Source organism: Hemitrygon akajei, unplaced genomic scaffold (genome assembly GCF_048418815.1).
Source record: "Hemitrygon akajei unplaced genomic scaffold, sHemAka1.3 Scf000126, whole genome shotgun sequence".
Taxonomy (NCBI): domain Eukaryota; kingdom Metazoa; phylum Chordata; class Chondrichthyes; order Myliobatiformes; family Dasyatidae; genus Hemitrygon; species Hemitrygon akajei.
Window position 1 is genome coordinate 1054258 of NW_027332012.1, and position 144179 is coordinate 1198436.

Below are 144179 nucleotides of genomic sequence, written 5' to 3' on the forward strand. Positions count from 1 at the left end.
GAAGGGCACACAGAACTGAGGAATCAGGATTCAGCCCCTGTAATAATGATCAGGGAGGCCGAGAAAGAATCTGTAATTACCGACCGGTACCTTTATTGACTTAATGAAAGATCCCGTGAATTTACACAACCAAATAGCTTTGAGCTCACCAACTAAGTTTTCTGCTGTTCCATGAGCAGTTAAAGAGCAGAACATATAATACCAGTGAAAAATGAGTTTCTGGTGCTGGCTGCATGTTCCCCGTCGTCCCGATTGGAATATCCTCGTGTCCGTCGGGCACCTCGCATTCACCACCGTTGCTCTCCCTGTCTCCACACTTGCAGCGTCAGTTTTTATATTAATTTCTTACCAATTCAAACGTCCCATTAAAGTGACATTGACCGTAGGTCGTGGAGGCCAGTCCCACATGATACGCAGCTTTTCAGGGTCCATAAGAAGATTTCCAATTGTATTTCTAAACCCGAACCCCTTACAGTACCTCGGGCGGACTAAACAAACACACAGGCCCGTATCCTAGCAACAGTCAGGACTTGCAGTCGATGCAGACAAACAGGTTTGGTAAAACAATGCCGAAGACTGTTGGGGGCTGGGCAGAACACTCCGGGAGGGGGAGGCATAGAATCCCAACTTTAAACGGAGTCCGTCTGAGGGGAGAACAGCAGATTCCCTTGAGAAAGCCTCAGGACAGGGCGAAACTGCAGTCTCTCCCAGTCCATAAGTGGTAACCCGCCCACCTGAACAGACAGATAACTTTTAACGTTAAAATGGGTTTAACGAGGAGGCAGGTCCCAATAAAGGCAAGTGGGCGGCCCGGATAATGAGGACGTGTGCCAAATCAAAGTGGCAGGCTGAAGGGTTACGGTATATCCACCAGGTGGTCGACAAACCTAGAGGGATATTTTCCTCGCCTCCCGCATCATCACATCCTTACAATGAAGCTGATGGTGTTTAAGGACACTTATGTTGATTTGCCTCCATTAGCCGGGGTTGTATTTCAAGACCAATATTGCGGGTCTCTGAAAGTCTAATTCGATGGCACTGAGAATGTTGTTCACTTCTGGTCTCCTCCTGATAGGGAAGACGTGAACGTTTTCCGAGAGGGTGCATGGGAAATTTACCCAGGACATTGTTTTATTTTAGCTGTGTGCTGGTGTACGGCTGAATCACGTTAAGCTGGAACTTGAACTTGAAGCGGTCGGGGAAAGGCTGTTGGAATGTAAACATCCCTCACCCTAGACAGGCCAACTCTACATTAACCCTCCTCATCCCTCGGCAGATTCTAACATTTCTGAATGTGAAGACATTGGAGGATTCTGTATCGTGGCGCCGTGTGCGGGTAGTGACGCTTTGGACAAAAGCTTCTGGGATAACGAGCTCGATTGTAGTTACCTGTGAGACTGGCCACACTCGGGGTGCCGGACTGATCATCAGTAGACATCCTCCCATCCTGATATAGGAGTCACACGCCATGTTCAAATGACAAAGTAAAAAGCAAGTTTAAAAATAACGCTATCCGAAGTGCTGCTGCATGTCAGTTACTGACTCAAACCCGCTTTGCATTCAGCAAATCACCGTGAGAGGACAGAAATCCAGAAACACACTGACAAAGAGCCGCTGATGACAGTGGTGAACGTAGAATCATAGAACCAAAACAGATCATTCGGCCCATCTAGCCGCTGCTGAACTACCATGCTGACTGGACCCATCGACCCGATACGTAACTGTCTGAATCCCTCTCATCCATGTACCTGTCCAAATTACTCTGAAATGTCCAAATCAAATCCGCTTCCAGTACTTGCGAAGGCAGCTCGTATCACACTCTCACTACCCGAGTGAAGGATTCGCCTCTCACCTTCCTGTTAAACAGTTCAACGAAAAAAAAGGCTGAAGTCGCATCTCACTTTTATGCATTAGGGCACAGCATCTGTAATTACCCGCAAAGTTAACTGAAGACTACACATACATTAGAATATGGTCCTGGAACTTTTTTATTTGGTACAGGTGGGCAAGTTATATTTGGGTTTCTATAATATAGAAATTGGGACCCCACAAGACAGTAATTATTATTTCATATTACGATTAATAATATTTTCTCCGAGATAGGTTCTGGGATGTGTAAACTATAATATGTAGATGGAGGTTTATGGAATAGAGGTAGAAATTTCAATTTTACCCTATATGGGATACAATTAGCGATTAATAAGGTTGAACAGTTGGAAAATAGATGGGACAAGCTTTCAGTGGCAAAAACACACAAGTCAAGTGTTTTATAAACAGGTTTAATAGACCTGCACTTGATTTGAAATCATATGATCAAACTCTTGAAGACGTGTCAGTGGTAAGATTCCCAGTCATGTGGATGGACAATAAACTGGCATGGAAACACTATATCAGTAAAGGAATACTATATCTCTATCTATAACACTGCATCTATAAAGGAGCAATTAATATGATCAGCTGTCTGTGTGGGTATTCTTGGGTGCTACACGAAAATTTCTGTCAGCCATTGAAATCTGTTTAAATAGATCTGTTCTTGATTCTGTCTGTGTGGCTTATGGATCAGCTTCATCTTCAGCTTTAGACTGTTTGAATGCGGAGATTGAATTTAATGTTAACAGACTGGATTAATTTGAGGGGCGATGAAATGATGTTGTTAAAGGTGTGTTGAACTTCACAAGAGAGTGTTTTTAGTTTTGGGTGTCTGGGTTCTTATCCCGCTGGGAATATGGGTTCTTTGGATTTGCAATATATCCCACTGTTGCGCTCTTGGTAATCCTACTTTGCTTTTTTTCAGTGTTTTTAGTTGATCTGAGATACACGATTTAATAAAGTGAGGATTCGGTTATGCCTGCGAATCTGTTGATATATCAGTATATTGAGTAAAATTATTATGCTACGTTAAACATTGCTGCAGAAGAATCTGATGATAACTTAACTGGTATGTTAATGTGGCTGTTGTTTTGTGCATGAATTATAGGTGACGATGAAGAAACAACTTACAAACTATTTATCAGTACATACAGCAGAATTTGTGCCATTATTTTGGACTTAAGTGGGTGGTGGAAATTCGTTCAAGTAAAGTTGTCATTTGTTCAGATGCCTTTTCAGTTTTGAAGAGTCTTAAAACAGGTAATTCTCGCAGTAGGACAGATTTACTGTTGAAAACTCACCAAAAATTATTTCCTACTCAAAGTAGAACTACAAAAATTTCAACTGTGAATAATGACCTTCCACCGAGCAATTCGGAAGCAAAGGGGTTTGTGGGTTAAGAATCATAGCAAGACTGTCGGGATAATGGGCCTCAAATGAGACACCTTTACAGAATATATAACTGTCAGGTTTATGGGGGAAACGGGTAAAACAAGAAGGTGAGGAATTACAGTGACACGACTTAGAATTTGGCGCACTGTGCCACTATTTCTTTGTTCGTGTTGGAAAACATTACTCTGGATCGTGTTGTTTTCATTTAAAAGCTTTCTTAATTAATGGCAAACACGAGGAAATCTGCAGATGCTGGAAATTCAAACAACTCACACGCAATGCTGGTGGAACACAGCAGGCCAGGCAAGAAAGAAAGGGGGAGGGGAGCACCAGAGGGAGATGGAGAAAAGGTAGAGTGATGGGTAGAGAGAGAGAAAAAAAAACTAAATAAGTCAGGGATGGGGTACGAAGGGGAGGAGGGGCATTAACGGAAGTTAGAGAAGTCAATGTTCATGCCATCAGGTTGGAGGCTACACAGCCGGTGTATAAGGTGGTGTTCCTCCAACCTGAGTGTGACTTCATTTTGACAGTAGAGGAGTCCATGGATAGACATATCAGAATGGGAATTGGACGCGGAATTAAAATGTGTGTCCACTGGGAGATCCTGCTTTCTCTGACGGACAAAGCAGAGGTGTTCAGCAAAATGGTCGCCCAGTCTGCATCAGGTCTCACCAATACATAAAAGGCCACACCGGGAGTACCGGACGCAGTATACCACACCAGCTGACTCACAGGTGAAGTGTCGCCTCACCTGAAAGGACTGTCTGGGGCCCTGAATGGTGGTGAGGGAGGAAGTGTAAGGGCAGGTGTAGCACTTGTTCCACTTACAAGGATAAGTGCCAGGAGGGAGATCGGTGGGAAGGGATGGGGGGGGGGGGGTGTGAGTGGACAAGAGAGTCGCGTAGGGAGCGATCCCTGCGGAAAGCAGAAAGGCGGGGAGGGAAAGATGTGCTTGGTAGTGGGATCCTGTTGAAGGTGGTGGAAGTTATGGAGAATTATACGTTGAACCAGGAGGCTGGTGGGGTGGTAGGTGAGGACAAGGGAACCCTATCCCGAGTGGGGTGGCGGGAGGATGGGGTGAGGGCAGATGTGCGGGATCTCTCCCATTAAAGCACACTGCCTGAGTCAGAGAGCACTACAACAAACAAACAAACCCTTTTGCCCATTTAGTCCGTACCGAATTGTTATTCTGCCGAGTCCCATAACCGCAGCTGGACCATGGCCCTCAATACCCCTCCCGTCCATGTACTGATCCAAACTTCTCTGCAATGAAATCCATAACCTCCACTGAGAGCTCTTCCCACACCCTCACCACCCTCTGAGTGTAGGAATATTTCACCTTTCACCCTTAAACTGCGACCTCTAGTTCCCATCTCACCCAACCTCAGAGGAAAAATCCTGCCTACATTTACCCTGTCAACAGCACTCATAATTTTGTATAAATCTGCAAAATCCCCCTACATTTTCCAACACTAAAGGGAATAAAGTCCTCACCTTTTCCTAAAGCTCGAGTCCTCAAGTCCCAGCAAACGTATTGTAAATGTTCTCTGCACTCTTTCTATTTTGTTGATAATTTTCCTTCAGGCCGGTAACAAAAACTACACACAATACTCCAGATTAGGCCTGACCAACGTCTTATACAACTTGAACATAACATCCCATCTCCTGTACTCAATACTTTGATTTATGAAATCCAATGTGCCAAAAGCTCTCATTTCGACGCTATCTACCGGTGACGCCACTTTCAAGTAATTATGAATCTGTGTTCCCAGATCCCTCTGGTCTACCGACTCCTCTTCATGCACCCCAAATCAGTGCAGACCCCGAATCCAATCCCTTGAATATGAAACAATGTTTGATGAGTTTCCAGCAGTAAATCTGACCTGCTGCGAGAATGACCAGTTTTAAGACTCTTCAAAACCGAAAGGGAATCTCAACAAATTACACCTTCACATGGACAAATTTCCTCCACCCACTGTAAGCACGAAATAATGGCAAGCGATTCTGTTGTAAATCCTGATAAATGGTCATTTCTTTATTGTTATCTTGTTACGTAACCCCGTAACCAGGTAACTTACCAGCAAAGATAGATGGATCAGCTGAATCGGATGCTACTATTTTCAAACGTTTTATTCAAAAAAAAGGGCACAAGCGTATGGTTAATACAAAACATTCAGATCATATACATCGTCAAAACTCAATCTAAAACACCGGTGTAACCATAATCAATCAGAAATAAGCTCTATAGTTGTCTAGGGGTTAATACTGAGTCCAATTGAAATATAAAGAGTCACTCAGAAGTTTGCAGGCTTTTCCCTTTTGGGAACCGCGGGGGTTTTCACGTTGTAGAGAGAAAGAGATGATTTGGAAAAGATAAACACTTGCCCGTCGTCTTGGCAGAGCAAATCCTTGGAATCAGGGGAACAGACTTCCCCGTTGTTATTTAAAAGCAGTCTTTCGTTGGTTCTAGCCACAGATTCAAATTCGGAATTTAACGCACGTGGCTTCCTTCAAAATGGCGTCCCGCTCCCACGGGAATCGATATAGTGTTTCCTTGGTGTCTCCTGGGTGCGTCTGAGGGTCCCCCCCCCCTCAGACCCGCCTTTATACTTCTTCACGGGATCTCAGGTGTCAATCAAGTTGCAGGTAATGCGATCTCTCTCTCAACCAGCCCACTTTGCCCGAGGGTTTTTCACGTGGTCTCCATGAGACAATAGTCAAGGTCACCTTTATTCTGCTTCTTGGGAGAACGTGGTCTCTCTCTCTCTCTCTCTCTCCCATTTTTCTGTGTCCATTCAGCACGTCTCTTCCTCTTTTGGGTCAGTTGACCCCCCCTTAACTAGGGTTCTTGCGATTCTCACAAAGGAGGGGGCCAACGGCATAACATCAATAATACACACATAACGCAGCAACACCAACATTCCCAGTTAAATTATATTTTGATCCTTCTGGAAAAGTGGTTAAACTATCTCAATAATGTCCTTAATATATATTGAAACAACAAATTCTCAGGAATAACAGAATTATTAGACTTCATTAAATCGTGTATCCTATAATCAACTAAAGGCATTGAAAGAAGCAAGGTGGGGTTACCAAGAACGCGACTGCGGGACATTTTTCACAACCCAACAAATCCATATTTCAAGCGTGATAAGAACCCAGGCACCCAAAACTAAAAACACTCTTCTTGTGAAGTTCCCAACAGTCCTCCAACACACTTTTAACAGCATGATCATTTCTTCCCCCTTAAATTAATCCAGTATGTTAACATTAAATTCAAATTCCAGAATTTCAACCAGTAAAGCCGAAACAGGGGATAACTTTACTGCACCACAACACATTCTCAAAGCCTGTGCTTGTATTACACCCAAACATAATAAAGTTGAAGATTAAGCTGATCGATAAACCACAACCATAATCAAGAACAGATCCAATTAAACAAACGAGATTGGTCAACAAATATTTTCATGTAACACCCCAGAATACCCACAGAGATAACTGAGAATATTTAACGTTTCTTTATATTTATCAATTATTTTCTGATCTGGTGCTTCCATGTCAGCTTATTATCCATCCACATGCCTGGAAATCTTACCACTGTCACCTTTTAAGGAGCTTGACCATATCAGTTCCAATCATTCCAATCAAATGCAGGTTCATTAATCCTGTTTGTAAAACACATAACTTGTCCCATCTATTTGCCGACTGTTCAACCTTATTAATTGTGAATGCATCCTATATACAGTAAAATTGAAATTTCTCCCTCTAATCCATAAACCTCCATCATCTGCAAATAGTGATTTACACACTCCAAAACTTATCTCAGAGCAAAATATCACTAATTATAATATTAAGTGACAAATACTGCCTTGTGGGATCCCAATCTCTATCTCAAAACGACCTGAATATAACTTGCCCACCTGTACCTGACACAAGACGTCCAATTACACATTAAAAGTTAGATAATCACCTCCTCCATCCTCATTTCCACAATTTCATAAAAATTATTTCCTTCTATAAATACCATCTGCCATTAGAATAGTAAAAATACTGCTGCTACATCTATATTTAACTGTGCTTTCCTAATATCATCTTCCAAACATAAAAATGAATTCAATGTCATACTTGCCCACCCATACCTTTACAAGATGTCCAAATAAAATCTGAAAAAATTGTACAATAGCCCCCTCAATTGCATTTCCAAAAATTAATCAGGTCCGTCCTTCAATAAATATCATTTGCCCTTTCAATATCAAAAAATATTGCTATTACAACGCCTTTATTTAACCGTGCTTTCCTAATATGATCTTCCAAACCCAAAACTGATTTGAATGTTGTTCTACCCTTCCGAATTCCCCTCTGATAAAATGTGAAATCACCTCTTTTATCAAAAATATAATTCAAACTCTCGATTACCATACATTCCAGAAGTTTTCATAAATGAGACGTTAATGATATTGGCCTAAAATGAGGAGGATCAGACGGGGAGCTCCAGGTTTTAGAATGGGTACTACAACAACCATTTTCCATGAGTAAATAAAAGTTAATATTTCCACACAAGAAAGTTATATACATTCCTGCTGAATCAAGAATTTCTAATACAATTTCCTCATACATTTTATTCCCATTCACAACTCTATACCCTGCCCCTTTCCTTATAAAACTGAGAACACCACCCCTCTACCAACTAACCTGTCACACCTGTTACGTACCCGTGACACGTGACAGTGGTACACTTGTCACGTGACTGGGGTTGAAGTTATACTGGACATGAGGTAATGGTGGAGTGATGTCATTTTCCCGCCAGTAGAGGTCATGTGACAGGTTTTTTCTACAGGGTATAAAAGGAAGACCCACCCTGTCAGGTGGGGCAGTTCGTGGCTGGATTTGCCAAGATGACTTTATGTTACTGTGTGATTTAATGTGATGACGCAGTTTAGTTAAAAATGAAGTTTTATATAATGCCTAAAGTTTAAAAGGTCAGAGCCAACGGTTTCTTTGCTGATGGAGAGTGAAGAAAAGTTTGCTAATGGAGAGTGAAGAGAAGAATCGATTTTCGATGGATTGACTTCGACTTTGTGTGATCCTCATTCGGAAGGATTTCGGTTACTATTCTCACGATAGTCCCCGCTGAAAAAGCGGGAGATTGAGAATATTTTGGAAGGAAGGTCAGTCACTTTAAGTTGTTATATTTAATAAAATTCGACGTGGGAGTTCGACGCTGGGAATCGAAGGACATCGACGTGGAAGAGAATTTACATCGCTTTAAAAAGTCTCTCCTTTTAAAAGTACCGTGAGCTTTTGAACTGTCAGCATATCGTTCTTTGAACTGTTTTCATTCGGCAATTCGCTTTAGAGAACTGAGTTCTTTTCAATACTGCTTTAAAGACTGTTTGGGACTGCAACGCTATTAAGAACTGTTTGATTCAGCTGCCAGCAGCTGGTTTCGGGTCATTGTTTGGGTTTGTTTACTTTTGAAGGGGGTTGTTATCAGTGTTTAATAAACGTGTTATTCGTTATAAAACCCCTTGCCTAACTCATCTATATTATTGTTGCCCGAATACGTAACACACCTAACGACAATATAATCCTGCAGAGGAATAAAAACTTAAAATGTGCAGGTTTCCTGAACAGATATAACATTGGAAGAATCTGAAAAATCAGAAATAAACTTCTTAAAGTCTTGACCATTATAAACCTGATTTATTACATTTCATTGATATATTTTAATACTACTATGTATGTTCACAAGTACACTGGGATACAGAGATCCCACCCAATAAAACTTCATTTAAAGCTTCCCACAAAACACCAGTTACACCAAGATACCTTTCTGCAGCTTTCACAATAATTTTAATTTCCTCAGCAGGATGAGATGTCTGAGCAGTACAATTCACCACATCGGTTATAAACATCACAAACTTCATTTTATCCAGCAGTGAAATATCTTTGGTGAGAGAACTGTGATGTCGGCATATATCCACTGACGTCACAGTCTGTTCTCTGAGTGGGATCACTTTATCCTGTTTACCTGCTCTGCTTGCTGTACTTGTCCTTGAACAGGCCCGTCTGCTCACTGTGTTGTTCTGAACCAATTGAACTGGTCACTTCATGCCTTACTAAACCAATCCCTTCTGCCTACACAAGGAACACATCCCTCCATTCTCCTCATATCCACGTGGTATCTAATAGCCTCTATCACATCTGCCTCCACCACCACCCCTGACATTCACTCCAGACACCCACCATGATGGGAATGAAAAACAAAACTTGAAACGCAAACCACCTTTAAGCATTCTGAGTCAGGTTTTTAACATCATTGTCTTTTCTAATTGTTTTTTCCCAACAGCAGCTGTTAAGAGAAAAGATACAAAATTACACTAAATTACAAAATACTTAAATAGTGCAAAAAGGACCAATGAGGATGTGTTCCCCCTTTCTCCTGAAGTGCATGCCCACTGGCATTGGACATTTCCTCCTCAGAGAAAAAATCCCGGCTGTCCACTCTGTTTGTGTCTCTCACATTCCTGTAAACGTCTGTCAGACCTCCCTCAGCCTCTGCCACTCCGGAGAAAATTCCCCGAGATTGTCCGGTCTCACTTTATCCAGGCAGCATCCTGTTCAGCCTCTTCCACTCACCATCCAAAACCTCCGCATTATTCCTGTCTTCGAATGCAATTCTCCAGATGCAACATAACTGCCTGACAATGGAACCACTATCTGGGAGTTATGAACTCGGATTCCAAGATCCCCCTGTAGATCATCACAGTCCAATCTCGCTCCATGAACGTAACAGCAAAGAGATAATGCTGAGGCTTTATAATGAACTGAACGCAACTTTTCAAGAATGTTGTCAAGTCAGGCAGAATCTATTGAGGGGAATAGAGTCGATGGTTGGGACAGAACCCCTCCTTTACGGCACTGACACAGGCCCTTCGGCCCAACCTTTCCATGCTGTCCTGGTGTCCATTTAAACTAATCCCTCTGCCTGTCTTTGACACAGAAGACAGAAATCTACAGCACATCACAGGCTCTTCAGCCCACAATGTTGTACTGACCATGTAACCTAGTCCTGACACTGCCTAGGATTTCTCCAAAGTATAACCCTCTATGTTTCTAAGCTGCATGTCCCTATCTAAGAGTCTCTTAAAATATCCTATTGTATCCGCCTCCACCACCGTCGCCGGCAGCCCATTCCATGCACCCACCACTCTGTGTGTAAGAAACTTACCCCTGACATTCCCTCGGTACCGACTTCCAAGCAGCTTAAAACTACGTCCCCGCGTGTTAGTCACTTCAAGCCTGGGAAAATGCCTCTGGCTATCCACATGGTCAAAGCCTCTCATCATCCTATACACCTCTATCAGGTCACCTCTCATCCTCCGTCGCTCCAAGAAGGAAAGGCCAAGTTCACTCAATCTATTCTCATTAGGCATGCTCTCCAATCCAAGAGCAACATCCTTGTAAATCTACTCTACACTCTCTATAGTATCCACATCCTTCCTGTAGTGAGGCCACCGGAACTGAACACAGGACCAAGCGGGGTCCAACTAAGTCAAGTCAAGTCAAGTCAACTTTTATTGTCATTTCGACCATAACTGCTGGTACAGTGCATAGTAAAATTGAGACAACTTTTTTCAGGACCATGGTTTAAATGGCACGTTACAAAAAACTAGACTGAACTACGTAATATGAAAAAAAACAACAAGAGAAAGCTACACTAGACTACAGACCTACACTGGACTGCATAAAGTGCACAAAAACAGTGCAGGCATTACAATAAATAATAAACAGGACAGTAGGGCAAAGTGTCAGTCCAGGCTTCGGGTATTGAGGAGTCCGATAGCTTGGAGGAAGAAACTGTTACATAGTCTGGTCGTGAGAGCCCGAATGCTTCAGAGCCTTTTCCCAGACGGCAGGAGGGAGAAGAGATTGTATGAGGGGTGCATGGGGTTCTTCATAATGTTGTTTCCTTTACGGATGCAGCGTGTAGTATAAATGTCCGTGATGGCAGGAAAAGAGACTCCGATGATCTTCTCAGCTGTCCTCACTATCTGCTGCAGGGTCTTGCAATCCGAGATGGTGCAATTTCCAAACCAGGCAGTGATGCAGCTGCTCAGGATGCTCTCAATACAACCCCTGTAGAATGTGATGAGGATGAGGGGTGGGATGAGGGATGAGGATGGACTTTACTCAGCCTTCGCAAAAAGTAGAGAAGCTGCTGGGCTTTCTTTGCTATAGAGCTGGTGTTGAGGGACCAGGTGAGATTCTCCGTCAGGTGAACACCAAGAAAGTTGGTGCTGTTTACGATCTCTACCGAGCAGCTGTCAATGTTCAGTGGGGAGTTGTCGCTCCGTGCCCTCCTGCAGTCAACAACCATCTCTTTTGCTTTGTTCACATTCAGGTTGTTGGCTCTGCACTAGTCCGTCATCCGCTGCACCTCCTCTCTGTAAACTGACTCGTCGTTTTTGCTGATGAGACCCACCACAGTCGTGTCATTGGTGGACTTGATGTCCAGAACCCTGCCGTGTTGGGGTACAATTACTTATGTACAGGTTAGGAGAAATATAGCTTCAACATCACCTCACAGCTCTTGAACTCAATCCCATGGTTGATGAAGGCCATCACACCAGACGCCTTCCTAACAACACTGACAACTTCCACAGCAGCGTTGAGTGTCGTATGGACATGGACCCCAATATCTTACCATTAATATTATATTCTGTGTTCAGATTTGACCTGCAGAAATGAACCACTTCACATGTATCTGGGTTGAAATCCATGTCACTTCTCAGCCCAGTTTTGCATCCTATCTATTCCCTGCTGTAATATCTTCTTTATTTTTTTTACTGAAGGAATGACACAATACAGAATACGGAATGCATTACATTTTCCTCCATTTTGCTTTTATATCTTACCCCTAAACAACCCCACAACTCTTCTGTCATCAGCGGGGCCTTCTGGCAGTTATAGTCAATGGTCCTCGCCTCCTCGCTCGCTCCCTGCAAAAGCATTTTTTCTCAGCCACCACAGACGTCACCGAAACAGACCCACCGAGGCGAGAAGGGGAATCACACCCGTCCTTGTGGGCGCCGAGGCCGCCGACACCGACATAAGCGACTCACAGAATTCCGCCACAGCGATGGAGCGGAAGAGGAAGGGATGAACATGGGCTGATTTCCACCAGCCTATCGTAGCTCAGACGTAACACAGACCCCTGCTGTCAATGGCTGTAGTGCCTGTCTGTCAAACGGGACCTCACACGGTGATTAGTTAATGTGAACGTCAGTCACGCTTCATGTCTTTATCAGTTTGAGTTTGGATTTATGTCGGGGACAGGAAGCGAATTGGGAGAAATGTAAGTGTTTACATGATGATGCATCTTTGAGTAAAAGTAAAAGGGCACAGACAGTGGTGAGGAAGGAGGTGATTTACTGGAGGTTATATGGAGATAATATTGGAAGGGATATCAAACTTGGAATTGTTTGGGGTATGATTTAGAAAATGGGGGAATTTGTGGGGATCATAATATTCCAGTGTTGATTAATGAGGGCATAATGATTGTTACTGAAACAGGGAAGGTTGTGTTACTGACTGGGTCATTTGCTGAGATTCATAATCAGGATAATTTAAGTGAAGAAGTTAAATGATGTAGGGATATGTTTTTCATTGAATACCCTGACGTGTTGGAAGTCAGACAGACAGACATACTTTACTGATCCCAAGGGAAATTGCGTTTAGTTACAGTCGCACCGACCAAGAATAGGAAATATATCAATATAAAACCATAAATAATTAAATAGTAAGAAGTAAATTATCAGCTGTAGCAATGATAGTATCACTGATGGAGAGATTTATTTGTATGAATTTAAGAAGTTTATCAATAATGCAGGTCTGGTGTTCCCAAGAAAGGGTGAGATATGTAATTGTAATTGTATATAATTCTCTTTTGTGAAAATATTATATTTTTGAATCATGCTTGGAGGTTAGGCCATCTACTTTCCTCATGGAAAATGACAGCAGTCGTGCCTATTCTAAAACCTGGCAGATCCCCATCTGATCCTTCTAGTTAAGGGCCTATATCGTGAATGTCTCATTTATGTAAACTGATGGAATGTATGGTAATCAAGCGCTTGAGTTATATTTTGGAAAGAGTGGTGATAAAGTGTTTTATTAGAGTGGATTTTGGAAGGGGGAAATGACATTAGATTCAGTTTTAGGTTTGGAAGATGATATTAGGAAAACAGAATTAAATAAAGATGCTGTAATAGTAGTATTTTTGATACTGAAAAGGGAAATGATATATTATGGATGGAAGGACTTTGATTAAATTATGGCAATTAGGAGTGAGGGAAGATTGTATAATTTTTCTGAGTTTTTTTTGGATGGACTGTCCAAGTACGGGTCGGCATGTTATGTTTGTGTTTCTATGAGATAGAGAATGGGATCCCACAAGGCAGTATTTGTAACCCTTCATTATTTAATATTATGATTAATGATATTTTCTCTGAGATGGGAAAATGGGATACCCTGGGTATAGGACAATATACAGATGATATAGCTTTAGAGATGAGAGGTAGTAATTGCTATTTACTACCAATTTATTTCCATTTGCAATTGGAAATATTCCTGCTTCCGCTCAATGTATGATAGCTTTTTCAACTTTATTGGCTAGGAGAGCTATTTTGTTGTACTGGAAGGATCGAAATCCACCTGTTGTTTTTTTTTTTTTGGCTCTCCATTATGTCGTGTTTAATTTTGGAGAAAATTAGAAGTCGGATGTTTGATACATCTTTTAAATTTGAGCAAACCTGGTGACCTTTCATTCAATATTTTCATATGATTTAAATTTGTTTCTTTTTTTACTTTTTCAGTCATCTTTTTTTTCATCTCCGTGAAATTTCAGATTTGACCAGAATGATTTTTCCCTCTTTTTTTTGTAATTATATCCTAAAATGGACTGCCCAGACTTTTTTTTTGTTGTTTTAGGTTAATTTAATGGGTTTTTTTCTTCTCATAATAGAAATATTGAGTTTTTTATGAATAATTCAAAGGAGTTGTGGTTCCTTTTATATATTATACATGATTTTGACAATGTATATTCCTTTCATTATTTGTATTCTTATTGAAATATGTATTTGATATAACTTCTCCCCTGATTTGCATTTATTCTTATTTTTTTAATCAATAAAAAAAGATTGAAAATGAAAATGGAAGCACCTATCAGTAAAATAACTGATAAATGTAAAGGAGCATTATATCTCCTCAGACATCTATGTGGGTATTCTTGGTTGCAACTTGAAAATCTTTGTTGACCAATTATATTTGTTTAATTTGATCTGTTCATGATTATGTCTGTGTGGCTAATGGATCAGCTTCATCTTCAAATTAAAAATGTTTGTAGTTGATCTTAACATAATGGATTAATTTCAGAGGGCATAGCAATGATCATTCTGTTAAAGGTGTGCTGGAGGACGGTAGGGGACATGACAAGAAGAGTGTTTTTTGTTTTGGATGGCTGGGTTCTTACCACCCTGGGAATATGGGTCTATTTGATGATACAATATGTACCACTGTAGCTTTCTCTGTAATCCCACCTTGTTTATTCCAATGACTTCAGTTGATTTTAGGTTACACGATCGGATTTGGTTCTGCCTGAGAGTCTGTTGGTTCATCAGTATATTAATGAAAGTATTATCATATAGTAAGCATTTTTACAGATGAATCAGAACATAATTTAACTGGGGATGTTGGTGTGGCTGTTTTTGTGTGACTGAATTGCAGGAAAATGATAAAGAAATGACTTACAGCCATTTATCAGCGTAGAAAGTAGAGTTCTTTGCCAAGAGTTTAGGCTTACAGTGGGTGGAGGAAATTGGTCCTTATAATTTGTTCAGAATACATTTCGGTTTTGACGAGTCTTAAACGGGTCATTCTGGCAGTAGGTCAGATTGACTGTTGGAAACTCGTCAAACGGTATTTCATATATAAAGTTTGATCTATATGTCTGCACATTATGGGCCCTGCACATCACACTGTTGAGGGAAATGATGGGGTTGACTGTTTAGCAACAAAAGCTGTTAAATGTTAAGCTGTGGATATAGACCTTCCACTTAGCAAATCAGAAGCTAAAGGGTTGGTAGTGTTAAGAATTAGGGGCTTATGGCAAGACGTAGGATAATGGACATAAGGACAGACACCTTTGCAGAATACATAATCCTGTTGGGTTTATAGAAGAAGGGCTTAAAACAAGGGAAGGAATGATATTGACTCGACTTAGAAATGCCTACACTATATTTAATTATGCCTTGTATCTAATTGGAAAACTTCATTCTGTACATTTAGTCATTATGAAACTGTCGAAACACATACTATTTCAATGTGAAGCGTATAAGGCTGAAGAAAAATCAAATGCAGTCTTCAGTACAATCTTTGGGAGGGTAGATAGTTTTCAGGTAAAAACTTTATTAAATTATGGGACTGACTTTAAATTAATTCACAGTTTGAGCTGGAAAAGGCATGTAATAATTGTGTTAAACCGAAGGAAATGACATATAGGGTAGCAAAGGTGAGTGGGATGTTGGATTATTGGGATGCTCTTAAAATCCAACAAAAGGCAACGAAAAAAGCCATAAGAATGGTAAAGACGAAATATGAGGGCAAACTGGACAATAATATAAATCAGGATACCAAAAGTTTAGTTTTCAGTTACATGAAGAGTGAAAGGGAGATGAGAGTTGATACTGGACCACTGGAAAATGATGCTGGTGAAGTAGTAATGGGGGACAAAGAAATGGAAGATGAACTTAATGAACAATCTTCACTGTCTTTTCCGGTCAGCACTGCCCCCACCTGCCCCATTTAAAATGTCTCATTGCGGGTGGACTTTAGGACCCAGCTACTGCTGAATCCCTGGTGTTTCTGCTTGGTTGACGGATGCGGTGAATGGGTTAAAATTAATTGATTGATAATTCTCATCTCGTGTTTATTTCACTCCATAGAACCAGAGAACACTACAACACAGAAAACAGGCCATTTGGCGCTTCTGGTCTACCAAAACTTTATTCCGCTCATCCCATTGATCTGCACCCAGTCCATAAACCTCCAGTCCTCTCCCATCCATGTATCTATCCAATTTATTCTTAAAACTCCAGTGAGCCGACATTTACAACGTCAGATGGCAGCTCGTTCCACACTCCCATCACTCTCTGAGAGAAGTTCCTCCTAATGTTCCCCCTAAACCTTTCCCCTTTCACCCTAAAGCCATGTCCTCCAGTTTTTATCTTTCCTAAACTAAGTGGAAAGAACCTACTCGCATTTACTGTCGATACTTCTCATAATTTTGTAAACCTCTATCAAATCCCCCCTCATTCTGCTATGCTCCAAGGAATAATGTCCTAACCTGTTCAATCTTTCCCTGTAACTCAACTCTTGAAGATCTGGCAACATCCTAGTAAATCTTCTCTGCATTCTTTCAATCTTACTGATATCCTTCCTATAGTTAGGTGACCAGAACTGCAAATAATACTCCAAATTTGTTCTCACCAATGCCTTATACAACCTCAGCATAACATCCCAACTCCTATACTCAGTACTTTGATTTATGAATGCCAGGATGCCAAAAGCCTTCTTTACAACCCTGTCTACCTGTGATGCCACTTTCAGGGAATTATGTACCTGAACTCCCAAATCCCTTTGTTCCTCCGCACTCCTCAGTGCCCTACCATTTACTGTGCATGTCCTACCTTGGTTTGTCCTTCCAAAATGCAACAGCTCACGCTTGTCTGCATTAAATTCCATCTTCCATTTCCTGGCCCATTTCTCCAGTTGGTCCAGATCCCTCGGCAAGCTTTGAAAGCCTTCCTCGCTGTCCACAACGCCTCCAATCTTGGTGTCAACAGCAAAATTGCTGATCCAATTGACCACATCTATATCATTGATATAGACAACAAACAACAATGGTCCCAGCACAGATCCCTGAGGCACACCACTAGTGACAGGCCTCCAGTCTGAGAAGCAATCATCCACTACCACTCTCTGTCTTCTCCCACACAGCCAATTTCGAATCCAGTTTCCAACCTGTGCATGGATACCTAGTGTCTGAACCTTCTGAACTAACCTCCCATGTGGGACCTTGTCAAAGGCCTTACTAAATTTCATGTAGGCAACATCCACAGCCTTACCTTCATCTATTTTCTTGGAAACCTCCTCGAAAAATTCTACAATATTTGTTAAACACGATCTACCATGCACAAAGCCATACTGACTATCCTTAATCAGCCTTTGGCTCTCCAAATACTTGTATATCCGATCTCTCAGAACACCTTCCAATAACTGACCTACTACTGATGTCAGGCTCACTGGCCTGTAATTACCTGGTTTACTATTGGAGCCTTTTTTAAACAACGGAATAACATGAGTTACCCTCCAATCCTCCGGCACTGCACCCGTGGCTGAGGACAATTTAAATATTTCTGTCAGGGCCCCTGCAATTTCTACTCTAGTCTCTCTCAGGGTCCGAGGAAATATCAAGTCAGGCCCGGGGGATTTATCTACCTTTATTCGCTGTAAGGCAGCAAGCACCTCCTCCCCTTTAATCTCTAATTGTTCCATGACACTACTGCTTGTTTCCCTTCCTTCCATATACACTATGCCAGTTTCCTGAGTAAATACTGATGCAAAAAAACTGTTTAAGATCTCCCCCATCTCGTAAGGCTCCACACATAGACGACCACTCTGATCTTCTAGGGGACCAATTTTGTCCCTTACTGTCCTTTTACTCTTAATATACTTGTAGAAACCCTTCGGGCTTTCCTAAACATTATCTGCCAAAGCCACCTCATGTCTTCTTTTTGCCTTCCTGATTTTCTTCTTTAGTATTTTCTTACATTTTCTATACTCTTCAAGTAACTCATTTGTTCTTTGTTGCCTCTACCTGCTATACACCTCTTCTTTTTCTTACCAGATCGCCAATATCCCTTGAAAACCAAGGGTCCCTGTGCCTGTTAACTTTGCCTTTAATCCTGGCAGGAACATGCAAACTCCGCACTCTCAAAATTTCACCTTTGAAGGCCTTCCACTTACTGAACACATCCTCGCCAGTAAAAAACTTATCCCAATCCACTCTTCCTAGATCCTTTTTCATTTTCACAAAATTGGCCCTTCTCCAATTTAGAACCTCAACTCGAGGACCAGACCCATCCTTATACATAATTAACTTGAAACTAATTAACATTTTGGGTCCAGTGACATTATGGTCACTGGACCCAAAATGTTTGTCTACACATACTTCTGTCACCGGACCTGTCTGGTTTCCTAATAGGAGATCAAATATTGCATCCTCTCTCATAGGTACCTCTATATATTGATTTAGAAAACTTTCCTGAAAACATTTGCAAACTCCAAGCCAAATAGCCCTTTTTCAGTTTGGAAGTCCCAGTCAATATGAGGAAAGTTAAAATCCCCTACTATTACTACTTCCTGTTTCTTACACCGGTCTACTATCTTTATACAGGTTTACTCCTCCAATTCTCTCTGACTATTGGGCGGTCTATAATACACCCCTATTGGTGTGGTCACACCTTTCCCGTTCCTCAGCTACACCCATATGACCTCTGTAGACAAGACCTCCGGGCTGCCCTGTCTACGCACAGCTGTGATATTTTCCCTGACTAGTAATGCCACTCCTCCCCCTTTCATCCCTCCCCCTCTATCACGTCTGAAACAACGAATATTTCAATCATGTATAAACCTTAGGTGGGAGGTTATCTTTTTGTATTAATGTATTAAAAATAAATTATAAATTCTACCAATGGAACCTCTTACTAAAGGATTCATATTCAAAATAATATCCAACAAATCAGATTCTTGCATATATGGGAACTTAGATAATTACTTTTGTAAAAAATTTCTAACCTGAAGATATTGCAGAAAGTGTGTATGAGAGAGAGAATATTTGCTAATTAACTCTTCAAAAGTCATCAATCGACTATCACAAAATAAATGAAAATAAAAATAAATAAATCTGCAAAAAAACAGATCCCCTTAATCACTAAAAATTAAACAAGTTTGGGAAAGAGAACTAAATATGACCTTTGTTAATGAAGATGGTCAATTCTTCTTTAATATGTGCCAATCAGTGTTCAATTCAATTTAAAATTGTTCACTGTTACTATTTAACAAAGGAGAGACTATCCAAAATATTTCCTAAGATAGACAATTATTGCGATAGGTATAAAACTGATGTAGCCACTTTTTCACATATATTCTGGTCATGTTCTTCATTAAAACCCTTTGGAAATCTTTATTTTCTACAATTTCTAAAGCTCTGAAAATTAATTTACAACCTAATGTACAAACCTTTGATTTCTGTCTATACATACAGTCCTCGCATGACCTTTATCCTCCTCCACCTCACTATCTGCTCTAACACTCTGGTTCCCCTCCCTCCGCAAAGCTAGTTTAACCCCCTCCCCCGGAGCAGCACTGGCAAATCTACCCGCAAGAATGTTAGTTCCCCTCCAGTTCAGGGGCAAACCATCACATCGGATCAGGTCCCACCCTCCCGGGAACAAAGCCCAATTGTCCAGAAACGCCCTCCTGCACCATCTCCTTAGCCACGTATTTAGCTGCACTCTCCGCACATTTATATTTACAGGGACTTTACTCCTGACGCCGGTCCCGGGACCCGACCCCTTGACAGACTCGGAGCGGAACCGGAGCAGATTCTCAGCCACCGGTTTCCATCCCAGGTCGCGAAGAAAGGATAACGTTTCCCCGTGAATTTATTCCCAGTGAAGGTGTGGAGATGGGACTTGGTCTTCGCGTTGTAAAATGAAACTGTCCCGGACTCGTAACTGAGATAAACTCCCACCCTCCTGAGGATAGGAAATACAGGTAGACGGGACTCGGGGGAGGTGAGACCACTGGACACGTCACCATCCCGATGTAACATGCCATCAACCCGCCTGATGACCCAGAATCCGGTCCCCGGACTCAGACTGAACCGTCCCTTCCTCTCCACAGACTCTGCGGCGACTCCCAGACCCCAGAACCGAATCCCCGTCACCTCCACCTCCCAGTAATGTCTCCCCGATGTGAATCCCTCCGATCCCAGCACACAAGGCCAGTCTGTGAATCTCTTCCCGGTGTCAGGGAGATTCCTCCGGACCCCGGTCCATCTCACACTCTTCCGATCCTCAGACACCTCGAGCAGCGGATGCGCCGTTTCCACATCCAGGGTGACAGAGACTGGGGGGAGAAGCAGAGAATTAGTGAGTCCACGGGAATGGGGGGGGGGGGGGGGGACTCGGGCAGCGCGGTCCCGGGGCTCGGGGGGAGACTCGGGCAGCGCTGTCCCGGGGTTCGGGGGGAGACGGGGGGGAGACTCGGGCAGCGCGGCCCCGGGAATCGGGGTGGGGAGACTCGGTCGGGTGGCCGACATGAACCTTCACCGTGGTTTGACCCGACCAAAGCGGATGGGCAACTAATGTCTCCCCGTGGGTTTCCGCTGGACGGAGATCAGAGATTTCCCGATCAAAAAGACTCAAAATGCTGGAGGAACCGAGCGGGTCAGGCAGTATGTGTGGAAAAGAGATGGACAGTCTACGTTTCAGGTCGATATCTTCCCTCAAGAACAAAAATGAATAGGGGAGAGAGACAGCAGAAACGAGTGCAGGAAAGGGGTGGATTAAGATGGGAAGGGGGTCAGTGAATGGATTTAAACAGGAGGTCACAGAGGCCCATCGGCTCAACTTGTTCATGCCGACCAGCTTGCTTTAATGAGCTGGTCCTAATACTATTATTTGCCCATTTCCTGATCTGTCTCTGTCCTTCCCCAGATTCCGAGCTTCTGCAGCACTACTTGCCCCTTCACCTATCTTCATATCACCTGCAAGCTTGGCCACAAAGGCAACAATTCTGTCATCCAAATCATTCTTTGTCTATCTTGGCTTTGTGTTCCTCGAAGAATTCCAACAGATTTGTCAGGCAAGATTTCCCCCTAAGGGAAGGCATGCTGTCTTTGCCTTATTTTATCATGTGCCTCCATGTACCCGAAATCTCGTCCTTAACACTGGACTCTAACATCTTCCCAAGCACACCACATCCAGACTAACTCACCTATAATTTTCTTTCCCATCTGCTCTCCTTCTTAAAGAGTGAAGTGACGGTTGCAATTTCTAGTCATCTTAAATGACCAAGTATCTACTGATTCTTGAAAGATCATTACAAATGTCCCCAATTCTCTTCAGCTGACGCTTTCCTAACACTGGGGTGTGGTCCATCTGGTCCAGGTACCTTCAGATCTTCAATCGTCCCACGCACTTTCTCCTCAGTAACAGCAACAACACTCATTTCTGTCCCCGGACACTCTCACATTTCTCTTCTCCAGTGTCATTTTCTAGGGGTCCAATATCCACTCCCACCTCTCTTTTACTCTTTACATTTTTGTATCCTCATGAGTATTGTAGGCGAGCTTTCCCTCATATCTCATTTTCACTCCTGATGGCTTTGTAAAGCCATTCTGTTGATTATCAAAATCTTCTCGATACTCCAACATCCTGCTGATTCTTGTTCTATTGAAAGCCCTCTCGCTTTTATGCTGTTTTTGACTTCCCTTATCAAACACGGTTACCTCATCCTCCCTGTATAATAATACTTCATCTTTCCGAATTGTCCCTGTCTTTGTTGTTCTGCAATCATCCCTGCTCGTGTCCCCTTCCAATCTACTTTGGTGAGCTCCTCCCTCATGCCTCCATAACTAACTTTACTCCACTCTGATACTGATACATCTGACGTTATCTCCTCTCAAACTCTGGGGTGAGTTCTATCATTTTATCATCACTGCTTCATAAAGGTTCTTTTACCGTAATCTCCCAAATCATATCTGGTTCATTATACAAATCCCACTCTGGAATTGCCTTTCTCCCATTGGGCTCAACCACAAGCGGATCTAAAAAGCCATCATGGAGGCATTGCACAAATTCTCTCTCTTGGAATGCAGCACCTTTATGATTTTCCCAGTCTACCACCTTGTCCTTTTCTCCATCTCCTGATGTAATTTGTATCCCATTTCTATTCATGGCTACTATTTGGAGGCCTGTACATAACTTTCATCAGGGTCTTTTTACCCTTGCAGTTTTTTAACTTTACCCACAATGATTCTGCATCATCCAATCCTATGTCACCTCTCTCTAATGATTTCATTTCATTTCTTACCAACAGAGCCTCCCCTGCCTCTCTGCCTACCTGCCTGTCCTTTGAATACAAGGTGTATCCTTGAATGTTGAGCTTCAAGCCGGGATCTCCTTTCCACCACAACTCAGTGATGCCAACAACGTTGTGCCTGCCAATCTCTACCTGTGCTACAACATAATCTCCCTTATTCCGTATACTGGTGCATTCAAATACAACACCTTCAGTCCTGTATTCATCAGCCTATTCCACACTGTCCAGATGAACTGAAGTAAGGTCTTTGATGTCGATGATAGACCACAGTTGGAGTATTGTCTGCATTTCCGGTTCCCGAATATGGAGAGGATGTCATTACACTGGACAGGAGGCTTCAGGAGGATGTTACTAGGACTGGGGGCTTGGGTTAAAAGCAGAGAGTGGATAAGCTTGGGCTATTCAGCTGTAGTGTAGGATGTTCAGGTATGACCCCTTATCAAGGTAAATAATTCATAAGGACCTTAAATAACGTTTCTTTTTCCAAGAAATGGGAGTACAGAACCAAAGGGCTCAGATTGAAAGTGAGACAGAATTTTTTTTATGAGGGATCTGTGGGGTAACATTCCCACAGAGAGAGAGGTGGGTATATAGATATACAGCATAAAATGATGACCCCTGTAGAATACCATTAGTCACTGGCAGCCAACCTGAAAAGGATCCCTTTACTCTCATTTGCTGATTCCTACCAGTCAGTCAATGCTCTAACTAAGCCAATAACTTTCTGTAACACCATGAGCTCTTAACTTGATAAGCAGCTTCATGTGTGGCACCTTGTCAAAAGCCTTCTGCGATTCCGAATATACAACATCCACTGCATCCCCTTTATCGATCCTACTTGTTATCCCCTCAAAGAATCCCAACAGGTTTGTCAGGCAAGATATTTCCTTAAGAAATCCAGGCTGACTTGTCCTATCTTGTCCAGTGTCACCAAGTATTCCATATCCTCATACTTAACAACTGACACAAACTTCTTACTAACCACAGAAGAGACAGCAGTGTAAAAAGGGCCTGAAGGATCATTGGAGACCCGCATCAGCCCAACCACAAACTGTACCAGTTGCTACCATCTGGGATACGGTCCCGCAGCATAAAGGCCAGGAGCAACAAGCTCCAGGCCAGCTTCTTCAACCAAGCCATTAGACTGATTAACTCGTGCTGAGACAACTGTATTTCTTTGTTATATTGACCAGCATGTCATACATATTATTTATAATAAATTACTATAAATTGCACTTTGCACAATTAAAGATGTAACCTAAAGATTTTTACTCCGTGTATATGAAGGATGAAAGTAATAAAGTCAATTCAATTCAATTCAATTCAATTTCATGTTTCATTTTTCCCCTCCCAATAATTCGTTTAGTTCCTCTCTGTAGATATTTAAAAGCTTCCCAATCCTCTATCTTCCTACTAATTTTCCCTTTGTTGAATACCCTCTCTTGCTTTTACATCAGCTTGTCTTCCCTTGTCAGCCACAGTTGATCTATTTTGCCATTTGAGTATTGATTTATTTTTGGAGTACACCTATCCTTCACCTTCCTCATTTTCCCAGAAACTGACACCATTTCTGCTCTGCTGTCAGCACTGCCAGCTTCTCCTTCCATTTTGGCCAATTCCTCTCTCAGACCACTGTAATTTCCTTTACTCCAGTGAAATACTACAACATCAGACGTTACTGTCTCCATATCAAATTTCAAATTGGACTCTTTCATGTTGTGAGCACTGCCTCCTAATAGTTATTTTACCCTAAGTTTCATAATCACCTCCGGATCAATACATAACACCCAATCCAGTAGAGCTGATTTCCTCGTAGGCTCAGGGACAAACTGCACTAAAAAGCCATCTCTTAGGCATTGAACAAATTCACTCTCTTGAGATCCATTACCAACCTGATTTTCCCAGATGACCTGCATGTTCAAATCTCCCATGACTAACATAACATTTGTCCTTTTGACATGCCTTTTCTATTTCCAGTTGTAACCTGTGGTCCACATCCCAGCTACTGTTGGGGTGACTGTATATAACTGCCATCAGGGTCCTTTCACATTTGTAGTTTCATAACTCAACCCACAAGGATTCAACATCTTCGTATCTTATGTCACAACTTACTACTGATTTACCAGCAGAGCCATGTCACCCCCTCTGCCTACTTTCCTATACCACCGATACATTGTGTAACCTTGGTCATTCAGCTCCCAACTGCAACCATCCTTCAGTCACGATTCAGCGATGGCCACAACATCACACCCGACAATCTGTAACCTTATTTTTTATACTCCATGCATTGAGATCTAACACTTTGATTACTGTATTTGCTACCCTTTTTGATTCTGTGATCCTAATGCACTGATACTCACTCTGCTGGCTGCAATTCTGTACTCGCATCTGTCTGCCCTATCTGACAGTCTGACTGCACGCTATCTTTGTATTTTTACCATCAGTCCTATCCAGAGTCCCTTCACTCTAGTTCCCACCCCACTGCCAAATTAGTTGAAACCCTCCCCAACAGCTCTATCGAACCTCTCTGAGAGAATATTGTTCCCCCCCGGGTTCAGGTGCAACCCATCACTTTTGAACAGGTCATACTTCCCCCAGAGGAGATCCCAATGATCCAAGAAGCTGAAGCTCTGCCCCCTGCACCAGCTTCTCAGCCACACATTTATCTGCCAAAACGTCCTGTTGCTACCCTCACCGGCAAGTGGTACAGGCAACATTCCAGAAATTACAACCCTGGAGGTACTGCTTCTCAGTTTTATACTGAGCTCTCTAAATTCTCTCTTCAGGACCAATTTGCTTTTACTTCCTGTGTCATTGGTACCAATATGTACCAGGATATCTGGCTGTTTTCTCTTCCTCTCTGAAATGCTGCGGACACGATCCGAGACGTCCCTGACCCTGGCACCTGGGAGGTAACAAACCATTCGGGTGTCCCGTTCACGTCCACAGATTCTCCTGTCCGGTCCCCTGATGAATGAGTCCCCTGTCACTACAGCTCCCCACTTCTCCATCTAACATCAGTGAGAGTTGCGGGTTCAGGAGGGGGTGGGGTGAAGACCTGTGTCAGTCTGCACTCACACCGCACAAAGGACTTGTGTATTTTTCTGACAATCCCGGTCACCACACTGATACCCGCTTTTATTCCCTTCAGTATCATCAAGTCAGTATTAAATTCCCAGCTCCTGTGGTAGGATTCAAATTCATGTCTTGGCATGTTAGTGCAGTGTGCCTGGGATCAGGACACAGTGGTTCATTTGCCAGTCCCGTGTATTGGTTGTATTGTGACCCTGTGCTGATGTGTTCAGGGGTCTGACATCTCCAGCTGCCCATGCGACAGTGATGCCTCCCAGTCGGTTGGGTTGTTGTGGAAACTTCAGTTCCCCTTCAGTCCATTATCACAGCCAATCTTTGCTTCAAGTTGGAACTTAATTGAACAAGGAGAAATGAATCTTTGTAAGTTTTACCTTGATTAATGGCATTGAGTGTTTCTCTCAGCACTGTGTTCAACAAATAGGGGTGATCGAATTTTTCAACCGGTAGGGTCTCATCTGTCACTGACAATTCCTGGACATCGTCATTAATCCTGTAAATTTTAAACTGCTGGTTATAAGCTGCAATTTTGAACTATACAGGTTTTTAATAAAGAGTATGTCCTACCTCCTGTTCTGACGAGCTTCCTCCTGAAATAAATCAAAAATAAATCTGATTAGACTTGGACTTACCGTCCACATCTTGAATTTCATCCAAATCATTACAAGGTGTTGAAAATTCCCACTCCCACAGTCACTCACACACACGGACAATACAGAACCATGGGGTAAATTACAGGGACAGTTTCTGAATGTCAGACCATTACTGAGAGGATGAAACTTACAAGGAAGACAGGACAGGTTGAACATCACAAAATCCCATAAGAAATTTAGTGAAGAGGAACTCGCTGCCACAGGAGTGATTGAAGCGGAACAGCAGAGATTGAATTTAATGGGGAAACTCGATAAACAGGTGAGGAACCATCGAGTTCAGTGCTGTGTTACTGGGTGTTTTGAGTAGGTCGGAGGAGAATTCTGAAGCAGGGAAATTGATAGAAGCTGATGGACCGAATAGCCTGTTTCTGATGGAGACCGGACGAGATGTACCCCAGGCCACTGTGGGAGGAGATTGTTTCTGATGGAGACCGGACGAGATGTACCCCAGGCCACTGTAGGAGGAGATTGTTTCTGATGGAGACCGGACGAGATGTACCCCAGGCCACTGTGGGAGGAGATTGTTTCTGATGGAGACCGGACGAGATGTACCCCAGGCCACTGTGGGAGGAGATTGTTTCTGATGGAGACTGGACGAGATGTACCCCGGGCCACTGTGGGAGGAGATTGTTTCTGATGGGGACCGGACGAGATGTACCCCAGGCCACTGTGGGAGGAGATTGTTTCTGATGGAGACCGGACGAGATGTACCCCAGGCCACTGTGGGAGGAGATTGTTTCTGATGGAGACTGGACGAGATGTACCCCGGGCCACTGTGGGAGGAGATTGTTTCTGATGGAGACCGGACGAGATGTACCCCAGGCCACTGTGGGAGGAGATTGTTTCTGATGGAGACCGGACGAGATGTACCCCAGGCCACTGTGGGAGGTGAGGGAGGAGATTGCTTAGCCTCTGGTGATGATCTTTGCATCATAAATAGGAAGGGGAGCGGTTCCGGAGGATTGGAGGGATGCAGATGTCATTCGCTTATTCAAGAAAGGGAGTAGAGATGGTCCAGGATATTATAGACCAGTGAGTGTTACTTCAGTGGTTGGTAAGTCAATGGAGAAGATCCTGAGAGGCAGGATTCATGTATATTTAGAGAGGCTTAATATGATTACGAATAGTCAGCATGGCTTTGTCAAGGGCAGGTCATGCCTTACGGCCCTGATTGAATTTTTTGAGGATGTGACAAAACATATTGATGTAGAGCATATGGATTTCAGCAAGGGATCCAAGGGGACATTGATTTGTTCAACCAGAATTGGTTTGCCCACAGAAGACAAAGTGTGGTTGTAGACGGGTCATATTCTGCATGGAGATTGGTGACCAGTGGTGTGCCTCAGGGATCTGTTCTCGGACCCCTTCTCTTTGTGATTTTTATAAGTGACCTGGATGAGGAAATGGAGGGATGGGTTAGTAAATTTGCTGATGACACAAATGTTGGGGGTGTTGTGGATAGTGTGGAGGACTGTCAGAGTTTACAGTAGGATATTGATGGGATGCAAAACTGGACTGAGAAGTTGCAGATGGAGCTCAACCCAGCTGAGTGTGAAGTGGTTTACTCTGGTAGCTCAAATATGATGGCAGACTATGGTATTAATGGTAAGACTCTTGGCAGTGTGGAGGATCAGAGGGATCTTGGGGTCCAAGTCCATAGGACACTCAAATCTGCTGCACAAGTTGACACTGTAGTTTAAAAGGCATACGGTGCATTGGCCTTCATAATCCATGGGATTGAGTTTTAAAGCCGAGAGGTAATATTACAGCTATATTGGACCCTGATCATACCTCACTCTCAGTCTGGTCGCCTCACTACAGGAAGGATGCGGACACTATAGAAAGGGTGCAGAGGAGATTTAAAAGGATGTTGCCTGGATTGGGGAGAATTCCTTATGAGAGTAAGTTGAGTGAACTCGGCCTTTTCTCCTTGGAGCGACAGAGGGTGAGAGGTGTATAAGATGATGAGAGGCATTGATCAGAGTCAGAGGCTTTTTCCCCGGGCTGAAATGGCTACCACGAGAGGACACCGTTTTAATGTGCTTGGAAGTAGGTACAGAGAAGATGTCAGGGGTAATATTTTTACGTAGAGAGTGCTGAGTGCGTGGAATGGGCTGCCGGCAACACTAGTGGATGCGGATATGATAGGGTCTTTTATGAGACTCCTGGAGAGATTCACGGAGTTCAGGAAGATGGAGGGCTATCGGTAACCCTAGGTAATTCCTAAAGTAAGGACATGTTCAGCACAGAATTGTGGACTGAAGGACCTGTATTGTGCTGTAGGTTTTCAATGTTTATATTTCTACGTTTCTAATGTGAAACTTATTTGAAAAATTAAAGAAACATTGAAAGTTTCCCTAAGCTGACAGAAACCGGATACAGAGGATAAGTCTGATGTGTGGGTCACATTCTTTGTTCTCACGGCCTGACAGAGAGACCCTCACACTCACCGCACCAGACACACTCACAGTCTGTGACTGGAACTGGGTGTTAATGGGAGTTTTAGAGGATATTTAATGTGGTAATTAAGGACACAATCAGCACCACTGTGTTATGATCTGAGTCAATCATTTCAGAAAAGATTACATTCTGTCCTGGGATGTACAGAAGTTGTGGAAGTCCAGTTTTGGGGAAACAACAACCCTGAATAGTTGCATCAATTGACTGGTGAGAAACAGTTTACCGCCATTTGTAAATGCTGTTTGTAGGAGCAACACGTCTGTTTTCTGTTGTTACGTATTCAGGCAACAATAAATATAGATGAGTTAAACGAAGGGTTTTTATAACAAATAACACGTTTATTAAACACTGATAACAAACCCCCTTCAAATGTAAACAAACCCAAACAATGATCCGAGCTCAGCTGCTCAATCAGTCCTTAATAGCGTTGCAGTCCCAAACAGTCTTTAAAAGCGGTATTGAAAAGAACTCAGTTTTTTTAAAGCGATATGCCGAAAGTTCAAAAGCTCACGGTACTTTTAAAAGGAGAGACTTTTTAAAGCGATGTAAATTCTCTTCCACGTCGATGTCCTTCGATTCCCAGCGTCGAACTCCCACGTCGAATTTTATTAAATATAACAACTTAAAGTGACTGACCTTCCTTCCACAATATTCTCAATCTCCCGCTTTTTCCAGCGGAGACTATCATAAGAATAGTAAACGAAATCCTTCCGAATGAGGATCAAACAAGGTCGAAGTCAATCCATCGAAAATCGATTTTCCTCGATCTCCATTTTCCAAACTTCACTCTCCCTTAGCAAAGAAACCGTTGGCTCTGACCTTTTAAACTTTAGGCATTATATAAAACTTCATTTTTAACTAAACTGCGTCATCACATTAAATCACACAGTGATATGAAGTCATCTTGGCAAATCCAGCCACGAACTGCCCCACCTGACAGGGTGGGTCTCCCTTTTATACCCTGTAGAAAAAACCTGTCACATGACCTCTACTGGCGGGAAAATGACATCACTCCACCATCACAAGACCATTACCTCATGTCCAGTATAACTTCAACCCCAGTCACGTGACAAGGGTACCACTGTCACGTGTCACGGGTACGTAACACCTCCCTCCAAAAAAACATTTTTGGTCTGTCAAGAACAAAAATTTTAACAATTACTTACAAAAAAAAAACCCAAAAAAAAACAAAGGTATAAATTATATAACATACACAATATACAATACAGTAGGAGTGTTACAATAAAAAAAAACCACTCCAAAAAAAAACATTGTACATTCAACATCGAGATAGACAATCAGCAACCACATTATCTTTACCTTTAATATGAGTTATCACAATATTGTACTCTTGTAACATCAAACTCCAATTTAACAATCTTCTGTTTTTGTTTTTCATCTTACTCAGAAAAACTAACGGATTATGATCAGTGTAAACAATAAGTGGTTTTTGAGTTGTACCAACATATACCTCAAAATATTCCAAAGCTAAAACAAGAGATAACAAATCTTTCTCTATTGTTGAATAGTTTCTTTGATGCTTATTAAATTTCTTTAATAAGTAAGCTACTGGATGATCAACCTCATCACCCTCATTCCTTTGCATCAATACTGCTCCCGCAGCTTCATCACTAGCATCTACAGCTAATGAAAAAGGTTTTTCAAAGTCAGGTGCCTTAAGCACAGGTTGTTCACATATCATTGTTTTCAATTTTTCAAATGCTTCCTGACAAAACACTGTCCATACAAACCTCACATTCTTCTGCAGAAGGTTAGTTAATGGAAGGGCAACATTAGCAAAATTCTTACAAAATTTTCGATAATATCCTACCATTCCCAAAAACCTTCTGAGAGTTTTTTTCCCCGTCGGAGTGGGAATTTCCAAAATTGCCTGAACTTTTGCCTGAACAGGAGCTACCTTACCTTGACACACAACATAACCAAGGTAAGTCACAGTGGCATGTCCAAATTCACTCTTGGCTAAATTAATAGTCAAGTTAGCTTTTGAAAGCTTTTCAAACAATTTCTCCACCGCAATAATGTGTGCTTCCCAAGTATCATTTCCTGTCACTAAATCATCAATATAAGCATCAGTATCTTTCAATCCCTGAATCACAGAATTAACCATCCTCTGAAAAGTACCTGGGGCATTCTTCATCCCAAATGGAAGAACATTATACTCATATAACCCAGATGGAGTTACAAATGCAGAAATCTCTCTACCTCTGTCCGTTAATGGAACACACCAATACCCTTTCAATAAATCAATCTTTGTAAGGAACTTTGCTTTCCCAACTTTATCTACACAATCATCTACTCTAGGAATTGGATATGCATCTGTTTTCGTTATAGCATTCACCTTCCTATAGTCCGTACAAAACCTAATACTACCATCAGGTTTTGGCACCATAACACATGGCGAACTCCAATTCGAGTTAGAATGTCTAATAATATCATTCTCTAACATGTATTCAATTTCCTTCTCAGCAAGTTCACATTTTTCCATGTTCATCCTATATGGATGTTGTTTAATAGGTTTGGCATTCCAACATCTACATCATGTGAAGCTATAGTAGTCCTTCTCGGAACATCTGGAAACAAATCCTTATACTTAAAAATCAATTCCTTCATCTGTTGTTTCTGCTCTAGCTGTAAATGTGCTAATTTCTCATCCATATTTTCCAAAATGATCGAATTAGGTAACCTAACAGAAACAATGTTAGATTTAGAATGAAAGTCAGATGAATCATCTATCATGTTCCCAGTTAAATCAAACTCATTCTCACTAACCACAACAGTCACAGTATCAGATTGTTTCTCAAAATATGGTTTAATCATATTTATGTGGCAAAGTTGTGTTGACCTTCTACGATCTGGAGTTTTTATTACGTAATCCACATCATTAACTCTAAACACAATTTCATAAGGTCCATGAAATCTAGCTTGTAAAGGATTTGTCTGCACTGGGAAAAGAACCAACACCTTATCTCCAGGCTTAAACATCCTCATCCTAGCTTCCTTATCATACCAAGTCTTCATTTTCTCCTGAGCCAACTTTAAATTTTCATTGGCTAAGCTACAAGCTCTATGTAACCTGTCCTTAAATTTCAAAACATAGTCCAACAAATTAGTATGCACTTCCTTACTAATCCATTGTTCCTTCAATAAAGCTAAAGGTCCTCTAACTCTATGTCCAAACACAAGTTCAAATGGACTAAAACCTAAAGATTCCTGTACCGATTCCCTTACTGCAAATAAAAGTAAGTTTATACTCTCATCCCAGTCACCTTCATTCTCCACACAATATGTCCTAATCATATTCTTGAGAGTAGAATGAAACCTCTCCAAAGCACCTTGCGATTCTGGATGGTATGCAGACGAAGTAATTTGCTTAGCTCCCAATTTATAAACTATCTGTTGAAACAATCCAGACATAAAATTACTACCTTGATCAGTTTGTATTTCCTTAGGCAATCCAAAATAAGTAAAGAATTTTATAAGAGCCTTCGTCACAGTTTTAGCTTTTATATTCCTAAGTGGTACTGCCTCTGGAAACCTAGACGAAGTACACATGATAGTCAACAAATACTGATAACCAGTTTTTGTCTTTGGTAATGGACCAACACAATCTACAATAACTTTAGAAAACGGTTCACCGAATGCTGGAATAGGTTGTAATGGAGCTACTGGTGTAACCTGATTTGGTTTACCCACAATTTGACAAGTATGGCACGTCTTACAAAACATCGCCACATCTTTTCTTAAACCAGGCCAGTAAAAATGTTTTAAAATCTTGTCCACAGTTTTCCTTACCCCTTGATGTCCACCTAAAGGCACACTATGAGCTAAAGTCAAAATCTCATTCCGATAAACTTTAGGAACAACCACCTGATAAACAACATTCCATTCCTCACTTGCAGGAATTGTAGGCGACCTCCACTTCCTCATCAACACTCCTTTTTCCAAGTAATATCCTACTGACACCTTCTCAATTTCACTACCTAGTAAAGCTTGTTCCCTTAATTTTATAATCTCAGGATCTCTATTCTGCTCTGCTATCATCTCCTTCCGAGACAGAGATAAATCTTCATAGTCAGACTTACTCCCAGAACCTTGTTCAAACAACGAAGGTAAGAAAGTCTCTGACACATCCTCAAAACTCAAATCCTGAGTTGAACAGTCATGAGTAACAACCTCATTCTGCACATCAATTTTTTTAGCCACAGCTCTAGTCACAACACAAGAAAAATCTGTGTTAGAATTCACCTCTGGTTCCTCTGACTCCATTGTCAAATGCACTTCAGGAAAAACTTGTCCACCTGCCAAGTCATTACCTAACAATAAAGAAATACCTTTCACAGGTAAGCTATGCTGTAGTCCTACCTTAACAAATCCTGTAACTAACCCTGACTTTAAATTTACTTCATGTAAATGTACAGGCATAAAATCACTTCCAACACCTCTGATGTAATTTACCTCACCAGTATCACTCTCTTCATTAAACTTCAACACACTATCTAACATCAGTGATTGAGAAGCTCCAGTATCCCTAAGAATTTTTATTGGCACCAGAGTAGATCCTTCTTTCAAGGATACAAACCCTTCAGTTATAAAATGATCATATCCCTTTCTAACTTGGTCAGACTCTAACAAATCCTCATTTGTGTTTACCAAACCCTGTAACTTTACAGGTGCTTTAGTATGTTGCACACAAGCATCTGGAACTGCTTCCTTCTCTTTCTTTTTCAATTTGAAACAGTTAGCTATTACATGGCCAGGCTTCTTACAATAGTTACAAATAAGACCAAACTGTCTTTCCTTCACAGGCTTTCCTTCCTCCTTACCTCTCTCATTAACCTCTGATTTAATTTCTGATTTACCTTGAGTCTCCATATTATTTTTCCTCTTAAAAATTCTACCCTGAGGAAATTTATTCTTATGGATTAAAACATACTCATCAGCTAATCTAGCACAGTCCGGCAATTTATCAGTACCCCTCTCATTTAAGTAGGTCCTTACTTCAACAGGAATGCTTCTTTTAAATTCCTCCATTAAAATCAGCTCTTTCAAAGTCTCATAGTCCTCATTTACATTTTTAGAAGAAACCCATCTCTCAAAACACATAGCTTTATCATAGGCAAATTCCACATAAGTCTTTTCCACGGACTTTTTCAAACTCCTGAATCTTTCCCTATAAGCTTCTGGGACCAATTCATACGTTTTGAGAATATTTTCTTTCACAATATCATAATCTAATGCTTGCGCAGCAGTTAAAGCTGTGTAAACGTGTCGTGCCTTGCCTTTGATTACACTCTGTAATAACACTGACCATTTATCTTTCGGCCAGTCTGACATCCGAGCAATAGTTTCAAAATGTTGAAAATATCTCTCCACTTCTGTTTCACTAAATGGAGGGACCAATTTAATTTCTTGGCTAGCAACAAACGGTTTTTTAGAATCAGCAGACTGTTCTACAGACCTTAATTTCTCCATTGCATATTCAAAATCTCTTTGTTTTTGCTCAGCTTCCAATTTACACCTTTCTAACATCATTTGTTCAATTTGCAACTGCAGCTCCAGATTACTTATTGGAAACGATTCTAAAATCGATTCTTCAAAAGCACCCGAAGCCACATAGTGAGACGCGATTTTTCTCTGTATTACAGCTTTTGATGTAGTTGGCAAAATCCCTTTAAGATGCAACCGATTAGCAAGTTCAGAGACTTCAGTTTTTTTCGCCTTCGCTAACAAATCCGCGACTGGCGAATCCAGAAACTCATCAATATTCATCGTTGCCGAATACCACTCACAAGCCAAACAAACAAAAAAAAAAATCGAGCAATCCCCGTTACCAAAACACCGATTCAAAATTCAAAAAGCTTATTAAACTCAAACAATTCAATCCCGGACGTAGCCCCCATATTTATGTTACGTATTCAGGCAACAATAAATATAGACGAGTTAAACGAAGGGTTTTTATAACAAATAACACGTTTATTAAACACTGATAACAAACCCCCTTCAAATGTAAACAAACCCAAACAATGATCCGAGCTCAGCTGCTCAATCAGTCCTTAATAGCGTTGCAGTCCCAAACAGTCTTTAAAAGCGGTATTGAAAAGAACTCAGTTTTTTTAAAGCGATATGCCGAAAGTTCAAAAGCTCACGGTACTTTTAAAAGGAGAGACTTTTTAAAGCGATGTAAATTCTCTTCCACGTCGATGTCCTTCGATTCCCAGCGTCGAACTCCCACGTCGAATTTTATTAAATATAACAACTTAAAGTGACTGACCTTCCTTCCACAATATTCTCAATCTCCCGCTTTTTCCAGCGGAGACTATCATAAGAATAGTAAACGAAATCCTTCCGAATGAGGATCAAACAAGGTCGAAGTCAATCCATCGAAAATCGATTTTCCTCGATCTCCATTTTCCAAACTTCATCTCCCTTAGCAAAGAAACCGTTGGCTCTGACCTTTTAAACTTTAGGCATTATATAAAACTTCATTTTTAACTAAACTGCGTCATCACATTAAATCACACAGTGATATGAAGTCATCTTGGCAAATCCAGCCACGAACTGCCCCACCTGACAGGGTGGGTCTCCCTTTTATACCCTGTAGAAAAAACCTGTCACATGACCTCTACTGGCGGGAAAATGACATCACTCCACCATCACAAGACCATTACCTCATGTCCAGTATAACTTCAACCCCAGTCACGTGACAAGGGTACCACTGTCACGTGTCACGGGTACGTAACACTGTCTTTGATAGTCCTGTCTGCATTGTATTCTCTGTTACGTGATTGTTATGGTAACGAGTCACATGTGTGGGGGTGTGGTAATCGTGAAGGGAATAAGTTATGTATCCATGCTTTGTTCTGGGCAGTTTTGATCTGAGGCCGGACGGATATCATATCGTTTGTTAACAGCTTAGTTGCTGATTAATTTATGATTAATTACGCTGAAGTTTCATTGCTTCATGATAGTATGTTGCAGATAAAGGATCGAATACATATCTTCGACATTTTGGAAGGTTATCATTCGTGTGATTGGAGGCTCATCATACGACTCTAACAATCTGTGTGAGATCACCAGCAGCGGCAATTGATTTGTTAGAATTGGCCACCGTGCTGTGTTTCTTTCAAATATACCACTGTTTATTTAGTGCCCTTTGACAGAAGCAAATTGAAATATAATCCTCACCTTGAGAAACATCACACTGTCTTTTTGATCCATCTGTTCCTTTAACTTAGTGATTTCCTCCTGAATAATCCTTATATTCTCTTGAAGAGCTAGAAGATTTTTCTCCATTGGGTTGAGAATCCTCTTCTCTTCTTCCCTGAGATCCCTGAGTAAGCTCTGCTCTTTCTCAGTGATAATTTGGCGCAGATCAGCAAACTGGGATGTGATGTGGGACTGAAGGCTGTGTGACTGTTCCTGTCAAATGAAAGGTGAAGATTAATTTACTGTATTGCTGTGTTGTATTTCCTGATGACATTAAGGAGACCATTTGGTCCACTAATGTCCATGCTAGCTCTAAAATATTCCCATCAACCCCATTCAGTCACATTTTCCTGAAACCTATTCTCCCCATTGACCCATTAACTCCCAACTGATTCACATAACCCTCCTCCACCTTCACAGGTTAATTGTAATTAACCATTCATCCAGCATGTCCTTGGGATGTGTCGGAGTCTCTTGTGGCCACAGGGAGAACATGCAAACTCCACACAGACAGCAGCAGAGGTCAGGATCGAACCCAGGACACTGGAGCTGCGATACTCTGCTATTCTGCATTAAATGGAGCAAAACTCGACAGTAATATCAGAAATTCCGCTCAGGAAGCCTCACCAGAACTCCGGAAATCTTCTCTTTCTGTTGCTGCTCCTTTTCCTGGAAGTCTGATTTCTTTTTTGTGAGAAAGTCTAAGGAAGATTTTAGCTGATCCTGGAAGTCAGAGAGCGAAGGAAATAGAAACAAAGATGCATCAAAAGAAACAGGTGATCAAACCCAATTATCACACAAAATGCCGGAGGAACTCAGTGAGTCAGGCAGCATCTATTCAGGGGAAATAAACAGTCGGTGTTTCGGGATGAGACCCTTCATTAGGACTGGGAAGGAATGGGACAGAAGCCAGAATAAAAAGGTTGGGGATGAGAACCAGCTGACAGGTGACGGGTGAGACAACGCGAGGGCGAACGTGGGGGAGGGTGATGAAGTGAGAAGCTGAGAGGGGACAGGTGGAAGAGGTAAAGGGCTGGAGAAGAAGGAATCTAATTCGAGAGGACAATCGACCATGGAAGAAACGGGAGGAACTGAGCTGTTTGCAGCTCTGAATGGTGACGAGAGAGGAGGTAAGGAGTCAGATGTAGCACTTGTCCCATTTTCAGGTGTCAGTGCCAGGAGGGAGATCAGTAGGGAGGAGCGAGTGGATAAGGGCGATACGTAAGTAGAGCGCGATCCGAATACAGAGCGGAGAGTTGCGGGGTGCGGAGGTGGGCTGTGGGACGGAGAGATGCTAGAATCCCGCTGGAGATGGTGAAAGTTGCAGAGAATGTGATGGAGGTTCGTGTGATGGTATGTAGGACAAAGGAAATGAATTAAGTATTAAATTAACGTTAGTTTTACCTTGTACATTTTAACAGCTTCTTTAATCGGCATGAAGCGGTGCTCTCTGTGTTCCTGCGCATCTCTACAGATCAGACAGATCAGTGTCTTGTCCGTTTCACAAAACAGCTTCAGTTCTTCCTCATGTTCCTCGCAATGACGTTTACTCTCATTCCCTTTCAGATTCAGGTTTATATTTCGAGCTTTTTCAGCTAGATTTGCTAAGGCCCGATTCACCCTGAGGGTGCGGTCAGCAAACTCCTCTCTACATTCCGGGCAGGAGTTTCTCTCCTCCCTTTCCCAACACCGTGTTATACAAGAGCGACAGAAGTTGTGTCCACACTCCAGTATAACCGGATCAGTGAAGAAATCCAGGCAGATGGGACAAATTACCTCCTCGCTCAAACTCTCGACCTGTTGTTTCGAAGCCATGTTAACTCCCAGCACTTCCTGATTCAGAATGCTTTCACGTTCGTGGAACTGCTGATCCCCTGCAGTACCGCGATTGTCCACTACGCGCGCTGCAGACTCGGGGAATTAACATGGTTAAGCTGGATGTGTTCAGTGGAAATTCTGGCCATTTCTATGTTTAGTGTGGGATCAAAAACACAATAAACGGGATCAAAAACACAATTAACGGGCAACAGATAAGAAAACGCGGCCATGGACTGTCTAAGCCCGGCTACGAGCGGAGGAAGGTTGGCCGTATGGCTACCAACCCATCTCGTAAAAACCCAGTGCGACAAAAACGTCAGCTGAATCTCCAAAGGCCTCATCTCTGCGGTCGGAAGGACCTTCCCCTGGAAGACGATTGAAGTCCTGCGCTTAAAGGGGAAGCCATGTGTCCCCCCTGCGTTGGTTCACTACTACAATAACTGTGAGGCTTCCTCAGCCAATCCGGCCACTCCCTGTCCAGTGTAGAGGATACCTGTAGTTCCAATGGTGTCCCTGTAGTCTGGAATGTGCCAGTCGGCAGTATTCCTGTACGACAGGGGTTCCCAAACTTTTTTTAATGCCAAAGACCAATACCAGTAACCGTGGACCCCAGGTTGGGAACCGCTGCTCTCCGGACATCTCGGTGTGAAGGCAGGCCAACAAGTTTCGAGCGTCTTTCCCCGAGTTGATGATCTTCCAGCAGCACTCGCTGTCCGTTTTTCTGTGCATCCTGGGAACAGCCTGAGGATCAATGAGCCTTCTGTCACGCAGCTGCTGTGGCACAGGCCCTTGCATCTTTCTCCACAGATCTTCGCCAGCCCACAGTCCGCAAAGAGGTGAGTGACCATCTTGTCTCCACTGCAGTAATCTCGGGGCAGCGCGCTGTGGGAGTGATCTCCGGGAATGCAGCAAGGATCAAACTTGGAGGGGCCCTCTCGTCTCCACTGCAGTAATCTCGGGGCAGCGCGCTGTGGGAGTGATCTCCGGGCATGCAGCAAGGATCAGACTGGGAGGGACCCTCTCGCCGCCAGACAGGTGAGGTCTTGGTGCCTGTTGGTGAGATCTGGTGATGAGGCATTCTGCCAGATGGTCTGGACTGTCTGCTCAGGGAACCACTCCACTGTGTCCATCCAGTCCTTCTCCTGCAGTAACTGCAGGACATTCCGTGCTGACCACTGTCTGGTGTTCTTGTGGTCAAAGCTGCTGGTCTTAAAGAACGCTCACCAATTTCATTAACACACGGTTCACATGGAGAAACTTCCTGATTGAGGCAGACACAGTCTCACAGGGTATTTACAGGGTAGGGGCAGGAATGATGTTTCTCCTGGCTGGGCAGTGGAACCAGGGATCACAGACTCAAAATCCGAGATCACCTCAGCAGGACTGAGATGAGGAGAAATTTCCCCAAAACAGTGCAGTGAATATTTGGAGTTTTCTCCACAAGTTTTCTAAATTAAACGGACACATTTAGGGGCTCGGCGATGTTGGAAACGTTGCAGGAAGGTGGCGCTGAGGTCAAACATCAGCCATATTCTGAGTGAGGGGCAGAACAGCGCAACGGGCCGAATGGCCACGCCTGCTCCTGCTTCTTAGTTTCTAAATCGCGAGTTGACCTTTGCGCCTTGTTCTCTCTTGGCCTTCAGCCTGTCGGATTGCACAGGGGAGCGGTGAGAGCTCCGGAGATCCATCAGCAGCCGCTGCGGTTATTTCATGCTCTTGTTATTTATCCTGTTTCTCCATATTTGCATTTGCACAGTTTGTTACCTTCAGCACTCTGGCTGATCTTTCACTGCCTGCTTCTGTTATGGTTACTATTCTATACTTTTTCTAAGTATGTCCGCAGGAAAATGCTTCTCGGGGTTGTATGTGCTGACTTATCTGTACTCTGATTATAAAATTTATTTTGAAATTTGAGTTTCGGGGATTTTTCTTTAATTCTGAGAACAAACTGTGACTGACATCTCCAGCTCCCAGTAGCAGCCCGTCCTCACACACAGGCAGCCAATCAGCGACCACTGCTGGGAGAAGGATGCTCCCATTAGCTGAGGGTGTCAGTGGACGGGATGCTGAGCGCCCGGCCGGGCCGGAGTTTGGAACCGGGACCGAGTGAGGCCGGAGACCGGGAGCTGCGCCTCGGGTTTCGGCTGCACCACCGGCGGGTCGTGAATCCTTTCGAAGGCAGAGCTGAAGAGACCGGTGGAGACTCTGTGAGATGTTTCAGCTACACGGAGAGCGCCCGGCCTTTCCCCGCCGAGGATCGGGGCCTGTTGTCTGGAGTTGTCTCCCAGACCCGTCCCTTCCTGCTGGGAGACGGGAGCTGCCCCGCAGCGGCTGCCGATGGATCTCCGGAGCTCTCACCGCTCCCCTGTGCAGTCCGACAGGCTGAAAACCAAGGGAGAACAAGGCGCAAAGGTAAACTCGTGCTTTAGAAAATAAGAAACAGGAGCATGCCTGGCCACTCGGCCCGTTGCGCCTATTTCACCCTTTCCTCCGAATAGTCCTGTCTTTTTAAATCTTTTTATTGATTTTAAACAAACATAAATGGAACATGAATACAAAGAGATTGAGAGTACATAATTAATAGGTTAAGATATAAATACAAATAGATGATAATAACCTCCCAAACTCATAGTGGTTACAAAAAATGGAGAAAATAAGAAACCCTCCCCCCAAAAAAAATGAAAAAATCCTAACCGACATGGGCCATTGCATTATATCAATTATACACAGTAGCGTCAATAACTATGCACCTCCATCCAAATAATTAAGGATAATAAAAGTAAGGTTTAGGAAAAGTCAGTTTAGCTCATATGAAAATGTTGAATAAATGGTCTCCAAGTTTCTTCATATTTAACTGAAGGGTCAAAGACAATACTTGTAATTTTTTCTAAACTCGAACAAGTAATAGTTTGAGAAAAACACAAATATAGTTGGAGGATTAATTTCTTTCCAATTCAATAGGATAGATCTTCTAGCCATTAATGTAACAAATGCAATCATCCGCCAGGCTGGGGGGGAGGGGGATAAAGGACTATTATCCACCATTGGTAAACCGAAAATTGCAGTAATAGGATGCGGTTGCAATTTGATATTCAGAACTGTTGAAATAATACCAAAAATATCTTTCCAATAATTTTGCAAACAGGGGCAAGACCAGAACATGTGGGTCAAAGAAGCGACTTCAGAATGACATCTGTCACTGGTTGGATTAACATAAGAATAAAATCAGGCGAGTTTATCCTTGGACATGTGAGCCCTATGAACAACCTTAAATTGTATTAGGCATGTTTAGCACAAATAGAAGAAGAATTGACTAATTGTAAAATTTTCTCCCTCTGCCCTGTGGGTATAAGACAGTGAAGTTCTTTTTCCCATTCCTTCTTAATTATTTCTGATACTCCTGGCTGGATTTTCATGATCATATGATAAATGATGGCTACTTAATCCTTCTGGCAAGGATTCAGAGATAGAATTTTTTCTGTAATGTCCATTGGACATAATTTCATAAAATATAATATTCAAGAAATTTCTAACTTGCAAGTATCTTAAAAAAATGAGTTTTAGGCTGAATAGTTTTTCAAAGGACATAAAACTGTTATCTAAAAATAGATCATGAAAACATGTTATACCTTTTGTTTTCCATAACACAAAGGCTTGGTCCATAAAAGAGGGCTGGAAAAAGAAGTTAGATATAATAGGGCTTGATTATTCAAGCCAAAGAATTTACAAAATTGAAACCGTATTCTTAATGTATGTTTAACTACAGGATTAGTTATTTGTTTATTCAGTTTAGATAAAGCAAAAGGAAGCGAAGATCCTAAAATAGAAAACAATGAGAAGTCTTGTACAGATTTACACTCCAAATTTACCCATTGTGGGCAAGGTACTATGACCGATTCTTGTGTCCAAAATATTAGATATTGAATATTAACTGCCCAATAGTAAAATCTCAGGTTTGGCAAAGCAAAACCACCTTCCTTCTTAGGCTTCTGTAAATATTTTTTACTTAATCTAGGATTTTTATTCTGCCACACATACGAGGATATATTGGAGTCAATAATATCAAAAAATGATTTAGGAATAAAAATTGGTAATGCTTGGAATAAATTAAAAATTTGGGTAATACTATCATCTTGATCGTATTAATTCGACCAACCAATGACAGAGGTAATGGGGACCACCTGGTAACAAGTTGCTTGATTTGTTCAATTAAAGGTAAAAAATTAACTTTAAATAAACCCTTATGTTTCTTGGTAATTTTAATACCCAAATAAGTAAAATGATCTGTGACAACTTTAAATGGTAATTGTTTATAAATTGGAACTTGCATATTTAATGGAAATAATTCACTCTTATTAAAATTCAGTTTGTAGCAAGAAAAGCGACTAAACTGAGCAAGCAAGGATGAAATAGCAGGAATAGATCTCTCCGGGTCAGATATGTATAGTAACAAATCATCAGCATATAATGATAACTTATAAGTCTCTTACCCACAGGTAGATAGATAGATAGATAGATAGATAGATAGATAGATAGATAGATAGATAGATAGATAGATAGATAGATAGATACTTTATTCATCCCCATGGGGAAATTCAACCTTTTTTCCAATGTCCCATACACTTGTTGTAGCAAAACTAATTACATACAATACTTAACTCGGTAAAAATATGATATGCATCTAAATCACTATCTCAAAAAGCATTAATAATAGCTTTAAAAAAAGTTCTTAAGTCCTGGCGGTTGAATTGTAAAGCCTAATGGCATTGGGGAGTATTGACCTCTTCATCCTGTCTGAGGAGCATTGCATCGATAGTAACCTGTCGCTGAAACTGCTTCTCTGTCTCTGGATGGTGCTATGTAGAGGATGTTCAGGGTTTTCCATAATTGACCGTAGCCTACTCAGCGCCCTTCGCTCAGCTACCGATGTTAAACTCTCCAGTACTTTGCCCACGACAGAGCCCGCCTTCCTTACCAGCTTATTAAGACGTGAGGCGTCCTTCTTCTTAATGCTTCCTCCCCAACACGCCGCCACAAAGAAGAGGGCGCTCTCCACAACTGACCTATAGAACATCTTCAGCATCTCACTACAGACATTGAATGACGCCAACCTTCTAAGGAAGTACAGTCGACTCTGTGCCTTCCTGCACAAGGCATCTGTGTTGGCAGTCCAGTCTAGCTTCTCGTCTAACTGTACTCCCAGATACTTGTAGGTCTTAACCTGCTCCACACATTCTCCATTAATGATCACTGGCTCCATATGAGGCCTAGATCTCCTAAGGTCCACCACCATCTCCTTTGTCTTGGTGATATTGAGACGCAGGTAGTTTGAGTTGCACCATATCACAAGGTCCTGTATCAGTTTCCTATACTCCTCCTCCTGTCCAAAACCAAAAATATTAGGTGATTCACGAATGGCAACGGCTAAAGGTTCCAAAGCAATGTCAAATAATAGAGGACTTAAAGGGCAGTCTTGCCTCGTACCACGGGACAACTGAAAAAAAGGAGATCTTTGATTATTGGTAAGAACCGAAGCCAAAGGTTTATAATACATTAATTTAATCCATGATATAAATTTCAAGCTAAAATTAAAATTCTGCAACATATTAAATAAATATAGCCATTCAACTCTATCGAATGCTGTTTCACCATCTAAGGAAATTACATTCTGGTATTTTAGATGAAGAAGTATAAATTATATTAATAAATTTTCTAATGTTAAAAGATGAATAACAGTTTTTAATAAATCCGGTCTGATCTTCAGAGATAATTTGAGGTAATACATTTTCTAATCTAGTGGCCAAAATTTTGGTAAAAATCTTAGAATCCGTATTCAGCAAGGATATTGGCCGATAGGATACACATTCAGTGGGGTCTTTATCTTTTTTAAGAATTGGAGAAATGGAGGCATCATAAAAAGATTGTGGTTATTTACCTCCGGTTAACGCATCTTTAAAAATTTTACAAACCGAAGGAGCGAGTATAGAAGAAAAGGATTTTAAAAATTCAGCAGTATAACCGTCCGGACCAGGGCCTTTACCTGAATTCATTGAAAAAGGGAGTGGGTTCCCCTTTCCAGACCCTGCCCGGGGACTTGTGCCACTCCTCAGGGTTATATATGGAACCTCTCGGACAGGGACAGGGAGTGGGTTCCCCTTTCCAGACCCTGCCCGGGGACTTGTGCCACTCCTCAGGGTTATATATGGAACCTCTCGGAATGTGGAGAGTACCACATTTACTCTCCACAATCCCTTTGGTCCCGAATAGGGCAGGCCAGAGGGGATGGATCACAGTAATAATCGACAAGAGTACCACATTTACTCTCCATAATCCCTTTGGTCCCGGATAGGGCAGGCCAGAGGGGATTGATAACAGTAATAATCGACAAGAGTACCACATTTACTCTCCACAATCCCTTTGGTCCCGGATAGGGCAGGCCAGAGGGGACGGATCACAGTGTACTCGACAGAGTACCACATTTACTCTCCACAATCCCTTTGGTCCCGGATAGGGCAGGCCAGAGGGGACGGATCACAGTAATAATCGACAAGAGTACCACATTTACTCTCCACAATCCCTTTGGTCCAGGATAGGGCAGGCCAGAGGGGATTGATCAGAGTGATACTCGATAGAGTACCACATTTACTCTCCACAATCCCTTTGGTGCCGGATAGGGCATGCCAGAGAGGACGGATCACAGTGATACTCGACAGAGTACCACATTTACTCTCCACAATCCCTTTGGTCCCGGATAGGGCAGGCCGGAAGGGACGGATCACAGTGATACTCGACAGAGTACCACATTTACTCTCCACAATCCATTTGGTCCCAGATAGGGCAGACCAGAGGGGACGGATCACAGTAATAATCGACAAGAGTACCACATTTACTCTCCACAATCCCTTTGGTCCAGGATAGGGCAGGCCAGAGGGGATTGATCAGAGTGATACTCGACAGAGTACCACATTTACTCTCCACAATCCCTTTGGTGCCGGATAGGGCATGCCAGAGAGGACGGATCACAGTGATACTCGACAGAGTACCACATTTACTCTCCACAATCCCTTTGGTGCCGGATAGGGCATGCCAGAGAGGACGGATCACAGTGATACTCGACAGAGTACCACATTTACTCTCCACAATCCCTTTGGTCCCGGATAGGACAGGCCAGAGTGGACGGATCACAGTGATACTCGACAGAGTACCACATTTACTCTCCACAATCCCTTTGGTCCCGGATAGGGCTGGTCAGAGGGGACGGATCACAGTGATACTCGATAGTGTACCACATTTACTCTCCACAATCCCTTTGGTCCCGGATAGGGCAGGCCAGAGGGGACGGATCACAGTGATACTCGACAGAGTACCACATTACTCTCCAAAATCTCTTTGCTCCCGGATAGGGCAGGCCAGAGGGGACGGATCACACTGATACTCGACAGAGTACCACATTTACTCTCCACAATCCCTTTGGTCCCGGATAGGGCAGGCCAGAGGGGACGGATCACAGTAATAATCGACAAGAGTACCACATTTACTCTCCACAATCCCTTTGGTCCAGGATAGGGCAGGCCAGAGGGGATTGATCAGAGTGATACTCGACAGAGTACCACATTTACTCTCCACAATCCCTTTGGTGCCGGATAGGGCAGGCCAGAGGGGACGGATCAGAGTGATACTCGACAGAGTACCACATTTACTCTCCAGAATCCCTTTGGTCCAGGATAGGGCAGGCCAGAGGGGATTGATCAGAGTGATACTCGACAGAGTACCACATTTACTCTCCACAATCCCTTTGGTGCCGGATAGGGCATGCCAGAGAGGACGGATCACAGTGATACTCGACAGAGTACCACATTTACTCTCCACAATCCCTTTGGTCCCGGATAGGGCTGGTCAGAGGGGACGGATCACAGTGATACTCGATAGAGTACCACATTTACTCTTCACAATCACTTTGGTCCCGGATAGGGCAGGCCGGAATGGACGGATCACAGCGATACTCGACAGAGTACCACATTTACTCTCCACAATCCATTTGGTCCCAGATAGGGCAGACCAGAGGGGACGGATCACAGTAATAATCGACAAGAGTACCACATTTACTCTCCACAATCCCTTTGGTCCAGGATAGGGCAGGCCAGAGGGGAAGGATCACAGTGATACTCGACAGAGTACCACATTTACTCTCCATAATCCCTTTGGTCCCGGATAGGGCAGGCCAGAGGGGACGGATCACAGTAATAATCGACAAGAGTACCACATTTACTCTCCACAATCCCTTTGGTCCAGGATAGGGCAGGCCAGAGGGGATTGATCAGAGTGATACTCGACAGAGTACCACATTTACTCTCCACAATCCCTTTGGTGCCGGATAGGGCAGGCCAGAGGGGACGGATCAGAGTGATACTCGACAGAGTACCACATTTACTCTCCAGAATCCCTTTGGTCCAGGATAGGGCAGGCCAGAGGGGATTGATCAGAGTGATACTCGACAGAGTACCACATTTACTCTCCACAATCCCTTTGGTGCCGGATAGGGCATGCCAGAGAGGACGGATCACAGTGATACTCGACAGAGTACCACATTTACTCTCCACAATCCCTTTGGTCCCGGATAGGGCTGGTCAGAGGGGACGGATCACAGTGATACTCGATAGAGTACCACATTTACTCTTCACAATCACTTTGGTCCAGGATAGGGCAGGCCAGAGGGGACGGCAATACAAGCGGCTGTGATCAGGCTCACCACACAGGCAGGCTATTTTCTCACTGCTGTAATCAGGTAGAAGGTACAAGAGCCTGAGGACTCGCCCCACCAGGGTCAGGAACAATTACTACCCCTCAGCCATCAGGCTGTGGAACAACACAGGATAACTGCACTCCCCTGCTGTCCATAGAGATGCTCCCACAACAAATCATCGTACTGGGACTGTCTCAAAATGAGTGAAATAAGTGCTGGTTTGACTGAGACAGATCACATTACTGTGTCAGAATTAGAGAAGTACAATCTCACAGGATATTTATAGCGGAATGGCTGGAATGATGTTTCCCATAAGGTGTGGAACCAGCGCTCACAGACTCAAAATCCGAGGACAACTCAGCAGGACTGAGATGAGGAGAAATTTCCTCACCCAGAGTGCAGTGAATCATTGCAATTATCTCCACAAGGTTTCTAAATTGAATAGACATATCCCGGGGCTCAGCGTTGATGGAAAGTTGCAGGAAAGTGGTGCTGAGGTCAAAAGTCAAGCATGTTCTGAGTGAAGGGCAGAAGAGTCGCAAGGGGCCGAATAGCCACGCCTTCTCTATTTCTGATTTTCTGAAACACGAGTTTACCTTTGTGCCTCACTGTTTCTTGTCCTGTCAGATTGAACAGGGAGCGCTGAGAGTACCGGACATCTATCGGCAGCCGCTGTGGTTATTTCATGTTCTCGTTGTTTATTTGCATTGGCGAAGTTTGTTGTCTTCTGCACTCTGGTTGATCTTTCAGTGATCCAGATATAGTTCCCATTCTGTAGCTTTGCTCTGTATGTTTGTAGGAGTTGTATGTGGCGACGTATATGTACTCTGATAATAAAATTTACTTTGAACTTTTAGCCTCGGGGAACTTGCTTTGATTCTGAGAGCAAACTGTGACTGACAGCTCCAGCTCCCGGCAGCAGCCCGTCCTCAGACACACTCACAGCCAATCAGCGACCACCGCTGGGAGTATCTTGCCTCCATTGGCTGTGGTGTGTTAGTGGGCGGGATGCTGAGCGCTCGGACCGGACCGAAGTTTGGAATCGGGAACGAGTGGACCCGGTGAGAGACCCGAGATTGGGAGCAGCTCCCCGTGTAAAGGCTGCAACAGCGGCCGGAGTTTTGAATCCTTCTGATGGCGGAGGTGAAGATTCGGGCGGAGATTCCGTGAGATGTTTCAGCCACACAGAGGGTGCCCGGTCTTTCCCCGCCGTGGATCGGGGCCTGTTGTCCGGAGTTCCCTCCCAGTCCTGTCTCCTGCTGCTGGGATACGGGAGCTGTCCCGCAGCGGCTGCCGATGGAACTCCGGTGCTGTGAGCGCTCCCCTGTGCAAAAGGACAGGCTGAAGGTCAAGGGAGAACCAGGCGCAAAGGTAAATTCGGACTTTAGAAAAAGGAAACAGCAGCAGGCCATTCGGCCCTTTGTGTCTGTTCTGCCTTTCACACAGAACATGCCTGAACTTTGACTTCATCGCCACTTTCGCGCAACGTTCCCAGCATCGCAGAGCCCCAAAATTTGTTCTTCGAATTTAGAAACCTTGTGGAGAAAATTCCAAAGATTCGCTGCCCTCTGGGTGAGGAAATTTCTCCTCATCTCAGTCCTGCTGAGGTGAACTCGGATTCTGTGACCCCGGTTCCTCACCACAGCCAAAGGAAACATCATTCCTGCCTCTACCCTGTCAATACGCTGTGAGACTGTGTCTGTCTCTGTCAGACGGTCTTTTATTTCTCTAATTTTGAGACAGGCCCGGTCAGTATAATCTCTCCGAGGACACTACCTCACCTCCTGAATCAATCTGGGAAATCTCTTCATTCCCTTCATCCCACAGGCTGACTCCGGGTGGGAGACCAGACCTGCGCACAGTGTTCCATGTACGCTCTCACCAGGACCCCATATACCTTCAGAGGAGATCTTTATTCTTCTATTCAAACCTTCCTTCCCATGCAATGCTCTTCATTTAATATCGAACTCAAACAGTGAACAGACACAACACAGCCTCAGCCATGAATTTAAAGGGCAGGTGTTGCAACAGTTTGAGCTTCATACCGGGGGCCACGGAGCAAGCAGGGTGTCACAAAGGGAGGAATGTGAGAGTGTTGTATGTCTGAGCCCAGCTGTGTGTGTTTGTGTATCAGAATCAGGTTTAATATCACTGGCATATGTTGTGAAATTTGTTGTTTTGTGACAGCAGTACATTGCAATACATAGTAATAAAAAGTATAAATTACAGTAAGTATTTATAAATTAAATTTAAACGTTAGTACAAAACGGGAGGGAAAATCCTGAGGAAGTGTTCATGGGATCATTGTCCATTCAGAAATCTGACGGTGGAGGGGAAGAAGTTGTTTCTGAAATATTGAGTGTGTCTTCAGGATCCTGTACATCCTCCTTGATGGTAGCAATGAGAAGAGGTCATGTCCTGGGTGATGGGGGTCCTTAATGATGGATGCCACCTTTTTGTGGCATCATCTTTTGAATGTGTCCTGGATGCTGTGGAGTCCAGTGCCCATGAAGGAGCTGGCTGAGTTTATAACTTTCTGCAGCATTTTCCGATCCTGTGCAGTGGCCTCTCCACACCAGGCAGTGATGCAACCAGTTAGAATGCTCTCCACAGTACATCTGTAGAAATTTGCAAGTGTCTTTAGTGACAGACCAATTCCCCTCAATCTCCGAATGAAATATAGCCGATGTTGTGCCTTCATTGTAACTGATTCAATATGTTGGGCCCAGGATAGTTCCTCAGAGATGTTGACAGGCAGGAAATGGAAACTGCTCACCCTTTTCACTTCTGATCCCTCGATGAGGACTGGTGTGTGTTCCCTCGACTTCCCCTTCCTGCATCCACAATCAACTCCTTTGTCTTAATGATGTTGAGTGCAAGGTTGTTGCTGCGACACCACTCAACTTGCTGATCTATCTCACTCCTGTACTCCTCCTCATCACCATCTGACATTCCAGCAACAATAGTTGTGCCATCGGCAAGTTTATAGATGAGCCTAGACACACAGACGTGGTGTAGAGAGAGTAGAGCAGTGGGCTGAGCACGCATCGTTGAGGTGTGCCGGTGTTGATTGTCAGCAAGGAGGAGATGTTATTTCTGATCCACACAGACTGTGGTCTCCTGGTGGGGATCCAGTTGCAGAAGGGGATCGTATGCAGTGGCCAGTCCATACCGATATATAACCTTTCTCACCTTTCATTGTTTAAGGATGAGCACATTACACATGTGCTGCATTTTCTGAAATTATGCAGCGTATTAATTTAAAATAAAGGACCCAGTGCTTTCCCGGCGTAGATGACGTTTAAACTCTTCTCAGGCTTCCAACCGGGTACAGGTGCCTATTTCAATCAACATGTCAATACCAAACTCTGCATCTTCGTCAGGGATGATGCCTGGGCATGTCTAATCGGGGCGGCTGACGGAAATATATATACCACTGTAATAGACATGCCCAGGCATCATCCCCGATGAAGATGGCAGAGTTTGTAATGGAAACATCGGTTAAAGTTGACACCTGTACCCGGCTGGAAGCAGGAGAAGAATTTATTATCCTGTTAAAAAATTCATCATCATCGAAGTAAGTTCCTTTATCTTATTATAGAAGTGATCGATTTTTCAGAAGCGCTGACTTTTTTGCCTTACACTTCTTGCCATCATTCTCAGCTCTTTGTTTAGTTTGCTGGGGATTTGTATGTTTGTTTGTACTCTAAGATAAACCGAAATTTTGAAATTAAGGTCACTCGTTATTTTTAACTCCTGGAAGAACTCTAAGGATCAGAAATTAATCAGTTTCCACAGGAGAAGAAATCAGTCATGATGGGATGTCAGGCAGACTGGAAGGGCCGAATGTTCTAATTTTGCTCCTTTATCTCATGGCCCTTCGGTCTATCAACACGTGCAGCCGCATTTGAGGCTCCACGACGATGGGAGACCATAAGATACAGGAGCAGGATTCGGCCATTCGGCTTGTGACAGGCAGCGCTCGATCAACACACTCCTTACACACGCTAATATTGTCTTGTCGTTCTGTTGTCATTCAGCTGACTGTACGCACTTCAATGTCTTCCCTGTTATATTTAATAAAGTGTTTTAAACCAGGTTGATACGCCCGGGTTGGCTTTGTGGTGCCTTTCCAAACATACACGGTGGAATATTCAATGTGTCAGGTGATGGGGATGTGTAAATGTGTATATGTTGTTTGTATACCGGATACAGATAGATAATTATGTTTATTTTGTAACAGGATTGTAACTACATTGTGGGGTGCATCATGGTCTAATTTGGGAGCAGTCTTCAATAAACTTTGTGGGTAATTAAAGATGATGTATCCTGGTGCCCAATAAATGGGGCTGGTCGCTTTTGCAAAAATGTGAGAGGCTATTTCAGACATTTTTTCATTGAAGTGCCGAAGGGGAAGGTGAGGTGGGGACATTCACTCAGGGGGTGAGAGTGTGGAACGGGCTGCCAGCGCAAGTGGTGGATGCGGCTTCGGTTTCCACATTTCAGAGTGATCTGCACAGGTAATGAGGGCTGGGATTTGGGGAGCGACACATCCGGTCGATGGGTCGAGGCAGCACGGTAGTTTGGCGTCTGATAGGTGGGATGAATGGGCTGTTTTTGGTTCTATAATTCTATGTTCACGGTCAGAAGCGACTCCTTTAACGGTGTATCCCGCATTACTCTCCCCTCATGCTACTTTGGCCAGGGTAAAGCGGGTAGGAATCAGTGACCAACGATTCAGTGTGAATCGGCTATTTTTTATTTGTTTGTTTAAAATTTGTGTTTTTGTCATTTAAATATGTCTCATGGTTCCTACATCACGATGGTAGGGTGTCTGCTGATGATCAATCCTCCACCCTGAGTGCGGCCAGTCTCACGGGTAACAACAATCAAGCTCATCATTCCAGAAGCTTCTGCCCACTGCGTCAACATACGGACACGGCCCCGGAAGAACCCTGAGGATCAGAAATCAAAAAGAATTTGCACAGAAGAAGAAATCAGTCATGGTGGGATGGCAGGCAGACTCGATGGGCCTAATGTTCCCATTGTGATCCTTTCTATCATGGTCTTTCGGTCTATCAACCTGTGCAGCTGCTTTGAGGGAATCCTCCAACGTCCTCACATTCAGAAGTGTTGGAATCTGCCGAGGGAGATGGAGGGTTAATGTAGAACTGGCTCGTCTACGGTGAGGGATGTTTACATTCCAGCAGCCTTTCCCCGACCGCTTCAGGTTCAAGTTCCAGTTTGCTGTGATTCAGCCGTACACCCGCATACTAGCTGAAACAAAACAATTTCCTGGGTAAATTTCCTACTCTCCCTCTCTAAAACCTCCACGACTTTCCTGTCAGGAGGAGACCAGAACTGACACAAAACTCTCAGTGTCGTCTAACTAGACTTTCAGAGAGCTCAACATGGCCCTTGAGATTAATGTCCTGACTAATGAAGTCCAACACTCCATAAGCATTCTTAAACACCCGACCAGCTTCATTGTAAGGATGTGATGATGTGGGCAGCGGAGAGAATATCCCTCTAGGTTTGTCAACCTCCTCGTGGATACACCGTATCCCTCCACTATCCCAACTTTGAGATGGCCCACGTCTTCATTATCCAGGTCCCCCAAGTGTCTTTATTGGGATCTTTCTCCTCGTTAAACCCGTTTAAAAGTTTTAAGTTACCTGTACGTTCAGCTGGTGGGGTTATTACTGATGGACTGAGAGAGACAACACAGTGTTGCCCTGTCCTGAGGCTTTCTCAAGGGAATCTGCTGTTCGGCCCTCAGCCGGGCTCCGTTTGAAGTTGGGATTCTGAGCCTCCCTCTCCCGGAGTGTTCTGCCCAACCCTCAACAGTCCTCGGCATTGTTTTACCAAACCTGTTTGTCTGCTTCGGCTGCAAGTCTTTACTGTTGCTAGGATACCGGCCTGTGTGTTGGTTTATTCCGCTCGAGGTATGTAAGGGGTTCGAGTTTAAAAATACAATTGGATAGGGTGCTGGTGTGGCAGAATCTTAATATTGATTTTGTTTCAGGATCCCCTGTGTCAGCAAGTGAACAGTACATTAACATTAAACACGCTCCAACAGAGATTCATTCTTCACAAACAAAAACAACTGGAACAATTAGCTCCAGATTCTTCGTGTCGTTTAGAAGAATGTTTCCCGATTTTACCGAGCGGTACAAAATCCCACTGGGACGTGAGTGTGAGTAGACGGAGTGATTCAGGGGCAGAAATAGACACAGTGGAAGCACACCCCTTTCCGAGTGATGGCGGCTACAGTCGGTGATCCTCAAGTTCATCCTGAAGTGTAATTGCCATTCGACCGTACTCCGGTTTACAGTACAGGGTTTCAGACAGGACGCTGCCTTTAATGGGTTTGTACATTCTCCCTGTGTCCGTGTGGGTTCCTCCGTTTGCTCCGATCTCCTCCCACAGTCCAAAGGTGTACTGGTTGGTAAAGGGAGTTCCGTGACGGTCTCGAAGGTACCTCCTCAACCCAGACTTTGGGGTACCTGGCCTTGGGAACTACAGAACTGGCACTTTCGGCCATTTACAGACTTCTTCTCCGGAGGTTTTTTTTTTATCTGCGGGTGACCCGACCAGTTGGAGTTCCAATCTTCAAGTTTGAGCCGTCAGAGCTGTCTCTACTTCCTGAGGAGACTGAGGTCCTTTAACATCTGCCGGACGATGCTGAGGATGTTCTGCGAGGCTGTGGTGGCCAGTGCTATCATGTTTGCTGTTGTGTGCTGGGGCAGCAGGCTGAGGGTAGCAGACACCAACAGAACCAACAAACTTATACGTAAGGCCAGTGGTGTTGTGGGGGTGGAACTGAACTCTCTGATGGTGGCGTCTGAAAAGAGGATGCTGTCCAAGTTGCATGCCATCTTGGACAACGACTCCCATCCACTCCATAATGTACTGGTTAGGCACAGGAGTACATTCAGCCAGAGACTCATTCCATCGAGATGTAACACTGAGTGTCATAGGAAGTCATTCCTACCTGTGGCCATCAAACTTTACACCTCCACCCTGAGCCAATAGGCTGGTCCTGGACTTTTTCCACTTGGCATAATTTACTTATTATTATTTAATTATTTATGGTTTTATATTGCTATATTTCTACACTATTCTTGGTTGGTGCGACTGTTACCAAACCCAATCTCCCTCGGGACCAATAAACTATGTCTGTCTGTCTGTCTGTTCGGCTATCCTTTGAAAGCCTCTGTTCTTGACAAGAGGCCACTTGAGCCAGGAAACGTTTGTCAAGTGTGATGGACCCTGAGGTTACCGATAGATTTCACCTTATCTATTCCCCTCATCTGATGGTATCCGTGGTTTACACAGCATGTCCCAGTTATGGTGCAATAGCAGTATCCTGGGTTGACTCCCAGAAGGTTACAGCATCCCCGACACTGTAATCCCTTTTTCCGAGTCTGCCTCTGACATTCCCAAGTTTTTGACCTGTTATGATCCCAGGAAATTTCCCAAGATTATTCCAACTATTGTCATAAAACTGAACCTGAGGAACCCTTCCGACTTATTTCGTATTCAAAAAGGATGAGTGGAAGACAGCTTTTAATACCCCGATAGGTCATTATGAATACTCAGCAGTGCCTTATAAATCCTCAACGTTACATCTTTACTTTTGCCTGCTAATCCTCTCGAAATGAATGCAAGCATTGCATTGGCTTTCTTCACCACTGATTCAAACTGCAAGTTAAACTTTAGAGAATCTGGCACAAGCACACAGCGGTCCTTTCGCACTATGGATTTCAGAATATTGTCAGTGATTAAAAAGATAGTCTGCACTATTATTCCTTCTACCAAAATGCATGATCATATACTTTCCGACATTGAATTCCATCTATGATTGCCCCTTTTCCCAATCTATCTAATACCATCTCTAACTGCCCTGATTCCTCAACATTACCGGCCCCTCCACCTAGTTCATGTTGTCCACAATCTTGGCCATCAAGGCATTAAACCCATCGATGAAATCATTGACATGTTAAGTAAAAAGAAACAATCCCTCTTCTTTGTGGTGGCGTGTTGGGGAGGAAGCATTAAGAAGAGGGACGCCTCACGTCTTAATAAGCTGGTAAGGAAGGCGGGCTCTGTCGTGGGCAAAGTACTCGAGAGTTTAACATCGGTAGCTGAGCGAAGGGCGCTGAGTAGGCTACGGTCAATTATGGATAACTCTGAACATCCTCTACATAGCACCATCCAGAGACAGAGAAGCAGTTTCAGCGACAGGTTACTATCGATGCAATGCTCCTCAGACAGGATGAAGAGGTCAATACTCCCCAATGCCATTAGGCTTTACAATTCTACCGCCAGGACTTAAGAACTTTTTAAAAGCTATTATTAATGCTTTTTGAGATAGTGATTTAGATGAATATCATATTTTTTACTGAGTTAAGTATTGTATGTAATTAGTTTTGCTACAACAAGTGTATGGGACATTGGAAAAAAAGTTGAATTTCCCCATGGGGATGAATAAAGTATCTATCTATCTATCTATCTATCCCAACACTGATCCCTCTGGAACACCACCAGTCACCGGCAGAAAAAAACTCCATTATCCCCACTCTTTGTCTGCTGCCAATGAGCCAATGGTTTATCCATGGTGGTATTGTTCCTGTAACACCTGGCAGTCTTATCCTGTTTAGCAGCCTCACCTTGTCAAGAGGCTTTCTGAAACTCCAAGTACACAACATCTAACGGAACTACTTCGTCCATGTTGCTTTTTAATTCCTCGATGAATTTGAAAGCTTTGTCAGGCAAGATTTTCTCTTAAGGAAACTGTGCAGTCTTTGGCCTATTTTCGCATGTGCCTGCAAGTACCCCAAAACCACATCCTCACTAATGGAGTCCGGCATCTTCCCAACTACTGAGCCCAGTTGGTGACCCCTTCCCTTCTTGAAGGGTGGAGTGACATTTGCAATTTTAGACTTTCAGACTTTTAACCGTCAACTCCATTTTGCACATCTAATTCCTCAATTTGCTTCATGTTATGGTGTTGTATTCCTGGATGACCTCCTGTCATGTTTACTTAAGCAATCTAGTGAAGAGAAAGCGTAGAGAAAGGGGTGGATACAGCCCAGTCCATCACAGACAAACCCGTCCACACCATTGAATACATTCCCATGGAACACTGCCAAAAGCCCACTATTCAGGACATGCCCTCTTCTCGCCACTACATCTGGGAGAGGGACACTGGGCCCTTATGGTCCGCCGTCACCAGGTTCAGGACCAGTTGTTCCCCTACAACCGTCAGGCTCCTGAACCACTGTGGCAAACTTAAATCACAAACAAATCTCAACTCGTTCCACAACCTACAGACTCACATTCAAGGAATTTACAACTCAATTTCATCGTCATATTTATTTTTATTTGCAAATTTATTTCCCTGTACGTTGGATGTTTCTCCATCTTTGACTCTCCCTGCGTAGTGTTTATTAAATCCTGTTGTGTTTATTTTTCTTCTCAGCAGCTACAAGAAATGGAATCTGCCCATGAGGTATGTGGTAATGTATGTGGGTTTTGATAATAAATTTGCGTGGAACTGTCAAGAAAGTATGTAGGTTGATTTATTGCTATGAGGGTGTGGATGGTGATGAAGATTTCACAAGAACTGATATAATCAGCCGGATTTGCTGTATCCAGTCCCAGGGTGGAACAACATTCCGATCAACATCAAACACTGAGCAATGCAGTCCAGAAACATATCATTAAAGTATCATTTAATGCCCCACTAAACTAATGCCATCGGCTGATATAATACCCTCACTTGTCCATTCCCTGCTCATTCAAACACCTATTTAACAGGGACTTTATCGCCTCTGTCATACTTGCCTCGAGTATCAGCCCTGGAAGGGCATTTCATGTACCCACCAAAATATGTGAACAAAAACTTGCCCGGCATATTTCCATTCAGATTAACTCCCCTCAGTGTAAATGCATGCCTGCTAGTCTGTGATATTTCAGTCCTGGGACAACTACGCCAGTTGTCTATTCTATAACTCTGTGATCGTACAAAGATTTGTTAAATCTCCCTTCAGCCTCCACAACTCCAGAGAAAACAACATGTTTGGCCAAACTCTGCTTATAATCAACGTCAGATCTCAGCAAGTGCTACAAATGCCTATTCACCTACTCACACACCAATATTCAAGGTCAGAAACAGTACCCCCAGGAGAGGTGACCCTTCACCTGTGAGATTGTTGGGGACAGGGACTCGTTCCAGTCTCCTCTGCAGTGACCAGACCTGATACCTACTGGGAATATTTTGTTCAGTAATTTTGCCATATTCACCATGGCATATGATTCCGGGTTCACGGGGATGATTAAGGGATATACATATGAGGAGCGTTTGGCAGGTTTGGGCTTGTGCCCACTGGAATTTAGAAGAATTCAGGGTATCTCACTGAAACGTACCGAATGTTGAAACGTGGTGGATGCGGAGAGATGTTTCCTGTGGTGGGGATATCCCGAACTAAAGGGCTGAGCTTCAAAATTGTGGGGAGACCGTTTAGAACAGAGGGAAGGAAGATTTGTTTCTTTTTAGTCAAAGTAACGAATCTGTGGAATGTGGTGGAGTTCAAGTCCATGGGTACATTTCAAGCGGAAATTGATATTTCATGACTGGTCAGGACCTCAGAGGATATGACAAGCAAGCAGGCATATTTTAGTTGATTGGGATTTGGGATCAGCCATGAAGGACTGGCGGAGCAGCCTCGATGGACTGAATGGCCTAACGCTGCTCCTATGTCATGAGATGGACAGCATCTCCTGTTGGCTACCAATTGTAATTGCACATTCCATTCCCATTCCAACATGCCTGTCCATGGCCGACCCTTCTGCCACGATGACCCTATTCCCCGGTTGGAGGAGCAACATCATACTCCGGCTGCCTACATTACAGCATGAATATTGATTTCCCCAACTTACAGAAAATTCTCCCCTCCTCCAGTTTGGCTTTCCTTTCGCCTCCTGTCTTCTCCTCACATCTCCAGCACCTTCCTCAGATACCTCTCCTCCTTACGGTTCTGCAATTTTCCGCACTCCTCTCCTCTCAGATTCCTTCTTCCGATGTTTATCTCTTCTCCCTATCACCTCCCATCTTCTTACTTCATTTCTCTTCCTTCACCCACTTATCTATTACCTGTCTGCTTGTATTCCTTCCCCTCCCAAACCATTCTCATTCTCCCTTCTGCCTCCTTCCTTTCCAGTCCACAAGAAGGGTCTCGACCTGAACTGTAGATTTATTATTTATCTCCATAGATGCTGTCTGATCTGACGAGTTCCTTCAGCATTTTGTGTGCATTTGACTGTAATAAAATCGCAAAGAACAATTGTTCTGCTCAGATCCCTGCAGAACACCACATGTCCCTGAACTCTAGGCAAAATACCCTCTATATGCACCTACCTTCTGCCTTCTATAAGTTAATTCTGGGAGACAAGCCAATTCTGTATCCACACAGCCTTGTCTCCCTGTATCTCATGCCTCCTGACTCTCTGAATACACCCATCCACTGCTCTAACTTCAATACATTTTGCCACCTCCTCAAAAAATTCAGCATTAGAGATGATAGATTAAGGGTGAAATGTGAAAAGTTTAAAGGAACTTTTTCACTAGGAGTGTGGTGTGTGTGGAATGTGCTGCCAGTGGAAGATCAATTTCAACATTGATGAGAGGTTTGGATGACTACATGTGTCGCAGGGGTATGGGCCAGTACAGGTCGGTGGGACCAGGCAAAATAATAGTTCAGTAAGGATTAGAGGGGCTGAATGGCCTTTTTGTGCTGTAGTGCTCAAATAAGTAGTTCTAGAGTAATTTCAAAGTGTAAGTAACAGTATATTGGAACAGTGACGACACCCAAGTTTCAGGAACTTCACTAATGACGTTATGGTGTACACCAGTTGTTGTCATAGAGAATTTGTTGTACCCTAGACATGTGCATAAAGATTTTATTCAATCATCAGGACCTAGACTATTATTTCATGAATTCTTTCTGTTATCAAATTTCAGCTCTACTGGTAATTTTGTCAAATGGGAATGTAAAAGCTGTACCAACTTCATGCTCAGGTACATCAGCTTTCACTGTTGTCCTGCTGTGCTAAGGTCTGCATGAGGGTCCGTTCCAATTCCCATAGTACTTCACAAGCTTCCTGTTTTCCACCAACACCATTCCTTACAGTGTCAGCAATTCCAGTTCCCCGCGCCTGTACCTCAAGTAAAGTCGGTTAGATAATTCATTTCCAGAATCAATTAGATCACTAGACCATAAGACATAGGAGCAGAATTAGGTCATTTGCTCCATCACCTCCGCTCGGCCATTCCATCATGGCTGATTTATTAGCCCTCTCAGCCACATCCTCCTGCCTTCTCCCCATAATGTTCACACATTGACCAATCCAGAAACGATCAACCTTTGCCTTAAATACACCGAGTGATGAGGCCTCCGCCGCCGTCTGTAAAATGAAATTTTATAGGTTCACCACACTCTTCATAAATTCCTCCCCATTTTCATTCAAAGGGAATGTCCCTCTATTCTGAACCCGTGTCCTCTGGTCGTAGGCTGCAACACTACAAACGTCCACTCTACATCGACTTTAGGCCACTTTAATATTCAGTAGGTTTCAATTAGCACCCCTCATTCTTCTACATTCCAGTGAATACAGGCCCAGTGCGCTCAGACACTCTTCGTATAAGTCCTTCATTTCTGAATCAGTATTGTGAACCTTTATTGAACCCTCTCCATCGTTTCCTATATTATGGGTTTAAAACTACCTACAATTGTGCACTGATTCCTACTTCACTAATCTATCTAATTTCTTCTGCTGTAACCCTGTTTCCTCAACACGACCTGCACCCCACGCCCCCTTCCTGCTCTCGTGTTGTCTGCAAACCTGACCACCAATCCATCACTCAAATCATTGAGATGCAATATGAAAATAAACAACCCCAATACAGACCCATGTGGTAGTAAACCAGAAAGGGCTCCCACTATTCCCACTCTTTGTCTGCTGCCAGTCAGCCAATACTTTATCCATGCTGGTATCGTTCCTGTAATACCCTGCACTCTTCCCTTGTTTAGCAGCCTCACCTTGTCAAATCCCTTCTGAGAACCCAAATACACAACATCCACAGATACTACTTTGTCCACCTTGCTTGTTATTGGCTCAACGAATTCCAATAGATAAGTGTGTCAGGAATTTCCCTTACTCAAACTGTGCAGCTATTGACCTATTTTATAATGGGGCTCCAAGTACCCCGAAACCTTTTCCTTATTAATCGACTCCAACACCTTCCCAACCACTGAGCTCAGGCTATTGGCTAAATCACTTCTTGAGGAGTGGAGTGATATTTGCAATTATAGACTTTCAGACTTTTGATCAACTCCCAACTCCCTTTGCACATCTGATCCATCAATTTGTTCCACGTTCTGATATTTAGGGACAGCCTACAGTCATGTTTACTTCAGGAACCTGGTGAAGAGAATGAGATGGACAGAGGCCAGTCCATCACAGGTAAACCTCTCCACACCATTGAATACATTCAGATGGACCACTGCCTCAAGAAAGCAGCATCCATCATCAAGGACGCCCAGCATTCAGGATATTCCCTCATCTCGCCACTACATATGGAGACCTTTCGGTCTGACACCACCAGGTTCAGGACCAGTCGTTATCTTACAGCCGTCAGGCTCCTGAAGCAGTGTAGATAATTTAAATCAGCAACAAATCTCAACTGATTCCAACAACCGACAGACTCACTTTCACAGAGTCTACATCTGATTCCACAACCAGTCTACAACTGATTCCACAACCGACAGACTCACTTTCACAGAGTCTACAACTGATTCCACAACCGACAGACTCACTTTCACAGAGTCTACATCTGATTCCACAACCGACAGACTCACTTTCACAGAGTCTACAACTGATCCCACAACCGACAGACTCACTTTCACAGAGTCTACATCTGATTCCACAACCGACAGACTCACTTTCACAGAGTCTACAACACAATGTAGTCTTCTTATTTTTATTTGCATCTTTTATTTTCCCTGCACATTGACTGTTTTGTCCGTCTGTCTTTTCCCGTATCGTTTTTAATACATTCCGTTGTGCTTTGATTTGTTTCGTACAGAATCCTCCAATATCTTCTCATTCAGAAGTGTAGGAATCTGCCGAGGGAGATGAAGGGTTAATGTTGAACAGGCTCGTCTGCAGTGATGGATGTTTACATTCCAGCAGCCTTTCCCCGACCGCTTCAAGCTCATGTTCCAGTTTATTGTGATTCAGCATACAGCTAAAACTAAACAACAATTTTATATGCAGCCTCTCGAACATCTGCCACGTCTGTCCTATCAAGAGGTGACCCGGACTGACAGAAAATTTTCTGTGTTGCCTACCTAGACTTTTAGAGACTTGCGACATTGTTCTGCAGATAAATGCCCCGACTAATGAAGGCCAGAATACCATACGCTTTCTTCAACCCCCTACCAGCTTCATTATAAGAATGTTATGATGCGTGCAGGGGGAAAATACCACTCGAGGTTTGCCGATATCCTAGTGGACATACCGCCTCCCTTGACCCTGCCACTTTGATTTGGACACCTCTTTATTGTCCAGATCCGCCACTTGTCTTTATTGGATTCTTCCTCCTCGTTAAATCTATTTTAAAGTTTAAAATTGTCAGTGGTGGGGTTATTAGTTATGGACTGGGAGAGACTGCACTGTTTCGCCCTGTCCTGTCGCTTTCTCAAGGGAATCTGCTGTTCGCCCCTTAGACGGGCTCCGTTTAAAGTTTGGATTCTGTGCCTCCCCCTCCCGGAGTGTTCTGTCCAACCCCCAACAGTCCTCGACGTTGTTTTACTAAACCTGTTTGTCTGCCTCGGCTACAAATACTTACTGTTGCTGGGATACCGGCCTGTGTGTTTGTTTAGTCCGCTCGGTGTGTAAGGGGTTCTGGTTTAGAAATACAATTGGTCAGGGTGTTGGTGAGGCGGAATCTGAATATTGATTTTGTTTCAGGACCCCCTGTGTCAAGAAGTGAATAGTGCATTAACATTACTCAACAGATATTTATTCTTTACAAACAAAAACAACTAAAACAATTTGCTCCAGATTCGTTAGTTGTCCAGAAGAAGGTTTTGCCGATTTTACCGAGCGGTACAAAATCCCACTGGGACGTGAGTGTGAGTAGACGGAGTGATTCAGGGGCAGAAAGAGACAACGTGGAAATACCCCCCCCCCCCCCGTCCAATCGATAGCGGGTGCTGTCAATAATCCTCAAGTTCATTTTGAAGTATAATTGTAATCCGACCGTACTCCGGTGTACAAGACGGGACGGGAGCGTGGTGGTTCGCACAGTGCTTTACAGTACAGGTGGCCACAGATTACAGGGTGCCATATAGGACACTGCCTGTAAGGAGTTTGTACTTTTTCCCCGAGACCGTGTGTGTTTCCTCCGGTGGCTCTGGCTTCCTCCCACAGTCCAGACGTACTGGTTGTTGGATGTAGTTCCCTGACTGTCCCTAAGATCCCACATCCCTGGCCATTTATAGACTCCAGACCGACAGGTATTTTTTTACGATCTGCGGTTGACCCGACCAGTAGGAGTACCAGTGTCTGAGTTAGACCATCACCTGAGTACCAGCGCTCTTGACGGGAGACCACTTGAGCCAGGAAATGTTTGTCAGGTCTCAGAGGCCCTGTGCTTCCTGATAGATTTCACTTTATCTATTCCCTTGGGGTCCGCTTCTGCTGAGGGTTTCTGTGGTTTTCATAGCATGGCCCCGTTATGGTCCTGCGAAACTTCCTGGGATCATCATAAGTCAGAAACATGGGAATGGTTCTATCCTGGGCCGATTCCCAGAAGCTCAAGAGTTCCCGAGACTGTAACCCCTGTTTCCGTTCCTGCCTCTGACATTCCCGAGTTTTCGACCTATGACGATCCCAAGAGGTTTCCCAGGAGTATTCCGACCTCCTCGGGGTTTCCAGTAAACAGATTGCAAACGCGCACACCGCCCCATCGGCGCTATGTTTGTGTCATGAAGTTATTTTAGGGACCCGCCCACCGCATGGAAGACTCCTTCTCTCCCTCAGGACCCGAAATGTCGGTCAAGGACAAGTATATTCAAGAGGCTCTTTCCGCAGGGTTTTTCAGATCCTGCACTTCCCTAGCGGGAGCAAGGTTCTTTGTGTGATCAGAAAGATGGGCGTCTGACACCTTGCATCGATTATAGTGGCTTTAACAAAAATAACAGTGTGAATCACTCCCACTTGTCAATAATTAACACAGTGTTTGAATCACTGCAAGGGGCAACTATTCTCGTAAAACTGAACCTGAGGAATGCCTCTAACTTAATTCGTATTCATTAAGGGGGCGAGTGGAAGACAGCTTTTAATGCCCCGAGAGATCATTATGAATACTGATTGATAATATCCAGTTGTCTTTCAGACATTTATAAATGGCATTCTGAGGGGAATGCTTGACAAGTTCGTGTTCGTGCACCTCGATGACATTCTGATCTTTTGAAACGCTTATGGGGAACAGGTAACACATGTAAGTCCGGTTCTTCAGTACCTGTTCAGGAATCGCCTGTCTGTGAAAATAGAGAAGAGTGGGTTCCACATCCCCAGTTGGGATTTGTCATCTCCCAAGGAAATCTTCTTATGGACCCTGAAAAACCACGAGCCGTGTGGGACTGGCCTACATGACCTACAGCCAATAACACTGGAATACAAGAATTGAATTGTAAGAAAGGAGCATAAAAGCAGAAGCTTCAAGTGTGCAGGCGGGTGTAACTCTGTAGACCAACTATCGCAGATGTGAGGTTGGAAACGGGACTATGAGGAACATGCGACCTGCAGAAGGAAGTCATTGGTCTTATATTTCCTGTTCTTTGACCCTTCATTGGTCAGGAAAACTTAGTTGGTGAGCTCAAAGCCCCCACTTGTCCATTTACTTCACATGGTCCCCTTCGTTGTATTTGCCTCGAGTATCACCCCTGGAAGGGCACCACAATGTGTCAACAAAAACTGCCCCGCACACCTCCTTTCAACTTAACCACTCTTGGCGCACATGCGTACCACCTAGTCTGTGATATTGCGCTCTTGGGACAATAAAATCAATTGTTTATTCTATCTGTGACTCTGTACAAACATTCTTACAAACATTCGTTAAGTTATCCTTCAGCCTCGGCAGCCCCAGAGAAAACAACACGTTTGTCCAATCTCTGCTTGTTATTTACCTCGTGTCTCAACAAGTGTTACATCTGCCAATTCACCTCCTTACCTACCAATATTCAAGGTCCCAAAGAGTCCTTGAGTCCTTATTATTAAAGAGTACTTTGATAATAAATTTACCCGGAATTGTCACGAAAGGAATGTAGGTTTGATTTATTGCTATAACGGTGTGGATGGTGATGAAGACTCTATCCAGTCCAAGGGTCGAACAACATTCCTTTCTTTTTACAATATTTTTATTTAGAAGAAAAAAAACCGAGATTTACAGAGTGCAACACATAGATACATCTCAACATGAAGTGTGTACATTCATATATTGTAATAAAATTGATCAAAATGTTACAGCATATCACACAAAGGTATACCACTCTGTAATCAAAAATTTAAAGATAGGTTATACATCATAAAAGAATGTTTTATATAAAAAAGTCAACCCCCTACCAACTACCAAAGAAAAAAACTGTTAAACTTTATAAATTGGAAAAGTAATTTAGGAAAGGTCCCCAGATATCATGAAAAGATTGGTTCGAATTTAAGGCTGAGCAGCGGATCTTGTTCTAAATTTAAATACGACATAATATCACGAAGCCATTGAAGATGTGTAGGAGGGGTAGACTCCTTCCATTTTGGGCACCTCTGGAAGGGAATTTCATTCACCCATTACAATACGTCAATAAATCTTGCCCCGCAAATCTCCTTTATATATGAGGAGAGTTTGGCAGCTCTTGGCCTGAGCTTACTGGAATTTAGAAGAATGCGGGGGAAATCTGATTGTAACCTCCAGCATGTTGAAAGGACTAGATAATTTGTATGTGAAAATAATGTTTCCTCTGAAGGGGGTATCCAGAACTGGAGGGCAAAACTAAGGCACGGCCACCTGGAGCAGAGTTAAAGAGGAATATTTCAGCCAGAGAGTAGTGAATCTGTGGAATGTGCCCGAGGCCAAGTACGAGGGTATTTTTGAAGCGGAAATTGATAGGTTCCTGATTGGTTAAGACATCAAAGGATTTATGAAGAAAGCAGGAACATGGGGTTGAGTGGAATCCGGGTCGGCCAAGCTGAAATGGTGGAGCAGACTGGATGGGCTGAATGGCCTAATCCTGCTCCTAAACCTTATGATCTTATGGACAGAATCTCCTGCTGGCCACCGATTGTAATTCCCCTTCCCTTTCTCATTCCAACATGCCTCTCCATGCCCTCCCTACTGCCTCTATGACACGACTCCCCGGTTGGAGGAATAACACCACGCACTTGGCCTCCACCACATTCCACAGACTCCCTACTCTCCAGCTAATTGCCCCAGGTTCCGGTATTTATCCCCCCCCCTTCCCTTTCTCCCATTCTCTATTCAGGCTCCACTCTCGCCTCCTCTTCTCTACTCACATCCCTTCCTGGGGTACACCTCCTCCTTACCGTTCCCCCATGGTCCACACTCCTCTCCCATCAGCTTCCTTCTTCAGCCATTTATCTCTTCTCCCTGTCACTCCCAGCTTCATACTTCATGTCCCTTCCCCCACCTACTCACCTTTCCCCTCACCTATCACCTTCCCGCTTGTTCTCCTTCCCCTCTCACGCCATTATTATTCTCCCTTCTGCTCCCTTCCTTCCCATTGCGCAAGAAGGGTCTCAGCCTGATCCGTCAACTCATTATTCATCTCCATGGATGCTGCCTGACCTGCTGAGTTCCTCCAGAATTTTGTTTTTATTATGCTGTTATAAAAATCGCAAAGATCATTGTGCCCAGCGCAGATCCTTGCAGAACACCACATGTCACTGACTTCCAGGCAGAATACCCTCTATCTGAACCACCCTCTACCTTCCATGGAGAAGACAATTCCGTATCCACACATCCCAGCGCGGATCCCTGCAGAACACCACATGTCACTGACCTCCAGGCAGAATACCCTCTATCTGAACCACCCTCTACCTTCTATGGAGAAGACAATTCCGTATCCACACATCCCAGCGCGGATCCCTGCAGAACACCACATGTCACTGACCTCCAGGCAGAATACCCTCTATCTGAACCACCCTCTACCTTCCATGCAGAAGACAATTCCGTATCCACACATCCCAGCGCGGATCCCTGCAGAACACCACATGTCACTGACCTCCAGGCAGAATACCCTCTATCTGAACCACCCTCTACCTTCTATGGAGAAGACAATTCTACATCCGCAATTCCCCAAAAATTGAATGGGTTAATTTCAGTTCGAAGAAGGAGAGGTGATTTGATAGGTGTGTATAGCTTACGATAGCATAGGTAGGGTGGCTAAAATTTTCCAGTTAGCTTGGGCGAACTGCATGCGGAGATGATCGGTTAAGGGTGAAAGGTGAAAATTTTAAGGGAACATCTTCACTGAGAGTGTGGTGGGTGTGTGGAACGAGATGCCAGCAGAAGGTCAACATTGACGAGAGTTTTGGATGACTACATGTGTGGGAGAGTTCAGTACAGATCGGTGGGAGCAGGCAGAGTAATAGCTCGGCAAGGTCTAGACGGGCTAAATGGCCTGTTCTGTGCTGCAGTGTTTAAAGAAAAGTTGCTAATGTAAAGGGAAACTGCTGGCAAGGTCTAGAAGTAGAGACATGGATCGGAGCAGTGACGACACCCAAGTTTCAGGAACTTCACTGATGATATTATAGTGTGTATCACTTGTTGTCATAGAGAATTGGCCTTGCTCTTAGACCTGTGCATCAGTGTTTTATTCAGTCAACAGGACCTAGTCTGTTACTTCATTAAGTATTTTTGTAATCACCAGTATTTTTGGTTGGTAGTGTCAAATGACTTTTAGTGACATGATCATTTTTGAGAGGTAAGTCTAGTGGCGGTAATATATCCATCTTGTTGGATGCAATTGACCCAGATTTATTCTTCTGCTGAGCATCCAATATTTGGTCCACGTGACGTCCACATGTCTGGTCTCCATCATCCACTGGTCCTCTCGGTAATCACCTGCTAGGACTTTTTCTCAAATCTCAAAGTTCCATGCTGATCTGCTGGAAACCGGCTCAAATGCACTTTCTCCATAGATCTGGTTTCAGGATGTCTCGGCAAGATCTCAGACACCTGTTCATGAACATCATTGCAGGTGTTTGATTTGTCGTCGCATGGACTGAGTTCCAATACACTAAAAAGAAAATTGTTCACCTTGTGCTTTACAGAAATGTCCTCCTTGTCCATAGTTTTGTTCGAATGCTTGAAGGTTTGGATAAAACTTTCAACTAACTCATTCGTTTCCGTGTGGTGGTGAGCTGATTTGAAATATTTGATGCCATTTTTCTGCATGAATACTCTAAACTCCCCTGACGTCTATTCTGGTCGCTTGTCACACATAATTTGTTCACCATCAGCAACTTGTGGAGAAGGTAGTTGTCAGAGTGGAGGAAGAGCAGAGTGATCGACTTCACTGGTATGACCTTCTGCCACTTCGAATGAGCATCCACAGCAGCCAGAAACACAGAATCCATGTATATCCCAGCAAAGTCAATATCCAGAGATATCCATGATGAAGACGGCCATTCCCACGGGTGTAACAGTGCCTGTAGGGGTTCATTTTGAACTTCGTGGCATCCCAAACAGCTTTTGTCCAAGTCTGCAATCTATCTCCTATTCCCGGCCAGCACACTTAACTTTCATCTTCACTGTATCCAGGTGTCTTTCATGCAGAGTTTCTAACGCCCTGATGCACAGTTTACAGGGAAATACATCACGAGGTCAACACATCACCATTCTTTGACTTACCAACAGTTGGTCTCATCTCACTGAGAGTGCTGGAAACATAGGGCTACCTATGAGCTGGCCATCCTTGCATGGTGATTTCATAGACTTCCGACAATGTTGGGTCAATCCTTGTTTCTCTTTCTGTTACTGAATGTGTTACTGGAGTTGATCCACCAATGAAGTCTAAAAAGTCGACTGTGCTCTTTTCCGTAGATGCTGCCTGGCCTGATGAGTTCCCCCACCATTTTGTGACTGCTGCTTGGACTTCCAGCATCTGCAGATTCTTTCATTTTCCCTTACAAAGGGAGCATGCCAAATGTACAATGTCCTGTGTATGTTACTAAAAAGGGCTTCTTTGGTTTGTTACGAGTAGGAATGCTTCTTTGTCTGTTAAAAGTTTCTCTCGCCATTGTTTCACTTTAGAATGGCTGATATGATAATTGTATTCACTTGTTAATCAATGGGGAATGTTATTGTGTTTTGTGAGGCTGGGACCTTGGGGGAGGGGTTGCGCGGGCTTGAGGAGTCCGGAGGGAGACGCCGAGGAAGCAGGACGTGCGCTCGGGAGACGACCGGGGAGTCCGAAGTGGGAGTTTCGGGAGGACGACCACCTAGGAGTCGAATGGTTCGCTGGATGAGCTCCACCGATGTGCACTAAACTGACTGAACTTTGATAAGTTGGCGCCTTTTGTTTTTTTCTTGTATATATATATATATTGTACTGCCTAATACTCTTTTAATTTTAGTAAACTCTTTAAAGTGTATGTCATACCGGTATTTGTTGTGAGTTTGATACTGCCGGCGGGGGCGCGAGGCATAAACTCGATTCTCACAGCACCTGCGTGAACGGGAGGTGGGGTGGTGAGTGGCTGGATTTCTTTTTCCCCTAGACATATACCAGCCTGTTGGGTAAGTGTTACACATATAAGAATAGGGTTGAGTGATCATGGCCTTTTTCCTTGGAGCGATGGAGGATGAGAGGTGACCTCATAGTGGTGTACAAGACAATGAGAGTCATTGATCGTGTGGATAGTCAGAGGCTTTTTCCCCAGGGCTGAAATGGCTAGCACGAGAGGGTATTGTCTTAAGCTGCTTGGAAGTAGGTACAGAGGAGATGTCAGGGGTAAGTTTGTTTACCCAGATTGTGGTGAGTGCTTGGAATGGGCTGCCGGCGGCAGTGGTGGAGGCGGAAACAATAGGGTATTTTAAGAGATTCCTGGATGGGTATACGTAGCTTAGGAAAATAAAGCGCTATGGGTAAGCCTAGGTTGTTCTAAGGCAGGGACTTACTCGGCACAGCTTTGTGGGCCGAAGGGCTTGTATTGAGCTGCAGGTTTTCTGTGTTTCTATGTTACATACCTCGAGCAGACTGAGCAAACACACAGGCCCGTATCCTAGCAACAGTCAGGACTCGCAGCCGAAGCAGACAAACAGGTTTGGTAAAACAATGCCGAGGACTGTTGGGGGTTGGGCAGAACACTCCGGGAGGGGGAGGCACAGAATCCCAACTTTAAATGGAGCCTGTCTGAGGGGCGAACAGCAGATTTCCTTCAGAAAGCCTCAAAACAGGGCAAAACTGTGTTGCCTCTCCCAGTCCATCAGTAATAACCCCACTGGCTGAATATACAGGTAACTTAAAACCTTAAAATGGGTTTAACGAGGAGAAAGATTCCAATGAAGACACTTGGGGGACGTGGATAATGAAGACGTGGGACATCTCAAAGTTGGGTAGTGAAGGGATACTGCGTATCCACTAGGAGGCTGACAAATCTAGAGGGATATCTTCCCAGCTGCCCACATCATCACATCCTTACAATGAAGCTGGTCGGGTGTTTAAGAATGCATATGGTGTGTTGGACTTCATTAGTCGGGACATTAATCTCAAGGGCCATGTTGAGCTCTCTAAAAGTCTAGTTAGACGACACTGAGAGTTTTGTGTCAGTTCTGGTCTCCTCCTGAAAGGAAAGTCGTGGAGGTTTTAGAGAGGGAGAGTAGGAAATTTACCCAGGGCATTGTTTTGTTTCAGCCAGTATGCGGGTGTACGGCTGAATCAAAGCAAACTGGAACTTGAACCTGAAGCGGTCGGGGAAAGGCTGCTGGAATGTAAACATCCCTCACCATAGACGAGCCAGTTCTACATTAACCCTCCATCTCCCTCGGCAGATTCCAACACTTCTGAATGTGAGGACGTTGGAGGATTCCCTCAAAGCAGCTGCACAAGTTGATAGACCGAAAGGCCATGATAGATAGGATCACAATGGGAACATTAGGCCCATCGAGTCTGCCTGCCATCCCACCATGACTGATTTCTTCTTCTGTGCAAACTCTGTTTGATTTCTGATCCTCAGGGTTCTTCCGGGCCCGTGCCCGTATAGTGACGCAGTGGGCAGAAGCTTCTGAAATGATGAGCTCGATTGTTGTTACCCGTGAGACTGGCCACACTCAGTGGGGAGGACTGACCATCAGCAGACACCCTCCCATCGTGATGTAGGAACCACGAGTCATATTTAAATGACAAAAAAGCAAATTTTTAAAAAACAAATAAAAATAGCCGAATCACACCGAATCGTTGGTCACTGATTCCTACCCTGGCCAAAGCAGTGTGAGGGGAGAGAAATGCGGGACACACTGTTAAAGAGTCGCTTCTGACCGTGAACATAGAATTATAGAACCAAAAACAGGCCACTCATCCCACCTATCAGACGCCAAACTACCGTGCTGCTTCGACCCATCAACCGGATGCGTCGCTCCCCAAATCCCAGCCCTCATTACCTGTGCAGATCACTCTGAAATGTGGAAACCGAAGCCGCATCCACCACTTGCGCTGGCAGCCCGTTCCACACTCTCACCCCCTGAGTGAATGTTACCACCTCACCTTCCCCTTCGGCATTTCAATGGAAAAACGTCTGAAATAGCCTCTCACATTTTTGCAAAAGCGACCAGCCCCTATTTTTGGGAACCAGGACACACCATCTTTAATTACCCACAACGCTTATTGAAGACTGCACCTAGACCATGATGCACCCCATGATGTAGTTACAATCCTGTTACAAAATAAACATAATTATCTATCTGTCTCCGGTATACAAACAACATATGCACATTTACACATCCCCATCACCAGAGATATTGATGCCCTGTATGTTCGGAAAGGGACCACTAAGCCAACCCGAGCGTATCAACCCAGTTTAAAACACTTTATTAAAAATAACGTTAACAACTTTGAAGTGCGTACAGTCAGCTGAATGACAACAGAACGACAAGACAATATTTGTGTGTGTAATGAGTGTGTTTATCGAGCGCTGCCTGTCACAAGCCGAATGGCCGAATCCTGCTCCTGTATCTTATGGTCTCCCATCGTCGTGGAGCCTCAAATGCAGCTGCACAAGTTCATAGACCAAAGGGCCATGAGATAAAGGAGCAAAATTAGAACATTAGGCCCTTCCAGTCTGTCTGCCATCCCATCATGACTGATTTCTTCTCCTGTGGAAACTCTGTTTAATTTCTGACGCTTAGAGATCTTCCAGGAGTTAAAAATAACTAGTGACCTTAATTTCAAAATTTCAGTGTATCTTGGAGTGCAAACAAACATACAAATCCTCAGCAAACTAAGCAAAGAGCTGAGAACGATGGCAAGAAGTGTAAGGCAAAAAAACCCAGCGCTTCTGAAAAATCTATCACTTCTATAATAAGATAAAGGAACTCACTTCGATGATGATGAAATAATTTACAGGATAATAAATTCTTCTCCTGCTTCCAGCCGGGTACAGGTGTCAACTTTAACCGATGTTTCCATTACAAACTCTGCCATCTTCATATGGGATGATGCAGTGGTATATATATTTCCATTAACCACCCCGAACAGACATGCCCAGGCGTCGTCCCTGACGAAGATGCAGAGTTTGGTATTGGCATGTTGATTGAAATAGACACCTGTACCCGGTTGGAAGCCTGAGAAGAGTTTAAACGTCATCTACGCCGGGAAAGCACTGGGTCCTTTATTTTAAATTAATACGCTGCATAATTTCAGTAAATGCAGCACATGTGTAATGTGCTCATCCTTAAGCAATGAAAAGTGAGAAAGGTGATATATCGGTATGGACTGGCCTCTGCATAGGATCGCCTTCTGCAACTGGATCCTCACCAGGAGACCACAGTCTGTGTGGATCAGAAATAACATCTCCTCCTTGCTGACAATCAACACCTGCACACCTCAACGATGGGTGCTCAGCCCACTGCTCTACTCTCTCTACACCACGTCTGTGTGTCTGGGCTCATCTATAAACTTGCTGACGACACAACTATTGTTGCTGGAATTTCAGACGGTGACGAGGAGGAGTACAGGAGTGAGATAGATCAGCAAGTTGAGTGGTGTCGCAGCAACAACCTTGCACTCAACATCATGAAGACAAAGGAATTGATTGTGGATTCAGGAAGGGGAAGTCGAGGGAACACACACCAGTCCTCATCGAGGGATCAGAAGTGAAAAGGGTGAGCAGTTACCATTTCCTGCCTGTCAACATCTCTGAGGAACTATCCTGGGCCCAACATATTGAATCAGTTACAATGAAGGCACAACATCGGCTATATTTCATTCGGAGATTGAGGGGAATCGGTCTGTCACTAAAGACACTTGCAAATTTCTACAGATGTACTGTGGAGAGCATTCTAACTGGTTGCATCACTGCCTGGTGTGGAGAGGCCACTGCACAGGATCGGAAAATGCTGCAGAAAGTTGTAAACTCAGCGAGCTCCTTCATGGGCACTGGACTCCACAGCATCCAGGACACATTCAAAAGTTGATGCCACAAAAAGGTGGCATCCATCATTGAGGACCCCCATCACCCAGGACATGCCTTCGTCTCATTGCTACCATCAAGGAGGATGTACAGGATCCTGAAGACACACTCAATATTTCAGAAACAACTTCTTCCCCTCCACCGTCAGATTTCTGAATGGACAATGATCCCATGAACACTTCCTCAGGATTTTCCCTCCCGTTTTGTACTAACGTTTAAATTTAATTTATAAATACTTACTGTAATTTATACTTTTTATTACTATGTATTGCAAAGTACTGCTGTCACAAAACAACACATTTCACAACATATGCCGGTGATATTAAACCTGATTCTGATACACAAACACATACAGCTGGGCTCGGACATACAACACTCTCACATTCCTCCCTTTGTGACACCCTGCTTGCTCCGTGGCCCCCGGTATGAAGCTCAAACTGTTGCAACACCTGCCCTTTAAATTCATGGCTGAGGCTGTGTTGTGTCTGTTCACTGTTTGAGTTCGATATTAAATGAAGAGCATTGAATGGGAAGGAAGGTTTGAATAGAAGAATAAAGATCTCCTCTGAAGGTATATGGGGTCCTGGTGAGAGCGTACATGGAACACTGTGCGCAGGTCTGGTCTCCCACCTGGAGTCAGCCTGTGGGATGAAGGGAATGAAGAGATTTCCCAGATTGATTTAGGAGGTGAGGTACTGTCCTCGGAGAGATTATACTGACTGGGCCTGTCTCAAAATTAGAGAAATAAAAGGTCGTCTAACTGAGACAGACACAGTCTCACAGCATATTGACAGGGTAGAGGCAGGAATGATGTTTCCTTTGGCTGTGGTGAGGAATGGGGGTCACAGAATCCGAGTTCACCTCAGCAGAACTGAGATGAGAAGAAATTTCCTCACCCAGAGGGCAGCGAATCTTTGGAATTTTCTCTACAAGGTTTCTAAATTCGAAGGACAAATTTTGGGGCTCTGCGATGCTGGGAACGTTGCGCGAAAGTGGCGATGAAGTCAAAGTTCAGGCATGTTCTGTGTGAAAGGCAGAACAGACACAAAGGGCCGAATGGCCTGCTGCTGTTTCCTTTTTCTAAAGTCCGAGTTTACCTTTGCGCCTGGTTCTCCCTTGACCTTCAGCCTGTCCTTTTGCACAGGGGAGCACTCACAGCACCGGAGTTCCATCGGCAGCCGCTGCGGGCCAGCTCCCGTATCCCAGCAGCAGGAGACAGGACTGGGAGGGAACTCCGGACAACAGGCCCCGATCCACGGCGGGGAAAGACCGGGCACCCTCTGTGTGGCTGAAACATCTCACGGAATCTCCGCCCGAATCTTCACCTCCGCCATCGGAAGGATTCAAAACACCGGCCGCTGTTGCAGCCTTTACCCGGGGAGCTGCTCCCAATCTCGGGTCTCTCACCGGGTCCACTCGTTCCCGATTCCAAACTTCGGTCCGGTCCGAGCGCTCAGCATCCCGCCCACTAACACACCACAGCCAATGGAGGCAAGATACTCCCAGCGGTGGTCGCTGATTGGCTGTGAGTGTGTCTGAGGACGGGCTGCTACCGGGAGCTGGAGCTGTCAGTCACAGTTTGCTCTCAGAATCAAAGCAAGTTCCCCGAGGCTCAAAGTTCAAAGTAAATTTTATTATCAGAGTACATATAAGTCACCACATACAACTCCTACAAACATACAGAGCAAAGCTACAGAATGGTAACTATATCTGGATCACTGAAAGATCAACCAGAGTGCAGAAGACAACAAACTTCGCCAATGCAAATAAACAACGAGAAGATGAAATAACCGCAGCGGCTGCCGATAGATGTCCGGTGCTCTCAGCGCTCCCTGTTCAATCTGACAGGACAAGAAACAGTGAGGCGCAAAGGTAAACTCGTGTTTCAGAAAATCAGAAATAGAGAAGGCGTGGCCATTCGGCCCCTTTCGCCTCTTCTGCCCTTCACTCAGAACATGCTTGACTTTTGACCTCAGCACCACTTTCCTGCAACTTTCCATCAACGCTGAGCCCCAGGATATGTCTGTTCAATTTAGAAACCTTGTGGAGATAATTGCAATGATTCACTGCACTCTGGGTGAGGAAATTTCTCCTCATCTCAGTCCTGCTGAGTTGTCCTCGGATTTAGAGTCTGTGAGCGCTGGTTCCACACCTTATGGGAAACATCATTCCAGCCTTTCCGCTGTAAATATCCTGTGAGATTGTATTTCTCTAATTCTGACACAGGAATGTGATCTGTCTCAGTCAAACCACCTCTTATTTCACTCATTTTGAGACAGTCCCAGTACGATGATTTGTTGTGGGAGCATCTCTATGGACAGCAGGTGAGTGCAGTTATCCTGTGTTGTTCCACAGCCTGATGGCTGAGGGGTAGTAATTGTTCCTGACCCTGGAGGGGTGAATCCAGAGGCTCTCGTACCTTCTACCTGATTGCAGCAGTGAGAAAAGAGCCTGCCTGTGTGGTGAGCCTGATCACAGCCGCTTGTATCGCCGTCCCCTCTGGCCTGCCCTATCCAAGACCAAAGGGATTGTGGAGAGTAAATGTGGTACTCTGTCGAGTATCACTGTGATCCGTCCCCTCTGGCCTGCCCTATCCTGGACCAAAGTGATTGTGAAGAGTAAATGTGGTACTCTATCGAGTATCACTGTGATCCGTCCACTCTGGCCAGCCCGATCCGGGACCAAAGGGATTGTGGAGAGTAAATGTGGTACTCTGTCGAGTATCACTCTGATCCATCCCCTCTGGCCTGCCCTATCCTGGACCAAAGGGATGGTGGAGAGTAAATGTGGTACTCTTGTCGATTATTAGTGTGATCTGTCCCCTCTGGCCTGCCCTATCCGGGACCAAAGGGATTATGGAGAGTGAATGTGGTACTCTGTCGCGTATCACTGTGATCCTTCCCCTCTGGCATGCCCTATCCTGGACCAAAGGGATTGTGGAGAGTAAATGCGGTACTCTTGTTGATTATTACTGTGATCCGTCCCCTCTGGCCTGCCCTATCTATGACCAAAGGGACTGTGGAGAGTAAATGTTTTACTCTGTCGATTATCACCGTGATTGGTCCCCTCTGGCCTGCCCTATCCGGGACCAAAGGGATTGTGGAGAGTAAATGTGGTACTCTGTCGATTATCACCGTAATCCGTCCCCTTTGGCCTGCCCTATCCGGGACCAAAGGGATTGTGGAGAGTAAATGTGGTACTCTGTCGAGTATCACTGTGATCCGTCCCCTCTGGCCTGCCCTATCCGGGACCAAAGGGATTGTGGAGAGTAAATATGGTACTCTGTCGAGTATCACTGTGATCCGTCCCCTCTGGCCTGCCCTATCCGGGAACAAAGGGATTGTGGAGAGTAAATGTGGTACTCTGTCGAGTATCACTGTGATCCGTCCCCTCTGGCCTGCCCTATGCGGGACCAATGGGATTGTGGAGAGTAAATTTGTTACTCTGTCGAGTATTACTGTGATCTGGGCTCTCTTCCTGCCTCTTATTATTCTTGTCTGTGATTGCAGTGCGAATCTCTGGCCCAATGTACCCTCTTTCTACAAACCCCGTTTCTGTCTTTAGCCAAGTGTCCTCTTCATCTGCACCGTCCGCACGATCTTGCCACCCGTTCTGGGTTCTTCGTCAGGACCCGAACTCCATCTCCTCACTACCGGTTCTCTGTGCACACTCCCGCTTTTCTGCAGTCCTTTTAAAGAGTCAATAGCGCACCATATTCATCAGAATTTATTTCACCCGGGGCCAGGTCTGACACAGCGAATTGAGATTAGTTAACTTAAAGGAGTGGGCAGGCTTGGGTCTGAGACAGTTTAGAAAAGTCTGCGCTGCCAGCTGGACATACTGATCTGTCCAGGGGGTTGCCGGCATTGGACTCTCACGTATCCTTAAAACGGATAAAGTACGCAAGGGATTCTCCTTTTTTCTGTAGTTATCGGGTAAATTCACCAAAATCCGCGTGCAGTCGGGCTGTCATTCAAATGGGTTCCCTTACCTCAGCGACCCACCGTGCCATGGCTTGTATTACATCAGCCCCTCTGGTGGCTCCTGGTTACCTTCGGGTATCTGCCTGGGAAAGGGGAACCCACTCCCTGTCCCTGCCCGAGAGGTTCCATATATAACCCAGAGGAGTGGCACAAGTCCCCGGTCAGGGTCTGGAAAGGGGAACCCACTCCCTGTCCCTGCCCGAGAGGTTCCATATATAACCCAGAGGAGTGGCACGTCCCCGGGCAGGGTCTGGAAAGGGAAACCCACTCCCTGTCCCTGTCCGAGAGGTTCCATATATAACCCTGAGGAGTGGCACAAGTCCCCGGGCAGGGTCTGGAAAGGGGAACGCACTCCCTGTCCCTGTCCGAGAGGTTCCGTATATAACCCTGAGGAGTGGCACAAGTCCCCGGGCAGGGTCTGGAAAGGGGAACCCACTCCCTGTCCCTGTCCGAGAGGTTCCATATATAACCCTGAGGAGTGGCACAAGTCCCCGGGCAGGGTCTGGAAAGGGGAACCCACTCCCTATCCCTGTCCAAGAGGTTCCATATATAACCCTGAGGAGTGGCACAAGTCTTCGGGCAGGGTCTGGAAAGGGGAACCCACTCCCTGTCCCTGTCCGAGAGGTTCCATATATAACTCTGAGGAGTGGCACAAGTCTTCGGGCAGGGTCTGGAAAGGGGAACCCACTCCCTGTCTCTGTCCGAGAGCCCATATATAACCCTGAGGAGTGCAGGCAAGTCCCCGGGCATGGTCTGGAAAGGGGAACCCTCTACCTGTCCCTGTCCGAGGGGTTTCATATATAAACCTGAGGAGTGGCACGTCCCCGGGCAGGGCCTGGAAATGTGAACCCACTCCCTTTTTCAATAAATTCCGGTAAAGCCCCTGGTCCGGACGGTTATACTGTTGAATGTTTAAAATCCTTTTCTTCTATACTCGCTCCTTGGCTTTGTAAAATTTTTAAAGATGTGTTAACTGTAGTAAATAAGCACAATCTTTTTATGATGCCTCCATTTCTCCATTTCTTTAAAAAGATAAAGACCCCACTGAATGTGCATCCTATCGGCCAATATCCTTGCTGAATACGGATTCTATGATTTTTACCAAAATTTTGGCCACTAGTTTAGAAAATGTATTACCTCAAATTATCTCTGAAGATCAGACTGGATTTATTAAAACCTGTTATTCATCTTTTAACATTAGAAAATTAATTAATATAATTAATAATTCTTCATCTAAAATACCAGAATGTCATTTCCTTAGATGCTGAAAAAGCGTTCGATAGAGTTGAATGGCTATATTTATTTAATACGTTGCAGAATTTTTATATTAGGTGGGTAAGGGACTTATAAGTTATCATTATATGCTGACGATTTGTTACTATACATATCTGACCGTGGGTAAGGGACTTATAAGTTGTCATTATATGCTGATGATTTGTTACTATACATATCTGACCCTGAGAGATCTATTCCTGCTATTTCATCCTTGCTTGCTCAGTTTAGTAGCTTTTCTGGCTACAAGCTGAATTTTAATAAGAGTGAATTATTTCCATTAAATATGCAAGTTCCAATTTATAAACAGTTACCATTTAAAGTTGTCACAGATCATTTTACTTATTTGGGTATTAAAATTACCAAGAAACATAAGGGTTTATTTAAAGTTAATTTTTTACCTTTAATTGAACAAATCAAGCAACTTGTTACCAGGTGGTCCCCATTATCTCTGTCATTGGTTGGTCGAATTAATGCTATCAAGATGATAGTATTACCTAAATTTTTATATTTATTCCAAGCATTACCAATTTTTATTCCTAAATCTTTTTTTGATATTATTGATACAAAATATACTCGTATGTGTGGCAGAATAAAAATCCTAGATTAAGTAAAAAATATTTACAGAAGCCTAAGAAGGAAGGTAGTTTGCTTTGCCAAACCTGAGATTTTACTATTGGACAGTTAATATTCAATATTTAATATTTTGGACACAAGAATCGGTCATAGTACCGTGCCCACAATGGGTAAATTTGGAGTGTAAATCTGTACAAGACTTCTCATTGTTTTCTATTTTAGGATCTTCGCTTCCTTTTGCTTAATCTAAACCGAATAATCAAATAACTAATCCTATAGTTAAACATACATTATATCTAACTTCTTTTTCCAGCCCTCTTTTATGGACCAAGCCTTTGTGTTATGGAAAACAAAAGGTATAACATGTTTTCGTCATCTATTTTTAGATAACAGTTTTATGTCCTTTGAACAGCTATCCAACATAAAACTCATATTTTTTTAGATACTTGCAAGTTAGAAATTTCTTGAATGTTAGTATTTTCTGAAATTATGTCCAATGGACATTACAGAAAAAATTCTAGCTCTGAATCCTTGCCAGAAGGGTTAAGTAGCCATCATTTATCATATGATCATGAAAATCCAGCCAGGAGTATCAGAAATAATTAAGAAGGAATGGGGAAAAGAACTTCACTGTCTTATACCCACAGAGCAGTGGGAGAAAATTTTACAATTAGTCTATTCTTCTTCTATTTGTGCTAAACATGCCTAATACAATTTAAGGTTGTTCATAGGGTTCACATGTCCAAGGATAAACTCGCTCGATTTTATTCTTATGTTAATCCAACCAGTGACAGTTGTCATTCTGAAGTCGCTTCATTGAACCACATGTTCTGGTCCTGCTCCTGTTTGCAAAATTATTGGAAAGATCTTTTTGGTATTATTTCAACAGTTCTGAATATCAAATTGCTACCGCATCCTATTACTGCAATTTCCGGTTTACCAATGGAGGATGATAGTCGTTTATCCCCCCTCAGCCCGGCGGATGATTGCATTTGTTACATTAATGGCTAGAAGATCTATCCTATTGAATTGGAAAGAAATTAATCCTCCAACTATATTTCAGTGGTTTTCTCAAACTATTTCTTGTTCGAGTTTAGAAAAAATTACAAGTGTTGTCTTTGTCCCTTCAGTTAAATTTGAAGAAACTTGGAGACCATTTATTCAACATTTTCATATGAGCTAAACTGACTTTTCCTAAACCTTACTTTTATTGTCCTTAATTATTTGGATGGAGGTGCTGAGTTATTGATGCTACTGTGTATAATTGATACAATGCAATGGCCCATGTCGGTTAGGATTTTTTTCATTTTTTTGGGGGGAGGGTTTCTTATTTTCTCAATTTTTTGTAACCACTATGAGTTTGGGAGGTTATTATCATCTATTTATATTTATACCTTAACCTATTAATTATGTACTCTCAAGCTCTTTGTATTCATGTTTCATTTATGTTTGTTTAAAATCAATAAAAAGATTTTAAAAAGGACTATTCTGAGGAAAGGGTGGAATAGGCGCAAAGGGCCGAGTGGCCAGGCCTGCTCCTGTTACTTATTTTCTAAAGCACGAGTTTACCTTTGCGCCTGGTTCTCCCTTGACCTTCAGCCTGTCCTTTTGCACAGGGGAGCGCTCACTGCGCCGGAGTTCCGTCGGCAGCCGCTGCGGGCCAGCTCCCGTATCCCAGCAGCAGGAGACAGGACTGGGAGGAAACTCCGGACAATAGGCCCCGATCCACGGCGGGGAAAGACCGGGCTCCCTCTGTGTGGCTGAAACATCTGACGGAATCTACGCCCGAATCTTCACCTCCGCCATCGGAAGGATTCAAAACTCCGGCCGTTGTTGCAGCCTTTACCCGGGGAGCTGCTCCCAATCTCGGGTCTCTCACCGGGTCCACTCGTTCCCGGTTCCAAACTTCGGTCCGCTCTGCGTCCCGCCCACTGACACTACTCAGCCAATGGAGACAAGATTCTCCCAGTGGTCTTCTCTGATTGGCTGTGAATGTATCCGAGGGCGGGCTGCTGCCGGGAGCTGGAGATGTCAGTCACAGTTTGTTCCCAGAATCAAAGCAAGTTCCCCGAGGCTCAAAGATCAAAGTAAATTTTATTATTATTTTTAATTTTTTTTTAATTTTTATTAAACACAATCAAAAACAGAAACACTAAACATATGCTAACAAAGCCAGGGAGTCACACAAAAGCAGCAACAAATATTAACTATTAACTTTAAATATACAAATAAACGAAGAAATCCGCTCTAAATATTGTTGGACAGAAGGAACTATATCTAAGAGGAGTCACAAAACAGGAACATTTACAGAGATAACCCAAAACGTTGACAGATTTGTACAGTCTTTACAGCCTTCTGGCTATGGGAAGTTTTCACAGGATAAACGTATAGTTTGAAGTCTGACATCAAAATATAAATGAAGGTTTCTTATTGCTGTGATTGCATTTATGGATATAAAATTTGCTGTAAATAACAAAAGATTTATGATAAAGAAATGATCCCTATGAGATTTGGTGTTATTAGTAAACCCAAATAAGACATTTTGAAAACCAAAAGTAAAATCCACATTAATATATTGATCTATAAATTGACCAACATCAACCCAAAAAGTTTTAACATATTCACAATCCCAAAACAGATGAAATAAATTCTCTGGATATAAACCACAAAAAGAACAGTTAGTTTCAATATCAGAATTAACCCTTGTCAAATAAACATTGGTTGGATAATATCTATGTATAATTTTAAATAAGCCCCAAATACTCCTCCACCTCAGATTCCCTAAGTGACTATTCCAAAAACTAACAGAGTACATATAAGTCGCCACATACAACTCCTACAAACATACAGAGCAAAGCTACAGAACGGTAACTATATCTGAATCACTGAAAGATCAACCAGAGTACAGAAGACAACAAACTTCTCCAATGCAAATAAACAACAGGAACATGAAATAACAGCTGCGGCTGCCGATGGATGTCCGGTGCTCTCAGCGCTCCCTGTTCAATCTGACAGGACAAGAAACAGTGAGGCGCAAAGGTAAACTCGTGTTTCAGAAAATCAGAAATAGAGAAGGCGTGGCCATTCGGCCCCTTGCACCTCTTCTGCCCTTCACTCAGAACATGCTTGACTTTTGACCTCAGCACCACTTTCCTGCAACTTCCCATCACCGCTGAGCCCCAGGATATGTCTATTCAATTTAGAAACCTTGTGGAGATAATTGCAATGATTCACTGCACTCTGGGTAAGGAAATGTCTCCTCATCTCAATCCTGCTGAGTTGTCCTCGGATTTTGAGTCTGTAACCGCTGGATCCACACCTTATGGGAAGCATCATTCCAGCCCTTCCGCTGTAAATATCCTGTGAGATTCTATTTCTCTAATACTGAGACAGGAATGTGATCTGTCTCTGTCTAACCACCTCTTATTTCACTCATTTTGAGACAGTCCCAGTCCGATGATTTGTTGTGGGAGCATCTCTATGGACAGCAAGTGAGTGCAGTTATCCTGTGTTGTTCCACAGACTGATGGTTGAGGGGTAGTAACTGTTCCTGACCCTGGTGGGGCGAGTCCTGAGGCTCTTGTACCTTCTAACTGATTACAACAGTGAGAAAGGAGCCTGTCTGTGTGGTGAGCCTGATCACAGCCGCCTGTATCACCGTCCCCTCTGGCCTGCCCTATCCGGGACCAAAGGGATTGTGGACAGTAAATATGGTACTCTGTCGAGTATCACTGTGATCCGTCCCCTCTGGCCTGCCCTATCCGGGACCAAAGGGATTGTGGACAGTAAATATGGTACTCTGTCGAGTATCACTGTGATCCGTCCCCTCTGGCCTGCCCTATCCGGGACCAAAGCGAATCTGGAGAGTAAATGTGGTACTCTGTCGTGTATCACTGTGATTTGTCCCCTCTGACCTGCCCTCTCCAGGACCAAAGGGATTGCGGAGAGTAAAACTGGTACTCTGTCGAGTATCACTGGGATCCGTCCCCTCTGGCCGGCCCTATCCAGGACCAAAGAGATTATATCACAGTAAATGTGGTATTCTGTCGAGTATCAGTGTGATCCGTCCCCTCTGGCCTGCCCTATCCGGGACCAAAGAGACTATGGACAGTAAATGTGGTACTCTGTCGAGTACCACTGTGATCCGTCCCCTCTGGCCTGCCCTATCCGGGACCAAAGGGATTGTGGACAGTAAATGTGGTACACTGTCGAGTATTACTGTGATCCGGGCTCTCTTCCTACCTCTTATTATTCTTGTCTGTGATTGCAGTGCGACAATTTCACTCCATATTCATCAGAATTTATGTCACCCGGGGCCAGGTCTGACACATCAAATTGAGATCAGTTAACTTAAAGGAGTGGGCAGGCTTGGGTCTGGGACAGTTTAGAAAAGTCTGCACTGCCAGCTGGACATACTGATCTGTCCAGGGGTTTGCCGGCGTTGGACTCTCACGTATCCTTACAACGAGCTATAAAATATGCAAGGGATTCTCCTTTTTTCTATAGTTATCGGGTAAATTCACCAAAATCCGCATGCACTCGGGCTGTCATTCAAATAGGTTCCCTTACCTCAGTAACCCACCGTGTCATGGCTTGTATTACATCAGCCCCTCTGGTGGCTCCCGGTCACCTTCAGGAATCTTCCTGGGAAAGGGGAACCCACTCCCTGTCCCTGCCCGAGAGGTTCCATATATAACCCTGAGGAGTGGCACAAGTCCCCGGGCAGGGTCTGGAAAGGGGATCCCACTCCCTATCCCTGTCCGAGAGGTTCCATATATAACCCTGAGGAGTGGCACAAGTCCCTGGGCAGGGTCTGGAAAGGGGAACCCACTCCCTATCCCTGTCCGAGAGGTTCCATATATAACCCTGAGGAGTGGCACAAGACCCCGGGCAGGGTCTGGAAAGGGGAACCCACTCCCTGTCCCTGTCCGAGAGATTCCATATATAACCCTGAGGTGTTGCACAAGTCCCCGGGCAGGGTCTGGAACGGGGAACCCACTCCCTTTTTCAATGAATTCAGGTAAAGCCCCTGGTCCGGACGGTTATATGCTGAATTTTTTAAATCCTTTTCTTCTATACTCGCTCCTTGGCTTTGTAAAATTTTTAAAGATGCTTTAACCGTAGGTAAATACCTACAATCTTTTTATGATGCCTCCATTTCTCCAATTCTTAAAAAAGATAAAGACCCCACTGAATGTGCATCCTATCGGCCAATATCCTTGCTGAATACGGATTCTAAGATTTTTAGCAAAATTTTGGCCACTAGATTAGAAAATGTATTACCTCAAATTATCTCTGAAGATCAGACCGGATTTATTAAAAAACTGTTATTCATCTTTTAACATTAGAAAATTAATTAATATAATTTATACTTCATCTAAAATACCAGAATGTCATTTCCTTAGATGCTGAAAAAGCGTTCGATAGAGTTGAATGGCTATATTTATTTAATATGTTGCAGAATTTTTATTTTAGCTTGAAATTTATATCATGGATTAAATTAATGTATTATAAACCTTTGGCTTCGGTTCTTACCAGTAATCAAAGATCTCCTTTTTTTTCAGTTGTCCCGTGGTACGAGGCAAGGCTGCCCTTTAAGTCCTCTATTATTTGACATTGCTTTGGAACCTTTAGCCGTTGCTATTCGTGAATCACCTAATATTTTTGGTATTACCCGTGGGTAAGGGAATTATAAGTTATCATTATATGCTGATGATGTTACTATACATATCTGACCCTGAGAGATCTATTCCTGCTATTTTATCCTTGCTTGCTCAGTTTAGTAGCTTTTCTGGCTACAAACTTAATTTTAATAAGAGGTAATTAATTCCATTAAATATGCAAGTTCCAATTTATGAACACATACCATTTAAAGTTGTCACAGATCATTTTACTTATTTGGGTATTAAAATTATCAGGAAACATAAGGGTTTATTTAGTTAATTTTTTTTACCTTTAATTGAACAAATCAAGCAACTTGTTAAAAGGTGATCCCCATTATCTCTGTCATTGGTTGGTCGAATTAATACTATCAAGATGATAGTGTTACCCAAATTTTTATATTTATTCCAGGCATTACCAATTTTTATTCCTAAATCTTTTTTTGATATTATTGACTCCAAAATATCCTCAGATGTGTGGCAGAATAAAAATCCTAGATTAAGTAAAAAATATTTACAGAAGCCTAAGAAGGAAGGTGGTTTTGCTTTGCCAAACCTGAGATTTTACTACTGGGTAGTTAATATTCAATATTTAATAATTTGGACACAAGGATCGGTCATAGTACCTTGCACACAATGGGTAAATTTGGAGTGTAAATCTGTACAAGACTTCTCATTGTTTTCTATTTTAGGAACTTCATTTCCTTTTGCTTTATCTAAACCGAATAAACAAATAACTAATCAAATAATCAAATAAAAAACAAATAAACATACATTAAGAATATGGTTTCAATTTTGTAAATTCTTTGGCTTGAATAATCAAGCCCTATTATATCTAACTTCTTTTTCCAGCCCTCTTTTATGGACCAAGCCTTTGTGTTATGGAAAACAAAAGGTATAACATGTTTTCATGATCTATTTTTAGATAACAGTTTTATGTCCTTTGAACAGCTATCCAGCCTAAAACTCATTTTTTTTAGATTCTTGCAAGTTAGAAATTTCTTGAATGTTATATTTTCTGAAATTATGTCCAATGGACATTACAGAAAAAATTCTATCTCTGAATCCTTGCCAGAAGGGTTAAGTAGCTATCATTTATCATATGATCATGAAAATACAGCCAGGAGAATCAGAAATAATTAAGAAGGAATGGGAAATAGAACTTCACTGTCTTATACCCACAGAGCAGTGGGAGAAAATTTTACAATTAGTCAATTCTTCTTCTATTTGTGCTAAACATGCCTAATACAATTTAAGGTTGTTCATAGGGCTCACATGTCCAAGGATAAACTCGCTCGATTTTATTCTTATGTTAGTTCAACCAGTGACAGATGTCATTCTGAAGTCGCTTCATTGAACCACATGTTCTGGTCCTGCTCCTGTTTGCAAAATTATTGGAAAGATATTTTTGGTATTATTTCAACAGTTCTGAATATCAAATTGCAGCTCCATCCTATTACTGCAACTTTTGGTTTACCAATTGTGGATAATAGTCCTTTATCCCCCTCCCCCCAGCCCGGCGGATGATTGCATTTGTTACATTAATGGCTAGAAGATCTATCCTATTGAACTGGAAAGAAATTAATCTCCAACTATATTTCTGTGGTTTTCTCAAACTATTTCTTGTTCGAGTTTAGAAAAAAATTACAAGTGTTGTCTTTGACGCTTCAGTTAAATATGAAGAAACTTGGAGACCATTTATTCAACATTTTCATATAAGCTAAACTGACTTTTCCTAAACCTTACTTTTGTTGTCCTTAATTATTTGGATGGAGGTGCGGAGTTATTGACGTTACTGTGTATAATTGATATAATGCAATGGCCCATGTCGGATAGGTATTTTTTTAATTTTTTTGGTGGGGAGGGTTTCTTATTTTCTTCATTTTTTGTAACCACTATGAGTTTGGGAGGTTATTATCATCTATTTGTATTTATACCTTAACCTATTAATTATATACCCTCAAGCTCTTTTATTCATGTTTCATTTATGTTTGTTTAAAATCAATAAAAAGATTTAAAAAGAAAGGACTATTCTGAGGAAAGGGTGGAATAGGCGCAACGGGCCGAGTGGCCACGCATGCTCCTGTTACTTATTTTCTAAATCACGAGTTTACCTTTGCGCCTTGTTCTCCCTTGGTTTTCAGCCTGTCGGATTGCACAGGGGAGCGGTGAGAGCTCCGGAGATCCATCGGCAGCCGCTGCGGGGCAGCTCACGTATCCCAGCAGGAAGGGTCGGGTCTGGGAGACAACTCCAGACAACAGGCCCCGATCCTCGGCGGGGAAAGGCCGGGCGCCCTCCGTGTAGCTGAAACATCTCACGGAATCTCCGCCAGTCTCTTCAGCTCTGCCTTCGAAGGGATTCACGACCCGCCGGTGGTGCAGCCGAAATCGGAGGCGCAGCTCCCGGTCTCCGGCCTCACTCGGTCCCTGTTACAAACGCCGGCCCGGCCACTGACAGCTCGCAGCCAGTGAGAGCATCTCTCTCCCAGCGGTGATCGCTGATTGGCTGTTTGTGTGTGAGGACGGGCTGCTACTAGGAGCTGGAGATGTCAGTCACAGTTTGTTCTCAGAATTAAAGGAAATCCCCGAAACTCAAATTTAAAAATAAATTTTATTATCGGAGTACAGATAAGTCAGCACATACAGCCCCGAGGAGCATTTTCATGCGGACATATTTAGAAAAAGTATAGAATAGTAACGATAACAGAAGCAGGCAGTGAAAGATCAGCCAGAGTGCTGAAGGTAACAAACAGTGCAAATGCAAATATGGAGAAACAGCGATAAACAGAAAAAATAACAAGAGCATGAAATAACCGCAGCGGCTGCTGATGGATCTCCGGAGCTCTCACCGCTCCCCTGTGCAATCCGACAGGCTGAAGGCCAAGGGAAAACAAGGCGGAAAGGTCAACATCGTGATTTAGAAAATAAGAAACAGGAGCATTCCTGGCCACGCGGCTTGTTGCGCCTATTCCACCCTTTCCTCAGAATAGTCCTTTCTTTTTAAAACTTTTTATTGATTTTAAACAGGAGCAGGCGTTGCCATTCGGCCAATTGCACTGTTCTGCCCCTCACTCAGAACATGGCTGATCTTTGACCCCAGCGCCACCTCCCTGCATCGTTCCCAACATCGCCGAGCCCCTAAATATGTCCGTTTAATTTAGGAAACTTGTGGAGAAAACTCCAAATATTCACCGCACTGTGTTGGGGAAATTTCTCCTCATCTCAGTCCTCCTGAGGTGACCTCAGTTTTTGAGTCTGTGATCCCTGGTTCCACTGCCCAGCAGGAGAAACATAATTCCTGCCCCTACCCTGTAAATACCCTGTGAGACTGTGTCTGTCTCAGTCAGGAAGCTTCTCCATGTGAACCTTGTGTTAATGAAATTGGTGACAGTTCTTTCAGACCAGCAGCTTTGACCACAAGAACACCAGACAGTGGTCAGCACGGAATGTCCTGCAGTTACTGCAGGAGAAGGACTGGATGGACACAGTGGAGTGGTTCCCTGAGCAGACAGTCCAGACCATCTGGCAGAATGGCTCATCACCAGATCTCACCAACAGGCACCAAGACCTCACCTGTCTGGCGGAGAGAGGGCCCCTCCCAGTCTGATCCTTGCTGCATGCCCGGAGATCACTCCCACAGCGCGCTGCCCCGAGATTACTGCAGTGGAGACGAGAGGGGCCCTCCCAGTCTGATCCTTGCTGAATGCCCGGAGATCACTCCCACAGCGCGCTGCCCCGAGATTACTGCAGTGGAGACGAGAGGGGCCCTCCCAGTCTGATCCTTGCTGAATGCCCGGAGATCACTCCCACAGCGCGCTGCCCTGAGATTACTGCAGTGGAGACGAGAGGGGCCCTCCCAGTCTGATCCTTGCTGCATGCCCGGAGATCACTCCCACAGCGCGCTGCCCCGAGATTACTGCAGTGGAGACGAGACGGCCACTCACCTCTTTGCGGACTGTGAGCTGGCGAAGATCTGTGGACAAAGATGCAAGGGCCTGTGCCACAGCAGCTGCGTGACAGAAGGCTCACTGATCCTCGGGCTGTTCCCAGGACGCATACGAAAACGGACAGCGAGTGCTGCTGGAAGATCGTCAACTCGGGGAAAGACGCTCGAAACTTGTTGCCCTGTCATCAAATCGAAATGTCCGGAGGGCAGGGGTTCCCAACCTGGGGTCCACGGTTACTGGTATTGGTCTTTGGCATTAAAAAAATGTTTGGGAACCCCTGTCGTACAGGAATACTGCCTACTGGCACATTCCAGATTACAGGGACACCATTGGAACCACAGGGATCTTCTACACTGGATAGGGAGAGGCCGGGTTGGCTGAGGAAGCCTCACTGTTATTGTAGTAGTGAACCACCCCAGGGGGGGACATGGCTTCTCCTTTCAGCGCAGGACTTCCAGGGGACTGTCCTTCCGACCGCAGGGATGGGGCCTTTGGGGCGTTTGGAGATTTAGCTGACGTTTTTGTCTCTCTAGGTTTTTAAGAGATGGGGTTGCAAGCCATATGGCCAACCCTCCTCCGCTCGTAGCCGGGCTTAGACAGTCCATGGCCGCATTTTCTTATCTGTTGCCAGTTTAATGTGTTTTTGATCCCACGCTGACCAAAATTTCCAGTGAACACATCCAGCAGCAGAATGTTCATTCCCTGAGACTGCAGCGCGCGTAGTGGGCAATCGCGGTACTGCAGGGGATCAGCAACTCCCCGAAAGTGAAAGCATTCTGAATCAGGAAGTGCTGGGAGTTAACATGGCTTCGAAAGGACCGGTCGAGAGTTTGAGCGAGGAGGTAATTTGTCCCATCTGCCTGGATTTCTTCAACGATCCGGTGTCACTGGAGTGTGGACACAACTTCTGTCGCTCTTGTATCACACAGTATTGGGAAAGGGAGGAGAGAAACTCCTGCCCGGAATGTAGAGAGGTGTTTGCTGACCGCACCCTCAGGGTGAATCGGGCCTTAGCAAATCTGACTGAAAAAGTTCGAAATCTAAACCTGAATCCGAAAGGGAAGGAAAGTAAACGTCACTGCGAGGAACATGAGGAAGAACTGAAGCTGTTTTGTGAAACGGACAAGACACTGATCTGTCTGGTCTGTAGAGACGCGCAGGAACACAGAGAGCACCGCTTCATGCCGATTAAAGAAGCTGTTAAAATCTACATGGTAAAAACTAACGTTAATTTAATACTTAACACATTTCCTTTGTCCTACATACCATCACACGAGCCTACATAACTAACACTTCATTCTTTGCAACTTCCGCCATCTCCAACGGGATTCTAGCATCTATCTGTCCCACAGCCCACCTCCGCACCCCGCAACTCTCCGATCTTTATACGGATCGCTCCCCGTACTGTATCGCCCTGATCCACTCGCTCCTCCACACTGATCTCCCTCCTGACACTGACACCTGCAAGCGGGACAAGTGCTACACCTGACTCCTAACCTCCTCCCTCGTCACCATTCAGGGCCGCATACAGCCCAGTTCCTCCCGTGTCTTCCATGGTCGATTGTCCTCTCCTATTAGATTCCTTCTTCTCCAGCCCTTTACCTCTTCCACCTGTCCCCTCCTAGCTTCTCACTTCATCACCCTCCCCCACGTTCCCCCTCACGTTGTCTCACCCGTCACCTGTCAGCTGGTTCTCATCCCCAACCTTTTTATTCTGGCTTCTGCCGCATTCCTTCCCAGTCCTGATGAAGGGTCTCATCCCGAAACACCGACTGTTTATTTCCCCTGAAAAGATGCTGCCTGACTCACTGAGTTCCTCCGGCATTTTGTGAGATAATCGGGTTTGATCACCTGTTTCTTTTGATGCATCTTAGTTTCTATTTCCTTCGCTCTCTGACTTCCAGGATCAGCTAAAATCTTCCTTAGACTCTCTCACAAAAAAGAAATCAGACTTCCAGGAAAAGGAGCAGCAACAGAAAGAGAAGATTTCCGGAGTTCGGGTGAGGCTTCCTGAGTGGAATTTCTGATATTACTGTCGAGTTTTGCTCCATTTAATGCAGAATAGCCGGGTATCGCAGCTCCAGTGACCTGGGTTCGATCCTGATCTCTGGTGCTGTCTGTGTGGAGTTTGCATGTTCTCCCTGTGGCCAGACACATCCCAAGGACATGCTGGATGAATGGTTAATTACAATTAACCCTGTGAAGGTGGGGGAGGGTGTATGTGAATCACGTGGGAGTTAATGGATCATTGAGGGAGAATAGGTTTCAGGGAAGCGTGAGGAAATGGGGTTGACGGGAATGTCTCAGAAGTAGTATGGACCTGAATGGACCGAATGGTCACTTTTATGTCATAACGAAATACAACACAGCAATGCAGTAAACTAATCTTCACCTTCCATTTGACAGAAACAGTCACACAGCGTTCAGTCCCACATCACATCCCAGTTTGCTGAACTGCGCCGGATTATCACTGAGAAAGAGCAGAGCTCACTCCGGGATCTCAGGGAAGAAGAGAAGAGGATTCTTAATCCAATGGAGAAAAACCTTCGAGAGATTCAAGAGAATATCAGGTTTATTCAGGAGGAAATCTTGAAGTTAAAGGAGCAGATAGATCAAAAAGATGGTGTGATATTTCTCAAGGTGAGTGATTAAATTTTAATTTGTTTCTGTCAAATTGAAGTAAATGAACAGTGGTATATTTGAAATAAACACAGCACAGCGGCCAATTCTACCAAATCAATTGCCGCTGCTGGTGTCCTCACACAGAGTGTTCTCCTTGCATGACGAACCTCCAATCACTCCACTAATGACATTCGGAGACAGATAATCGATCATTTATCAGCAACATACAATCTTTACGCGATGAATTTTCAGCATAATTAATCGTAAATTAAACTGCAATGAATCGGTCAACGATGTGGAGAGTAAGTCCAAGTCTAATCAGATTTGTGTTTTTATTTATTTCAGGAGGAAGCTCGTCGGAAGAGGAGGTAGGACATGCTCTTTACTGAAACCCTGCACAGATTTGTAAAATAGTTCAAAAATTCCAGTTTATCACCAGCAGTTTAATATTTACAGGATTAATGACGATGTCCAGGAATTGTCAGTGACAGATGAAGCCCTGCCGGTTGGAAAATTCGTTCACCCCTATTTGTTGAACACAGTGCTGAGAGAAAAACTTGATACCATTAAGCAAGGTAATATTTACAAAGATTCATTTTTGCTTGTTCATGAAACACAATTATGTTATAAGTTGAAGCAAGGATTGGCTGCGAGAATGGACTGAAGGGGAACTGAAGTTTATTCCGCATCAATCCCACAGACTGAGAGGCATCACTGTCACATGGTCAGCTGGAGATGTCAGACCCCTGAACACACCAGCACAGGGTCACAATACAGCCAATACACGGGACTGTCAGATGAACCACTGTGTCCTGATCCCAGGCACACTGAACTAACACACCATGACATGAATTTGAATCCTACCACAGATGCTGGGAATTTAATACTGACTGAAAACGGGTATCAGTGTGGTGACGGGGATTGTCAGGAAAATACACAAGTCCTGCGTGCCCTGTGAGTGCAGACTCTGACTGACGCAGGTCTTCCCCCTTCCGGATCAGCATCTCTCACTGTTGTTAGAGGGAGCAGAGGGGAGCGGTAGTGATCGGGGACTCAATCGTTCGGGGAACAGACAGGAGAATCTTTGGACAAGAATCAGACACCGGAATGCTATGTTGTCTCCTAGGTGCCAAGGTCAGGGACGTCTCAGATCGAGTCTGCAGCATTTTGGAGAGGGAGGGTCAAGAGCCAGCTATCATTTTGCAACTTGGGACCGATTACATAGGAAGTAAAAACAAAGAGGTCCTGAAAAGAATCTGGCTAGCTTGGTAGAAAGCTCAGAAGCAGCACCTCCAGGGTTGTAATTTCTGGATTGCTGCCTGTGCCACGTGCTGGTGAGGGTAGAAACAGGATAACTTGGCAGATAAACCATGGCTGAGAAGATGGTGCTGGGGACAGGGCCTCAGGTTCTTGGATCATTGGGATCTGTTCTGGTGGAGGAATTACCTGCTCAGAAGGGATGCATTGCACCTCGACCCGACAGAGAACAATATTCTTGATGAGAGAGGTTTCATAGAGCTGTTGGGTAGGATTTAAACTAATTTGGTGGTGGGGGGTGGTTGGAACTGGAGTGAAGGGATAGGACTGATGGTAAAAATGCAAAGATAGCATGCAGTCAGACTGCCAGATACAGCGGACAGATGCGAGGACAAAATTGCGGCCAGCAGGGTGAGTATCAGTGCATTAGGGATGCAGAATTTAAAAGGGTAGCAGATACAGTACACAAAGTGTTATATCTCAATGCATGGAGTATGAGAAATAAGGTGGATGATCTTGTTGCACTATTACCGATTGTCAGGTATGATGTTGTGGCCATCACGAAATCGTGGCTGAAGGACGGTTGTAGTTGGGAGCTGAATGTCCAAGGTTACACAATGTATCGGAGGAAGGAAGGAAGGCTGATGGGGTGGTGTGGCTCTGCTGGTAAATCAGCAGCTAGATGTGACATAGGATTGGAAGATGTTGAATCCTTGTGGGTTGAGGTAAGGAACTGCAAAAGTAAAAATGACACTGACACCAGTCATATACAGGCCTCCCAACAGTCAGTGGGTTGAGGCCCACAGATTACAACTGGAAATAGAAAAGGCTGATGAAAAGGACAATGTTATGATAATCATGGGAGATTTCAACATGCAGGTCAATTGGGAAAATCAGGTTGGTAAAGGATCTCAAGAGAGTGAGTTTGTTGAATGCAATGTGATGGCTTTCTAGAGCAGTTTGTCGTTGAGCCTACTCGGGGAACAGCTCTACTGGATTGGGTGTTATGTATTGAACCAGGGGTGAGTAGTTAAAAGAATCCTTAGGAGGCAGTGCTCACAACATGCTGAGTTCAACTTGAAATTTGATGAGGAGAAAGTAAAGTCTTACATTGTAGTATTTCAGAGAAGTAAAATAAATTACAGTGGTCTGAGAGAGAAGTTGGCCAAAGCAAATTGGAAGGAGATGCTGGCAGGGATGAGAGCAGAGCAGAAATGGTGTCAGTTTCTGGGAAAATGAGGAAGGTGAAGGATAGATGTATTCCAAAAATAAATAAATACTCAAATGGTAAAATAGTAAAACCGTGGCTGACAAGGGAAGTCAAGTTCATTTAAAGGCAAAAGAGAGGGGATACAACAAAACAAAAATTAGTAGGAAGACAGAGGATTGGGAAGCTTTTAAATATCTACAGAGAGGAACTGAAAGAATGATTAGGATGAATAAAATAAACAAGAAATTGATTTGAATTCAATTGACTTTATTACTTACATCCTTCATATACATGAGGATTAAAAATCTTTACGGTACATCTCCGCCTAAATGTGCAATGTGCAATTTATAGTAATTTATGATGAATAATATGTACAACAGGCTGGTTAATATAACATAGAAATTCAGTTGTGTCAACACGAGTTAATCAGTCTGATGGCCTGGTTGAAGAAGCTGTCCCGGAGTCTGTTGCTCCTGGCTGTTAATCTGTGGTTCAGAATAGCATTCAATTCAAGAGCAGGGATGTGAAGCTGAGGCTTTATAAGGGACTGGTGAAGCCTCATCTTGAGTATTGTGCACAATTTTTCTAAGAAAAGATGTGCTGGCATTGCAGAAGGTTCATTTCATAAGGATGTTTCCAGGAATGAAAGGGTTATCATACAAGGAATGTTTGATAGCTCTGTGTCTGTACTCGCTGGAATTTAGAAAGATGAGGGGGGATCTCATTGAAACCTTTCGAATGTTGAAAGGCCTAGACAGAGTAGATGTGGAAACGATGTTTCCCATGGCGGTGGAGTTTAGGACAAGAGGGCACAGCCTCAAGATAGAGGGGAGTCGATTTAAAACAGATGCGGAGAAATTTGAGCCAGCGGCTGGTGAATTTGTGGAACTTGTTCTGTGTATTTAAGGCAGAGCTTGATAGGTTCTAGATTGGACACAGCATCAAATGTTATGGGGAGAAGACCAGGTACTGGGGCTGAGGAGGGAAAAAAAGGATCAGCCATGATTGAATGGTGGAGCAGACACGGTAGGCAAATGGCCTAATTCTGCTCCTATGTCTTATGGTGATCAGACCACTACATTGAAGCATTGTGAGAATTAGCTCGGACACACCAACAAGCATTGACATGGGTCAAGATTTCATCTCGGGAGAAGCACATACAGCATAACCAGCCTGGCAAAGCTCACTCACACACATACACAGGAAGGACTGGCAGATTGTAGTCAGAGCCTCAGCAATGTACATTGTTATTTCCCTCAGTAACCTGGAAACTAATCTCTTCAGAGACAGTCATTTATTCATTTAAACAACTCAATCAAGTGTGACACACGGCCACAGAAATAGGCACAAATTCCCATTTAGGATTGAAATCTGCCGTCCTTACCCAGTCTGTCTGTTCTGTGGCACTGAGCTGCCCTCTGACGTGACGTCACATCAACACTTCACAGACAGACTCCGGGGTGAGATTCCTCAGGAGGATGATCTGGGAGGGTTTGATGGATGTTGAACTCACGGCCCGCTTCATCAATCTGCAAGACTAAGATGTCTTCTTGAGCACGGCCCATTTGTGTGTGTTTGCCCCCCCCCCCCATCCCTCTAACCATTTCCCATCTGTGTACCTGCCCAAATTTATTTTAAGATATTTTATTTTTACCTGTTTCTACAGCGTCTGAGGGCAAATTCCATTTACAAACCTCCCTCTCTATGAGAATGTTACCCAATAGACCACTCAGAAAAATTTCCCGTCTCACTTTCAATCTGAGGCCTCTGGATCTGTACCCCCATTTCTTGGAAAAAGAAACTTTATTTAAGCTCCTTATGAATTATTTACCTCGATAAGGGGTCATACCTGAACATCCTACTCTCTGCTTTTAACCCAAGCCCCCAGTCCTGGTAACATCCTCCTGAAGCCTCCTGTCCAGTGTAATGACATCCTCCCCATATTCGGGAACCGGAAAAGCAGACAATGCTCCAAGTGTGGTCTATCATCGACATCAAAGGCCTTGCTGAATTTCATGTGGACAGTGTGGAATAGGCTGATGAATACAGGACTGAAGGTGTTTTTTAGATTGGGACAAGAAGGGTGGCGTGGGAGCTAAATTCTGAAGGAAGGCAGATTTTTTAAAAGACTTTGCGTACAAGAACGGCGAGATTGCGTAGGACAGCGCGGAGAGTTTAAAAAGATGACCACCCTATACAGTGGGCAGCGGAGTGGGTGGCAGCAGAGTGTAGGGCTTTGGCTCAACGGGCTTAGGCGGTAACGGGAAGAGGCGAGAGTGAGAAACCGACTCTTTTTCTCCCCTTGGCAAATCGTGCTGGACGGACGGGGGAACAGCAGGGCACATTAGCTAACGGTTTAAAAAGTTTGTGTACTTGGCGAAGTAAGTGGGTGAGTTGACCTATCTTTCTTTGTTTCATTCCTGTAGAATTAGGTAGCATGTCTGCAGGGTTAGTGCTTTGTTCAGGGTGTCAGATGTGGGAATCCTGGGAGACCTCCAGCCTCCCTGATAGCCACATCTGCACCAGGTGAACCGAGATTCAGCTCCTCGGAGACCGTGTTAGGGATCTGGAGCTGCAGCTTGATGACCTACTGCTTATTAGAGAAAATGAAGAGGTGATAGACAGGAGCTACAGGGAGGTAGTCATCCCTAGGCTACAGGGATCAGAAAACTGGGTGACTGTCAGGAGAGGGAAGGGAAATGCCCGGATAGTGGAGAGCACCCCTGTGGCTGCCCCCCTCAGCAACAAGTATATCGTTTTGGATGCTGTTGAGGGGGATGACCTGACAGGGGACGGCCACGATGACCGGGTCTCTGGCACTCAGCCTGGCGCTGTTGTGCAGGAGGGAAGGAGGGAGAAGAGGAATGCGGTAGTCAGAGGGGATTCCATAGTCAGGGGAACAGACAGGAGAATCTGTGAGCCTGGTAGAGATACCCGCATGGTGTGCTGCCTCCCAGGTGCCAGGGTACGGGATGTCTCGGATCGGGTCCAGAATATCCTGAAGGGAGAGGGCGAGCAGCCAGCTGTCTTGGTACATGTTGGTACCAATGACATAGAGAGGAAAAGGGAGGAGGTCCTGAAGAGAGATTTCCGGGAGTTAGGAAGGAAGCTGAGAAGCAGGACCTCCAGGGTAGTAATCTCAGGATTGCTACCTGTGCCACGTGCTAGCGAGGGCAAGAATAGTAGGATCAGGCTGATGAATGCGTGGCTGACAGACTAGTGCAGGGGGCAGGGCTTCAGATTCTTGGATCATTGGGATCTCTTCTGGGGGAAGTATTACCTGTTCAAAAAGGACGGGTTACACCCGAACCATAGCGGGAATGTTTAATAGAGCTGTTAGGGAGGGTTTAAACTAATTTGGCAGGGGGATGGTAAACCGGAATGGTAAAGTGGAAGAGGGGGAAAACAGAAATAAATCTAAGATAGTGAGTAGGAAAGATGTCAGGAAGGACAGGCAGGTGATGGGGCAAATTTGCAGCCAATGGGATGAGTTGAAGTGCAATCAAATCAAAAAGTATCAAATACTGGACTTAAGGTGTTATACTTAAATACACACAGCATAAGGAATAAGGTGGATGATCTTGTCGTACAGCTACAGATTGGCAGGTATAATTTTGTGGCCATCACTGAGACGTGGCTAAAGGATGCATGTCTCTGAGAGCTGAACGTCCAAGGATACACGGTGTATCGGAAGTATAGGCAGGTAGGCAGAGGGGGTGGCATGGAAATGATATTAAATCATTAGAAAGAGGTGACATAGTATCGGAAGGTGCAGAATCTTTCTGGGTTGAGCTAAGAAATCGCAGGGGTAAAAGGACCCTGATGGCAGTTATCTACAGGCCTCCTAACAGCTGCAGTGAGGTGGACTACAAATTACAACAGGAAATAGAAAAGGCTTGCCAGAAGGGCAGTGTTATGATAATTGTGGGGGATTTTAACATGCGAGTGGATTGGGAAAATCAGGTCAACACTGGATCTCAAGAGAGAGAATTTGTAGAATGTCTACGAGATGGCTTTTCAGAACAGCTTGTTGTTGAGCCCACTAGGGGATCAGAGGTACTGGATTGGATATTGTGTAATGACCCAGAGGTGATTAGAGAGATTGAGGTGAAGGAGCTGTTAGGAGGCAGTGATTGTAACATGATTGAGTTCACTGTGAAATTTGAGAAAGAGAAGCCGAAATCCGATGTGTCGGTATTTCAGTGGAGTAAAGGAAATTACAGTGGCATGAGAGAGGAACTGGCCAAATTTGACTGGAAAGGGACACTAGCGGGAGGACAGCAGAGCAGCAGTGGCTGGAGTTTATGCGAGAAGTGAGTAAGGTGCAAGACAGATATATTCCAAAAAAGAAGAAATTTTCGAATGGAAAAAGGATGCGACCGTAGCTAACAAGAGAAGTGAAAGCCAAAGTAAAAGCAACGGAGAGGGCATTCAAGGAAACAAAAATTAGTGTGAAGACAGAGGATTGGGAAGTTTTTAAAAGCTTACAAAAGGAAACTACGATGGCCATTAAGAGGGAAAAGATGATCTGTAAAAGGAAGCTGGCAAATAATATCAAAGAAGATACTTAAAGCTTTTTCAAGTATATAAAGAGTAAAAAACGGGTCAGAGTGGAGAAAGCACCGATAGAAAATGATGCTGGAGAAATTGTAATGGGAGATAAGGAGATGGCTGAGGAACTGAACGAGTATTTGCATCAGTCCTCACTGAGGAAGATATCAGCAGTATACCGGACACTCAAGGGTGTCAGGGAAGAGAAGCGTGCGCAGTCACAATTACGACAGAGAAAGTACTGAGGAAGCTGAATAGTCTAAGGGTAGATAAATCTCCAGGACCAGATGGAATGCACCCTTGTGTTTTGAAGGAAGTAGCTGTGGAGATCGCGGAGGCATTAGCAATGATCTTTCAAAAGTCAATAGATTCTGGCATGGTTCCGGAGGAGTGGAAGATTGTAAATGCCACTCTGGTATTTAAGAAAGGGGCAAGGAAGCAAAATGTAAATTATAGACCTGTTAGCTTGAGAAATGGTTGGGAGGTTTCTGGAGTCAATTGTCAAGGATGAGGTTACGGAGTCATGTGACAAGATAGGCCAAACTCAGCATGGTTTCCTTAAAGGAAAATCCTGCCTGACAAACAAGATAAGAGCCCATGGAATTACGGGAAATTTACATATGTGGATAGATCGTTGGCGGATTGGCAGGAAACAGAGAGTGGGAATAAAGGATCCCATTCTGGTTGTCTGCCGGTTACCAGTGGTGTTCCACAGGGGTCCTTGTTGGGGCCGTTTCTTTTTACGTTGTATATCAACGATTTGGATTATGGAATAGATGGCTTTGTGGCTAAGTTTGTTGATGATACGAAGATAGGTGGAGGGAACGGTAGTGCTGAGGAAACAGAGTCTGCAGAGAGACTTGGATAGATTAGGAGAATGGTCAAAGAAGTGGCAAATGAAATACAATGTTGAAAAGTGTATGGTCATGCACGTTGGTAGAAGAAGTAAACGGGCTGACTATTATTTAAATGGAGAGAGAATTCAAAATTCTGAGATGTGTTACGAACCCCGTAACTGGGTCACTTACCAGCAAAGATAGAGAGGTCGGTTGAAGTCTGATGGTACTATTTTTAACAGTATTTATTGGTAAAAATACACAAAAATAATATCAATGCAAACATACAGATAATATACGTCGTCAATACTAAATCTAAAAGTGCGGGTATAATAATAATCAATAAGAAATAACTATCGTTGTCTAGGGGATAATGTATTGTCCGATGGAAATATAAAAGTCACTCAGTTCATGCAGGCTTCAGCATTTGGTTGGAGTCAAGAGAGAGTTTTTAGAAACTTGCCAGCTTTTCCTTTTTATGATGCCGATCCTTCGAAATTTCGTTGGTGGCCTCTTCTTTAGCGAAGCCGTTCTTCCATGGTAAGGCCCCAATCCCAGGCAACGGGAAAGGATGCACGCGAGCCCTCCACCGGCTGTCGCTATTAAACGCTGTCACGGGATTTCTAAAATTTCTCCTGGAGCGTCTCAAGGGGTTGTTTCCCAGACCCGCTTTTATCCTTACTCACGGGGTCTTAGATGTCAATCAGGTTGGGATGATGCAATCCCTCAACCAGCCCACTCCGGTCATTCCCTGAGGGCTTCAATGAATAGTACAGTACTCAATACACAATTCCGTCTCCAAGAGACAATGGCCGTTATCCGTGGCTTAGTCTTGCTGAGGGGCCAGGACACATTGCAAAAACCTTGAGGATTCTCTCTCATTTCCTGGGTCCCAGACACGAATTAAAAGCCATCTTGCGATTCTCAAGAAGGAGGGGACGAATTTGTACCCTTCGGCCCGTGAGAGTTGTTGCACATTCGGAACAGATGCAATGGGACTGGGGAGTGCTCATGCAGGATACCCTTAAGGTTAACCTCCAGGTTGAGTCGGTAGTGAAGAAGGCGAATGCAATGTTGGCATTCATTTCTAGAGGAATAGAGTATAGGAGCAGGGATGTGATGTTGAGGCACTGGTAAGACCTCACTTGGAATACTGTGTACAGTTTTGGGCTCCTTATTTAAGAAAGGATGTTCTGACATTGGAGAGGGTTCAGAGAAGATTCACTAGAATGATTCCGGGAATGAGAGGGTTAACATATGAAAAACATTTGACCGCTCTTGGACTGTACTCCTTGGAGTTTAGAAGAATGAGGGGGAACTTCACAGAAATATTTCGAATGTTAAAATGCATGGACAGAGTGGTTGTGGCAAAGTTGTTTCCCATGGTGGAGGAGTTTAGTACGAGAGGACATGACTTAAGGATTGAAGGGCGACCATTCAGAACGGAGATGTGAAGAAATTTTTTTAGCCAGAGGGTGGTGAATCTGTGAGTTTCTTGCGGCAGTGGAAGCCAAGTCATTGGGTGTATTTAAGACAGGGATTGATAGGTATGTGAGTAGCCAGGGCATCAAAGGTCATGGTGAGAAGGTGGGGGAATGGGACAAAATGGGAGAATGGATCAGCTCATGATAAAATGTCGGAGCAGATTCGAAGGGCCGAATGGCCGGCTTCTGCTGCTTTGTCTTATGGTCTTATTTGAATGCACCAGTATACGGAATGAGGATCTTGTAGCACAGGTAGAGTTTGGCAGGTACAAACTTAGGCAGCTACGACTTTGGTCGAAGGAATAAAAGCAGAGACAATTCTGTAAACCGGGTGAAAACTGAAAAATCAGAGGTGCAAAGGGACATGGGTGTCCTTGTGCAGGATTCCCTGAAGGTTAACTTGCAGTTTGTGTCAGTGGTAAGATTGGCAAACTCAATGTTTGCTTTCACTTCAAGAGGATTAGAGTACAAGAGCAAGGATGTAATTCTGAGGTTTTAATAAGGCATTGTTCAGACCACACTTGGAGTATTGTGAGCAGTTTTGGGTCCCTTCTATCGGAAAACATGTACTGGCATTGGAGAGGGTGCAGAAGATTCACAAGAATGATTCCGGGAATGAAATAATTAACATGTGAGGACTGTCTGATGGTTCTGGGCCTGTACTCACGGGAGTTTAGAGGAATGTCTGATTTATTATCTCCATCAATCCTATTCTCCCGCCTCCTCCCCATAACATTGGAGACACTGACCAATCAAGAAGTTTACTTATTAACTTCTGCTTTAAAAATCAAACATGAGAAACTCTGCAGATGCTGGTAATGCAAGTTGCACAGGTCCTGATGAATGGTCTCGCCAGATCTCTCTGACACCTGTCGGGAGAGAGTTGATGTTGGGAGGATGTGGGTGGGTCGAGAACAGTAAGCACAGCCTCCGACTATAGGGATGTCCATTTAGGACAGAGATGAGGAGGAAGTCCTTTATCCACAGGATAGTGAATCTGCCACAGGCAGCTGTGGAGGCCAAATAATTGAGTATATTTAAAGCAGAGTAACACACACAAATTGTTGCGGGAATAGCAGGCCGGGAAGTTTCTGTGGAAAAGAGTAAACAGTCGACAGTTCAGACTGAAACACTTCATCAGGACCTGTGTTGCTTAAGGGTTCCTGCAAATTCATCCCCTGTCCTAATGAGGGGCTGCGGGGGATGGGGTTCTGGGAAAGGGGACAAAGTCATCCTCATCTGCCATCTTTGCCCCCTCTAGCTTCTCATTACGTCTACACACACAGTTCACCCACGGGGTTTCCACCCCTCCCCCCACCTGGTTCAATCTGCCATTCATCTCTCCCCTACTGGTTCCCATTATCACCTCCTTTACTGTCTCAAACCATCACACTCCCCCACTTCACACTCACAAATGAATGTGAACATTGAATGACGGGCCTGTTCCTGTGCTGTACTGCTCTATGTTCTCTGTTCCCAGTTTCGAAGAATGAGAGGAGATCTCATGGAAACACAAAATTCTTTCAGGGGTCAACAGGCAGGAGTGAGGGAGGATGTTTCCCCTGTCTGAGGAGTCAAGGGTCAGGGGTCTCTCTGCTCACCGTCCAGCATAAAACCCCTGGGGAGACATTAATTGTCCATCCGCTTTCGTCGGGTCAAACAACGGGAAAGGTTCGAGTCGGCCACCCGACCGCGCCTGAGGCCCAGCGGACTTTCCGTCGGTCCCGGGGCCGCGCTGTCCGAGTCTCCCCCCGCTCCCCGGGGTCGCGCTGCCCGAGTCTCCCCCCGATCCCCGGGGCCGTGCTGCCCGAGTCTCCCCCCGATCCCCGGGGCCGCGCTGCCCGAGCCTCCCCCCGATCCCCGGGGCCGCGCTGCCCGAGTCTCCCCCCCGATCCCTCGGGGCCGCGCTGTCCGAGTCTCCCCCCGATCCCCGGGGACGCGCTGCCCGAGTCTCCCCCCGATCCCTGGGGCCGCGCTGTCCGAGTCTCCCCCCGATGCCCGGGGCCGCGCTGCCCGAGTCTCCCCCCGATCCCCGGGGCCGCGCTGTCCGAGTCTCCCCCCGATCCCCGAGGCCGCGCTGTCCGAGTCTCCCCCCGATCCCCGGGGCCGCGCTGTCCGAGTCTCCCCCCGATCCCCGGGGCCGCGCTGTCCGAGTCTCCCCCCGATCCCCGGGGCCGCGCTGTCCAAGTCACCCCCCGATCCCCGGGGACTCTCTAATTCTCTGCTTCTCCCCCCGATCCCCGGGGCCGCGCTGTCCAAGTCACCCCCCGATCCCCGGGGACTCTCTAATTCTCTGCTTCTCCCCCCGATCCCCTGGGCCGCGCTACCCGAGTCTCCCCCAGATCCACGGGGCCCCGCTGCCCGAGTCTCCCCCCGATCCCCGGGGCCGCGCTGTCCGAGTCTCCCCACGATCCCCGGGGCCCCGCTGCCCGAGTCTCCCCCCGATCCCCGGAGACTCTCTAATTCTCTGCTTTTCCCCCCAGTCTCTGTCACCCTGGATGTGGAAACGGCGAATCAGCGGCTCGAGGTGTCTGAGGATCGGAAGAGTGTGAGATGGACCCGAACCCGGAGGAATCTCCCTGACACCGGGAAGAGATTCACATACTGGGAATGTGTGCTGGGATCGGAGGGATTCACATCGGGGAGACATTACTGGGAGGTGGAGGTGACGGGGAATCGGCTCTGGTGTCTGGGAGTCGCCGCAGAGTCTGTGGAGAGGAAGGGATTGGTCAGTCTGAGTCCGGAGACCGGATTCTGGGTCATCAGGCGGTATTATGACGTGTTACATCGGGATTGTGACGTGTTCGGTATCCCCTCCCCCGAGTCCCGTCTCGCTGCCGGTCCCATCCCCGGGAGGGTGGGAGTTTATCTCAGTTACGAGTCCGGGACAGTTTCATTTTACAACGCGGAGACCAAGTCCCATCTCCACACCTTCACTGGGAATAAATTCACGGGGAAACTTTATCCTTTCTTCATGACCTGGGATGTAAACCAGTGGCTGAGAATCTGCTCCGGTTCCGCTCCGGGTCTGTAAACGAGTCGGGTCCAGGGACCGGCGTCAGGAGTAAAGTCCCTGTAAATATAAATGTGCGGAGAGTGCAGCTAAATACGTGGCTAAGGAGATGGTGCAGGAGGGAGGGCTTCATGTTTCTGGACAATTGGGCTTTGTTCCCGGGAAGGTGGGGCCTGTTCCGACGGGACGGTTTGCCCCTGAACTGGAGGGGGACTAACATTCTTGCGGGTAGATTTGCTAGTGCTGCTCGGGGAGGGGAGGGGTTAAACTACATTTGCAGTGGGAGGGGAACCAGAGTGTCAGAGCAGATAGTGAGGTGGAGGAGGATAAAGGTCATGCGAGGACTGCATGTATAGACAGAAATCAAAGGTTTGTACATTAGGTTGTAAATTAATTTTCAGAACTTTAGAAATTGTAGAAAACAAAGATTTCTAAAAAAGATTTTAATGAAGAACATGACCAGAACTTATGTGAAAAAGTGGCTACTTCAGTCTTACACCTATCGCAATAATTGTCTATGTTAGGAAATATTATGGATAGTCTCTCCTTTGTTAAATAGTAACAGTGAACAATTTTAAATTGAATTAAACACTGACTGGCACATATCAAAGAAGAATTGACCATCTTCATTAACAAAGGTCATATTAAAGAAGAATTGACCATCTTCGTTAACAAAGGTTAACAAAGAACAAAGTTCTCCCAAACTTGTTTAGTTTTTAGTGATTAAGGGGATCTGTTTTTCTTTGTGCAGATCTATTTATTTTTATTTTCGTTTATTTTGTGATGGTCGATTTATGACTTTTGAAGTGTTAATTAGCAAATATTCTCTCTCTCATACACACTTTCTGCAATATCTTCAGGGTAGACATTTTTTACAAAAATAATTATCTAAATTTCCATATATGCAAGAATCTGATTTGTTGGATACTATTTTGAATAAGTATCCTTTAGTAAGAGGTTGCATTGGTAGAATTTATAATTTATTTTTAATACATTAATACAAAAAGATAACCTCCCACCTAAGGTTTATACACGATAGAAATATTCGTTGTTTCAGACGTGATAGAGGGGGAGGGATGAAAGGGGGTGGAGTGGCATTACTAGTCAGGGAAAATATCACAGCTGTGCGTAGACAGGACAGCCCGGAGGGCTTGTCTACAGAGGTCATATGGGTGGAGCTGAGGAACGGGAAAGGTGTAACCACACTAATAGGGTTGTAATAGCCAGAGGGAATGTAAGAAACAGGAAGCTGTAATAGCAGGGGTTTTAACTTTCCACATATTGACTGGGACTCCCACACTGTAAAATGGCTAGATGGCTTGGAGTTTGTCAAATGTTTTCAGGAAAGTCTTCTAAATCAATATACAGAGGTACCTACGAGAGAGGATGCAATACTTGATCTCCTATTAGGAAACCAGACAGTCAGGTGACAGAAGTATGTGTAGGCGAACATTTTGGGTCCAGTGATCATAATGTCATCAGTTTCAAGTTAATTACGGATAAGGATGGGTCTGGACCTCGAGTTGAGTTTCTAAATAACAGAAGGGCCAATTTTGTGGAAAAGAAAAAAGATCTCGGAAGAGTGGATTGGGATAAGTTTTTTTTCCTGACAAGGATGTGTTCAGTAAGTGGAAGGCCTCCAAATGTGAAATTTTGAGAGGGCAGAGTTTGCATGTTCCTGCCAGGATTAAAGACAAAGTTAACAGGCAAAGGGAACCTTGGTTTTCAAGGGATATTGGCGATCTGGTTAAGAAAAAGAGAGAAGTGTATAGCAGGTAGAGACAACAAAGAGCAAACGTGTTACTTAAAGAGTATAGAAAACGTAAGAAAATACTAAAGAAGGAAATCAGAAAGGAAAAAAGACATGAGGTGGCTTTGGCAGATAATGTGAAGGAAAACCCGAAGGGTTTTTACAAGTATATTAAGAGTAAAAGGATAGTAAGGGACAAAATTGGTCCCCGAGAAGATCAAAGTGGTCGTCTATGTGTGGAGCCTTACCAGATGGGGGAGATCTTAAACAGTTTTTTTGCATCAGTATTTACTCAGGAAACTGGCATAGTGTATATGGAAGGAAGGGAAACAAGCAGTAGTGTCATGGAACATTTAGAGATTAAAGAGGAGGAGATGCTTGCTGCCTTACAGTGCATAAAGGTAGATAAATCCCCCGGGCCTGACTTGATATTTTCTCAGACCTTGAGTGAGACTAGACTAGAAATTGCAGGGGCCCTGACAGAAATATTTAAAATGTCCTCAGCCATGGGTGCACTGCCAGAGGATTGGACGGTAGCTCATATTATTCCGTTGTTTAAAAAAGACTCCAATAGTAAACCAGATAACTACAGGCCGGTGATCCTGAAATCAGTAGTATGTAAATTATTTTAATATGTTCTGAGAGATCGGATTTACAAGTATTTGGACAGCCGAGGGTTGATTAAGGATTGTCAGTATGGCTTTGTGCGTGGTAGATCGTGTTTAATGAATCTTGAAGAGTTTTTCGAGGAGGTTACCAGCAAAGTAGGTGAAGGAAAGGCTGTAGATGTTGTCTACGTGAACGTTAGTAAGGCCTTTGACAAGGTCCCACATGGGACGTTAGTTCAGAAAGTTCAGACATGAGGTATCCATGGAGAGGTTGGAGAGATGGAAAGAGTGCAGAGATTTACTAGGATGTTGCCAGGTCTTCAGGAGTTGAGTTACAGGGAAAGATTGAACAGGTTAGGACTTTATTCCTTGAAGCGTAGAAGAATGAGGGGGATTTGATAGAGGTTTACAAAATTATGTGGGGTAAAGACAGTAAATGCGAGTAGGTTCTTTCCATTTAGATTAGGAACGATAAATACGAGAGGACATGGTTTTAGGGTGAAAGGGTAAGCTTTAGGGGGAACATTAGGAGGAACTTCTTCACTCAGAGAGTGGTGGGAGTGTGGAACGAGCTGCCATCTGATGTGGTAAATGCCGGCTCACTGTTAGGTTCTAAGAATAAATTGGATAGATTTATTGGATGGGAGAGGTCTGGAGGGTTACGGACTGGGTGCAGGTCAATGGGACGAGCGGAATAAAGTTTCTGCACAGACTAGAAGCACCAATTGGCCTGTTTTCTGTGCTGTAGTGTTCTATGGTTCTATGGAGTGAAATAAACACGACATGAGAATTGTCGATCGATTAATTTTAACTCGTTCACCACATCCGTCAACCGAACAGAAACACCGGGGATTCAGCAGCAGCTGCGGGCGGCGGGTCCTGAAGTTCACCCGTATGAGACAGGGTAAGTGGGACAAGTGGGGGCGGTGCTGACCGGAAAAGATTGTTCATTCAGTTCATCTGCCATTCCTTTGTCCCCCATTACTACTTCACCAGCATCATTTTCCAGTGGTCCAGTATGAACTCTCATCTCCCTTTCACTCTTCATGGAACTGAAAACTAAACTTAGTATCCTGATTTATATTATTGGCCAGTTTGCCCTCATATTTCGTCTTGACCATTCTTATGGCTTTTTTCGTTGCCTTTTGTTGGATTTTAAGAGCATCCCAATAATCAAAAATCCCACTCACCTTTGCTACCCTATATGTCATTTCCTTCGGTTTAACACAATTATTACATGCCTTTTCCAGCTCAAACTGTGAATTGATTTAAAGTCAGTCCCATAATTTAATAGTTTTTAATCTGAAAACTATCTACCCTCGCAAAGATTGTGCTGAAGACTGCATTTGATTTTTCTTCAGCCTTGTACGCTTCACATTGAAATAGTATGTGTTTCGACAGTTTCATAATGACAAAATGTACACGACACAGAATGAAGTTTTTCAATTAGTTACAAGGCATAATTAAGCATAGTGTGGACATTTCTATGTCATGTCAATATCATTCCTTCCCTTGTTTTAAGCCCTTCTTCTATAAACCCAACAGGTTTATGTATTCTGTAAAGGTGTCTGTCCTTATGTCCATTATCCTACGTCTTGCCATAAGCCCCTAATTCTTAACACTACCAACCCTTTAGCTTCTAATTTGCTAAGTGGAAGGTCAAAATCCATTTAACAGCTTTTGGTGCTAAACAGTCAACATCATCATTTCCCTCAACAGTGTGATGTGCAGGGCCCATAATGTGCAGACATATAAATCAAACTTTATATATGAAATACCGTTTGACAAGTTTCTAACAGTCAATCTGACCTACTGCCAGAATGACCTGTTTAAGAATCATCAAAACCGAAATGTATTCTAAGCAAATTATAAGGACCAATTGCCTGCACCCACTGTAAGCCTATACTGTTGGGAAAGAATTCTGCTTCCGATGCTGATAAATGGCTATAAGTCATTTCTTTATCATTACCTGCAATTCAGGCACACAAAAACAGCCACACCAACATCCCCAGTTAACTTATCTTCTGATATATCTGTAAAAATGGTTACTGTATGATAATAACTTTCATTAATATACTGATGAATCAACAAACTCTCAGGCAGAACCGAATCCAATCGTGTAACCTAAAATCAACTGAAGTCATTGGAAAAAACAAGGTGGGGCTACAGAGAAAGCTACAGTGGGACATATTGTATCATCAAATACACCCATATCCCAGTGTGATAAGAACCCAGCCACCCAAATCAAAAAACACTCTTCTTGCGATGTCCCCAACCGTCCTCCTGCACACCTTTAACAGGATGATCATTTCTTTGCCCCCGCAAACGAATCCAGTATGTTGACATCAACTTGAACCTCCGGTACTTTGAGGGCAATTGTCCCATTGCAATCAGTAAAGCCAAAACAGGAGACAACATTACCGCACCAGAACACAATCTTAAAGTCTGTAATTGTATCACATACAAACATTTTAAATTTGAAGATGAAGCTGATCCATAAGCCACACAGACATAATCAAGAACAGATCAAATTAAACAAATATAATTGGTCAACAAAGATTTTCAATGTTGCACCCAAGAATACCCACATGGATGTCTGAGGAGATTTAAAGCTCCTTTACATTTATCAATTATTTTACCGATAGGTACTTCCACGTCAGCTTATTATCCATCCACATACTGAGAAATCTTACCACTGATACTTCCTCAAGACATTAATCATGTAAGTTAAAATCAAGTGCAAGTCTATTAATGCTGTTTGCAAACCACGTAATGTGTTTTAACGACGGAAAGCTTAAAATCCTCATCAATCTGCCCACAGTTTTACCTATTAATTGTAAATTGCAATTAATACCTCTAATCTATAAAGCTACATCATCTGTATATTGTGATTTACCCAGGTATCCCATTTTCCCATCTCAGAGAAAATATAATTAATCATAATATTAAATAATGAAGGGCTACAAATACTACCTTGTGGGATCCCATTCTCTATCTCATAGAAACACAAACATAACATGCCGACAGGTACTTGGACAGTCCATCCAAAAAAAACTCAGAAAAATTATACAATGTCCCCCTCATTCCTAATTTAATCAAAAGTCCTTTCTTCCATATCATTTCCCTTTTCAGCATCAAGAAATACTGCTATTACAACATCTTTATTTAATTGTGTTTTCCAAATATAATCTTCCAAACCTAAAACTCAATCTAATGTCATTTCACCCTTCCAAAATCCACTCTAATAAAACACTTTATCACCACTCTTTCCAAAATATAACTCAAGCGCTTGATTACCATACATTCCATAAGTTTACATAAATGAGACATTCACGATATAGGCCCTGAACTAGAAGGATCAAATGGGGATCTGCCAGGTTTTAGAATAGGCACTAATATTTCCATTTTCCATGAGGAAAGTAGATGCTCAATTCAAACATTTAATATTTTCACAAAAGCGAATTATATACAATTACAATTTCAAATATCACTCTTTCCTGGGGACACCTGACCTGCATTATTAATAGACTTCTTAAATCCATACAAAGAAATCTCTCCATCAGTGATACTATCATTGCTACAGCTGACTTCCAGCACATCATTCCACCACTGAAAAACATATCCCTTAACATATTGCTTAACTTATTCACTTAAATTATACTGATTATGAATCTCAACAAATGATCCAGCCAGTAACACAACCTTCCCGGTTTCAGTAACAATCATTTTGCCCTCACTAATCAACACTAGAATATTATGATCCCCACAAATCCCCCCATTTTCTAAATCATATCCCAAACAATTCCAAGTTTGATATCCCTTCCAATATTATCTCCATATAACCCCCAGTAAATAACCTCCTTCCTCACCACGGCCTTTGCCCTTTTATTGTTAATAATGTAACTCGGAGACTGATGCACCATCACATAAAAACTCACATTTCTTCCAATTTGCTTCCTGTCCCGTTATAATCCAAATCCAAACTCATAAAGACAAGAAGGCTGACTGACGTTCACATAGACTAATCAACCTCTGAGTTCCCATTTGAGCGACAGGCACCACAGCCAATGACAGCAGGGGTCTGTGTTAGGTCTGAGCTACGATAGGCTGGAGGAAATCGGCCCATGATGAGACCCTCCTCTTCCGCTCCATCGCCATGGAGGAGATCAGCGATTCGCTTCTGTCGCTGTCGCCGGCCTCGGCGCCCACAAGGACGGGTGTGATTCCCCTTCGCGCCTCGCTGGGTCTGTTTCGGTGACGTCTGTGGTGGCTGACGAAACATGCTTGGACAGGGAGCGAGCGAGGACAAATGACTACAACTCCCAGAAGGCCCCACTGATGACGTTGTGGTGTTTAGGAGTAAGGTATAAAAGCAAAATGGAGGAAAATGTAATGCATTACGTTTTCTGTACTGTGTCGTGCCTTCAATAAAAAATTAAATTAAAAGAGAGATTCCAGCGAGGAATAGATAGAACATAGAACCATACACAACACTACAGGCCCTTCGGCCCACAATGTTGTGCCGACCCTTAAACGCTGCCTCCCTAAGCTTAAATTCCTCCATCTACCTTTCCAGTAGTCTCTTAAACTTCACTAGTGTATCTGCCTCCACCACTGACTCGGGCAGTGCATTCCACACACCAACCACTCTCTTGAGTATAAAATCTTCCTCTAATATCCCCCTTGAACTTCCCTCCCCTTACCTTAAAGCCATGTCCTCTTGTATTGAGCAGTGGTGCCCTGGGGAAGAGGCGCTGGCTGTCCACTCTATCTATTCCCCTTAATATCAACTATACTGCTATCATTTCTCCTCTCATCCTCCTTCTCTCCAGAGAGTAAAGCCCTAGCTCCCTTAATCTCTGATCATAATCCATACTCTAAACCAGGCAGCATTCTGGTAAATCTCCTCTATACCCTTTCCAATGCTTCAACATCCTTCTTATAGTGAGGTGACCAGAACTGGACAGAGTACTCCTTGTGTGGCCCAACCAGAGTTTTATAAAGCTGCAACATTACATCGCGACTCTTAAACTCTATCCCTCGACTTATAAAAGCTAACACCCCATAAGCTTTCTTAAATACTCTGTCTACCTGTGAGGTAACTTTCAGGGATCTGTGGACATGTAGCCCCAGATCCCTCTGCTCCTCCACACTTCCAAGTATCCTGCCATTTACTTTGTACTCTGCCTTGGAGTTTGTCCTTCTAAAGTGTACCAGCTCACACTTCTGCAGGTTGAACGCTATCTGCCACTTCTCAGCCCTCTCCTGCATCCTATCAATGTCTCTCTGCATTCTTTGACAATCCTCTTCACTGTCCACAACACCGCCAACCTTTGTGTCTTCAACAAACTTGCCAATCCATCCTTCTACCCCGACATCCAGGTCATTAATAAAAATCACGAAAGGCAGTGGTCCCAGAACTGATCCTTGTGGGACACGACTAGTCACAACCCTCCAATCCGAATGTACTCCCTCCACCACAACTCTCTGCTTTCTGCAGGCAAGCAAACTCTGAATCCACCTGGTCAAACATCCTTGGATCCCATGACTTTCTGAATAAGCCTACAGTGTGGAACCTTATCAAATGCATTACTAAAATCCATGTAGATCACATCCACTGCAATACCCTCATCTATATGCCTGGTCACCTCCTAAAAGAACTCCATCAGGCTTGTTAGACACGATCTGCCCTTCAGAAAGCCATGCTGACTGTCACTGATCAGACCATGATTCTCTAAATGCAAATAAATCCTATCTTTGTGAATCTTTTCCAACAGCTTTCCCATCACAGATGTAAGGCTCAATGGTCTATAATTATCCGGACTGACCCTACTACCCTTTTGGAACAAGGCGACAACATTCGCCTCCCTCCAATCCTCCGGTACCATTCCCATGGACAATGAGGACATAATGATCCTAGCCAGAGGCTCAGCAATCTATTTCCTCACCTCGGATACAGAACTGGGAAGTGGCAGAGGGAGTTCAACACAGATGATGAGGTTCATTTCTGCAGGTCAAATTTGAACACAGAATATCATATTAATGGTGAGACTCGTGGCAGTGTGGAGGGTCAGAGAGATCTTGGGGTCCATGTCCATACGACATTCAAAGCTGCTGTGGAAGTTGGCAGTGTTGTTAGGAAGGCGTCTGGTGTGATGGCCTTCATCAACCGTGAGATTGAGTTCAAGAGCTGTGAGGTGATGTTGAAGCTATATTTCTCCTAACCTATACATAATAAGATGATGAGAGGCTTTGACCATGTGGATAACCAGAGGCATTTTCCCAGGCTTGAAGTGACTAACACGAGGGGACGTAGTTTTAAGCTACTTGGAAGTCGGTACCGAGGGAATGTCAGGGGTAAGTTTCTTACACAGAGAGTGGTGGGGTGCATGGAATGCACTGCCTGCAGCGATGGTGGAGGTGGATACAATAGGATATTTTAAGAGACTCTTAGATAGGTTCATGGAGCTTAGAAACATAGAGGGATATACGATCAGGAAATCCTAGGCAGTCTCTAGAGTAGGTTACATGGTCGGTACAACATTGTGGGCTGAAGAGCCTGTAATGTGCTGTAGATTTCTGTGTTCTGTGTGAAAGACAGGCAGAGGGATTAGTTTAAATGGACAGGAGGACAGCATGGAAAGGTTGGGCCGAAGGGCCTGCGTTAGTGCCGTAAGGGAGGGGTTCTGTCCCAACCATCGACTCTATTCCCCTCAACAGATGCTGCCTGACTTGACAACGTTCTTGAAAAGTTGCATTCGGTTCCGCTTACATTCTGTACAAAGGATGTTTTGTGCTGGAAGAGTGCAGAGGAGATTCATCATGATTGAGGGGGCTTGTGTTCATAAGTCCATAAGACATAGGAACATAATTAGGCCATTCAGCCCATTGAGTCAGGCACCTTTCCATCATGGCTGATCCCAGATCGCACTCAATTCCAGATATCTGACCTCCTGCCATATCCTTTGATACCCTGACTGATCAGGAAACGATCAACTTCCGCCTTGAATATACCCACACACTCGGCCTCCACCGCAGTCTGTGGCAGAGCATTCCACAGATCCAATACACCTTGGCTAATAAAAAAAATAAGCTGCTTACCTCTGTTTGAAAAGGTGGCCCCTCAACTTTGTGGCTGTGCCCCACCACAGGAAATACCTTCTCCACATCCACCTTATCCAGTCCTTTCAACATTCGGTAGGTTTCAATGAGATGCCCCCGCATTTTTCTGAGTTCCAGTGAGCACAGGGTCAAAGCTGCCAAGTGCTGCTCATATTTTAACCCCTTCATTCCCGAAATCATCTTTCTGAACCTCCTCTGGACTCTCTCCAATGACAACACATCCTGTCTGAGATGTGGGGCCCAACACTGTTGACAATACTCCAAGTGTGGCCTGACTCGTGTCTTATAAAGCCTCAGCATTATCTCTTTGCTGTTATATTCATGGGGCGAGATTGGACTGTGTTGATCGACAGGGGGATCTTGGAATCCGAGTTCATAACTCCCAGATAGTGGTTCCATTGTCAGGCAGTTATGTTGCAGTTGTATAAATCTCTAGTTTAACCGCATCTGGAGAATTGCATTCGAATACAGGAATAATGCGGAGGTTTTGGATGGTGAGTGGAAGAGGCTTAACAGGATGCTGCCTGGATAAAGTGAGACCGGACAATCTCGGGTAATTTTCTCCGGAGTGGCAGAGGCTGAGGGAGGTCTGACAGACGTTTACAGGAATGTGAGAGACACAGCAGAGTGGACAGCCGGGATTTTATCTCTAAGGAGGAAATGTCCAATGCCAGTGGGCATGCACTTCAGGAGAAAGGGGGAACACATCCTCATTGGTCCTTTTTGAACTATTGAAGTATTTTGTAATTTAGTGTAATTTTGTATCTTTTCTCTGCATAGCTGCTGTTGAAAAAAAAATTACAAAAGACAAGAATGTTAAAAACCTGACTCAGAATGTTTAAAGGAGATTTGCGTTTCAAGTTTTGTTTTTCATTCCCATAGTGGTGGGTGTCTGGAGTGAATATCGGGTGGTGATGGAGGCAGATGTGAAAGAGGCTATTAGATACCACGTGAATGTGAGGAGGTTGGAGGGATGTGTTCCTTGTGTAGGCAGAAGGGATTGGTTTAGTAAGGCATGAAGTGACCAGTTCAATTGGTTCAGAACAACACAGTGAGCAGAAGGGCCTGTTCAAGGACAAGTACAGCAAGCAGAGCAGGTAAACTGGATAAAGTGATTCCACTCAGAGAACAGACTGTGACGACAGTGGATATATGCCGGCATCACAGTTCTCTCACCAAAGATACTTCACTGCTGGATAAAATGAAGTTTGTGATGTTTATAACCGATGAGGTGAATTGTACTGCTCAGACATCTCTTCCTACTGAGGACATTAAAATTATTGTGAAAGCTGCAGAAAGGTATCTTGGTGTAACTGGTGTTTTGTGGGAAGCTGTAAATGAAGCTCTGATTTGTGGGGGTTTCTGCATCCCAGTCTACTTGTGAAGATATGTAATGGGATTGAAATATGGAAGTGAAATGCAAGAAGCCTGATGTTACATGGTCAACACTTTTAGCAGTTTATTTCTGATTTGTCAGATTCTTCCAATGTTATATCTGTTCAGGAAACCTGCACATTTTAAGTTTTATTCCTGTGCAGGATTATATTGTTGTTTGGCTTGACAGGTTAGTTGGTAGAGGGGTGGTGTTGTCAGTTTTATAAGGAAAGGGGCAGAGTATAGTGTTGTGAATGGGAATAAAATGTATCATGAACTTGTAGAAAATCTTGATTCAACAGGTATGTGTAATTTTCTTTTGTGAAAATATTAACTTTCTGAATCGTATTTGGAGGTTTGGCCATCTACTTTTCTCATGGAAAATGGTTGTAGTAGTTCCCATTCTAAAAACTGGATCTCCCCGTCTGATCCTCCTTCTTGTAGGCCAATATCATTAAAGTCTCATTTATGTAAACTTGTGGAATGTATGGTAATCGAGTGTTTGAATTATATTTTCGATAAAAGAGGTAATTTCATGTTTTATCAGAGGGGAATTTGGAACGGTAGAATAAGGCCATGAGACAAAGGAGCAGAAGTCGGTCATTCGGCCCATCGTGTCAGCTCCGCCATTTTATCATGAGCTGATCCATTTTCCCATTTAGTCCCACTCCCCCGCCTTCTCACCATAACATTTGATACCCTGGCTACTCAGATACCTGGCAATCTCTGCCTTAAATAACATTGGAATCAGTTTTGGTTTGGAAGATCATATTAGGAAAGTACAGTTAAATAAAGATGTTGTAATAGCAATATTTTTGATATTGAAAAGGCAAATAATATTTATTGAAGGATGGACTTTTGATTAATTTTTGGAAATGCAATTGAGAGGGCTATTGTACAATTTTTTCTGATTGTTTCTATTTGTACGTCTTGTAAAGGTATGGGTGGGCAAGTATGACATTGAATTCATTTTTATATTTGGAAGATGGTATTAGGAAAGCCAGTTAAATACAGATGTTGTAACAGCAGTACTTTTACTATTCAAAAGGCAGATGGTATTTATGGAAGGAAAGAATTTTTATGAAATTGTGGAAATGAGGATGGAGGAGCTATTATCTAACTTTGAGTTGTTTTAATTGAACGTTTTGTGTCAGGTATGGGTGGGAAAGTTATATTCAGGTTGTTATGAGATAGAGACTGGAATCCCACAGGCAGTATTTATTATTTTATATTATAATTAATAATATTTTTCTCTGAGATAGGGTTTGGAGTGTGTAAATCACTATATGCAGATGATGGAGGTTTATGGATTAGAGGTAGAAATTTCACTTTTACTGTATATAGGATGCTTTAGCAATTAGTAAGGTCGAACAGTCGGCGAATAGATGGGATTTGAGCTTTCAGTAGCAAAAACACAAGTTATGTGTTTTACAAACAGGATTAGCAGACCTGCACTTGATTGGAAATGATATGGTCAAACTCCTTAAAAGGTGTCAGTGGTGAGATTTCCAGGCATGTGGACGGATAATAAAAGCTGACATGGAAGAACCGGATCAGAAAATAATTGATAAATGTAAAGAAACATTAAATACTCTTTGTTATCTCTGTGAGTATTCTGGGGTGTTACATGAAAATATTCGTTGACCAATCTCGTTTGTTTAAACGATCTGTTCTTGATTATGTTTGTGGTTTATAGATCACCTTCTTCTTCAACTTTATGATGTTTGGGTGTGATACATTTCGTGCTTTAAGATTGTGTTGTGGTTAAGTCAGGTCCTCCCCTGTTTCGGCTTTACTGGTTGAAATGGGACAATTGCCCTTCCAGGGACAGAGGTGGAAGTTGATGTTAACAAATTGGATTGAACATCCTGTGCTAAAGGGTGGTTGGGAACATCACAAGAAGAATGCTTTTAGTTTTGGGTGGCTGGGTTCTTATCACGCTGGGAAGATGGGTGTATTGGATGATACAGTATGTTCCACTGTAGCTTTCTCGGTAACCTCACTTTGTTGTTTTTTTCCAATGACTGTAGTTAATTTTAGGTTACACAACTGGATTCTGTTCTGCCTGAGAGTCTGTTGGTTCATGAGTATATTAATGAAAGTTATTATCATACGGTCAGCATTTTTACAGATGGATTAAAACATAATTTAACTGGGAATGTTGGTGTGTCTGTTCTCATTTTTTGTGTGTGCCTGAGTTGCAGGTAATGATAAAGAAATCACTTACCAGCCATTTGTGGGTATGTAAAGCAGAATTCTTTGCTTTGATTTTAGGGTTACAGTGGGTGGAGGAAATTGGTCCTTGCAAACTTGTAAATTTATAACCATATAACCATATAACAATCACAGCACGGAAACAGGCCATTCCGGCCCTCCTAGTCCGTGCCGAACTCTTAATCTCACCTAGTCCCACCTACCCGCACTCAGCCCATAACCCTCCACTCCTTTCCTATCCATATACCTATCCAATTTTACCTTAAATGACACAACTGAACTGGCCTCTACTACTTCTACAGGAAGCTCATTCCACACAGCTATCACTCTCTGAGTAAAGAAATACCCCCTCGTGTTTCCCTTAAACTTTTGCCCCCTAACTCTCAAATCATGTCCTCTCGTTTGAATCTCCCCTACTCTCAATGGAAACAGCCTATTCACGTCAACTCTATCTATCCCTCTCAACATTTTAAATACCTCGATCAAATCCCCTCTCAACCTTCTACGCTCCAATGAATAGAGACCTAACTTGTTCAACCTTTCTCTGTAACTTAAGTGCTGAAACCCAGGTAACATCCTAGTAAATCGTCTCTGCACTCTCTCTAATTTATTGATATCTTTCCTATAATTCGGTGACCAGAACTGTACACAATATTCCAAATTTGGCCTTACCAATGCCTTGTACAATTTTAACATTACATCCCAACTTCTGTACTCAATGCTCTGATTTATAAAGGCCAGCGTTCCAAAAGCCTTCTTCACCACCCTATCTACATGAGACTCCACCTTCAGGGAACTATGCACTGTTATTCCTAGATCTCTCTGTTCCACTGCATTCCTCAATGCCCTACCATTTACCCTGTATGTTCTATTTGGATTATTCCTGCCAAAATGTAGAACCTCACACTTCTCAGCATTAAACTCCATCTGCCAACGTTCAGCCCATTCTTCTAACCGGCATAAATCTCCCTGCAAGCTTTGAAAACCCACCTCATTATCCACAACACCTCCTACCTTAGTATCATCAGCATACTTACTAATCCAATTTACCACCCCATCATCCAGATCATTTATGTATATTACAAACAACATTGGGCCCAAAACAGATCCCTGAGGCACCCCGCTAGTCACCGGCCTCCATCCCGATAAACAATTATCCACCACTACTCTCTGGCATCTCCCATCTAGCCACTGTTGAATCCATTTTATTACTCCAGCATTAATACCTAACGACTGAACCTTCTTAACTAACCTTCCATGTGGAATTTGTTTAGATTCTTTTTCTGTTTTGATGAGCCTTAAAACAGGACATTCTGGAGTAGGTCACATTGACTGTTGGAAACTCATCAAGCATTATTTCATATACAGAGTTCGGTTCATATGTCTGCACCTTATGGGCCCTGAACATCACACTGTTGAGGGAAATGATGGGGTTGACTGTTCAGCAACAAAACCTGTTAGAAGTTCAACTGTGGATATAGACATTCCACTTCGCAAATCAGAAGCTAAGGGGATGGTAGGGTTAAGAATTCAGGACTTATGGCAAGATCTGTAGGAAAATTGTAGGAATACATAAACAAGTTGGGTTTATGGAAGAAGGGTTTAAAACAGGAAGGGAAGGAATGATATTGACACGACTTAGAATTGCCAACACTATGCTTAATTATGCCTTGTATCCAATTAGAAAACTTCATTCTGTGTCACAGGACCATAGAACCATAGAACACGACAGCACAGAACAGGCCCTTCAGCCCTCCATGTTGTGCCGACCCATATAATCCTTTAAAAAAGTACTAAATCCACTCTACCCCATAACCCTCTAATTTTCTTTCATCCATGTGCCTCTCCAAGAGGTTCTTAAATACCCCTAATGTTTTAGCCTCCACCACCATCCCTGGCAAGTCATTTCAGGCACTCACAACCCTCTGTGTAAAAATCTTACCCCTGAGGTTCCCCCTAAACCTCCATCCCTTAATCTTGTACCTAGGCCCTCTGGTGTTTGCTATTGGTGCCCTGGGAAACAGGTACTGACTATCCACCCTATCTATGCCTCTTATGATCTTGTAGACCTCTACCAAGTCCCCTCTCATTCTTCTACGCTCCAAAAACAAAAGTCCCAGCTCTGCTAACCTTGCTTTATATAACTGTTGTGTACATTTTGTCATTATGAAACTTTTAAACACATACTATTTCAGTGTGAAGCAGATATGGGTGAAAAAAATCAAATGCAGCCTTCAGTACAATCTTTGAGGGGTTGATAGTTTTCAGATAAAAACTTTATTAAGTTATAGGACTGACTTTAAATTAATTCACAGTATTGAACAGGCAAAGGCATATAATAATGGAAACGTCCCAATTGTATCGGGACGTTACTCTGGGGATGACGGCTTCACAGAGGTGGCTGACGGATGTGGGAATAGCAGGAGAGACATGTCCCACCAAAGAAGTTCTCAAATGGCAGGGGTAGGAATCCGTCACTGACAAGGGAAGTTAAGGACTGTGTTAAGCCTAAGGAAATGGCATATAAGGTAGCAAAGGTGAATGGGATGTTGGATTATTGGGATGCTCTTAAAATCCAACAAAAGGCAATGAAAAAAGCCACAAGAATGGTCAAGACGAAATATGAGGGCAAACTGGCCAATAATATAAATCAGGATACTAAAAGTTTAGTTTTCAGTTACATGAAGAGTGAAAGGGAGATGAGAGTTGATACTGGACCAATGGAAAATGATGCTGGTGAAGTAGTAATGGGGGACAAAGAAATGGCAGATGAACTTAATGAACAATCTTCACTGTCTTTTCCAGTCAGTACCGCCCCCACTTGTCCCATTTAACCTGTCTCAGTTCGGGTGGACTGTAGGACCCGGGGGAGCTGAGGACCCTATTCTATCCTGTTGTTGGACGCGGTGAACTAGTTAAAATTAATGGATCAACAATTCTCATCTCATGATTATTTCACTCTCCGCATATTTACATTTACAGTGATCTTACTCCTGACGCCGGTCCCGGGACCCGACCCATTTACAGACCCGGAGCGGAACCGGAGCAGATTCTCAGTCACTGGTTTTCATCCCCAGTCACAAAGTAAGGATAAAGTTTCCCCGTGAATTTATTCCCAGTGAAGGTGTGGAGATGGGACTTGGTCTCCGCGTTGTAAAATGAAACTGTCCCGGACTCGTAACTGAGATAAACTCCCACCCTCCCGGGGATGGGTCCGGTACAGAGACAGGACTCGGGTGAGGGGAATAAACGGAACACGTCATAATCCCGATGTAACACGTCACAATACCGCCCTATGACCCAGAATCCGGTCTCCGGACTCAGTCCGACCCCTCTCTTCCTCTCCACAGACTCTGCGGCGACTCCCAGACCCCAGCTCCGAATCCCCGTCACCTCCACCTCCCAGTAATGTCTCCCCGATGTGAATCCCTCCGATCCCAACACACAAGGCCAGTCTGTGAATCTCTTCCCGGTGTCAGGGAGATTTCTCCGGGTCCCGGTTCGTCTCACACTCTTCAGATCCTCAGACACCTCGAGACACGGACTCGCCGTTTCCACATCCAGGGTGACAGAGACTGGGGGGAGAAGCAGAGAATTAGAGAGTCCCCGGGGATCGGGGGGAGACTTGGGCAGCGCTGCCCCAGAGATTGGGGGAACACTTGGGCAAAGCGTCCCCAGGACCAGTGGAAAGCCCGTTGGCCTTCAGCGCAGTCGGGTTGCCGACAGGCAACCTTTCCCAGGGAAGCGGGTGGGCAACTAATATCTCTCCAATATCTTTCCGCTGGACGGAGAGCAGAGATTTCCCGATCAAACAGACACAAAATGCTGGAGGAACCGAGCGGGTCAGGCAGCGTGTGTGGAGAGAGATGGACAGTCTACGTTTCAGGTTGTCATCTTCCCTCAAGAACAAAAATGAATAGGGGAGAGAGACAGCAGAAACGAGTGCAGGAAAGGGGTGGATTCAGATGGGAAGGGGGTGAGTGAATGGATTTAAACAGGAGGTAACAGAGGCTGTTCGGCCCAACTTGTTCGTGCCGACCAGCTTGCTTTAATGAGCTAATCCCATTTGCCCATTATTCCTTCCCCCTTTGTTATCCACGTCCCTGGCACGATGTATTTTAAAACATTATCACTGTACCCAACTCTACAGTTGATCAAGAGCCCGGTGTACTATACCATGAATTTTAGTGTCACCCACAAACCTACTAATTGTGTCATCCATGTTCTCATACAAATCATTAATATGAATGACAAACAACCGTGTCCCCAGCACCGACCTCTGCAGGTCACAGGACTCCAGTCCTCTGTGTTTGAGAGACACTTGGACAGACACTTCAACAGGCAAGGCACAGAGGGAGACTGACCTAATGCCGGCCAATCGCATGAATGTAGATGGGTAAATAGATCAGCACAGAGGTGATGGGTCAAAGGGAACATTTCTATGCTGTATGCACCCCCGTGCTGATCATTCCAAACGGACAGTGACCCCTGACCTTTGACTCCTCAGACAGGGGAAACATCCTCCCTGTATCCTGCCTGTTGATCCCTGAAAGACTTTCGTGTTTCCCTGAGATCTGCTCCCATTCTTCTAAACAGGGAACAGAGAACATAGAACAGTACAGCACAGGAACAGGCCCTTCATTCAATGTTCACAAGCATTGAGTGTGAAGTGGGAAGTAGAAGGTTCGAGATAGTAAAGAATGTGATAATGGGAACCAGTAGGGGAGAGATGAACGGGCGATTGAACCAGAACCAGGAGGGGGAGTGGTGGAAAGCCTGTGGGTGAACTGTGTGTGTGGACGTAATGAGAAGTTGGAGGGGAACAAAGATGGGGGATGAGTATTCCTTTGTCCCCTTTCCCACAACCCAATCGCCCACAACCCCTCATTAGGACACAGGATGGAAATGCACAGATCCTTAAGCAATTCAGGTTCTGAAGAAGGGTTTCAGCCCAAGCTGTCGACTGTCTACTCTTATCCATAGATGCTTCCTGGCCTGCTGAGTTCCTCCAGCATTTTGTGTGTGTTAATCTACTTTAAATATACTCAATTATTTGTCCTCCGCAGCTGCCTGCTGCAGATTCACTATTCTCTGGTGAAAGGAATTCCTCCTTATCTCTGTTCTAAATGAGCATCCTCCAGTCGGAGGCTGTGCCATCTGGTCCTCGACCCACCCACATCCTCCAGACATCAACTCTCTCCAGACAGGAGATCAGGCAAGACCTTCATCAGGACCTGTGTAGTTTGGATTACCAGCATCCGCAGATTTTCATCCTCCAGTCGGAGGCTGTGCCATCTGGTCCTCGACCCACCCACATCCTCCAGACATCAACTCTCTCCAGACAGGAGACCAGGCAAGACCTTCATCAGGACCTGTGTAGCTTGGATTACCAGCATCCGCAGATTTTCTCGTGTGTGATCTTTAAAGCACAAGTTGGTAGGTAAACTTCTTGATTAGTCAGAGTCTCAAAAGTTATGGGGAGGAGGCGGGAGAATAGGGTTGAGGGGGATAATAAATCAGCCATTCTTCTAAACACCAGTGAGTACAGGCCCAGAACCAACAAACACTCCTCATATGTTAACTCTTTCATTCCCGGAATCATTCTTGTGAACCTCCTGGACCCTTTCCAATGCCAGCACATCTTTTCCGATATAAGGGTGCAAAAACTGGTCACAATACTACAAATATGGTCTGACTGATGCCTTATAAAACCTCAGCATTACATCCTTGCTCTTGTATTCTAATCCTCTCAAAATGAAAGCAAACATTGAGTTTGCCGATCTTACCACTGACACAAACTGCAAGTTAACCATGAGGGAATCCTGCACAACGACACCCAAGTCCCTTTGCACTTATGAGTTTTGAATTTTCTCCCTGTTTACAAAATTGTCTATGCCTTTATTCCTTCTACCAAAGTGCATGCACAACTTCCCTACCCGATAATCCATCTATCACGTATTTGCCCATTTCCTGATCTGTCTCTGTCCTTCCCCAGATTCCGAGCTTCTGCAGCACTACTTGCCCCTTCACCTATCTTCATATCATCTGCAAGCTTGGCCACAAAAGGCAACAATTCTGTCATCCAAATCATCCTTCTGTCTATCTTGGCTTTGTGTTGCTCAAAGAATTCCAACAGATTTGTCAGGCAAGATTTCCCCTTAAGGGAAGGCATGCTGTCTTTGCTCTATTTTATCATGTGTCTCCATGTACCCGAAAGCTCGTCCTTAACACTGGACTCCAACATCTTCCCAAGCACAACACATCCAGATTAACTCACCTATAATTTTCTTTCCCCAGCTGCTCTGCCTTCTTAAAGAGTGAAGTGACCTTTGCAATTTCAAGTCATCTTGAATGATCTAGTGATTCTTGAAAAATCCTTACTAATGCCCCCATATTCTCTTCAGCTAACTCTTTCCAAACACTGGGGTGTGGTCCACCTGGTCCAGGTACCTTCAGACCTTCGATCTTCCCACGCACTTTCTCCTCAGTAACAGCAACAACACTCATTTCTCTCCCCTGACACTCTCACATTTCTGATGCACAGCTGTTATCATTCACAGTGAGGATTGACACACAATATTGAATAAGTACCTCTGCCATGTCCTTTGTCACATCTCTCCTCTCCAGTGTCATTTTCTAGGGTAGTGGTCACCAACCTTTATAAGCCCAACATCTACTACCTCGGCCTCAGTCGACCGACTCCAAATTGATTAGTCACACGTATGCACACCGGGGCAGAAAAGACCAGAAGTAGAAATAATGCATAAGCACCAGGGGTACCCACTCTGTTTTGTACCGTGGACCGGTTTAATATTGAGAATATTCTTGCGGACCGGCCGACGGGGGTGGGGGGTGTAAACACGACCTTCGCAGCTCTTGGCATGAAGAGTAATATTGGACACGGCCTACCCTACCACACTGAAGTCTACTGGTTGAGCAGAGGTGTTGTGCTCAAACATTTTCTTTCAATTACATGCGGAAATTTGACTATTCATCGATGAGAAAGGGAAGCCAGTGGCAGAGTTCGATGACCCAGACTGGCTTCACGATCTTGCATTTTTGGTGGATATAACAGAGCACTTAAATGTGCTTAATGTTAACATGCAAAGGCCGAAACAAACTTATTACGGAATATTACAACAGCATTTGTGCATTTCAAATTAAATTAAGCCTGTGGGAGATGCAACTATCCCGGAGCAACCCAGCTCATTTCCCCTCTTTGCAGTCTGTGTGTGTCGCTCATGGTAATAATGACAACATGGACAGCTATAAGGACAAAATATCACGGCTGGAAAGTAAGTTTCAGAATCATTTTCAAGTCTTCAGTCAGCTCGAGAAGGAATTCTCACAATTTTGCTTGGCGTTTGCCGTCACCGCAGCATCAGATGTGCCGGAGGAACTCCAAAAGGAACTAATTGAAATTCAGTGTAACTCGGCTTTGAAATATAAATTTGAGACTGTGAGTCTGGACTCATTCTATCAATACCTCGGACCAATGTACCACAAGATGACAGACTTTGCCTCAAAGATCCTTTGCATCGTCGGGACAAGATATCTCTGTGAGCAGGCGTTCTCCATAATGAACATTAACAAATCCAAACTGCGCTCGCAGCTGACACACAAACATCTAAATGACATTATGAAAATCGGAACTGCCCAGAAACTGGTGCCTGATGTTGACAGGCTGGTTAACACCAACAGATGTCAGGTGTCTGGAAGCAGCAAGTGAAAAATGAGTGACACTGTTTGATGCTCTGCGACATGTAAGCAAAATGCATTATGAAATATTGAGTGTCACAATCTCAGCCAACGTAGCATCGTTTCTTCTCTCCCTCAGCACAACTTTCTTGTAGCCTACGACTGTAAGTTAATACCAATCATAAAAATAGTGCTTGCTCGGCGATCTTCTTCATAAGAAACGGAATTTGTGAAGTGAAACACTTTGTAGTTATAGCAGAGACAGAACGGAGGCAACGAAAGCTGCGTTCGCACGCGCCCGACTGATCCGGCCCGCATGAAGCTGCATTTTGCCCAATCCGGCCCATGACCTAAAATGACACCCCTGATCTACTACATCCCCTTTATCCTACTTGTAACTCCTCAAGGAATTCCAACGGGTTTGTCAGGCAAGATTTTCCCTTGAGGAAACCATACTGACTTTGTCCTATCTTGTCCTGTGTCACGAAGTATTCCAAATGGGCATACTTAACAATTGACTCCAACATCTTCGAAACCACAGAGGTGAAGCTAAGTGGTCTATAATTTCCTTTCTGCTGCCTTCCTCCTTACCAAAAGACTGCAGCGACAGTTGAAATTTTCAGGTCCTCTGACAAGATGCCAGAGACAAATGATTTTTGAAAGATCATTTCAAATGCCTCCAGAATGCCTATTGCTACCTCTTTCAGAACACCTGGGTGCAGTTCATCTGGTCCGGGTGACTTATGTACCTTTAGGGCTTTCAGGGTTTTGAGCACCTTCTCCCTTGTATCAGTAACTGCACTCACTTCTCTTCCCTCACACCCTTCAACACTTGGCACAGTGCTTGTGTCTTCCACGGTGAAGACTGGTGCAAAATATTTAGTTCATCTGCCATCTCTTTGTCCCCCGTTAATGTATATCCAGCCTCATTTTCTTGTGATCCTATTACCACTCTCATCTCTTTTATTTACCTGCTTGGGAAAAAAAAAACTTCTACTATCCACTTTGATACTGTTTGCTAACTTGGTTTCAAATTTCATTCTTCTCCTCCCAATGATTATTTTATTTCCTCTCTGTAGGTATTTAAAGCTTCTGAATCCTCTGTCTTCCTACTAATTTTTGATTTGTTGTAGCCCCTCTTGTTTGCCTTTACAATAGCTTGTCTTCCCTTGTCTGCCACAGTTGTACTATTTTACCATTTGAGTATTTATATAATTTTGGAATACATCGATCCTGCACCTTCCTCATTTTCCCAGAAACTGACACCATTTCTGCTCTGTTGTCATCATTGCCAGCATCTTCTTCCAGTTTGATAGATAGATAGATAGATACTTTATTCATCCCCATGGGGAAATTCAACTTTTTTCCAATGTCCCATACACTTGTTGTAGCAAAACTAATTACATACAATACTTAACAGTAAAAAATATGATATGCATCTAAATCACTATCTCAAAAAGCATTAATAATAGCTTTTAAAAAGTTCTTAAGTCCTGGCGGTAGAATTGTAAAGCCTAATGGCATTGGGGAGTATTGACCTCTTCATCCTGTCTGAGGAGCATTGCATCGATAGTAACCTGTCGCTGAAACTGCTTCTCTGTCTCTGGATGGTGCTATGTAGAGGATGTTCAGAGTTATCCATAATTGACCGTAGCCTACTCAGCGCCCTTCGCTCAGCTACCGATGCTAAACTCTCCAGTACTTTGCCCACGACAGAGCCCGCCTTCCTTACCAGCTTATTAAGACGTGAGGCGTCCCTCTTCTTAATGCTTCCTCCCCAACACGCCACCACAAAGAAGAGGGCGCTCTCCACAACTGACCTATAGAACATCTTCAGCATCTCACTACAGATATTGAATGACGCCAACCTTCTTAGGAAGTACAGTCGACTCTGTGCCTTCCTGCACAAGGCATCTGTGTTGGCAGTCCAGTCTAGCTTCTCGTCTAACTGTACTCCCAGATACTTGTAGGTCTTAACCTGCTCCACACATTCTCCATTAATGATCACTGGCTCCATATGAGGCCTAGATCTCCTAAAGTCCACCACCATCTCCTTGGTCTTGGTGATATTGAGACGCAGGTAGTTTGAGTTGCACCATATCACAAAGTCCTGTATCAGTTTCCTATACTCCTCCTCCTGTCCATTCCTGACACACCCCACTATGGCCGTGTCATCAGCGAACTTCTGCACATGGCAGGACTCCGAGTTATATTGGAAGTCTGATGTGTACAGGGTGAATAGGACCGGAGAGAGTACGGTTCCCTGCGGCGCTCCTGTGCTGCTGACCGCCGTGTCAGACCTACAGTCTCCCAACCGCACATACTGAGGTCTATCTGTCAAGTAGTCCACTATCCAATCCACCATGTGAGAGTCTACTCCCATCTCTATCCCATCAATTGGCTTTGGCCAATTCCTCTTTCAGACCACTGTAATTTCCTTTACAACATCAGACTTTACTTTCTCCTTATCAAATTTCCAGTTGAGCTCAGTCATGTTGTGAGCACTGTCTCCTAAGGGTTATTTTACCTAATCACCTCTGGTTCAGTACATAACAGCAGCAGGAGACAGGTAGGAGACAGGTGTAGCACTTGTCCCGTTTGCAGGTATCAGTGCCAGGAGGGAGAGGAGCGAGTGGATAAAGGAGTGACGTAGACAGCGATTCTGAGTGGGCTGGGTGTAGGGAGAGATGTGTTTGGTGGTAGAATCCGGCTGGAGATGGTGAAAGATGTCAGGATAAGTTGGATATAGAGGCTCGTGTTGCGGTAGGTCGGACTTTGGAGATACACTTGACCATGGGGTCGGTATCGAATTCAGGTTGATTTTACCTTGTAGATTTTAACAGCTTCTTTAATCGGCATGAAGCGGTGCTCTCTGTGTTCCTGTGCATCTCTACGGATCACACAGATAAGTGTCTTGTCCGTTTTACAAAATAGCTTCAGTTCTTCCTCATGTTCCTCGCAGTGAAGTTTTATTTCCTTCCCTTTCGGATTCAGGTTTTGATTTGGAGCTTTTTCAGCCAGATTTGCTAAGGCCCGATTCACCCTGAGGGTACAGTCAGCAAACACCTCTCTACAATCCGGGCAGGAGTTTCTCTCCTCCCTTTCCCAACACCGTATGATACACGAGCGACAGAAGTTGTGTCCACACTCCAGTGACACCGGATCGGTGAAGAAATCCAGACAGACGGGACAAATTTCCTCCTTGTTCCAACTGTTGACCTGTCCTTTTGAAGACATGTTAACTCCAGCACTTTCCTGATTCAGAATGCTTTCACTTTCGGGGAGCTGCTGATCCCCTGCACGCTGCAGTGTCGGGCACTGACCGTGGTTTTGCTGGATGTGTTCATTCAGGAAAAATGTGGCTATTTCCATATCAGGGTGGGATCAGAAAAATGTTTAACAGGTGGGAACAGTAAAGAAAACGTAGCCCTGGACTGCCTAATCCCGGCTGTGAAAAGAGGAGGGTTGGGCTTGTGAAAAAAAATCAGTGCGACAGAAGCATCAACTGAATCTCCAATGGCCTCATCCCTGGGATCAGAAGGACCATCCCTGGGATCAGAAGGACCATTCCTGGGATCGGAAGGACCATCCCCTGGAAGACAACTGAAGTCATGTGCTGAAAAAAGAAGCCACAGGGCCGATCAACCCAGGCCCTGGATTGGGGTCTCTGGCGAGCTGCTGTTGGCGACTCGTAGGCGTGATGGGCTAAAGAAGAAGCAGAACAGAAATGAAGCCGGAGAGAAGAGCCTGGTTCAGTCTGAGGCCGGACTGAAAGGGACAAGTTCTGAAAAGAGAGGCCCAAGAGACTGCACATGCTGGAACCTGCAGTAAGAAACATCATCCTAGAAGAATTGTGGTGAGAAATGTACAGTCGCCCTTCCTGGTCGAGATCCTTCATCTGGAATGTCTCAACCCAAAATGTCGATTGTCCACTTCCCCCCACAGATCGCTGCAGTTGCTGCCCGACCCGTTGAGTTCCTCCAGCGGTTTGGTTTTTTAAAAATTTTCTCGGGAAATAAATAACGAGAACATGAAATAACTGCAACGGCTGCTGATGGATCTGAGGTGCTCTCACCGCAAAGGCAAATTTGTGCGTTAGAAAATAAGAAACAGGAGGATGCATCGCCATTCGGAACATGCCTGACCTTTCACCTCAGCGCCACTTTCATGCAAAGTTCCCAACATCGCTGAGACACCAAATTTGCCTTTTCAATTCAGAAACCTTGTGGGGAAAATTCAAAAATATTTACTGCACTCTGGGTGAGAAACTTTCCCCTCATCTCTGTCTTGCTGAGCTGACCTCTGATTTTGAGTCTGGATCCCTGGTTCCAAACTACAGCCGGGAAACATCATACGTACCGCTACCCTGTCCGTATGATCTCTCTAAGGACACCTCCTCATCCTTCCCTCCACCCAAAACAATCTGGGAAACCTTCTCTTCATTCCCTTCATTCCACAGACTGACTCTCTGGGAGAGAGACCAGACCTGTGCACAGTGTTCCATGTACGCTCTCACCAGGACCCCATATACCTTCAGAGGAGATCTTTATTCTTCTATTCAAACCTTCCTTCCCATTCAATGCTCTTCATTTAATATCGAACTCAAACAGTGAACAGACACAACACAGCCTCAGCCATGAATTTAAAGGGCAGGTGTTGCAACAGTTTGAGCTTCATACAGGGGGCCACGGAGCACGCAGGGTGTCACAAAGGGAGGAATGTGGGAGTGTTGTATGTCTGAGTCCAGCTGTGTGTGTCTGTGTATCAGAATCAGGTTTAATATCACCGGCATATGTGTGAAATTTGTTGTTTTGTGACAGCAGTACATTGCAATACATAGTAATAAAAAGTATAAATCACAAGAAGTATATACAACATTATATTTAAAAAGTAGTGCAAAAGAGAGGGAAAATACTGAGCAAGTGTTCATGGGCTCATTGTCCATTCAGAAATCTTATAGCAGAGGGGAAAAGAGCTGTACCTGAAACAGTGAGTGGCTCTTTAGGACCCTGTACGTCCTCCTTGATGGTAGCAATTAGAGGAAGGCATGTCCTGGGTGATGGGGGTCCTTAATGATAGATGCCACCTTTTTGTGGCATCATCTTTTGAATGTGTCCTGGATGCTGTGGAGTCCAGTGCCCACGAAGGAGCTGGCTGAGTTCACAACTTTCTGCAGCATTTTCCAATCCTTTGCAGTGGCCTCTCCATACCGATATATCACCTTTCTCACTTTTCGTTGTTTAAGGATGAGCACATTACACATGTGCTGCACTTTCTGAAATTATGCAGCGTATTAATTTAAAATAAAGGACCCAGTGCTTTCCCGGCGTAGATGACGTTTAAACTCTTCTCAGGCTTCCAACCGGGTACAGGTGTCTATTTCAATCAACATGCCAATACCAAACTCTGCATCTTCGTCAGGGACGACACCTGGGTATGTCTAATCGGGGCGGCTGACGGAAATATATATACCACTGGACTAGACATGCACAGGCATCATCACCGATGATAACAGAGTTTGTAATGAAAACATCGGTTAAAGTTGACACCTGTACCTGGCGGGAAGCAGGAGAAGAATTTATTAGCCTGTTAATTAATTTGTCATCATCAAAGTAAGTTCCTTTATCTTATTATAGAAGTGATAGATTTTTCGGAAGCGCTGACTTTTTTGCCTTACACTTCTTGCCATCGTTCTCAGCTCTTTGTTTAGTTTGCTGAGGATTTGTATGTTTGTTTGTACTCTAAGATAACCCGAAATTTTGAAATTAACGTCACTCGTTATTTTTAACTCCCGGGAGAACTCTAAGGATCAGAAATTAAACAGAGTTTCCACAGGAGAAGAAATTAGTCATGATGGGATGGCAGGCAGACTGGAAGGGCCTAATGTTCTAATTTTGCTAGTTTATCTCATCGCCCTTCGGTCTATGAAATTGTGCAGCTGCATTTGAGGCTCCACGATGATGGGAGACCATAAGATACAGGAGCAGGATTCGGCCATTCGGCTTGTGACGGGCAGTGCTCGATAAACACACTCCTTCAAAAGGAAATATTGTCTTGTCGTTCTGTTGTCGTTTGGCAGAATGTGTATGTTGTTTGTATACTGGATAATTATGTTTATTTTGTAACATTATTATAACTAAATTGTGGGGTGCCTCATAGTCTAATTTAGGGGCAGTCTAGAATAAACTTTCTAGGTAATCAAAGATGGTCTGTCCTGCTGCCGAATAAATGGGGCTGGTCGCTCTTGCAAAAATGTGAGAGGCTATTTCAGACGTTTTTTCATTGAAGTGCCGAAGGGGAAGGTGAGGTGGGGAACATTCACTCAGGGGGTGAGAGTGTGGAACGGGCTGCCAGCGCAAGTGGTGGATGCGGCTTCGGTTTCCACATTTAAGAGTGATCTGCACAGGTAATGAGGGCTGGGATTTGGGGAGCGACGCATCCGGTCAATGGGTCGAGGCAGCACGGTAGTTTGGCGTCTGATAGGTGGGATGAATGGCCTCTTTTTGGTTCTATAATTCTATGTTCACGGTCAGAAGCGACTCTTTAACGGTGTGTCCCTCATTACTCTCTCCTCACGCTGCTTTGGCCAGGGTAAAGCGGGTAGGAATCAGTGACCAACGATTCGGTCTGATTCGGCTATTTTTATTTGTTGTTTTTTAAATGTGTTTTTGTCATTTAAATATGACTCGTGGTTCCTACATCATGATGGTAGGATGTCTGCTGATGATCAGTCCTCCCCCCTGAGTGTGGCCAGTCTCACAGGTAACAACAATCAAGCTCTCAGTCCAGAAGCTTCTGTCCACTGCGTCACTATACGGACACGGCCCCGGAAGAACACTGAGGATCAGAAATCAAACAGAATTTGCACAGAAGAAGAAATCAGTCATGGTGGGATGGCAGGCAGACTCGATGGGCCTAACGTTCCCATTGTGATCCTTCCTATCATGGCCTTTCGGTCTATCAACTTGTGCAGCTGCTTTGAGGGAATCCTCCAACGTCTTCACATTCAGAAGTGTTGGACTCTGCCGAGGGAGATGAAGGGTTAATGTAGAACTGGCTCGTCTACGGTGAGGCATGTTTACATTCCAGCAGCCTTTCCCCAACTGTTTCAAGTTCACGTTCCAGTTTGCCATGATTCAGCCGTACACCCGCATACTGGCTGAAACAAAACAATGCCCTGGGTAAATTTCCTACTCCCCCTCTCTAAAACCTCCACGACTTTCCTATCAGGAGGAGACCAGAAATGACACAGAACTCTCAGTGTCGTCTAACTAGACTTTCAGAGAGCTCAACATGGCCCTTGAGACTGGACTGCCAACACAGATGCCTTGTGCAGGAAGGCACAGAGTCGACTGTACTTCCTTAGAAGGTTGGCGTCATTCAATGTCTGTAGTGAGATGCTGAAGATGTTCTATCGGTCAGTTGTGGAGAGCGCCCTCTTCTTTGTGGTGGCATGTTGGGGAGGAAGCATTAAGAAGAGGGACGCCTCACGTCTTAATAAGCTGGTAAGGAAGGCGGGCTCAGTCGTGGGCAAAGTACTGGAGAGTTTAACATCGGTAGCTGAGCGAAGGGCGCTGAGTAGGCTACGGTCAATTATGGAAAACCCTGAACATCCTCTACATAGCACCATCCAGAGACAGAGAAGCAGTTTCAGCGACAGGTTACTATCGATGCAATGGTCCTCAGACAGGATGAAGAGGTCAATACTCCCCAATGCCATTAGGCTTTACAATTCAACCGCCAGGACTTAAGAACGTTTTAAAAGCTATTATTAATGCTTTTTGAGAGAGTGATTTAGATGCATATCATATTTTTACTGAGTTAAGTATTGTATGTAATTAGTTTTGCTACGACAAGTGTATGGGACATTGGAAAAAATGTTGAATTTCCCCATGGGGATGAATAAAGTATCTATCTATCTATCTATCTATCTCCTGAAGCTGAACAGGCCCTGAGAGACTGCTTCGGTACTACTAACTGGGATGTACTGCAAGGGGGGCTCTGTGGGGGCGTTGAGGAGGTCACTGAATGCACAACGGACTATATTAACTTTTGTGTGGATGCAGTTGTCCCTGTTAGAACTGTTCGCTGCTATCCCAATAATAAGCCCTGGATCACTAGTCACATCAAAGGCCTCCTAAACCAGAAGAAGAGGGCCTTTAAAGATGGTGATCGGTTGGAGCTTAAAAGAGTTCAGAAGGAACTCAGAGTACAGATAAGGGGGGCAAAGGAGCAGTATAGGAGGAAGCTAGAACAAAAGCTGCAGAAAAAAAGCATGAAGGAGGTGTGGGATGGGATGAAGATCATCACCGGATGCGGTGCAAAGCGGAGGGCGAACATAAGTGGAGATGTGGAGAAAGCGAACCAGCTGAACAACTTCTTCAACAGGTTCGACAGCTCAATCTCATCCTCACCGCAGAAATCCACACCAGGCTTACTTCCCTCACAGGAAAATAGCCACTCACAGGAGACCTTGCCCACGCCCAGGATTATGGCTGCACAGGTGGAAGGTCAACTGAGGAAGATCTGTACCAGCAAGGCGGCTGGACCGGATGGAGTTTCCCCACGATTACTGAGGGCCTGTGCGACTGAGCTGGGAGAACCACTACAGCGCATCTTCAACATGAGCCTGGAGCAGAGAAGAGTACCCAGACAGTGGAAAACATCCTGTATTGTCCCGGTACCGAAGAAACCACAACCAAAGGAGTTGAATGACTTCAGACCTGTTGCCTTGACGTCGCACGGGATGAAGACCATGGAGCGGCTGATAATACAGAATCTGAGGCCACAAACCAGGCACGCCCAGGATCCTCTTCAGTTTGCGTATAAGGAGAAGGTGGGAGTGGAGGATGCTATCACGTATTTGCTGCACAAATCACTCTCTCACCTAGAGGGGATCAGTTGTGCTGTGAGGATTACATTCCTTGACTTCTCCAGTGCCTTTAACACCATCCAGCCCAAGATCTTAAGGCACAAACTAACGGAGATGGGAGTAGACTCTCACATGGTGGATTGGATAGTGGACTACTTGACAGATAGACCTCAGTATGTGCGGTTGGGAGACTGTAGGTCTGACACGGTGGTCAGCAGCACAGGGGCGCCGCAGGGAACCGTACTCTCTCCGGTCCTGTTCACCCTGTACACATCAGACTTCCAATATAACTCAGAGTCCTGCCATGTGCAGAAGTTCGCTGATGACATGGCCATAGTGGGGTGTGTCAGGAATGGACAGGAGGAGGAGTATAGGAAACTGATACAGGACTTTGTGATATGGTGCAACTCAAACTACCTGCGTCTCAATATCACCAAGACCAAGGAGATGGTGGTGGACTTTAGGAGATCTAGGCCTCATATGGAGCCAGTGATCATTAATGGAGAACGTGTGGAGCAGGTTAAGACCTACAAGTATCTGGGAGTACAGTTAGACGAGAAGCTTGACTGGACTGCCAACACAGATGCCTTGTGCAGGAAGGCACAGAGTCGAATGTACTTCCTAAGAAGGTTGGCGTCATTCAATGTCTGTAGTGAGATGCTGAAGATGTTCTATAGGTCAGTTGTGGAGAGCGCCCTCTTCTTTGTGGTGGCGTGTTGGGGAGGAAGCATTAAGAAGAGGGACGCCTCACGTCTTAATAAGCTGGTAAGGAAGGCGGGCTCTGTCGTGGGCAAAGTACTGGAGAGTTTAACATCGGTACCTGAACGAAGGGCGCTGAGTAGGCTACGGTCAATTATGGATAACTCTGAACATCCTCTACATAGCACCATCCAGAGACAGAGAAGCAGTTTCAGTGACAGGTTACTATCGATGCAATGCTCCTCAGACAGGATGAAGAGGTCAATACTCCCCAATGCCATTAGGCTTTACAATTCTACCTCCAGGACTTAAGAACTTTTTAAAAGCTATTAATGCTTTTTGAGACGGTGATTTAGATGCATATCATATTTTTTTTACTGAGTTAAGTATTGTATGTAATTAGTTCTGCTACAACAAGTGTATGGGACATTGGAAAAAAAAGTTGAATTTCCCCATGGGGATGAATAAAGTATCTATCTATCTATCTATCTATCTCCTGAAGCTGAACAGGCCCTGAGAGACTGCTTCGGTACTACTAACTGGGATGTACTGCAAGGGGGGCTCTGTGGGGGCGTTGAGGAGGTCACTGAATGCACAACGGACTATATTAACTTTTGTGTGGATGCAGTTGTCCCTGTTAGAACTGTTCGCTGCTATCCCAATAATAAGCCCTGGATCACTAGTCACATCAAAGGCCTCCTAAACCAGAAGAAGAGGGCCTTTAAAGATGGTGATCGGTTGGAGCTTAAAAGAGTTCAGAAGGAACTCAGAGTACAGATAAGGGGGGCAAAGGAGCAGTATAGGAGGAAGCTAGAACAAAAGCTGCAGAAAAAAAGCATGAAGGAGGTGTGGGATGGGATGAAGATCATCACCGGATGCGGTGCAAAGCGGAGGGCGAACATAAGTGGAGATGTGGAGAAAGCGAACCAGCTGAACAACTTCTTCAACAGGTTCGACAGCTCAATCTCATCCTCACCGCAGAAATCCACACCAGGCTTACTTCCCTCACAGGAAAATAGCCACTCACAGGAGACCTTGCCCACGCCCAGGATTACGGCTGCACAGGTGGAAGGTCAACTGAGGAAGATCTGTACCAGCAAGGCGGCTGGACCGGATGGAGTTTCCCCACGATTACTGAGGGCCTGTGCGACTGAGCTGGGAGATCCACTACAGCGCATCTTCAACATGAGCCTGGAGCAGAGAAGAGTACCCAGACAGTGGAAAACATCCTGTATTGTCCCGGTACCGAAGAAACCACAACCAAAGGAGTTGAATGACTTCAGACCTGTTGCCTTGACGTCGCACGGGATGAAGACCATGGAGCGGCTGATAATACAGAATCTGAGGCCACAAACCAGGCACGCCCAGGATCCTCTTCAGTTTGCGTATAAGGAGAAGGTGGGAGTGGAGGATGCTATCACGTATTTGCTGCACAAATCACTCTCTCACCTAGAGGGGATCAGTTGTGCTGTGAGGATTACATTCCTTGACTTCTCCAGTGCCTTTAACACCATCCAGCCCAAGATCTTAAGGCACAAACTAACGGAGATGGGAGTAGACTCTCACATGGTGGATTGGATAGTGGACTACTTGACAGATAGACCTCAGTATGTGCGGTTGGGAGACTGTAGGTCTGACACGGTGGTCAGCAGCACAGGGGCGCCGCAGGGAACCGTACTCTCTCCGGTCCTGTTCACCCTGTACACATCAGACTTCCAATATAACTCAGAGTCCTGCCATGTGCAGAAGTTCGCTGATGACACGGCCATAGTGGGGTGTGTCAGGAATGGACAGGAGGAGGAGTATAGGAAACTGATACAGGACTTTGTGATATGGTGCAACTCAAACTACCTGCGTCTCAATATCACCAAGACCAAGGAGATGGTGGTGGACTTTAGGAGATCTAGGCCTCATATGGAGCCAGTGATCATTAATGGAGAATGTGTGGAGCAGGTTAAGACCTACAAGTATCTGGGAGTACAGTTAGACGAGAAGCTAGACTGGACTGCCAACACAGATGCCTTGTGCAGGAAGGCACAGAGTCGACCGTACTTCCTAAGAAGGTTGGCGTCATTCAATGTCTGTAGTGAGATGCTGAAGATGTTCTATAGGTCAGTTGTGGAGAGCGCCCTCTTCTTTGTGGTGGCGTGTTGGGGAGGAAGCATTAAGAAGAGGGACGCCTCACGTCTTAATAAGCTGGTAAGGAAGGCGGGCTCTGTCGTGGGCAAAGTACTGGAGAGTTTAACATCGGTAGCTGAGCGAAGGACGCTGAGTAGGCTACGGTCAATTATGGATAACTCTGAACATCCTCTACATAGCACCATCCAGAGACAGAGAAGCAGTTTCAGCGACAGGTTACTATCGATGCAATGCTCCTCAGACAGGATGAAGAGGTCAATACTCCCCAATGCCATTAGGCTTTACAATTCAACCGCCAGGACTTAAGAACTTTTTAAAAGCTATTATTAATGCTTTTTGAGACGGTGATTTAGATGCATATCATATTTTTTTTACTGAGTTAAGTATTGTATGTAATTAGTTCTGCTACAACAAGTGTATGGGACATTGGAAAAAAAAGTTGAATTTCCCCATGGGGATGAATAAAGTATCTATCTATCTATCTCTATCTATCTATGTCCCGACTGATGAAGTCCAACACACCATACGCTTTCTTAAACACCCGACCAGCTTCATTGTAAGGATACGGGCAGCGGGGAAAATATCCCTCTAGGTTTGTCAACCTCCTAGTGGATACACCGTATCCCTTCACTATCCCAACTTTGAGATGGCCCACGTCTTCATTATCCAGGTCCCCCAAGTGTCTTTCTCCTCATTAACCTCATTTTAATGTTTGAAGTTACCTGTATGCTCAGCTGGTGGGGTTATTACTCATCGACTGGGAGAGACAACACAGTTTTGCCCTGTCTTGAGGCTTTCTCAAGGGAATCTGCTTTTTGGCCCTCAGCCGGGCTCCATTTAAAGTTGGGATTCTGTGCCTCACCCTCCCGGAGTGTTCTGCCCAACCCCCAACAGTCTTCGGCATTGTTTTACCAAACCTGTTTGTCTGCCTCGGCTGCGAGTCCTTACTGTTGCTAGGATACCGGCCTGTGTGTTTGCTTAGTCTGCTCGAGGTCTGTAACATAGAAACACAGACAACCTACAGCTCAATACAAGCCCTACAAACCCTAATGCGAACATGTCCCTCCCTTAGAACAACCTAGGCTTACCCATAGCGCTCTGTAAGCTCCAGGAGTCTCTTAAAATACCCTGTTGTTTCCACCTCCACCACTGTTGATGGCAGCCCATTCCAAGCACTCATCACAATCTGCGTAAAAAAACTTACTCCTGACATCTCCTCTGTACCTACTTCCAAGCAACTTAAAACAATACTCTCTCGTGCTAGCCATTTCAGCCTAAAACACCTCTATCAGATCACCTGTCATCCTCTGTCGCTCCAAGGAAAAAGGCCTTTGCATGAAAGAATCTGCAGATGCTGGAAGTCCAAGCGACACACACAAAATGCTGGAGGAGCTCATCAGGCCAGGCAGCATCTATTGAAAAGAGTCCAGTCGACATTTTAGACTTCAAGTCCAGTAACACATTCAGTAACACAAAGAGAAACAGGAATGACCCAACATTGTCGGAAGTCCATGAAATCACCATGCAAGGATGGCCAGCTCATAGGCAGCCCTATGTTTCCAGAGCTCTCAGAGAGATGAGACCAACTGTTGGTACGTCAAAGAACGCTGATGTGTTGACCTCGTGATGTATTTCCCTGTAAACTGTGCATCAGGGCGTTAGAAAGTCTGCAGGAAAGACAGCTGGATACAGTGAAGATGAAAGTTAACTGTGCTGGCTGGGAGTATATAGATAGATTGCAGACTTGAACAAAAGCTGTTTGGGATGCCACGAAGTTCAAAATGCACCCTTATAGGCATCGTTACAATCATGGGAATGGCCGTCTTCATTGTGGATGGATGTGCATATTGACTTTGCTGGGCTTTTCATGGATTCTGTGTTTCTGGCTGCTGTGGATGTTCATTCGAGGTGGCAGAAAGTCATACCAGTGAAGTCGATCACTCTGCTCTTCCTCCACTCTGACAACTTCCTTCTCCACAAGTTGCTGATGGTGAACAAATTATGTGTGAAAATGGACCAGAATAGACGTCAGGGGAGTTTAGACTATTCATGCAGGGAAATGGCATCAAATATTTCAAATCAGATGACCACCACACAGAAACTAATGGGTTAGTTGAAAGTTTTATCCAAACTTTCCACAATGGACAAGGAGGACATTTCCCTGAAGCACAAGGTGAAAAGCTTTTTTCTTTTTGGTGCATTGGAACTCAGTCCATGCGATGACAAATCAAATACCTGCAATGATGTTCATGAACAGGAGTCTGAGATCTTGCCGAGACATCCTGAAACCGGATCTATGGAGGAAGAGCAGTTGAGCCGGTTTCCAGCAGATCGGCACGGAACTTCGAGGAGGGAGAAAAAGCCATTTATCCCGTCTAGACCTTGCCGAGCTATTACTCTGCCTGCTCCCACCGATCTGTACTGAACTCTCCCACACATGTAGTCATCCAAAACTCTCGTCAATGTTGAACTTCTGCTGGCAGCTCGTTCCACACACCCACCACACTCTCAGTAAGGATGTTCCCTTAAAATTTTCACCTTTCGCCCTTAACCGATCATCTCCGCATGTAGTTTGCCCAAGCTAACTGGACAATTTTAGCCACCCAATCTATACCCTCGTAAACTATACACACCTATCAAATCACCTCTCCTTCGAACTGAAATTAACCCATTCAATTTTTCCCTATAACCAAGAGCTTCTGGAGTCAGTAACATCTTTGTAAACATCTGGATTTAATTCTTTCAGGATATGACAGAGTGTATTGATGAAGTTAGAGCAGTGGATGTGGTGTATATGGATATTGGCGAGGCATCGGTTCCTCATGGTAAGCTCATTCAGAGAGTCAGGAGGCACAGGATGTGCGGATACAGAATTGTCTTCTCCATAGTAGGTAGAGGGTGGTTCAGATACAGGGTATTCTGCCTGGAGGTTAGTGCCATGTGGTGTTCTGCAGGGATCCGCTCTGGGCACATTGATCTTTGCGATTTTTATAACAGCATAATAAAAACAAAATCCTGGAGGAACTCAGCAGATCAGGCAGCATCTATGGAGATGAATAATGAGTTGACGGATCAGGCTGAGACCCTTCATGGAAAGGAAGGGAGCAGAAGGGAGAATAATAATTGCGTGAGAGGGGAAGGAGAACAAGCGGGCAGGTGATGGGTGATGGGAAAGGTGAGTAGGTGGGGGAAGGGACATGAAGTATGAAGCTGGGAGGTGACAGGGAAAAAAGATAAATGGCTGAAGAAGGAATCTGATAGGAGTGTGGACCATGGGGGAACGGTAAGGAGGAGGTGTACCCCAGGAAGGGATGTGAGGAGAAAAGGGGATGTGAGAGTGGAGCCAGAATGGAGAATGGGAGAAAGGGGAGGGGGGATAAATACCGGAACCCGGGGCAATCAGCGTTCATGCCGTCAGGTTAGAGGCTCAGCAGCCGGACGACCACTCAGAGCAGAGTTAAGGAGGAATACTTTAGCTGGAGAGTAATGAATCTGTGGAATGTGGTGGAGGCCGAGTACGTGGTGTTACTCCTCCAACCGGGGAGTCGTGTCATAGAGGCAGTGGGGAGGGCATGGACAGGCATGTTGGAATGAGAAAGGGAAGGGGAATTACAATCGGTGGCCAGCAGGAGATTCTGTCCATAAGACATAGGAGCAGGATTAGGCCATTCAGCCCGTCCAGTCTGCTGCACCATTTCAGCTTGGCCGACCCGGATTCCACTCGACACCATGTTCCTGCTTTCTCGACATATCCTTTGATGTCTTAACCAATCAGGAACCTATCAATTTCCGCTTCAAAAATACCCTCGTACTTGCCCTCGGGCACATTCCACAGATTCACTACTCTCTGGCTAAAATATTCCTCTTGAACTCTGCTCTAGGTGGCCATGCCTTAGTTTTGCCCTCCAGTTCTGGATACCCCCTTCAGAGGAAACATTATTTTCACATACAAATTATCTAGTCCTTTCAACATGCTGGAGGTTACAATCAGATCTCCCCCGCATTCTTCTAAATTCCAGTAAGCTCAGGCCAAACGCTGCCAAACTCTCCTCGTATATAAACCCCATCATCCCTGAAATCATACTTGTGAAACCAGAATCATCCGTTGTTTTCGATAGAGCAAACGTACTGAACAAAACAGGTCCCCAACAGGTGTCAGGTTTCGCGACTGAAGAGCAGACTGACGCCATCGGTGACCCTGACAAACTCACAGGCGAAGTGTCACTTCATCGGGTGGGGTCTGTTAGGATTCTTCAATGTTGGTGATTGAGGAGGTGAATGGGACAGTGTAGCAATTGCTGAGACACAACGGAGATTAAAAGCAGAGATTGGAAAAACCTGTGCCCAACCTGAAGGGGCAATTAACAATTAGTGTCCAGGCTGAAGGGAGAATTAACAAGTGTTTATAAGAATTACAGAGTCACAGATAGAATAGACAATGGGTTTTGTTGTTCAGTGATTGAAATATCACTGACTAGGTGGCATGTATTTATGCTGAGAGGGGCTATGTTGAAAGGACATTTGCGGGGCATGATTTATTGACATATTGTGATGGGTGAATGAAATTCCCTTCCAGAGGTGCCCAAAATGGAAGGAGTCTACCCCTCCTACACATCTCCAATGGCTACGTGATATTATGTCTTATTTAAATTTAGAAAAAGATCAGCTGCTCAGTCTTAAATTCGAAACAATTTTTTTATGAAATCCGGGGACCTTTCCTAAATTACTTTTCCAATTTATAAAGTATAACAGTTTTTTTCTTTGGTATTTGGTAGGGGGTTGACTTTTTTACATAAAAAATTTCTTTAATGATGTATGAACTATCTTTAAATTTTTGATTACAGAGTGGTATACCTTTATGTGTTACGCTATAGCATTTTGATCAATTTTATTACAATATATGAATGTACACAAGTTATGTTGAGATGTATCTATGTGTTGCACTCTGTAAATCTTGTTTTTTTTTCCTTCTGAATAAAGAATATTGTAAAAAGAAAGGAATGTTGTTCCACCCTTGGACTGGATAGAGCAAATCCAGTTGATTATATCAGTTATTGTGAAATCTTCATCACCATCCACACCCTTATAGCAATAAATCAAACCTACATTTCTTTTGTGACAATTCCGGGTAAATTTATTATCAAAGCACGTACATGTTACCACATACTTCGCGGAGATTCAAAACTTTCAGCCGTTCAGAAGAATTAAAAAACACAACAGAATTTACTTAAAAATATGCAGGAAGAGTCAAAGACGGAGAAACAACCAATGGTCTGGGAAAATAAAATAAAAATCATAAAACGAAGTGTAGGTTGTGGAATCAGTTTGTAATTTGTTGCTGATTGAAATTATCCACACTGGTGCAGGAGCCTGATGGTTGTCAGATTACAACTGTTTCTGATAACAACTGCCAGACTAAAAGAGTCCAGTATCCCTCTCACCGATGTACTGGTGAGAAGAGGGCATATCCTGAATGGTCATCGTCCTTGGTGAAGGATGCTGCTTCCTTGTGCCACTGGTCCATGTGAATGTATTCAATGGTGTGGAGAGGTTTGTCTGTGATGGACTGGGCTGTATCCACCTCTATCTCTACACTTCCTCTTCACTAGGTTATTTAAGTAACAATTACAGCAGGTCGTCCAGGAATATCATAAAGTGGAGCAAATTGATCAACAGGATTTGCAAATGGATGTGGGAGTTGGTTAAAAGTCTGAAAGGCTAAAATTGCAATTGTCACTGCACTCTTCAGGAAGGGAAGGAATCAACAGCTTGAGCTCAGTGTTGATGTTGGAGTCGATTAGTCAGGATGAGGTTTCGGGCTGTTTGGAGACTCATGAGAAAATAGGCCAATGTCTGGACAGTTTCTCTCAGGGAGAATCTTGCCTGACAGATCTGTTGGAATTCGTTGAGGAAATAGCAAGCAAGAACACATGTCGAAAGCTGCCAAATGTTTATCATATGTTAACCCTTTCATATCCGCAATCATCCTCGTGAACCTGGAATCACCCAGAAAGGACAAAAGTACTCAACCAAGCAGTGCCCCAATAGCTGTCAGGTCTGGTCACTGAGGAAGAGACTGGATACAGTCGGTGACCCCGACAAACTCACGGGCGAATTGTCATCTCCCCTGGGGGGACTCTTTGAGACCTTGAATATTGGTAGGTAAGGAGGTGAATTGTCATCTCCCCTGGGGGACTCTTTGGGACCTTGAATATTGGTAGGTAAGGAGGTGAATTGTCATCTCCCCTGGGGGGACTCTTTGGGACCTTGAATATTGGTAGGTAAGGAGGTGAATTGTCATCTCCCTTGGGGGTACTCTTTGGGACCTTGAATATTGGGAGGTAAGGAGGTGAATTGGCAGGTGTAACACTTGTTGAGACACGAGGCAGATAACAAGCAGAGATTGGACAAACGTGTTGTTTTCTCTGGAGCTGCGGAGGCTGCAGGATAATTTAACGAATGTTTGTAAGATTACAGAGTCACAGATAGAATAAGCAATTGGTTTTGTTGTCCCAGCAGTGAAATATCACAGACTAGGTGGTATGCATGTGTGCCAAGAGTGGTTAAGTTGAAAGGAGGTGTGCGGGGCAATTTTTGTTGACACATTGTGGTGCCCTTCAGGGGTGATACTCGAAACAAATACAATGAAGAACACTCGAGAACAAATAGAAAGAGACTCTGAAGTATGTACATGAATGTGAAGAAAATGGACAAGTGGGGTCTTTGAGATCACCAACTAAGTTTTCCTGACCTATGAAGGGTCAAAGGACAGGAAATATAAGACCAGTGAAAAAGGACTTTCTTCTGCAGGCCGCATGTTCCTCGTAGACCCGTTTCCAACCTCACATCTGCGATAGCTGGTCTCCTACAGAGTTACACCCGCCTGCACACTTGAAGCGTCTGCTTTTATGCTCCTTTCTTACAATTCTTGTATTCCAGTGTCATTGGCTGTAGGTCATGTAGGCCAGTCCCACATGGCACGTGGTTTTTCTGATTTCTTTGGGAGATGACAAATCCCAACTGGGGATGTGGAACCCACTCTTCTCTATTTTCACAGACAGGCGATTCCTGAACAGGGACTGAAGATACAGGTACATGTGTTACCTGCTCCCCATAAGAGTTGTCAAGCATTCCCCTCAGAATGTCATTAATAAATGTCTGAAACACAACTGGATATTATCAATCAGCATTCATAATGATCTGTCGTGTATTAATGCTGCCTTCCACTCGCCCCCTTAATGAATACGAATTAAGTTAGAGGCATTCCTCAGGTTCAGTTTTACGAGAATACCCTTGCAGTGATTCAAACACTGTGTTAGTTATTGACAAGTGGGAGTGAGTCACACTGTTATTTTTGTTAAAGCCAATTTAATTAATGCAACCTGTCAGACGCCCAACTTTCTGATCACACAAAGAACTCTGCTCCCGCTAGGGAAGTGCAGGATCTGAAAAACCCTGCGGAAAGAGCCTCTTGAATATACTTGTCCTTGACCGGCATTTCGGGTCCTGAGGGAGAGAAGGAGTCGTTCATGCGCTGGGCAGGTCCCTAAATCGCACAGGGGGGTATTTCCACGTTGTCTCTTTCTGCACCTGAATCATTCCGTCTACTCACACTCACGTCCCAGTGGGATTTTGTACCGCTCGGTAAAATCGGAAGACATTCTTCCAAAAGACAGGAAGAATTTGGAGCTAATTGTTTTAGTTGTTTTTGTTTGTGAAGAATGGATCTCTGTTGCACCTTATTCAATGTTAATGTACTGTTCACTTTCTCACACAGGGGCTCCTGAACCATAATCAATATTAAAATTCCGGCTCAACAACACCCTGTCCAATTGTATTTCTAAACCAGAACCCCTTACACACTAAACAAACACACAGGCCGGTATCCCAGCAACAGTCAGGACTTGCAGCCGAGGCAGACAAACAGGTTTGGTAAAACAATGCCGAGAACTGTTGGGTGTTGGGCAGAGCACTCCGGGGTGGGGTGGGGTGGGGTGGGGGAGGCACAGAATCCCAACTTTAAACGGAGCCCGTCGGAGGGGCGAACAGCAGATTCTCTTGAGAAAGCGGCAGGACAGGGCGACATCATAACATTCTTATAAAGAAGCTGGTAGGGGGTTGAAGAAAGCGGATGGTATTCTGGCCTTCATTAGTCGGGGCATTTATCTCAGAACTATGTCGTGGGTCTCGAAAAGTCCACACTTCTTCAGGAGCCTGATGGCTGTAGATAACGACTGGTCGTGGAGACCAAGAAGTCTCCATATGTAGTGGTGATAAGAGGGCATATCCTGAATGCTGGGCGTCCTTGATGATGGATGCTGCTTTCTTGAGGCAGTGGTCCATCTGAATGTGTTCAATGGTGTGGAGAGGTTTGCCTGTGATGGTCTAGACTCTGTCCTGAAGGAAATGGGGAGGAATTTCTTTATGAAGAGTGTGGTGAATCTGTGAAATTTCTCTTCACAGACGGTGGCGGAGGCCTTATCACTCGGTGTATTAAGGCAAAGGTTGATCGTTTCTGGATTGGTCAATGGGTGAAAATTATGGGAGAAGGCAGAAGGATGTGGTTGACAGGGCTAATAAATTTGCCATGATGGAACGGCTGAGCAGAAGTAATGGAACAAATGACCTAATTCTGCTCCTGTGTCTTATGGTTTAGTGCTCTCATTGATTTTGGAAAACAATTATCTAACCCACTTTACTTGAGACACAGGTGTGGGGAAATGGAATTGTAGACACTGTAAGGAATGGTGTTGGTAGTAAACAGGAGGTTTGTGAAGTACTGTGTAAATGGGAAAGGTCCCTCATGCAGACCATAGCACACCAGGAGAACAGTGAAAGCTGATCTACCCGAGCATGAAGTTAGTACAGCTTTTACATTCCCATTTAACAAAATTACCAGTAAAGCTCAATTTTGATAGCAGAAAGAATTCATGAAGTAACAGTCTAGGTCCTGAAGATTGAATAAAATGTTTATGCACAGGTCTAACAGTACAACAAATTCTCTATGACAACCAACTGGTGTGACTATAATGTCGTTAAT